The sequence below is a fragment of the Carettochelys insculpta genome, chromosome 25, assembly GCF_033958435.1.
Source record: "Carettochelys insculpta isolate YL-2023 chromosome 25, ASM3395843v1, whole genome shotgun sequence".
Lineage (NCBI taxonomy): Eukaryota > Metazoa > Chordata > Testudines > Carettochelyidae > Carettochelys > Carettochelys insculpta.
The window spans coordinates 13,180,791-13,302,972 of NC_134161.1; the positions used below are offsets into that span (position 1 = coordinate 13,180,791).

Genomic DNA, 122,182 nt, shown 5'->3' on the forward strand with positions numbered 1-122,182 from the left:
TCAGTACAGCTGCTGTGCACACCAGGCCTGACTGTCCCTGCCACACAAGTGGGAAAGTGGCAGTCGGATTGACAGGAAAGGCACATGCAGAATGGTGATTAAAGGGACAGCAAATTGTCCTGGAATCTCTGTTGAGGATGAACCATCTCAAGGGAAATGTGATGCAACTTCCAGCTGAACGTAGCACATTTTACAAATGCTTTAACGATTAATTAATATCTTGCGGCCATTATGGGACTTGACCAACGCATTTCACTTCAGACAAATAATTGGCAGGCTGCCCAACTGTTTTCTGAGGCCAACTCCCAGGGCTGCAGTAAAAGCTGTTGTCTTGCATTGAATAATAATTTGTCCCTCCCACGCCTCTTTACTCTCTGTATGACCTTTGGAACTGGACTGTCATCTTCACCATACACGGATGAGCATCTTCAAACTGTAGTGCAGAGGCTAGGAGGAATTTAGAGTTTTGTAAACACAAAATATCATTGTGGCCAAAAAAAAAACAAAAAAAACCAAATCTGGGGTCTAGGAATTAAAAAGTCTGCAAACTCAGCCAAGTGTTGCAATGTGGTTTAGATTTAGTACTAGAATTATGTTATCACTGAGCCCTTGTAGCTTCAGCGGGAACTTCTGGTGCATCTCATGCAGGCGGGTCAGACCAAATGAAGGCCGACAGAGTGCCTAGTTCTGATGACTGACGGTTGGGAACCTAGGCGTATAGCAGGTTCTAATAAACCAAACCTAGGGCAGGGAGCAGCATTCCTTGTAAATTAAGTGGTTGGGCAGTCGCACAGGAGAGATTCAAATGCTGCCCAGCTGACTAGCAGAGCATCCATAGCCGACAGCATTTGTTTCTGTGCTGGTGCACAGCCACACATGCTGCAGTGCACATAACAAAATGTATTTGGCACATGGATGGGAGAAACAGAAGGAACGTGAACTGGAGCCTGAGCTTCCTGAGATTTTCACAATCCAGCTTCTAGCTGGGCACCCCAGAAGGGAGCTAGATTGAAGAATTCAGTAGAAAGAGTCACGTCATTCCCCACCTAGAGAGTGGGGATGAAAGCTGCTGGGTGCTGCTGTCTGTTGAAAATCTGACCCCGAGCACTGGTTTTGGCTTCATATGCTGTACCTTTGGGCAAGTCATTTAATTAATGCACTGAACTAATTCAGTTCCTTGCCCTGCCACAGCCTAATCCCTTAATTTCTCCTGGCCTCAGTTCCCTGCCTATGAAATGGGGATAAAAATACTTCCATTCTCCCCTCATTGTCTTGTCTGTGTAGAAGAAGCAACCAGCACTTAGTTAGACTGGGAGTCTGCAGCAAAGCTAGAAGGTGAACCCAGATCTTCTGAGATCCAGCCCAATGCTGTAAGACATTCTTTCGTTGTTCTCCAGATACACATCCATTTTACCTTGAAGGACTCATAATCTAGTAGTTAGGGGAGGGGACTGGGAGCCAAGTGACCTGGGTTGTTTCCTGACCCTGCTCCTAACTCGTGTCACTATGAGCAGAATATTTCAGTCTCTTGTTGTTCAGCTCTGTATGTCAGCAAGACGGGACGCAGGGATGGTAGCTTGAGCCAGTTACCCTCGTACTTACCTGGAAGCAAGGTGATTTGTACACAGGTAGGTAGCCCAAGTGGCTGCTCGTGCTACCCCACAGCCTCCCCACAGCTACACTGTTATTTCAAGTGCCCTAGCTCAAGCAGGGCTAGCATGTGTGTCCACCCACACCGGGAAGTACCTTTCCTGGACCTATCTAGATGGACTTAGTCTCTTCCTCTGCAAAATCAGATAAAACTGACTCTTGTAATTTGCCTCGAGGGCCTGTGGTGAAAGGCACCATATCAGTGCAGAAGGGTTCGTCCTTTTGTTGTCATTAATAAGGGATCATGCTTTATCTTAATAAAATAAGAGACATGACAGTTGTATTGAGGTGTAACAGCTGTAACAGATCCACTGAATTATAGGTTTGTTAGTTCTCAAGGAGGCTGTTCTGTTGTGTCAGCTGATTTTTATTTAACATGTCATAAGTGCTTTAATGAATGGTTTAAATGCATATGTGGAAATCTTAATTTGAAGCATTATAGAAAAGTGGGACTCGGTTCAATTAATAAAATCCTCTTTAAACATGGTGGGCTCCAAAACCCATCCAGTGTCAAAGCAAACTGGCACATGGAAGAGACTTGTAAACTCCAGGCCAGGTGGCTCCTGGGGGTATAATAAAAATTCAAAGAAAGCAAGGTGTGAGGGGCACAGTTTGGCCATTCAAAACTCCCTGCCTACATTGTAAGCTCTTTAGAACGGCAGCCACATCTCCTTCTCTGTCTGTATCGTATCTAGCACAAGAGGGCCCAGTCCTGAATGGGGTCAGTGCATTTTATCCAAATAGAAATAATAACGATGCTGAACAAGGACTAAGGTCTTGAGGATTTGTTGCATAGGAATAAGAGGGGGTGAACAAAGCCAATTAGATCATATAATCCATTTCCTCAGCTATTGGAAGACTGTTTCATATTCCTTTCTCCATTACTTTCTCAAGTCTAATTATAAATGTACCCTGTAGTGGAGATTCCACCTCTGTCCTTGGGAAATTATTCCACAGCCTGTTAGGTCTCACCCTTGACTTTTTCCTGATAGCCTAAGTTTTCCCTTTCCTAATTTCACCCTCCGACTCCTTGTTATATCCACCCCCTTCTATTGTCCTTAATTATTCCACTGTCCAAGATGTTTACTTGCTCTGTCAATCCATAGCAGTTCCCTCGCGCCTTTTAATAATTTTTTCCCGAGTCAGGCCCTCCAGAACCCTGTGGTGGTTCTTGGAATCCCAGTTGGTCACTGTATTCATTACAATAACAAACATAAAGGAGAGAGACATTTTGGGGCTCAACCCAGAGCAGTCGGGGATGTTCCTCTTCTTATTCTGCAGCTCTGGGAGACGTCGGTCCTGTTCTGCTGTGGTTCACAGCCTGGACACCAGCAGCTAGCCTACAGGCATGCTGGTCACACCCTGGCTTCCGCAGTCCAGTTACTTTTTGCAGCAACACCTCTCCAGCCCCAAACTTCTCCCTCCCTGTCCACCTGGTAATGTCCAGGCCTGCTGACCACCACCTACTCAGAACCCATGTTTGCTGCCCCTTTAAAGAGTCAACACGCTGCTCCACATTCATTTAACTGGGCTTTGACAAACGCTCATTCCGATCCCAGCGCTGACTTAGTTTATGGGAAAAGCAAAACAAGCTGACGAACTAAAATGTCCTGCCTTTAAAGGATACCAAGTAGCAGGGGCCAAGACAGAAATGGTTACAGACAAACAAAACTAAAAATAGACTTCTAAACTGAAACGTAACTTCAGAAAGTTACAGCAGAAGCCGTGTTTCCCAGCACTCACGTAACCAGCACGCTCTGTTAACCGGCACTCGGGGCAGCTGCCCCAGAGACGCCTGCCCTGCTGGGACTGGCTGCTGTAGTGCAGCCCCTTCCAGCCAGGGTTGGTGGCAGTGGAGTGGCCCCCACACCCTCAAGAACAGAGCTGGGGCCCCCCTCCAGGGTCAGCTGAGTGGGGCCCGTGGCCCCATTTGACTAAGTGGGAAATTTGCTTATCCAGCAACTCCTGTTCCCTAGGGATGCCAGCTAAGGAAGCTTCTACTGTGCAGTCTTCACCTAAGGAGGTTTCTCACCTATGTTCCATTCCCAGAGACTTCCTCTCCCTTTGTTGAAGGACCCCCAGCGTTCTGTGATTTCAAGAGCCCTCGCCTTTTGATCCCCTCCCACCACTTGTGATAGACACCTCTGATGGTCTCTCTCCTTTCTTTTTAAAGTCCAGTAAGCCCCTCTAACATTGCTTTTCCCTGATGATTGTGGACTCCCAGCTGTTGCATATGAATTTCAGGCTGTCCTCTTACCCACCGGTGACTTTTTGCAAGGGCACTGATCTCTCTCTCCAACCACAAAGCAAAGGCATAGTCCATTGGGTTGGGCAGCCTGTGATTGGAGGTGCTGGCCTCTTGTCTTAGTCAGGGATTGACTTTAAGGTCTAGGGTAGACCTGCCCTTTGTGGAGAGACTGTCTGGGAAGCTATAAAAAGGGATTCATGGGCCATGATCAATGAGTAATGGTACTATTCGGCAATGGGTTTGCTACTACTGACTTTGTGAGGACCCTAAGGGGGACTGTGTTCGAGAGTTTGTTGTGTGTCCATAGATCAGCGATTCACTTGTGCTTCGTTAAGAGTACAGTGTGTGTGCACGTACGCACACATGTACAGTTCCTTTGCTTAGCTTGTATTTCCTTGCTTTAAGATGTAATCTTACAATCCTTAAGATGCCACAGAGCTCCTCGTTGTTTTTGCAGATACAGACGAACACAGCTATCCCTCTGAGACTCAGCTGCACTGACCCATGAAAGGAAATTTATTTCCCAGTGTATCTAACTCTGTCTTCACAGGACATGTTCAGACACCCAAGAACTGAGAGCATTTGCAACACCTAGAGGTGCCAGTTGGACCAGGGCTCAGAGCACTAGGCTCTGGAGATACCCAGATGAAATAACCTTTACATTGTAACTAGGAAACCAGAGCTCCCACAGCCTGATGGACTAAAGGAGGATGTGTTTAAGCAACTGAGGGACTTGGTAGGATGAAGGCACTGGTTTCAGGGTCTCCGGATCTGGATTGCAGGGTCCCACTCCCCAGAAAGCACAGTGGCCAGCTTGTGCACGTGAGGGACCCGGAGCTTGTCATTTGCTACACAGTGCTTGGAGCTGGGAAGCATGTGGAATCCAGTTTTGGATCCAGCCCAAGACTGAATTCCACCCAAAGAGTGAGACCGGGCCGGGTTGTGATGGATGGCTACGGACAAAAAGGGAGACTTTGCACATAACTTCAAATCCAGGAGTATCACCATCTGCTAATGAAAAGAAAAACATGTGCAATTTGGCATAATGAATTATTCATTAGTGGTTATCCACTTGGCCACCATGGTTGTGAGCTGTTCTCCTGCTTGAGCCCATAAAAACTTGGTAACTGCATGGCCACAAATGGAGCAAAAGTGAAATTATTGGAATAAACTAAAGGGAGAGAAGGGGAGCAGAGACATGACATTCATTCAGATGCTCAGACCAGCAGAATGTACATTCTTCCTGAGGGGTATTTGTGATGAATGGAGATGTGGTACCATCTCAGATCATGGGGCTTTCAGATAAATAGGGGTTTCCTGTCAGAGAGGGGAGATCGGTGGGTAGCAATATAAGTGCAGAGGAAGAGAATGGGGACACACATCTAGCTGCGATGAACGGGAAGGTCCTGTCTTACCCATGGGACAAGTGTTTGCTTCTCTTTGCTGCTGTCTGTCTTTCAGCTCAGACAAGCGTCCTATTTTTACCATGTTTTGCCTGAGGCAATTTTGTAAGATTAATGCACTGGCTGAACAGTCACAAGCTGGTTTTACCTTGCTGAGACAACAATTATCTTGAAATCAGAATTCGTCGCCCTGCAGATGTCAAGTAGGTTTCACAAGTATGTTGTCTGTTTGCTGACACTGCACAAGTAACAGGGCTGCTGGCTTCTTGCAACATGTCTGGTGTGGTATGGAAAAGTTATTGGGGCCAGAGTTTTTGTATGGGCAGTGCCCTTGTTATGAATATCCAGACAGACACAGAAGGCTGTGGCGGATAATGTTACCGTAAATCTCGACTCAACTGACTACTTGACATTGACTTCAGGAGTGTGCCCAGTATTGACAAGTATCAGAGGCGTAGCCATGTTAGTCTGCACCCACAAAAACAAAGCAAAGTCCTGCTGCACCTTGTAGAGTAACAGATTTATCGGAGCATAAGCTTTCACGGGCAAAGATCCACTTTGTCAGATGCATTGTTTTTGCCCAATATTGGTTGATACATCCCAAATAGGGTGGGTAAAAGTGGAGTCATCTTTTATCCCCACCCTGAATTTTTATTCTGAATGAAACTAGTTGTCCACATATCCTGCTATCCTGTCTGATAGGGACCAATACAAGATATTTCACAGGAAAGTGAAATTAGAAAATAACCTATCCCTCTGGGAAGTTTCTTCCTGACCCCTGGCAGTGAGTGGTTGGCTCTCACCTTGGAGCATAAAGGTATTTTGTTTAAAAATTGTTATCTTAACTAAGGTAGCTGTGGATGCTCTCATATCCAGTCCTGTTAGGGATTCTGCTCAACTTATGGCCTCTAGTATCTTGTGAACCTCAAAGAAAATAAGTTAGCAATGTGTTCAAACAGCCTGTATGTTCAAGGGATGAAATAGGTTACCACTTCAGATATAATCATGCCCATGGAAGTTACAAGTGAAGATAAAAGCCAGCAAAATGATGAACTCGTGACAAGCCAAGACAGTGGACATCCCTTATGTGCTTTTGGACTCGGCAGCACCGTATCAGGAAAGCTCAGTGGACACTTAATATTCTTCTGATAAGTGTCTGTCTTCATGTGTGATAGAAGTTTTGGTATCCAATGGCAATACGATTTTGCCCAGAGAGTTGGTAGTACCACATGGTCAAAGAGATCTGCAAGGTGTAAGCTGTGCTTAATATCAAGTCACATCATCTTCCTGTGGCTCAGTTTCCCGTATGGACATTGGAGATAGCATTTCCCCGTCCCTTTCTGTCTTGCCTATTAAGGTAGTAAATTCCTCAGGGCAGAGATTCTCTTCCGTACCGCCAGAGCCTAGTGTTCTGAGCCCCGGTCTAACTGGCACCTCTAGGTGTTGCTCTCTCTGACAACTATTGTTCTTGGGTGTCCGAACATGTCCTATGAGGACAGAGTTAGATACACTGGAAAATAAATTCCCTTTCATGAGTCAGTGCAGCTGAGTCTCAGAGGGGTAGCTGTGTTAGTCTGCATCTTAAACATTAACAGATTTATCTGGGTATAAGCTTTCATGGGTAAAATCCACTTTTTCACATGCACTGAATTCAGTGCAGCTCGTTGAGTACATCTACCAGTCCTGGGCAGTTTACGAGTCTCCCCTGATCTCCACAAGTTTCCGTGACTCTCGTCTCTCCAGGATCTTTTTTGATATCCCTCCTTAAGTGCTTACTACTTTTACCACCAAAATATTATCCACAAATCAGATCACAGTGGAATCCACATCCACAGATGGAAATGAAGCCTCCATGTACTGTACTTGAGGGTTTTTTACATTCATTTGGTCAAAAAAGTCCACTGAAAATGCTTAAACATCTTTTCTGGACTACATCTGGAAGCAATCGCTCCTGTAAGCCTGAAATATGCGTCACCCGTGAGACGGAAGACGTCTGCAGTGAATGTCTGCGGGACTGATTCCACTTACCTAGACGCAAGGTTGTCCCAGATACAGTTAGGGCCACCAGCCACCACAGGCCCCGGGGCAAGGGGGGTGGTGGGGGGCCAGATTCACACCTCCAGAAGGGGCAGGGCCAAGAGTGGAAAGGGCAGGGCCTAGGGCAGTCAGCCCTTAGCACTGTTCAGACCGCAGCACTGAACCCCCAACCCCGACTTCCCATGGCATTTCAGAGGCGCCCAGAGCTCCCCCCTGCTACTACTTCAGTATTAGAGGCAGCTGGAGCTCTGGGCCCCTTTGCAACTGTCCCCTTTGCGCCCCTTCCCCTTCCCCCTCTGTGGGCAGGCCTGTCTCACTCCATCAGTCTGTCAATTTTCAGCACTCCCTCTACTTTCACTGTGCGTTACTGGTGTTGTAAAACCACCCCTGGGGAGCTAGCAGCGGTGCCAACAGCTGCCGTGGGCCTAGGAGCAAGGTGGGAAGGGGTGGGGCCAAGGGAGCTGGGGCAGGGCTTAGGACAGTCAGCTCGGGCCCCACCCACTTTTTCCCTCTGAGCCACATGTGGAGTGGCAGCGCAGCTCTGCGTGTCATTTGGAAGCACCCAGCGCTGCTGCTACTTCAGCAGCAATGGCAGCAGGTGCTCCAGGCCTCTCTGAATGCCAGATCCGTGGGCAACTGCCTCCTTTGTCATTGTCCTCCCCCTCCCACTTTGGTGGCCACTGAACTGTGTCCTGACCCTCATTTAAGGCACTGCTCAAAGGATCTAGAGGGAGATCTCGCAAGCTTGGACCCCTCGCTGAGCAGAGATGCCTGCCAAGAGGTCAGCACCCTGCGCCGGCTTCCCAGGGTATGTCCTGTGCTACGCAAGAGGCTAGCTTAAGTAGGTCCCAGCCGATGGGTCACGCCCCACCGAGACAGTTGTGATTGTTGTGTATGTGTGTGTTGGAGCTGTATCGGTCCCATGATATTACAGTGGTAAGGTGGGCGAGGACATATCTTTTATTGGACCAGCTTCTGTTGGTGGGCAAGAGAAGCTTTTGGGCTACACAAAACTCCTCCTCAGGTCATGGGCATGGTTCCTCACAGCTCTGTTTGGAAAGGGCCAGGGCCCAGGGTGGATGAGGTGGGGCTTCTGATGGTCAGCCCTTAGCGCTACTCAGACTGCACCACCACTCGAGCCGTGCGGCACAACACTGCCGCTGTCTTTCAAAGGAGCCCAGAACTCCCCAGCGCTGTTACTTCAATGGCGGTACCGGCCGGAGCACCAGGCCCCTGTGCAACTGCTCCTTCTGCCCCATTCTGCGGCAGGCCTGCCCAGCTACGTCCTGTGCTGTTGCTCTACTTGGGGGGCCATATTTTACAGTCTGGTTCCTTTCTGTGTATGTGAGATACCCTGCGTGGCAGCTGCCATTTACTGAGGGGCAGAGGAGGGCTGGCTGCGTAACTCTTGTCTCTCACTCTCCGTGGTTCCTCAGCAGCCAGAAAGGGTACATCAAGCCTTTTGTAATAGCTCACTGAGTTTCACTTGGGACTGGCTGGGTTCTGATGAGGGCTTTGAAATCTTTGAGAAAAATACACTTCAGCAAAGCGTGATCCTCTTGTGATTCTTACAACTCCTCTCAACCCAGCTATCACTCCTGTACCTACTGACCAGTCTGAGATTTCTGCTCACAGCTGTTCACAGCCTGTTAACAGTCTCTTTTTCTTGTTGTTTTCCTTTGGGAATTCTTAGAGTCGCAGAAAGTAGAAATGGAAAAGATCTATGAGGTCATCTGGTTCATCCACCTCCTCCTGGGGCAGGTTTGTTCCCTGCACTATATTTTCCTGTATTTTGTCCAGTTTTCAGTGATTTAAGCAATGGGGCTTCCATCATTTCCCTTTGGGGACAGTTTCACAGCCTGGCAGACCTCTCGCCATTAGAAAAGATTTTCCGAATGTTCGCCCTCACCGTTCCATTTCTTAACTGCATCTCCTGGAACGGCGCGGAACATAAACCATAGAATTTTGCAGAGGATTAATTAAGTGAGACCCTCTAGGATCTTACTCTCTAGGTGCCAATCTCACAATTGTGATTTACCCTTTTCATCCCAGACGAGTGAACAGCAGAACGGCCACACTGGGTCAGACCAATGGTCTGTCTAGCCCAGTATCCTGTCTTCTGACAATGCTCAATGCCAGGTGCATCAGAAGGAACGAACAGAGCAAGCAATTGAGTGACACTGGGGTTGATCAAGAGACAGATAATGTGGTAGAAGCCCCTGCTCTCCACTCTCAACTTCTGCAGAAGCCAGGAAAACATGGAGCATGGGGTTGTGTCCCTGACACTCTTGGCTAAAAGCTATTGATGAACCTATCCTCCAGGAATGTCTCATTCTTTTTTGAACCCCATTATACCTTTTGGCCTTCATAACAACCCTGGCAACAAGTTCCACAGGGTGTGTTGGGTGAAGGCGTACATTCTTGTGTTTGCTTTACACCTGCTTATTAATTTCATCGGGTGTTTTGCCAGTTCTTCTGTTATGCAAAAGAAAAAAAGAAAAAAATTACTAACACACTTCCTTATTCACTTTCTCCATGCCACTTGTGCTCTTATAGACCTTTCTCACAGACTCTCTTAGTCATCCCTTTTCCAGATGTTTTAACCTCACCTCATATGGAAATCCATTCTACATGGTCTTGTTGCTGATGAGTTGAATTTAATGTTGATGAAAGAGAACTGTGCGACAGAATCAAGAATTTTAGCCAGTGTATTCCCTGTCCCTTAGCTTAGTGGCCAAGGTCGGTGATGAGTTGGCAGTAAATTAAAAGCAGACCAGGTGCTTATGAAATAAACTGGTAGGATACCTAGATTTCCAGAAAGCCTTTGACACGGTCCCACACCAAAGGCTTTTATGTAAATTAGGTGGTCATGGGATAGGAGGAAAGGTCCTTTCATGGATCGGAAATTGGTTAAAAGACAGAAAACAAAGGGTTGGAATAAATGGAAAATTTTCACAATGGAGGGGGGTAACTAGTGGTGTTCCCCAGGGCTCAGTCCTGGGACCGATCCTGTTCAACTTGTTCATCAATGATCTAGAAAATGAGGTAAGCAGTGAGGTGGCAAAGTTTGCAGATGACACCAAGTTGTTCAGGACAGTCAAAAGCAAAAGGGATTGTGAAGAACTACAAGGAGATCTCAGCAAACTGAGTGATTGGGCAGCAAAATGGCAAATGAAATTTAATGTGGGTAAGTGTAAGGTAATGCATGTTGGAAAAAATAACCCAAATTACACGTACTACATGATGGGGTCAAATTTAGCTACGACAGATCAGGAAAGGGATCTTGGAGTTATAGTGGATAGTTCTCTGAAGACATCCACGCAGTGTGCAGCGGCAGTTAGTAAGGCAAATAGGATGTTAGGAATTATTAAAAAAGGGATCGATAATAAGACAAAAGATATCATACTTCCCCTATATAAAACTATGGTACGCCCACATCTCGAGTACTGCGTGCAGATGTGGTCTCCTCACCTCAAAAAAGATATATTGGCATTAGAAAAGGTTCAGAAAAGGGCGACTAAGATGATTAGGGGCTTGGAAAGGGTCCCATATGGGGAGAGGCTAGAGAGACTGGGACTTTTCAGTTTGGAAAAGAGGCGATTGAGGGGCGATATGATAGAGGTATATAAAATCATGAATGGTGTGGAGAAAGTGAATATAGAAAAATTATTTACCTTTTCCCATAATACAAGAACTAGGGGACACCAAATGAAATTGATGGGTAGTAGGTTCAAAACTAATAAAAGGAAATTTTTCTTCACACAGCGCACAGTCAACCTGTGGAACTCCTTGCCCGAGGAGGCTGTGAAGGCCAGGACTCTATTAGGGTTTAAAAAAGAGCTTGATAAATTTTTGCAGGTCAGGTCCATAAATGGCTATTAGCCAGGGATAAAGTATGGTGCCCTAGCCTTCATAACAAGGGCAGGAGATGGATGGCAGGAGATAAATCACTTGTCTTCTGTTCTCCTTCTCTGGGGCACCTGGCATTGGCCACCGTCGGCAGATGGGATGCTGGGCTTGATGGACCTTTGGTCTGACCCAGTATGGCCATTCTTATGTTCTTATGTTCTTATGATGGTAGAGAACTTGATGGTCTCCTGAATACCTGGGAGCACTTGAAGATCAATGCCTATCCCTGAGGCTGCCCCATACCCTGTCCATAGCCATCCTCTGGGTAATAGAGGTTAACTCTAGACCATTGCTTCAATGTCACTGGCAGAGGTGGGAAAGGTACCCAGAATGATACCTGAGTAAAAGCGCAGCTGCTTTCATTTCTGGATACTTGACAACAATCAAGATGTGACACAGGTATGTGTACACACGCACTTCTACCCATGCAGTTTTCCAGAGGGACACTGGTGACTTATATTTCCTCCAAAAGCAGCTGTACTTTTATTCAAGTAACTTTCTCGGTACTTTTTCCACCTCTGGTAACTAGGCTTCAAGTATCCCACCTGGTAGCTGCTTTCTCCACCCCCTTCAGTCATCCCCAGTGTTTTCACACACAGTGCGCTCAGCCAGCAAATCTTGATGCCGTCATGGGATCAAGACTAGTGAGGTTTGACGAAGAATTGATGACTTACAAGGATCACAAAAATTAAGCATCAAAACTCCTGAGTTTTGGAAGGTTGCCTGCTTTAGAACACAAGCCAGCTTCTAACAGCTTAAAGTCAGGAAGAAACTTTCTCTGTCAACTGTTTATTCTCATCATGGCCTATTGCAGGATTTCTTCCACATTCCCCTGAAGTATCTGTGGTTGGCCACTGTTGAGGCCAAGCCATCTAGAACTAGATGGACCATTGGTCTGATCCTGTTTCACAAAAGTTTTATTTATCTTTGCCTCTGTTTAACATCCCCATCAGGAAGTAGGTGTTTTCTCTACCCGTCTCCCCCAGTAGCACCTCAATCTGAACAGAGCTAATGGCTGACTTCCCCAAGCCCCCCCACCTCTCTTCCACCCTTGCCCCTTCTGGAGGCAAGGATATGGGCTCCCCACTCCCACCTTGGGGCCTGCAGTGGCTGTCGGCCCCACTGTTCTGCCAGTGCCACATACCTGATGGGGGGACTAGCTACTCTAAATAAAAATGCAACCTGCTGAAAGGATCGGTCAATACAGGGGTAAAGCCACTTCCCAGAACCTAATCTTTAATTCATTCTGGACAGCCACCTGCCTTGGATTGTTACAACAACAAATCCTGCATCTAGGCTGAGGGGGAAGGTGTATGTTCGACGAGATTAAATCAGTGATTCTCAGTGTGGTCCGTGACCATCTTGCAGGTGGGCCACAGGCTTGGTAGTGACACCTCACCCCACTGTAGTGAGGAGCCTGTCCTGACTGTCCAGCCGTGCGCTCTCCCATCGTACAGCGGCGCATGTACATATTTATGCTCCTGTAGACTAATATGGGTAATTTAGTATGAGAGGTATTTAGAGACAAGCGACTGCATTTTGTCATGCTGGGTGGTGGTTCATGGAAAGGTTTGCATTGCGTGAGCACTGCTGCTGGCCAAAAAGTTTCAGAACCACTGACCTAGATGACTCTTGTGGTCCCTCCTAACCCTGTGGTTGTGTGATTCTTTTCAACACTTGCTTTGTTTTACGAGTGTAATGAAAAATGGTTGTCCAATTTTAGGGAAAGCAGCAAAGTGTGGCCAAAGAGGAGCCAGTATAAGAGGAAATGAAGACTGAAAGTTGGTGACCGTACGTGTAGCTTGGCTGGGCAAAAGATTAATATAGGAGAGCCATGGAAGTATTTCCAAGAGCTGAATGCCACGAAGGGTGAGGAACTGGTTAGACAAGGACAAGGGGGTGGAATCAGGCTGAATTTCAGGGAATGTTTCTTGCAGGTCAGTTTTGTGAGACAGTGGAATAGTCTCCCAAGTGAGCGGTGAAACCTCTTAGCCAGCCTGGGACTAAAACATAGAGAACAACCTTGCATTCCCCACGCAGGGTGGAGCAGATGTTGTAGCAGGTCTTTTCCACCTCTCGCTTCCATTGTCCTTGGTCTTACGGGTGTGATGCAGGACATGTGACCGAATGCATTGTGGGGGCAGGGAAAGGGATTGAAGTTTCAGAGAGTGTGATCACCGCCCACGTGTTGGGGGAGACAGCCAATGCACATGACTCAACGGCTGCCTAAAGCAGTAAGGGCCGGGTGAATCAGCGTCGCTCAGAGTCAGACTTTCCTGCAGGAATGTCTGATAATGGTGTACACACAACCGAGATCACATTTTTAGCCAGAGCTGGCTGCAGTGCGAGACCCAGTCATCTGCCAGCGGGTTGCTTACTGCTGTCTCCACGGCAACCCTCCATGCCTTCTCTCCCTTGGACGCTGTGTGAGCTGGTGCGTTGTCATCTCTCTTACTGCAAGCCCAGCAGACGTGAAGGACTTCAGCCCACTCCAGGGAACTCCAGTCTTTGCAGGACAGCTCTTCTCCAACAAATGGTGCTGTCTTATGCAAGAGATTCATCGGTTTTAAAGCCAGAAGGGTCTACTGTGTCATCTAAAGTCGGTTCCTCCTCTGCCTGACATCAGTGACAAAAATGTGTACTTCTTCCTCTAGCTTGCTGTGAGAGCGATCGGGAATCTACTCCGTTAGAGGCATCAACCAGACAATTGTTTACTGCATTCCGCTTGGGTTAGGGAACCCCACGGAAGATGGCTATTCCATAGGGCACGGCTGTGGCTGCAGAGCCCTCTGGGGCACGTGGTAAAAAGAACCCACTTTGGTTGTTGGTGAGTTTGCCAGGCTTGCCATTGATAACTATTTTCAAAGCAATTGTCTATAATATGAAGAGAAGGGAGACCCAACAAACATGCAACTTGTACAGTCACTAACCTAGATGCCCACGCTCGTTAATCTGCCCTGCAAGGCCTCCCAGGAAATCACAGACTCATTGGGTTGAAAGGCACCTTGCAAGGTCATCAAGTCGAGTCCGCTGCATTCATGGCAGGACTGAGCACCATCTGCTAGACAAACCCTGACAGATGTCTGTCTCACCTGCTCGCAAAAATCTCCACTAACAGAGATTCCACAACCTCCCTAGGCAATTTATTCCAGGGCTTAACCACTCTGACAGGAAGTTGGGTTGGTTGGTTTGTTTTCTGAATGTCCATCCTAAATCATCTTTGTAGCAATTTAAGCCCCTTGCTTCTTGTCCTATCCATGGAGGTTAAGGAGAATAATTTTTCTTCCTCCTCCTTGTAACCACCTTTTATATATATATATAAGAATTGTGTCTGCTCTCAGTCTTCTCTTTTCCAAACTAAACAAACCCAGTAGTTTCACTCTTCCCTCATAGGTAATTTTTTTTCCTAGATCTTCACACATTTTTGTTGCTTTTCTCTGGACTTTCTCCAATTTATCCACATCTTGCCTGAAATGTGATGTCCAGAACTGGACACAATACTCTACTCGAGACCTAATCCACTCACAGCAGAAAAATTACTACTTGTGCCTTCTGTACAACAGTCCTGGAAACATACCCGAGAATGATGTTCACTTGTTTGAAACTGTCACACTGTTCATTCATATTTAGCTTGTGGTCCACTACAAGCCCTAGATCCCTTGCTGCATTACTCGTTCCTTAATAGTCACTTCCCATTGTGGAGTCTTTGTCTAGAACTGGATATATGGGTTCTAACTCTGGCTTGGGCAAGTATCTCTGTCTTTGTCTCCCCATCTGAGTACATCAGTGTTACTGCACATAGAAATCTGGGGGTGCTGCTGGCGCTTCTTATACAGTCCCCCCCCCCACTGATCAAAGCTGTTCTCATTTTGCCTGAGGCATATGAGGCCAAGCAAATAGTAGCAACTGGCTGGATCAGAAGGGATTCAATGTCTGGCCAAGCAGCCAGTAAGAGCAGAGACAGAAGAGCAGAGAATCGCCTTCTTCTTCGCTGGGTGTGTTGGTGCATTGTCATCTCTCTTAGGTTTGGTCTATACTAGGCAGATAAGTAAACTGCAGATACACAATTTTAGCTATGGCAATTGCATAGCTAGAATAGACCTATCAGCAATCGATTTACCTGGCCACCCTCACAGAGGTAACTTGATGGGAGAGTTTGTCCTGCAGACCTCCCTTACACCTCATGATATCGAGGAGTACAGGGGCCAACTATCGATCCCAGATAGTTTGATTTTGCACATCTCTACACGATCTTCCCCACAGTATAGACAAGCCCTTTCTGTAAGCCCAGCAGATGTGAAGGACTTTAGCCGCTCCTGTAAACTCCAGTCTTTGCTGGACAGCTCTGCAACCAGGCACAGGCAAGGAGTAAACACCCATCGCAATAAGTCCAGTCATTATGTGTGCGTGGCTTTGTGTCAACGTGGCCTGATGCAGTTTTGCAGTGACATAATCAAAGGGCAAAAGTCCTTAAAGGGATAGCACTCCCCGGTTCATTGAAGGGCATACCACTCATACAGAGGGTACAATACCACCTTCCTCACAGGAGTGCTTAACAAATGCTTGTAAAACACTTGAAGAGCGCTGGCGCTGCAGAAGGACCGATAACTGCCCAAATTCCCACTACAGGTTGAACCTCGCTCATCTGGCACCCTCAGGACCTGACCAATGGCAGAGAAAAGAATTTGCCAGACCACAGGAAGTCAATATTTTCTCGCACATAACTAACACTTCCACTGCTTCCTGGGCTCTAAGAAGAAATGCAGGGGTAAATTAGAGCTAAATAACAGCACAGAACACTGAGACCCAGGACTGGTGGCTGTAAACAAACTTTATTGGTTTGTGGGAAACTTGGCCACCCACAGGATAAGTGGTTGTCTGGTTAACTAAAATCATGCTGGTTCACGGATGCTCACAGACTAGAGAGTTCTAGATTAGAGAGGTTCAACTGGTATCGAATTACAGTTCAGACGGGGCATCACTGAGTGGCTGAGATGGAGGTGAAATGTGAGCATGTGTACATCAAGGGGAAAAATACTGAGCTTCTGAAGAGATCCTGATCTCATGAAAGTGTCACTCTGAAAAGGAAGCCTTCTGTCTCTGAGCAGTGAGAGACCCATCACACTGCTTCTAAACAGGTCCTCTGATACGATCGTGTCTGTTCACTCCTTGGCACATGCTCAGCACAGCCAGACATGCCATCAGCAAGACTTCCTATATGATCGCCAAGCCTTCCCTGTCCCAGTTCAAGTATAAATATGGGGGTGGGGGAGGGTACTCAGACCTTCTCACTCCCTCCAAGGTTGGAAAACAGTCCAGGCTCCTGACATCAAGGCTTCTAGCATCTATTGTTCCCACCTGTCAGCCTGAAGAGAAGAGCTGAGGAATGCAGGGGCCTTGCATGCAGGAATTCAGGGAAGGAGTCTCTGTGCTTGAGAGAAGTCGTCTCACCCCATCTCGTCTGCTCGGAGAATACCGGGCTCCTCATTTTTTTTTGGGTTGGCGGGAGGCCAAGGGAAATCAGCTGCACGAGAGACTATGCAAAGTTGTAAAACTCTTACACTGAAGCTGAAGTCAGCTGGAAGTTATGGGTAAGATCCTTGGAGCCCCATGCTTCCCTGGGCGGGCCATGTGTTCTGCTAAGCCCAGGCTCTCCTTCATCCTTTAGGCAACTTCCCAAACTGAAATTTGCTCACAAAAAAAAAAAGTCAGAGAATTGCAGCTGCTGAGAATTGCCTGGCCCACTCACACCACAGCCGCTGTGAGTCAGATTGACAATAGTTTGATGGCATTTTTGTTATTACTTGCGTGGGGGGAACCCTCATTCTGCCACCCTGCTTTACTCTCTTGACTACGATTTGTACTATGATTCCCATGCAAGAGTGTAAGAGAAAGCAAGCACTGCCCTCTCCCTTTGCACACCAATATTTTACACTCCGACTTGGCATTCAGGGTTGCCTGCTTCCTTTCTCCTTGTCCAGAACATATTGCTGCTGATCTGGCCAGCGTGAATCGCCTGTTTCTGGGTGCAATAAAAATCTATGATATAAGCCCCCCCTGGCCTGGGGCAAGGAGCAAATAAGGAGAAATGGTGAGTGACACATGCTGGCAGACAATGTCTTAGCTTCATGTCCTGATTCAAGGCCTGATTCTACTATTCTGACTTACGTTGTTCAGCACCTTACGTCTCGCTGATTTCACTGGGCATTTACAGGGTAAGGCTCGATGCACCGGGAATAAGGAGGTGAGAGTCTTGTCCCAGTTCTTACCAAATGAAGGTCTGGGCTCTGTGAGGACTGTAAGATTTGGCCCAAGGTTTGCAAAAGCATCTTGAGTTCTTTCTGGGCAACAGTGCTCTAGCTATATGGTATTGTCATTTACATATTCCTATGACTGTCCTAGCAGAAAGAATAGTCTCTGTTTTAAACCTTTTTGAATACCATGGAACTAGATGCAAACCTGCATGGATTCATTTGACTTGACATAAACCCTTGTATCCAGATGGAGCATGGGTCATCTACAAGCCTTCTCCACTTCACTCTGTCTCAGGACAAAACTTCAAGCCTACCCCAGGTGCACCCCAGTTGTTGTCCTTCGGTCTCAGTAGATCTCCTCAACATTATCTGAAATCGTCCTCTTTTGCATTTTCCTTGCTGGTTCCTTTGGAGAGCTTGGCGGACTATGCTGGATGATGGTTCACTCGGGTGTATTTGCTCACCTATTATTTTTCAGCAGTAACAGTCGTTAGGAAGTCCCATGTTGGCTTTGTGAGTCCTACCTTCTACCCAGTCAGTTTCTGGTTCCCAGTTATTCTAATCCTGAACTAGCTACACCAAAGCTCTCCCAGTGACCTCAGCTGCAGCATTTCTTGCGAATCCAGCCCTGGGTTTCTCCTGGGCCACATCTGTCAGGTGTTTATTTAGCCACGTCGCCTCCTGGGGCCAAGCAGATGCCACCAAATCCATTTTACATGATGAGGAAGCTGGTTCTCTGAGCCTGGGTCTCCCAAAGCAACCAGTGAGAGATCTGATAGGAATCTTACTGCATGACATCAAGGATCAGAGCAGAGAGAGGGCTTGGAAGAGTGGAAATACCTGCCACTCCACCAGTGAGGAGGTGTCACTCAGTGATGTATTTGGGAAATATCACCAAGCAGAGAAGCCAAATGGCAATGAGATATGAAGTGTCCGCACTGAGCCTTCAGCAGCGATAAGATAAGAGCCGGAATAACTGTGAAATAAGGAATCAGCCTAGCAGCTGGACATAACTGTTTTCAAGGGATGTTTGGAGACAGTCCACTTACGCCTTGGCTGCTAAGGTGGCTTCTTCCCGCATTGGCGAGTGGGGGAATGTATTTTAGGAACTAGATCGCTTCAAGTGAAGAGGCTGGATGACACATTACAGTAAGCCTCCCCTCGGGGATGCATGTTTCCCAAAGAACAGTTAGATCAGAGGCTAATGTCAGACAGATTCATCTGCCTTGTAATGTCCTCAGAATGAACTGGGAGGAGAGAGGAAGCAATATGTGGGCTGCTGCTCTCCAGGCGAGGAATGCACAGAAGTAATGGACTTGTGTGTTGTACGCAGTCCCGTTGCTTACTCCAAATACAGAACAGCGGGGAGAGCCATGCAGCAGTGCGCAGAGGGCTTGACAGTGAAGGGAGCTGCGTGAGCTGAGCTGTGTGCTAGAGAGTAAAATCGCCCTCTAGGACAGTGGTTTTCAGGTGGGATGCTGTGACACACAGGTGCGCCGTGAGATCTGCCCCAGTGTGCCCTGCAGTTTGGTCAGCTTCCCCTCACTGCAAAGCAGCCACGCAGCGGATTAGCTAAGCACCCCACAGTGGCACCACGGGTATCTGTGCCCATCTGCACATGCTTTGCACGCAACAAAATTTATTCTGCTCATGGATATTAAAAATTAGAGGGAACACTGGTGATGGGCAATTTTCCCTCTAATTTTTTCCATCCATGTGTGGAATAAATTTTGTTGGGCGCTGAGGAACATGTGGATGTACAACACGAATAGAAACACATGCTGCTGGCTGTGGGTGCTCTGCTATTCAGCTAGGTAGCACTTGATGTCTCCTGGGTGGCCACCCAGGCATCCAGCTTACAGGGAACATGGTCATGGGTATGAAAGTCAGGGCTCGCAAGCGCTGGCAAAAGCAGGATGAGTGCAGGCGTGAGAGTCGGACTCAGCCAAGGAGAAGGGCAGCTGGTGCCATGCCACTTGTCCTTGAACAAAGTGCAGGCAGAGCTAATGTGACTCCCTGAGAAGCTGCTGTGCCTATGCTTGGAATGACCAAGCTTTTTGGATTAGGCAGAACATGGAGATGGAGAGAAGGTATTTATCCATAACGATAGTGCCAGGCTGTGGAGAAACCTTTCAACCAGCAGTTTCTGTCTCGTCCCAGGTTTCTCTCTCTCTTTGTTAATTGTATTCCAGCCTCTAGCAAGTCTGAGCCCTTCACTGCTCACCCAGGGCACCTATTCTGTGCATTAATGCAGCACTTTCTTTTGAAACTTCCAAACTTTTATACCCGTTCTGGGCCCATCCCGAGAGGCATATAGCAGCTGCCATCGTCCCAGGCACCCAGAACCCCTCAGGATCTGATCTCTAAAGCAATCACCAGTGAGCACAGGTGCTGGAGCTGGGGAAATGGGCTGCCGCACCCCTTGGCTTGAAGCAGTTTCCATTATACCCCGGGTTTACAGTTTGGTTCAGTGCTTCTCAGCATCCCCACTAGGCAAATTGTTCCAGCACTTCTGCCAGTGAACTGCTGCCACCTCCAGAGTGGAACAAGGCGGCTGTTTAGCAGCACACAGCAATGCTATGTGAAGCTTTAGGCTACAAAGTGAAGCAGAAGCCAGTATCCAATTAAAACTGAGCAGGGCGGGGTGGGTTTGGGGACATGGAACAAAAGTGTCTGTCTTGGCCATAACAGCAGAACTCAGACATGTAGCTAGCTCTGTGCTGAAAGGGAATCCTGCATGGTGGCTTCGTCCAGCCCTTTCGAGTTACGTGATAATCTTTTCCACGTACCCAAGTGCACGTGGGATGTTCTCCTTGGTTAGGTTCAGTGTCTGTGATCTCCCCAGAGAGCCCCGTGCGGTTTTGTAATCGTTCCCAATCTGTCTTGGCCTGCTCTCCCTGACCTCTAAGGGACACAGCTATTTTCACTTAGTCTGTCAATATAGCTTGGTTTTCCTCTCCCTCCCAGCAGTGCAGAAGGCTGTCAACTCCCCAGGCTCTGACCCTTCTTCCTGCATGGGCTTCTGGAGGTTAGAGGCGGCACCATTGATTGCATTGGGATCCTCGAGCTCTTTACTTTTCTCACTGTTTCTAAGGCGACCAATGCAAGAAGAGTTGAACACTCGTGTGTGGACCAGTTGGAGTCTCTGCTTCGCCTCTGCTGTCCTCGGGTTACATAAACCTCTCGCCTTCTTGTTTCTCACAACACTCACCCCTCGTGGCTTGAACACAACGCTATGCTCACATTGCTGCTGATTTATTTCGGACGACACAAGCAGGCAAATGGCAAGCCCAGCTCTTGGCCTCCACAGCCCCTGAGCAGTATCTTTTTGAGTTTTATGAAATGATGGCCTGTGCTCAGACACGACCCCACCAGCATACCCGTGTCCTGAGAGAGACCATATGCCTGGAGGGAAAAGAGACATTCCATTTCCAGGCCTTTGGGGGGAATGTGGCTGCAAAGCAAGCCTAAGGCAGAGGTCCCCACACATTCATTGAGTTCCAGCTATCACGGGCAATGCTTGGCTCAAGCGGCCTTAGAAAAGCTCCAGTGGAGGTGTCTGAACAATTAGGTCCTCATGCTGCCTTTGGGAAAGCCAGGGTCCATGGGCTGATGGAAATTAGGTTGGTTTGGAAGGTGACACAGTGAGGCTATTTGGAGAGATTAGTTAAGATGCTTAAAGCCCCCACTAAACTGAGTTAAGGAGATTTTGTCTGCAGCCAGTGGCTGGCTATCTTTGCTGACCCCCAATCAGGGTCTACAATCCATCACAGCACAGAAGAGGCTATCAGTAGGGGACAAAAAAATTGATTTTAAGAGGTTCAGAACTTGGCCTGAAAAATTCTAAGTAGCTTCAAGACTGAATTTGAGAAGATTATGAGGGAATGGAATGATGGGATTGCCTATAGTGACAAGGAGGTAACCTGTGACTGCTACCAGCAAATACCTCCAGTGGCTGGGGATGGGACACTGGATGGGGAGAGCTGTGTTACTCCAGTGAATTATATCCCAGAAGTGTGGCTGGGGGGTCTTACCCATGTGCTCAGGGTCTCACTGATCACCATATTTGGGGTTGTGAAGGAATTTTCCCCCAGGTCAGACTGGCAGAGACCTAGGGGAGTGGGGAAGGATTTTGCCTTCTCATCTTCCTTTGCAGCATAGAGCATGGATTACTTGCGGATTTAAACTAATGTAAATCTCTGTAACTTGATGTCTTGAAACCATGATTTGAGGACATTCGTAAACCGGTTAGGGGTCTGTTACAGATGGGTGAGGCTCTGTGGCCTGTGATGTGGAGGTTCAACTAGATGAACATGATGGTTCCTTCTGAGCTTAAAGTCCCTGTGACTGCTTGAGAAAAACAGCAGCTTCATAGCAAAGATGAGAACAAGAAGAAGTCTCGTGGCACCTTATAGATTAACAGATATTTTGGAGCATAAGCTTTCGTGGGCAAAGATGGTCAACACCCCAACACATATAGACCCCAAGGCCATGAGAACAAAGCCAGCAGTAACTGGGGAAATAGGAAAGGACCTGAGACCCAAAATTCAGATATGGATAGTGATTATCCCCCACCATAATGTGTGCATGTTTTTATCAGGGTTTTATTTCTGCCAACTGCCAGATTCAAACCCTGATTCAATTTCACATTTGAACCTATTGTTTAGATCCAGGATCAAGTCTGTAATCGTCACTCCAGTCAGGCTTCAGTCTAGATCCAAATAGAATGAAGGGAATTTCCAGGCTGATTCAGTTCTTTCCCCTCATGAGGGCTATTTATTTACCTAATAATGTCTCACAGCTGCCACGAACTGCATGTGTCCCTTCAACATAAAGTGGTGCCCTACATTTGTGTCCCTGTAGAGCCTCTGCTGTTTCCTCTGTGCTCTCCAGCTGCAGCCCTCCTTTGACTTGAGAGAGGAAGGGACATGGACTGAAGATGGACACCTGCCCATGATCTGCCCCCTCTTCACCATCTCAACCATCCCAGATGTTTCTCAGCAGGCGGGATGCCGGGGAACCCTCTTTAGCATGGTGAAAAGAGACATCTAGTGGGGGATGAAGTAAATGTGACTTTGAACATCATTTTTCCACAGACATGTAGAGGGGATGATCTGCTTTTAGCCCATCTGCGAGTGGGTATGAGAGAAGGTATCTACGTTAGATTGAGCTTTGGGGTAGTCGCAGGCTTAGCCATTACTTGGCTAGTTCTGCTCCAAGGCCTGGATGGTTAGTAGTTGCCTCCGTGTTGTACAGTTTGATTCTCAGCTCCTCACACTAGGAGTTGGGCAGGACCTGCACTGGTTTCCTTCGTGTTAGTTAATCCTTTTGCCATGTAGGAGAAGCTGGACGTCCAGCCGTATATGCTGCTGTTGCAGGCTGGTTCTGATGGGCCAAGCTCATGAGTTGCCCCTTGTGGCTCGTGATGTTTTGACGTCAAAAAGCCAGCCATGATCAAGGTGTTTGTTGCTTCCCCTTGAGCTGTCGGAATGGTTCATGTGACATCTGTTTTCCCTTAAAGAAAAAAAATAACTTGGTATGTTTCTTAACAGAAGGAACATTTAGAGCGTTAAAAGCATACTCTCTACGGTGACCCTAGATAGGGTAAACAATGCAAGGCTTTTGCGCTTTGGGGGCCTTAGCCAATCACCAACTGGGGAGGAGTCCAGAAAACATCTCCCTCCTCCAGTGGTGCTGCATGAGGAGAGATGAGAACTGAAAATTTCCTCTTAGGCACTGATAGCTAGAAGAAACACACTGGTCAGTCTTGCTGTTCTTGACCTGGGGCTTTCTATTCCTAGCTCTGAAGACTAATGGTTTGACTTGTTATTACAGATTCTTCTGTCATGCCTGGACAGCCCTCACTGTGGTTTCTCAAAGGGCAAAGCGACCCAGCAGTCCTCTTTGTGAAGAGGACGGGGAGGGAAGGAATAAGTCTGTCATATCAGAAACAGCTTAGGATAATACACAGAATCTGATTTGTTTGACACACAGAGACACAGACCCCCACCTGTAATCTCCTGGCTCTCCAAAGACAGGGCTAATCTTTGATTTAATGGTTGTCTCTTGCTGAAATCCCATTCTTGGCACTGCAACCTCTTTCTCTTTCAAATAGGTTGCACATAGTTTGTCTGAAACATGCCAGCAGTAGGGAATAAAGCATGTGATGGGAAAGATTTCCCTGCTTTCATGTAAGGCAGGAGCATGGGAGATTTGATGGGTAGCATAAATATCTTGCTCTGTACCTGATTGTCTGCTCTGGCAAGTCACACAAGAGTCTGAAGCTCTCACATCCTGGGTCTAGCCTATGACCCTTAAGGGCAACAATGAGACCAAGTGAAGAGTTGCCATTTTTATTTTGTGACAAAGCCCCTAGAGGCCCCAGCCGAGATGAGGACTCCATTGTGCTAGATGCTGTACAGAAAGAGACAGCCCCTGCTGTATGGAGTTTATACTCTAAACAGGAAAAATGGACCGGGAGCAAGAGCAAATATCTGTTTTATAAACACAGGCTTGAGAGAAACAAAGAGGAAGTAACAAGTCCTGGCTGGGATGATTTAGTTGAGGTTGGACCCCCTAGATGACCTCCTGAGATCTTTCCCAATCCTAATCTTCTATGATCGGTGATGAAAGGGAACTGGGACAGACAGATTTAGACAGGCAAAGCAGACAGGGCAGAGCAGGAACAAGAGAAGATACTGAAGGAGAAGGGCGAGATTTGTTTCATTGAAGGAGACAACTTACTAATTTGTCTGCCTGGCAATAACGGATCCCAAACTGACGTGGAAATGATCATGACAAAGTCTTCCTTGCAGACGTTGGTACCTCTCAGGGCGAGACTGAGGGATTACATAGCTGAAACTCAGCGTCCCCTGAGCGGCTCCTCAGCTGCTGCTGCTGCTGAAGCATCTGCCATGGTGGGGACGGGCAGGTGAAGGGTGGCCTTGGGGTGTCGAATGGGATCAGTGAATAGGATCTGAGACCAGGCTGAATGGGGTAATGAGCACTTGAGAAGGGAAGGCTGAAGCTAAATCCTCCTTTGAAAGTCCTGCTCATTGGCCCCTCTCCCCACTTCCCAATGCCATACATGGGCATGCTGGCTGCCAGCACTTTTCAGTGGACACCTAAGATACAGCTATGGCTCATGGGGTGGCCTGGAGCAGGGCTGTTGTCAGAACAAAGCTCGAGGGCTCTCTGGGTCTCATGGACTTTGTGCCTCAGCTGGGATTCTCTCTCTTAGCATCTCCTTCCATTTGGGACATGTGTGGCAGACCCAGACCAGTCGGCTATGGGAGCTGGCTGGAAGGGAAGGCAAATATGCTGGCCCCTGGATAAACAGTTTCCTGTTCCCTGAGTAACCAGGGAAGGGCTGCTGGAGCTAATTAGGAGCATGCCTGAAGCAAGGGAGAAAACAGGATAACCGAAGCACCTGCAGCCCACCAAGAACCTGCTGGCATGAGGTTGAAAAGTTTCCCTTCAGAGAGAGCTCAGGACTGGAACTGAGGAAGCATGCTGTGGAGGAGCAGGAAGGACTTGCTCGGATACCAGGAAGAAGGTACTAGGAGGGTCATTTGGGGAAGCAGCCCAGGGGAAAGGCTACAACGCTGGGAGTGGAGGAAACACTGTCAGCCCTTGCTTGAGGGTCCCTGGATGGAACCCAGAGTAGTGGGTAGGCCTGGGTTCTGCCCAGACCTGCTCCACACCATTGCAGAGTCTACCCCTGAGAGGGGAGATCAGGGCTAAGGAGGGGTTTTACCCCAAAGCCATTGGCTGGCCTGTGATGAAAGGCTGTGGTAAAGAGTGAGAAGCCGTGTTGAGGGCCACACCGATCCTCTGAGGGAAGCACTAACCGCCCAGAAGTGCAGGAGCCCCGAGGCAAGGCCAAAGCTCTGTCACACACTACTTATACACTTCTCACTCAGTAAGCACAAAGGTTGCGGTGTTAAAATGGGTGAGATGACCCCCATTGCTTTTAAAGTAAGTAATTCCAGTCAAGTGTGGTGTAGTGTCTCCCTCCTTTCAATTCTAGCGTTGGCAGCCAATATTTTGGAGTCCATAGAGGCAGAGTTGAATGACCTCTGCCACTTGGAAAGAGGGATTCCAGTCTCTTACAGGATGTCTTGTGTCAGTCATGTCCATGGGACATCAGTGAGCATGAAAATCAGGCTGGACGTGAAGTAGGAGGAAGAAGCCGAGACTTTCACTGGAATGATGTCATTGAGTGTTGTGATTTCTTACACATTGCCAGTGCTAGGAAAAACATCCTAGTTATCATAATCGTCAAATGGATATTCCCAGCTTTCTAGTGAGACGGAACATTAGTTCCTATCCATTGCAAGCTCATGACCGATCAGATTTGAGGAGATCTTTGGCTCCTGGGATCAGACAAATACCAGGCAACTTACCAAACAGACCCACCCTTGCTGAGGGAGGCTGTGGAATCTCCACCACTGGAGATATTTAAGAGCAGGTGAGACAGACACCTATCACAGATGGCCTAGAGACTCTGGATGGTGCTTGGTCCTGCCATGAGGGCAGGGGATTGAACTTGATGACTTCTCAAGGTCCCTTCCAGTTCTACAATAACGGCAACCTCAGTAAATTCAACGTTGCCAAGCCCTAACCCTCAAAAATAGGTTCCAGTTCATAGTCATCTTGAGTTATAGCATGAGAAACACACATAAGTAGCAATGCCAAAAATGAAGAAAGTTTTTTGCTCCATTAACCTTCCGTACATGTCTTATCATGTTACCCAAGAGCCCCATTATAAATTGGGTGCCGTTTAAAAACCCACAAAAATGAAAGAACAATTAAATCAAGGGTGTGGTTAAGATCCTTTCGTGGCGAAAGCAGGCAGACATTCGTTCTTGCTGGATGTCTCGCACTGCACAGCTTGGGATAGGAGCTGCCTGCGTCATGCATACGTTCTGGGCATAAAGGACACATTGGCAAAGAAAAGAGAGAATGTGATATCAGAGCCAAAAAGGCTTTTAAGATATTCCTCTCCCAAAATTAAGTCAGGGCAGATAATTGCGTAGTTTAGATCCAGTCTGCAATGATGGATGAAAAGTGATGTCCTTCCCTTCCTTTTCCCAGCTCTCACTGTATTGCACAAGAAAGAGTGTCAGCTGTTGAAGGATCATCTGTTTTCTGATTTGATGCATCCAGGAATCAAACTTGTCTCTTTGTGGGCAAGGCAGTCACATCCACGTACACTTGGGTACTCTGTGATGATTGGTTCTGGCCTGCTGCTGCTTGTTTCTAGAGAGGGTGTGTAAAATTTTCAAAACTATTTTGGTTAGGTATTTTTGAATACATTCAGTTGAACATCTGGTCGGTTTTATTGTGGATTAATTCAATGTGACAGCTGGGGAGCATTTGCCTGAAACACCTCCCCAAGAAAGGGTTAAGCAGGCAATACTGACTCTCTGCCTCACTGTGATACAAGGAAGGTGAGAGAGCACCTAGGGTATGGGCTGACCAGCCATGAAGGAGGGCCCATAGAAGCAGCTGAAGACGGGGAGGAGATTTGGGCCGAATTTTTTATTGTTGCTTATTTCTTTGCTACCAAAGCCAAACCTCAAGAAAAGGGTGAGTTTGGACTTTATGGGGTGTGAGCAGGGTGTCCATACGACAGGCTGGGAAACATGCCTATTACTGTAGCATCTGATCTTACAGAGAGGAGCTGAGCCATTCAATACTTCAGGGGAAGTCTAGGCTGCTGGAGGTATGTCTACATGGACGCTACGCTGACTGAGGTTTGCAGGGGGATAAAACTGATGTGTAGATATCTGGGCTCTGAGACCTCCTCCCCTTGCAAAGTCCCAGAGCCTGAACCTCTATGCTGCAATTTTATATCTCCACAGCCCAAGCCCTGGGAGCCTGAGTCAGATGATGAATCCTCCCAAGGGTATTTTATTACTATGTTTTATTACATACCCTTTGGGACAGGTCCTGGGGGATGGGGAGACTAGTGTCAGGAGACTGCCCTTTTGTGAGCAGTCAACCCAATCACTGATTTAACCATCATCCAGGAGTGTAATTCAGGCCATGTCTTCATGAAGTTTTGTACTGGTTTAGTTGAAGCCGTGCAAACCCAGGTGTGAGCCGTTGTATTTCAATGTCAGGACAGTTTAAAACAGCCACTTAAGTTAAACAGGTGCAATACCGCTTGTAGCACAACCCCTCTGTGTTTACAACTGCAAGGGGGGAAGAAGCTGGCAGGATTCCCTAGTTCAGGAACCCAAAGATGTGAACCAGTTTCTCTTAAGGTGTGATTTTAAAATTGCTTTAGCCAAAGGCCACCTGCACACTCATGGTTTGGTTTTGCTGAGGTCAGTTAAGAAGAAGTTTAAACTAAACCAGAGTAAGCTGCTCTGAAACATAAATAAGAGAGCTGCACCAATTTAAGCAAATCCAGTTTAGTGAAACCTATGCAAATTTAATGTAGACATGGTCAGAGTCTTGTCTTCTCTCTTCCAGCTTGCAGTGCAAGGCTGACCTGGCCTGTGCCATTCCCAAGCAGCCCTCAAACAAGGGCCAGTCAGGATCAGCACAACAGTTCTGGTAATCCCTGCTTGTGGCAGGGCCTCCATTACTCCGAGCCAATTAAAGGGGCTGGATTGCAATGGGATTTGTTGAGATTTAATTGCCTCAGTGTTATCTTGGTGGTTTAACTCGGTCTGGGATTAGTTTGATTCCTTGTCACCAATCGTAAGATCTGACTTCACTGTGGCCGTGATCGTGGATGGGTGAGAGGTCAGGAGGGTGGGGGAATATGCAAGATCTCCTGGACTCGTTCTGAGGGGGGAAAGGGGGAGAGAAACCACACCCTTGTGACGCTTACACAAGTGATGTTTATGGAAAGACGGAATCCAACTACCCACTGGAAAGGAATGGTTCAGGGTCAGGATATGCAATCTGGGGAGTGACCCCCTGATCCAGCTCACCCTGTATGCCATGCCCAGGCAGATGTCGTAGAGCCGTGGTACACAGACTGTGACTCCCAAGCCATATGTGCTTCTTTAATGCGCCTGCTGCAGCTCTTTGCAGTCCATGTGTGATTTCATGATTAAACAATCTGGATTCTTTCACTTTGTGTTTCACCAGTTATAGCTGATGTAATAATATTTGGTCAGTCATTTTGCTGTGAGAATATTATACACTGAATATTTCTCTGATACCGATTGAATATGAGTATATGGTACTATCATAAACGACACAATGAATTCACATTATTGTGGCTCTTGCAGGTAATGGTGATACTAACTGGTATCTGAAACACTGAGGCCTGAGTAGCACTGCTCTGTAGTATGACAGTTCAATCACTGCATGGTGCTATATCCTAGAGAGAGATCCCTTCCTGACCTCTACTGATGACTGCCTTCTGCCCTGAAGCCTGAGGGTTGATAGCCTCTGTTGTTTTAATGCTACCTGGTGGCACTGCGCTTCCTCCTGCTATGGAAGCAGTTTTGCAGCTTTGCCTGTAGCATTGGCTACTTCATATGCTTTAAAGAAACCCCTGTCTTAGAGTGCACTAAGTACACAATGCAGCTCTAGAGCTTATGTTACCTTTTCACTCCCCTGATCCTGCAGCAGTTGCGCACTGTCTCAGTCCTACAGCGTTCATTAGAGTAGCCTGACAAGTGCTTTAATTTGTGCCAGCTGCTTGTGGCTCATGGGGCTATTACAGAATCCGGGGACCACTGGGCACAGGAAAGTCAAGTCTCTTTTCCCTAGACACGCCGTGATGCTGGCTAGACTCCCTCAAGGAGTCGTGAGCTGGGGTGGAGCTCTGCTGGCTTTAGTGAGGCTTGCTGCCAGTGGGAATATGGCCATCCTGTCTCCTCCCAGTGCTGTCATGGACTTGATTTGCTCAGAGACTTAGCTCAGGACCTTATTTTAAGGGCCTGCTGGACTGAGTTAGAATTTTTCTTGATTCCCTTGGAGAGTCTTACGTACATATCAGTCTGGTGGTTCTCGTACTAGAGTCCAAGGGGCAGCTTCTGTCCTCTTAGCAAAGTTCCTGTCCAGATCCCTGGCTATCTTTCACTCAGACTAGGAGCAGAGTTCCCTCTAATTTGTGTGGAATCAATTTTGTTCTGTGCACTGAGGTATGTGTAGATGGGCACCACCAATACAAACACATTCTGCTGGCTGTGGGCCCTGTGCTAATCAGCTGGGCAGCATTTACATCTCTCCTGGGTGGCCACCCAAGTGCTTAGCTTAGAAGGAGCCCTGACTAGGATCCTTGTCAGATTCCAAATGAAACCTCAAGCCCTTCTCTGCACCCCTGAGCCCTGGTCCGGGGCTTTCAGCCTGTGGTACAAATGCAGCCAGGATCAGCTTTGTAGGTGGTGATAAAACTAGAGGAGTAACTAACAAGATGAGGGGAGAGCATCAAAGCAAATGCCGAACAAGGAAGAGTGCAAAAAACAGGAGGTTCTGTGCAGGGAATGTTGTGTCTTGTACTCTGCTTAGATGCAAAGCGGTGGTGGAGAGTAATGGGGGGAACAGAACCAACCAGCCACGTACGTGCATTGATTAAAGCAATTTCATTTCAAGCTTTTCTCTTTGATCCTGGCCATGTGTGACTGCTTCATCCAGCCATCCACTAGAAAAGCCACAGGAAGGGTGCAGGATCAGGATAGGGCAGCTGGGAAAGGAGATGGACGTAAGACAATCGGGAGTGGACACAATATGAGAGAGTTTCAGCAGCACTATCTGTGGGAGGCTGTTGTGTGAGGGTGGGCACCCTGGAGAGAGACTCCTATACATGGAAGAAGAGAGATCTTCAAATGTCTATGGATAACATGTAAGCAGAGCTACAGAGAGATTAACTAGATACTCTCATACTCTAGGAGGCTAAATTATGTACAACTGGGATTAAGGTCGCAAGGCCATATCAGTAACTGAAGAGTAGAAAACATTATAAGAATGTTGTAATTAGCACTGAAATGAGCACTATGAGCCCAAGCTATTCAGTCAAGGCTGAATTTAAAAGAAAGCCAGAGGCACTGAGATCTCGGAATGCACAGCTAGGGCACCCACACAGCTGTAGTCAGGATTGGACTCTGGGTCATTTTGTTTATAATCAATCATCATCGTGAAACAGCACATTCATGGCCCTCGGCCCAGCTCCAGGTTTCATTCTGGCCACTGGAGATGAGAAAGAGATGGAGGAGGCTGGGGATTACAGTGATCCAGGCAGTAACTGGTTGAAATGATGCTTGCGTGACTGTGTTTGAAGGCTGAGCTGTTTGCATTTGCAAGGATCAGGTTTATGATCGTGAACCTGGATATATTGGCGAGAGCTCTGTTTTGGGAGGTTGGGGGGCTACTTGCAGAAAAGGGGATCTCACTGAGTAAGAAGGGGTAGCACAATCAGGCCCTTAGATGTCACCCTTACGATAATTTAAAATACTATCTCCAAAACTGACTGGCTTTATTATGATTCATTTGCATTTTGCTAACTCCTGTGTTGTTTTGTTTACATTAAATAGTTCCCATCATGGTAGGGGTTGTACATAGTGACAAACGGTAGAGGCAAGATATGTAAAAGGGGAGAGGAAGAAAGTGGTACTGCCCTAATTTCACAGTGGGGGAATTGAGGCACAGAGAGTAAGTGACTTGACAGAGGATACGCTGTTTGTGATAGAGCACAGAACCCAGATGTTTAAACCCACTGCTGCAATTCCAGATCATTTTGTCTTACCACTGATTTAGGCGACTAAAGTGACTTGCCCAAGATCCGCCAAGGAGTCTGTGACAAAGCAAGTAGTTAATTCAGTGTGTCCTGAGTTCCAGCCCAGTTTCTGAACTTCAGACTCATCCTTCCTCCATAGACAAATAAGCCATAACATATAACAGGTAGGATAAAACCCATTTTTCTGGAGGACACCTGTTCTGTATAAAATTATGGGGACTCAATAACCACTCAAGTCACAGAATCATAGAATTCTAGGGCAGGAAGAGACCTCAGGAGGTCATCAAGTCCAGCCCCCTGCCTAAAGCAGGATCAACCCCAACTAAATCATCCCAGCCAAGACTTAAAAAATTGTAGGGATGGAAATTCCACCACCTCTCTAGGTAATGCATTCCAGTCCTTCACCACCCTCCTGGTGAAATAGTTTCCTAATATCCAACCTACACCTCTCCCTCTGTAACCCCAGACCATTGCTCCTTGTTCTGTCATCTGTCACCAATGAGAACAGTCTCTCTCCATCCTCTTTAGAGCCCCCTTTCAGAAAGTTGAAGGCTGTTTCCAAATCACCCCTCAGTCTTCTCTTCTGCAAACTAAATAAGCCCAAATCTCTCAGTCTCTCCGCACAGGTTGTGCTCCAGACCCCTAATAATTTTCGTTGCCCTCACCTGAACCCTCTCCAATGCACCCATATGCTTTCTATGCTGGGGGGCCCAGAACTGGACACAATACTCCAGATGGGGCCTCACCAGAGCCAAGTTAGAGGGGAACAATAAGTTCTTTAGATCTGCTGGAAATGCTTCTCCTAATGTGCCCCAACATGCCATTAGCCTTCTTGGCTACAAGGACACACTGTTGACTCATATCCAGCCTCATTCACTGTAATCCCTGCATCTTTTTCTGCTGACTGCTACTTAGCCAGTCAGTCCCCAGCCTGCAACAGTGCTTGGGATTCTTCCATCGCAAGTGCAGGGCTCTGTACTTGTCCTTGTTGAATCTCATCTAATTTCTTTTGGCCCAATCCTCCAATTTGTCTAGGTCACCCTGGTCCCTACCCCTACCCTCCAATCTGTCTACCTGACCCCCTAGCTTAATGTCATCTGCAAATTTGCTGAGGGTGCAATCCATCCCCTCATCCAGGTCATTAATAAGGATGTTGAAGAATACTGGCCCTAGAACTGATCCTTGGGGCACTCCACTTGAAACCAACTGCCAACCAGACACTCAGCCATTGATTGCTACCCGTTGGGCCTGTCTGTCAAGCCAGTTTTCTATCCATCTTATAGTCCATGTATCCAATCCATACTTCCTTAACTTATGGGCAAGAATATTGTGGGAGACAGTATCAAAAGCTTTGCTAAAGTCAAGGTATATCATATTCACTGACTTCCCCGTGTCCATAGAGCTTGTTACCTTGTCATAGAAGTCATGGAGCCATTAAAGTCTTGGAGTCATTATGGATAGTTCTCTGAAAACATCCACTCGATGTGCAGCAGCAGTCAAAAAAGCAAACAATGTTGGGAAGCATTAAGAAAGGGAGGGAGAATAAGACATAGAATAACTTATTGCCTCTATATAAATCCATTGTACAGTCACATCTTGAATAACACATTCAGATGTGGTCACCTTATCTTGGTATTGGAAAAACTTCAGATAAGGGTAACAAAAATAATTGGTGATATGGAACAATTGCCATATGAGAAGAGATTAAAAATACCAGGACTCTTCCACTTGGAAAAAGCCACAACTACTGGGAATATGATAGAAATCTGTAAACTCACGACTGGTGCAGAGAAAGGGAATAAAGAAGAGTCACTTACTCCGCCCTGTAACACAAAAACTAGGGGACACTAATTAACAGTTAGCAGATTTAAACCAACCAAAAAGAAAAAAGCACAGTCGACCTGTGGAACTCCTTGCCACAGTATGTTGTGAGGGCCAAGATTATAACAGGGTTCATAAAAGAGCTAGGTGATAGAGGACAGGTCCATTTATGGTTTAATAGCCAGGATGGGCAGGGATGGTATTCTTAGCCTCTGTTTGTCAGAAGCTGAGAACGGGCAACAGAGGATGGATCGCTTGATGATCACCTGTTCTGTTCATTCCCTCCAGGGCCCCTGGCACTGGTCACCTTTGGTCTAACCCAGTATGACCATTCTTGTATTCTTCTGTCAAACACAGCTAGTCCTGGGCTGTGAACTTCAAATCCCAATTCCAACTCCTGGACATTCTGTGTATTTGAATCAGTAGGTGGGAGGCGGGGGGAGTGTTTAACCCACACGTGTAATTCTGGAGCACAGGTCCCTGCTGTAGTTTTGAAGGACCAAACACAAAGGGTTCAGGTCTGCAGTTGTAAAAATCTAGCTCATTAGACACCTCCCTCCTGCCCTTGCACCCTGACTGCAAAGAAGAGTCCTCCAGAACTCTCAGGTTCAGGATAGCTCTGGTTCCACCAGGAGTTTGCTTCTCTATCCTGCCTGAGACAAATTCCCTATTTTATGTTCCTGCCAACCACTCCTTTTCTCATGGTGATATACAGGAGTATGGGCTAGGAACAGGGGGGCCGGGGAGACAGGGTTCCTGGGTTCTAATGCCACCTCTGCCACTGACTTGCTGTGTGGACTCAGGGAAGGTCACTGTTTCTGTGCCTCGATTTCCCTGTACAATAGGGATGACAATAAATCTTTGCCCCTCCAGCTGAGTATTGTGGGGTTAGTTAACATACTGCTAGGGCTTTTAACCCACAGTTGTATGTTCCCTGACCCTGCTGGCAATGATAATATCCAACCTGTCTGTAGCTCCTTTCGGCCAAGCCTCTCAAAACCCTCTCCTAATGAACACTCACTCCCCTGCTAATGAACAGCTGCATCCCCACCTGTATTGTCGCAGGGCAGCTGCAGGTGGTGTTCAGTAGTGACATCTGCTGGAAGAACAATAGCACAGCAGGTTGCACTGCCCTTGCCCGGCATGGTGGGGACCCCACAGGTCCTGAACAAGAGAATTTGCTGGACCAGGGGAGGTCCAGGGCTTCTGCCTCCAGACAGCCCCATGCTCCTAGTGCTGCTGAGGCTCCAGCCTCCCTCTCTTGGATTCTGGCCCCAGCCTGGGCAGCCCATGGCTGCCATGGGGCTGCCAGGGGCTCCAGCCAGCCCTGTGCTCCCATGGGGCAACCAGGGGACGATGCAGATAAGAGCTTCCTGCTCTTCCCACTGTGAGCTATGGCTCATGACCCCCACACTGCCACAGGACAGGCAGGGGCTCCATCTCCAGAACCCATCCTGCCAGGCGTTGGCAAGGGCTCCTGCACCGGCCCCAGCCTCGTATTTTCTTATCCTGGAACGTCCGACCACAGATGTTGCCAGACGAGAGAGAACTGGATTTGCGAGGTGCAACCTGTATGGGTATTTAGACTCATCCGGGAGAGACTTAGAAGGATGGCTCAGCCCTCGTTGCATGCATGCCCCTGTCAGAATGGACATCCTGCTTTACTGTAAAGCAGAGGCAAAGGTCACCAAGGGTCATCATGTGGTACTTCTCAGCATTCTAGCCACAAAAACAGCGAGAGGTCCTGTGCCATCTGATAGACTAACAGGTCTTTTGCAGCATAAGCTTCCGTGGGCAAAGACCCGCTTCTTCAGATGCCCGTTTTCTAGGAGCTTGTCCATGAGGGCGTGAAGTGGTATTTAATGCACATTCAAAAGAGTGCTGTAGGTTAGTCCTCCAGTCAAATGTGTGTACCCTCAAAACCTTAGGAAGCAGAAGTCTGGTTTTGGGAGGCTGGACCAAAGTGACACAAAAAGGCCAATAACACCCCGCAGTTGACAGCATCAAGGTAGATTTTTCTTCCTCAAACTCTCCTTTTTCATTTCTGTTCACATACATAGGGGAACACTTTAAACTCCCTGGGTATTCAGTAATGGATTTTAAAGTAGCCATTCTTCTACAAAAAAAAAACACAAAAAACCTTCAAAACTCAATTTCAAAGGGAAACAGCAGAATTGGAGCTTGTACACAAATTCCTAACTATACAATTACACCTCACTAAGGATCTAAATTGGTTAATGCTCTACAGTCAACTTCCACATCTCCCCATAAGCTGCACGGAATGGCTGCAATCACTCTGACTGACCACCCCAATTTACAATAGCTAATAACATCTTTCTTTCGAGGTCATTTTCTTCCATACATACCTGCCTCCGTATTTCCACTCCAGTTCATCCGGTGAAGTGGGCTTTACCCACAAAAGTTTATGCCATAATAAATCTGTTAGTGTCTCGGGCAGCTGCAGGACCCCTTGTTGTTCTTACTGGTGCAAACACGACTGTCCCCTGAGATTGATCACGTGGAGCAATCGAGGAAAGTTATGTAAAAGCTAAAGCAGGTCATCCTAAATGTTCCTATTTGCTATTCTCATGTATGCCACAAGGTGGTGCAAGAGAAACGTGTTGTCTCTCCCTTGGTCTCTGGGAGTTTCATAACGACACTGGAACGGGAAGGAACTTCAGATGGTCGAGTCCAGTTCCTTACACTCACGGCAGGACCAAGCACCACCTGAACCACCCAACGGGTGTTTATCTAACCTGCTCTTAAAATCTCCAATGATGGAGATTCTACAACTGCCCAAGTCTATTTATTCCAGTGCTTAACCACCCTCACAGTTAAGAAGCTTTTTCTAATGTGCAACCGAAACATCCCTTGCTGCAATTTAAACCCATTCCTTCTTAATCTATTGTCAGAGGTTAAGGAGAATATCTTTTTCCTCCTCCTTGTAACAGCCTTTTAGATACTCAAAAGCTGTTCTGTTCCCTCCCAGTCTTCTCTTCTTTCAGTCATCCCCTACATGTCAGGTTTTCTAGACCTTTAACCATTTTTGTTGCTCTTCTCTGGTCCTTCTCCAATTTCTCCACAGCTTTCTTGAAATGTGGCCCCCAGAACTGGACAGAATACTTAGCTGAGGGCTAATCAGCATAGGGTATAGCAGAAGAATGAAGTCTAGTGTCTTGCTTTCCACACTCCTGTTTAATTATCAGAGAGGCAGCCGTGTTAGTCTGTAGCTTTGAGAACAACAAGAAGTCTTGTGGCACCTTATAGACTAACAGATATTTTGGAGCATAAGCTTTCGTGGGCAAAGACCCGCTTCATCAGATGCATGAGTGGGGGTGTGGTTTCAGAGGGGTATTTAAAGAGTGGGGTCCCAGTAAGAAGGCGAGCCAACCCCAGTCTCTGTTTAATCCATGGTTAATGGAGTCAAATTTGCAAATAATTTGCAAATTTGACCCCATTAACCATGGATTAAACAGAGACTAGGAGTGGCTCACAGTTTACAAAACCAGCTTCTCTGCCCTGGGTGCTAATATCTCCCCATTAAGCTCTGACAAAGGCTCACATCCCCCTGTCTGATCTAACTTGTTTTTAACTCTTTTGATAAGTACTGTTGATACTGGGCCGTTTCCACCTTGCTGAATAGATCTTGTCAGCTCTGGGACCCCACTCGTTAAATACCCCTCTGAAACCACACCCCCACTCATGTATCTGATGAAGCAGGTCTTTGCCCACAAAAGCTTATGCTCCAAAATATGTTAGTCTATAAAGTGCCACAAGACTTCTTGTTACTCCTGTTAATTCCTCCCATAATCACGTTTGCTTCATTTGCAACAGTGTCACACTGTTGACTCATATTTAACTTGTGGCCCACTATGACCCCTAAATCCCTTTCTGCAGTACTCCCTGCTAGAAAGTCATTTCCGACTTTGCATGTGTGAAACTGATTTTTCTTTTTTTTTTTGAACTTCATCCTATTTACTTCAGACCACTGCTCCGGTTGTCCAGATTGTTTTGAATTCTGACCCTATCCTCCAAAGCACTTGCAACCCCTTCCAGCTCAGTATAATCCACAGACTTTATAAGAGTACTCTCTATGCCACTATCTAAATCATTGATGAAGCTATTGAACAGAACTGGCCCTGAAACTGTTCCCTGCAGAACTCCATTTATGCCTTTCCAGAATGACTGTGAACTATTGTTAACTACTCTCTGTCTTAACCTTATATTTCACTCTGGAGTAAATGATGATCTCTGGAAGGAGAACAGGCCCAGAGGGCCACAGAGATGTATTCAGATTTTTTTTTTTTTTTTTTGCACCCTTGGGTCTCTCCCAGCTCAAAGATCACATCCCTTGCTGCCTCCGTTGACCAACTTCACCTGGCCTACAGGAGGTAAGGATGTTGCTACGCCATGGTTTCCTAAACTGGGGGACGTGCCTCCAGGGGCAGGGGGGAGCATGAAGAAATTCCGGGGGGGGTATGCAAGGTGATCCAGCCCTCTCACCCCCCGTCTTTCCCCCGACCCAAGAAACAGCCAGCCTTTGCTTCTGGTTCTCAGCCCCTGCCATTTCACATGGGCGACCCAGCTCAGCTGCTATAAAAAGGAGGCAGGCAGTGAAGGCTCACATGGAGCTAGCTGCCTCCTGCAAAGGTGAGCAAGTGTGGGCTGGGAGGAGAGGAGAAGGATGGGGTTAGATGTGGGGGCTGGTGGTGCCTGGCTTTGGGGGAGGGGAGGGGCGCCGGCGGGCAGCTCCAGCAGCGTGGGGCTCAGGCAGCAAGCCAGCTTGGGCCACACCAGGCACCCACAAGGTTGGGCCTGTTCCATTAGCCTGGATGGTTCATAGCCACCTAGGATTTCGCAATTTATGAAGAAAATCATCAACTTTCACATTAATTTGTTTCTGATGTTAAATTACATCTTTATTAAATTTTTGGGCCAAGAAAAACTGTGCTTATTTTAAACAACATTTTTATATCAAGATTTTGTTTATTTTAAATTATGAGTTGATTCTTCTGTTAAAAGGGATGATGGTAAAGAAGAGGCAGGGGGGCGTGATGGTTTCTCAAAACTCAAAAGCGGGGGCGTGATGCCGAAAAGTTTGGGAACCACTGTGCTACGCTATTAGATTAACATCTGTAACCGCGGCAAAAATCACTCACTGCGGTAAGGGTGAGATGACAAGAGGCCTGCATGTGGAGGAAGAGCACTTAGGTCATGAGTGGGGCTGGGCTGTCTTCTAAAAGCACCTGCTTTTTCATTCGCCTATGCTTGGGTAACTCATTCTCACTGCTCTGGTCTAGGTAAGGTGAAATTCAGGTTATAACATTTTCTAAGGTGACCTACTTCTCTGTTGCCAGGAAAGCAAGTAGGGGACAGAAGGCAGCAAGTTGATTGTGCATTGTGTGTGATGTAGTGCTCTTAAACTTGCTATTATTTTCATCCTGCAACCTTCCCCCTCCCTCCCATCCCACGGTCTTGGGTTACCTGAAGGGGTAAATAACACCCACTTATCCACTTTCTCTGGGTCACTCACGATCTTACAGACTGCCCTTGCATCCCTACTGAGTCACCTCTTTTCCAGGCTGAAACAGAGGCAAGGTTCCCACATCACAAGAGAAGTGCTAAGCCCTAGGCTACAGTCAAAGAGGAAGCCCTTGTCTCTTCCTGCCTCTCCCCTGAGCTGTTTTATGGGCTGTATGCAAGGAGCTCACAGCTTAGGTTCCTGAGCCCCAATTTACACTGCAAAGCTCGTTGGACATAAGACGGCTCACAGCCACCTAACACTGTAAGCATCTATCCCAGAGGTGTCCGAAGTGGTGGGGTGGGAAATTTCATGGGTGTGGGGGGGGGGGGTGCAGCACCACTGGCTGAGGAGACTCAGGCTCATCCATCTCATTAAAAATGTTGAACCCTGTTACTGTGGGTATCTGTGTAGTCACATTATGTACCAATTAATAAAGTTTTTCCATTCTACCAACTTATTTTCCTGACATGTGCTGAAAGGGTTTTTCTTTTCATGTGAACATAACTGAAATTCCCGTCTGTTTAGATTACATTAGATGTGGTTTTACTGCGGGCAGGGGGGCTGCTAACTGCAGGGACCAAAGGTGGGGCACAACACAAAAAGTTTGCTGACCCTGATCTGTGCTGCTCCTTCCCGCATGGTAACTCCTCCAGGACACCACCTTCCTAACTCCAGCTCTGTGGGGGGGGCAGCAGCGAGGTCAAGGTGGCCACTGTATAGAACCATACCAGACTAGAACTGGAAGAGACCTTGAGAGGTGATGGAGTCCAGTCCCCTGTCCCCACGTCAGGACCAAGCACTGTCTAGAGTTGTCTATCCCTAATAGATGTCTAACATGCACTGGAGATTCCACAACCTCCTTAGGTAGTGTTTAACCACCCTGACAGTGAGCAAGTTTTTCCTGATGTCCAGCCTCAACCTCCCTGGCTCCATGACATTGCTCCTTGTACTATCCTCACCTCAGATGCTAAGAACAATTTTTCTCCCTCCTCCTTGTAAGACTCTTTTAGGTACTTGTGCAGCAGAACCCCTAGACATGCACTCAAGTTGCAGGTATCTCGATTTAACGTGACTGGGGCGCGGGGGTGGGGGGGAGCTGGTGCTTCGCTCTGGGCTGGTAGCCGCTCAGGGCAGCCAGGAAACTGACCAGTGCTGCAGCCGTACCCCAAGCTCCAGCACTGGTCAGTTTCCTGGCTCCCCCAGTAATGCCAAATTTGACGTCGACTGGCCTGCAGGAGAATGCGACCTCCTAAGTCGGGATGCACCGTAAATGGCCCTCCCGTCCCGTCCCGTCCCCCGTCCGCCGTTTCTTTCCCAAACGCAACACCCGCTGCGCTCAGCCCTCCTGTTCTCTGGACCTCGAGTCCTTCCTGTCGCTCTTCTCCGGACCTTCTCCAATCTCCCCGCTTCCTTCCTGAACCGCGGGCCCCGCAACTCCAGGGGAGGCCTCATCCGCGCGGGGCGTGGGGTCTGGGGCTCGCCCCCCACATCCCCGCTCGTGCCGCCCAGTGTCACCGCCGCTCTCCTGCAGACCGTGCCCGCCCCGAGCCCAGGCACCGCACGTGGCCGGGCAGCCTTGTGCTGGTCGGGGCCTGGCGCCGCCGCGCTGGGGGCGGAGCAGGGCCCGCTCATCGTGCGGCCGCCGGCCGAGCCACGTGGCGAACCTCCGGCGCGGCGCGGCGCGGCGCGTCCCCTCCCCTCACCCGGAGCCCTGCCCGCCTGCCGGCGCCGCGGTACTTCTCGGCCTCTCGCCTGCGACCCCGGCACACGCGCCTCCGCCTGCCTGGCCATGGACCCCTCCAGCGCTGTGCCCTACGCCCGCCTGGAGGTCCCCGCCGCCGGCTCCGTGCCCTCCTACAAGTACTGGTCCATCTTCAACATCCTCTGCTGCTGCCTGCCGCTGGGGCTGGTCGCGCTCTACTACTCCGGAGAGGTAATCCCCGTCCCCGCCCGGGCTGCTCCCCGGGGATCTGCCCCGCTCCCCCTCCACGCCGCACGGCTTTTCTGCCGGGCTGCAGCGCCCCTCGGAGGCTCTGGGGGGCGAGGCGTCCCTTGGGTGCGGGGAGCGGATGTGCAAAGGGCGCCGTCTGGTTTCTGCACATGCCCGGAGCCTTTGACTTCAGGGCTCGAGATTTTTTTTTTTTTTTTAAACTGCCCCGTTCTTCCCTGCAAACTTCTCCTCCTGGTTTGCTGCCCCGAGGGGTTGTCCTGCCCAGCTGTCAGGCAGGTCTTACAGGGGGAGCTGAGTACCCCACAGGTAGCCGGGTTCGTCCGTGTCTTCGAGAACAACAAGAAGTCCTGTGGCACCTTATAGACTAAGAGATATTTAGAGGGGGAGCTGAGTCTGCGACGTCCCCCTCGGGGCTGTCAGTGAATGAAGCCCTTCCTGGCTGAAATCCTCCTGCGGCTGTGAGCAAAGCCCATTGAAACTCCATGGCTGCAGGGCACCAGGTGGACCCCTCTAACCCTGTGCATCAACCCAAGCACACCTGTTAGGGGCACCAAAAAAGGCGCCTGCAGCACCTTACAGGCTAAAAACTTTATTACGTGATGAGCTTTCATGGGGAAAAGGTTTGTGAGATTTTCTCTGTTTTCACCTGTTTTGTTCCATAAAGAAGTGGGTCTGTCCTGCAAAAGCTTTTAATAAATAACATTGTTAGTCTGTAAGGTGCTACAGGACTGCTTGTTTGTTTTTGTTTGTTTGTTGTGAAGCTACAGATGAAGATCCCTACTCCTCTGAGACCGGGGAGTGCAGGGAGTCAAGCATGCACATGTACCTGCCATATACTGACTGCTCTGCCTTCATAACAAGCCACCACCAACCCCTGTAGCGCAGATGTGGATTGGTACGGTGGAAATTTTATGCCCTCTAAAACGTGTCTCTTGTTCAGACTCTCCTGTAGCTTCTCTGGGTCTTCAGCTGGGAATCTGTGAACTAGAGGGTGGTTCGTTCTCATGAAACTGAGTGCAATGAAATAAGGGTGATGATTGTATGACCCAAGAATGCCTAAAAAAAAGACGGGGGGAGGTTCCATCATCGCAGGTTGTACTGACACCTGGAGGAAGGGTGGGAAATCTGATGAGAAAATACCCTGGACTTTCATGGGGCAGGTACAGTTGCTTGCTTCTCTCAGGTGTGCTTGTATGAATAGTTGTCTGGTTCAGGGAGTGACATGACGAAACAGGTAAAAAGCCACAGAACTTTACTGTTATCGAGCAGCTGAGTTGCTCTGTGCAGATCTCTCAGTGTCAGCTACCTCCTCTGTTGTCACTGTGCAGTGTGGAAGCTATCTGGTGCTTGGCTTGAAAGGGAAATCTGCAATTAGGGACCTACCAAATTCATGGTCCATTATGCTCACAGTCATGGCTACAGGGTTTGAAAGTGGGTAAGTTTAGTATATTCAGCTGTTTAAATGGAAATGTTAGGATGTTGTCACCAAGTGGGTCCCAACCCAAAGCGGGGGAATCATAGAACACTAGAACTGGAAGGGGGCTGAAGAGTTCATTGAGTCCAGTTTCCTGCCCTCCTGGCAGGACCAAACATCATCTAGATCATCCCTGACAGGTGTCTGTCTAACCTGCTCTGAAATACCTTCAGCGATGGAGGTTCCACAACCTCCCTAGGTAACTTATTCCAGTGGTTAACCACCCTGACAGTTAGGACGTTTTTCCTAATGTCTAATCTAAACCTCCTTTGCTGCAGTTTAAGCTCATTGCTCCTTGTCCTATCCTCAGAGGCCAAGGAGAACAATTTTTCTCCCTCCTCCTTGTAACCCTCTTTGAGGTACTTGAAAACTGCCATCATGTCTCCTGTAAATCTTCTCTTTTCTAAACTAAACAAGCCCAGTTCTTTCAATCTTCCCTCACCGCTCATGTTCTCTAGACCTTTCATCGTTCTTGTTGCTCTTCTCTGGACCCTTTCCAATTTCTCCACATCTTTCTTGAAATGTGGTGCCCAGAACTGGACACAATACTCTAGCTGAGGCCTAATGAGCACTGAGTAGAGCGGAAGAATGACTTCTTGTGTCTTGTTCGCAACACACCTGTTAATGCATCCCAGAATCATTTGCTTTTTTGGCAACAGCATCACACTGTTGACTCATATTTAGCTTGTTGTCCACTGTGACCCCTAGATCTCTTTCCACAGTACGCTTTCCTAGACAGTTACTTCCCATTCTATATGTATGAAGCTGATGGTTTCTTCCTAAGTGGAGCACTTTGCATTTGTCCTTATTAAATTTCATCCTGTTTACCTCAGACCATTTCTCCACTTTGTTCAGATCATTCCGAATTATGAGCCTATCCTTCAAAGCAGTTACCACCCCTCCCAGCTTGGTATCATCTGCAAAGTTAATAAGCATCCGCTCTATACCAATATCTAAATTGTTGATGAAGATATTGAATAGAGCTGGTCCCAAAACAGATCCCTGCGGAACGCCACTTGTTATGCCCTTCCAGCGTGACTGCAAACCTTTAATAACTACTCGCTGAGAACAGTAATCCAGCTGGTTATGCACCCAAACTGTTCTGGAGGGTCAAAGTTGTCACCCTCACTTCTGTGCTGCCTTCAGAGCTGAACTGTTCTCCCCCTTCCCATGCAGAGCCCAGCCAGAGCTAACAGCTTCCTTTGCTGGAGCCCTCCGAGGAGCAAAGGGACCTCAGCGTTCCTAGGGAAGGGCTTAGGAGTTGGTAGCGTCCTGTTTATGAATAACTTGTATGTGAGCAGGTTTTGCATTCTTGAGTAAGATCACTCTTTCCTGTCTCTGCCAGCTGCCCTGACTGTGCTGTGGGGCTCCCCATAGGAAGCACCTCCCCCTGCCCCCTGTGAGCAGTTCCAGTGGTCAAAATAATCCAGGCCCCTTCAATGCTGGTCTTAAGGGAGCAGGAACTCCTGGCGTGGGAAAAATTCACTCCCCCTCCCGTTCTCAGTAAACCCACCCCAGATATCTGCCATTCCCCCGAGCAGTGTGTATTTATCTGGAGAAGCCTTTTCTGCCTAAGGAGTAATCCTTGGCTCTTGCAAGTGTTAGCATCTTCTCTGTTCCCGTCTGTCACAACCCCTGCCTGCGTAACCCCTCTGAATGCAACAGGCTCGGTCATTTCCCTCTTGTGTAAGAGCAAGTATATCTAACGCAGCTGGTGGGCTCCTCTTCCTGGCTGTGCTGTGTTTTCCTGGAGCTGAGTAAGTATCCCGAATCTGACCTGCTCTTCACAAGCAGCAAGGGGGGGCCCCACCTTCCTCCCAGCTCTTGGAGTCTATCCAAGGCTTTGTTTGCCCAAGCAGCAGGGCTGGGCTCTGCCCCAAGCTTGCCACATCCTGCCTTATGCAATATCAGTTGCAATAGTCCCTGCCAGTCCTTCTCTCCTGGGCTAAGGCGTCCACCAGTGGTTCTCCTTCTTGAGATTTCACCCCCATCTATGGCCCTTCCAGCACGTGACATGATTCACAGTGGGGTTTCCACTGGGGTGTGGGCCATGCCAGTGTCCTTCCATCCTAAAACGTCTCCCCACTAAATTCCACGTGCCACCGCCCTGGGGGAAGGGGGTTTCCCATTCCCCGGAGGGGGAGAACATGTGCACAGATGGCTGAGTGAATCCAGCCACATGCATGTTATATGGCCAATGCACAGGTATGCCCCTCCCTCTCAGGGCTGAAGAATCTAGTTGCTGCTGGACCTTTGCCATTCAGGATGTCCCTCCAGCTGGGCGGTCAGTCTGTTAGCCAGCCATGGTGCATGGCCAGCCTCCGGCCCGTGAAACCTGGGCACTGCTCGCTTCAGCCTGTTCCCAGAGACTTGGAGGGGTTTTAACTTGTGGGGATCTCTTTGGGAACTAGCTTGGGCCTACCCCTTTGCCCATTTTAGAATTATCCTTTTCCCCTCCCTGAGATGCACCACCTAATTTCCCCCTCCTGGATCCCTTGCTTGGGCCAACCCCCTCCCCACAGGCTTAATTTAAAAACCAGCCTGATAGCCACATACCTGTCAGCCTGTGGCACTGAGCTCTTTGGGCTTCTCACTGCATTCCCTGTCAGGTTGTGAAGGGACAGATCCTGAAGCTGTTCCACCCCAACCAGGTTGCCCCCTCTTAAGTCCTCCCCTTCGTATTTAGATTCCCCAGCTCTTTTCTGACCAGCTTGGGGGTGGGGTCAGAAAAGCAAGACCACTTTCAACTGACCACAATCCTGAGACTGGCCCAGCCCTTAGGCAAAAGGCTGCCATGGCCTTTTCCCTCTAGTGGGGGAATGGGGAAAGTAAAGCCCAGCTGCAGGGGGAACGGGAGAGCCTGGTGCTCACCACAGTGCTCTGATACAGCACATGAGAACAAGGCCTTTAGTTCTGTCTTCCATACGTAAATTGAGTCATGTATATCAACTATAAGCATAATTTCCCACAAGGCCTCCGAAGCTTGGAAGATGCTGAAGGAAGCTATCAGTGCACATGACCCCTTTCGGAGCCCAGTGTAGTACAGGACCATGGATCAGAGCACAGTCATGGGACTTCACTGGATATCTCCTTTTTCCGCTGTGGGGTGGGTTGATATGAACTATGGAACTTCTTCTTTCTGCTGTTTTAAACCACTTTTAAACTCCTGTCCTTAGCTTTTGCACCCAGTGAGCAGCAGCTGTTTGGTTCTCTGAGCTCAGGATGTATTTTCCCCAGAGGGAGCTGCCTTCCTCACACCAGAGGGGCGTGAATCATCAGTAGCCCCCTTCTTAACCTGGAGCAACAACAAAAAAACCCCAAGTTGTCCTGTAGCACCTTAAAGACTAACAGTTTTATGTATTAGATAATGAGCTTCTGTGGGTGAGACCCACTTCATCAGCATCTATGCTCCCTGTGGAGTTAGTACCCACTTATCAGATTGCTAAATCTCTGGCTTCCTCAGTTGCACAGGGTCCCATTCATGCTGATGCTGTGCTGCTGTGGTACCACCCCGGTGCTTCCCGTCCATTGTGCTTTTTCTGCCCCTTCCCCACCCTCCACCACTGGCAATGTGCTTCTGGCCAATAAACCCTTTTGGGCTCCACTTCCCCTGCACAAGCAGTTTCTCTTCTCCAATTGCAGTTTCTGCCCCTGCAGGGACCTGCTGCATCATGGAAGCTGGGTGTGCTCAGTCGCTTTTCTAGCTTCTCTCACTCCCCTTCACAAAAAAGCTGGCCAAAATGCTGGCCCTTAGTAAGACTGAAGATCCTGCACCCTTGTTATCAATGCTAGATCCCAAGTATAGAAAGGGCCGCTGCTGATTTAAAAGCCTCTGACTCTGAGCTGGGTTTAGGAGTGCTTGTATTTGGGACACTTATGCATTCTCCTGTCGTGAACCACGGTCCCAGTGTTCTTTGGGCTTTACAGACCCAGAAAAAAAATAGCCCCTGGCCCCAAAGCATAGAGTTTAGGTCAACAGCTCTCAACTTTTCCAGGTGACCGTGCCCCTTTCAGGATTCTGATTTGTCTTGTGTGCCCCCAAATTTCACCTCATGTAAAAAGGACTTGCTTACAAAATCAGTCATCAAAATGCAGAAGGACCCAGCACACAGTTACAGAACAAGTGCTTATTTTGTTATTTTACCCTGTATTGTAAAATCCCGTGGAATATAGAGGACTTACATTTCAGTATAGAATATGTAACCAAGTCAAAGTCTGAAACTTTAGTTTGCTGACTTTGCTAGTGCTTCTTATACGTAGCCTGTTGTAAAACCAGGCAAATATTTAGATGAGTTGACGTAACCCCTGGAAGACTTCAGTGTACACGTACCCCTGGCTGAACACACTGTTCTAGTGTCCCAGTAGTGACCTTATCGACCTTAGCAAACTGCCTGTGATAAGCTGAATATGTGCCAGGAAGTGGGTGGAGGGGGAAGTTGGAAATTAGGGACAATATCTCTGTATAAACAGCTTCCTGCAACAGCTTGGTTATAAACTGAACAAGCCTGGCGCTTGCTAGATCCCATTTATTTACAAATGATGTAAACCTTGAAAGAAGTTGCCCCATAAATCGGGGTTACTGGAACTGATGTTCCTCTGCCAAATCAAAATCGCGTCCAGTGTCGCCATAACAAAAAAGCCAGCAGTGCTCTGACTAACCAGTCTTTCACCCAGCATACAAACAGCTGAAGCAGGGCTCTGGCTCGCTCAGCCGAGGCCTCCCTGACCCGTGCCAGACATTGTGTGATTTCAGCACAGGAAATGAGGCAAGACGGCAGGAAGGAACATGAACATCTTAGGGCTGTGGTATTATTTGCGGGGGAGCAGGAAGTGGTGGGAAACCAGAGGTGAAAGCGTCGGTATTTCTCATGGGTACTGTCCGATCCCAGCCCTGGTCGCTTCCAGCTCTTTCAATAGCTCCTGCTGGCTTTTGCTGCAGTTCATCTGACTCTTGCCTTTTACTTTCATCTCAGGGGAAAACCTATGCTTCCAGTGGGCTTGTGCTCTTGTGAAGCTGCAGCGCTAAGGCCAGGGATGCCCAGTTTTCAGTGCTGCAAATGCGGCTCCTTCCAGGTTGTTATTTCGGGCAGCATAATCTTGGGCAGAGGAGAGAGACATGGAGGGTGAGGTAATACCTTTGACAGGACCAACTTCCACTGGGGGGAAAAGATTTTGGGCAAGTTATTTCATCTCTCTGGACTATAACTTGATACCGTAAAGCCTGGCTCCTTGTCTGATCCCTCAGGACTATTATGTAGTTTAACTCACTACTGACTTTACAGTAATTCCTCAAGATATGCACACTCAAAATGCACGTCTCACATTTACGTAAGAGAGGGATGTCAGAGGGGAGTGTTGTGAAGAGGACCAGGGCGACCCACAGCCCTGTGGCTGGAAGCCATCTTGCAGAGCCAACCACAGGGTCTCCAGTGTAACTCAAGGATTTACTATACAGTGCTCTGTGAAGCTAGAAAGGAAGGTGTAGGGCCCATGGTGTCCAAGGAGGTCTGGAAAAACAGCCCCTCTAGTGGCTACTGCCATAGCGAACTAGCCACGTTATTCTGCAAATATAGTTATTGTTGAAATCAACTAGCCACATGGCCACCACGGTGTTTGAGAATGGCGAAGACAGTCACTGCAACCATCGGTGATGCTCTAAGAGGCAGAAACTCAGCAGTGACTGAATGAGATTTGCCTAAGTAGGCGATAAATCCCCAGCACAGCTGGCTCAACTGAGGATCTCCTCTAGCCAAACATCAGCCTAGTGCCCCTCTCCTTCCTGTCCGTCATGTACCTGGTGGAAGCTGCCACTGATCTCCTGTCCGACTCGCAATCTGCGTGGTCTGGAAGTGCTCAGGGATGAACTGGGCAAACGTGGCTGGATCCAAAGGAAATGTAACCGTGAGCTTATAAATGTGCTGAGCAGCACAGCAATTAGTTTTATACCGTGTCTTAACAATTACACCACCTGGGGCTGTAGACGAGGAAGCAGGGGTTTGTTAATGCACTGGGTGTGGACTCTGGAGCTCTGGCTTCTGTCTCCAGTCTGCCACTAGGTGATCTCAGGCAAGTCATTTACAACTAGATTCAGGTGTCCTGCTGCCAGTGGATTTCAGAGCCCTGGTTTAGGCCCCCAGGTTTCATATGCATTGTAGGAGGAGAGGCTGTGCTGCACAAGGATCTGCCTAAGCCAGCCCCGAGGGAAATGGAGAGGGAAAGGGTGGGACTTAGGGTATTGTATGGATCTGACATGCTGGAGGGAGGCATCTAGTCTCCTTGGGGATTCTCAGCCATGAACTATCTTCTGGAATGAGCTAACACTATGAGGTCACCCATTTCTCTTGGGGTTGGGGAAGGGGAAGAGAGACACCCCCAATTCAGCCAGTACCCCAGGGACAGGACACTCTCCTGGAAGGTGGGAGCCCAGTTTTCAAATCTTGGCTGTGCCTGATTTAGAGCAGAAACTTGAACCTCAGCTTCAAGCTTCCCAGGAAAGCACCTTCTGGGCTATAGGCTACTGTGGGATGGGTCTCTCGAGCTCTCTGTTCTGCTTTGTATCCAGTGAGCCAGCTGGTGGTTGGGGTACTTACTGCAGGGCAGTTGGGTGCTGCAGGGTTGCATGCATAACCCCCACGCCCCCCCAAATTCCTGCCCCACTCGCCCACGTACCCAAGCAGGCCACACAGGTGAGGTCATGAGGGGGATGCTTGACTTGAGAATCCCTTGAGGAGCGGTATTGTACACACCCACCAGTGGAACCATAGGGGACTCTGGGCTTCTGGAGAGCTGAGCAGCAGCTGAGTGAGTTTGTGTATGGCAGTGGGACCTACATATTGGATTTAAATCCCTTTGTGAATCAAGCACTGATCTGTCGCTCATTTCCCTGTCTGTCAAATGCAAATACTTCCCCACCTCGCTTCAGGCCTCGGGTGCCAATGGGGTCTACAGGAGTGCTGAAAAGAGTAAAGACAGCAGGATTGGAAGGTATATTCCTCAGAGCTCAAATATCCCTTCATGTAACCCTGGAAGGCATGGCCCTCACAGACATCCCCACTTCCAGCGTTCCCTGTAAGCTAAGCAATTGGGCGGCCGTCCAGCTGATTAACAGAGCATCCACAGTGGGAATCATGTGTTTATCTTGTGGTGCACATCTGCACATGCCTTGGTGCACCTGACAAAATTTATTGCACCCATGGGTGGCAAAAATTAGAGGGAACAATCCCCTCCAATCAGGACAGGAGGCCACTGATATGCTCCTCGCCCCAGGAAGCAAATCTCTGCTGGGTAATGAATCCTTTTCAATTTCAGCCAGCTGCTGGAGGATTTGATAGCTGAGTGCCTTGGAATCTTCCCCACAACCCAGCAAGTTCAACTTCGTTTACCATAATGCTAATGGGAGATCTTGATATTTGTATCCCTATTGCACACACGTTAAGTATTGAACTGACGAAGTGAGTCTGTCCCACGAAAGCTCACGTAATAAACTATTCTGCTAGTCTTTAAAGTGCTACTTGACTGCTTTTTGTTTTGATGCGTTAAGTAGTTTTCCTAGAACAGAAATGCTTATGAGCAATTTTTTCCCCTCAGGTAATCTGTCTGTGACCGAGTAGAGACATGGTGTATTATTCCTTAAGTCTGCCAGCCCACTCTGCGCTTCCACTGGTTTCTCTCTGTGCCTTCTTTCCATCTTCAAATACTGCACTGCGTGATTGTGCTTTCTCCAAGATACGTCTCTTCTCACCTGCTGGGAGAACATCATTTTTTGCTTCATGGCTTCTTTCATAAGCCTGGGGCTTGGTGGTCACACCCTCATCAGCTTAGAGCATGGCTGATGGTGGTAGCCCTATAGACACTGACTTCCCCAAGAATGTCCTGAGACCCACTTTCCTACATCGCTGCCTATATGGTCAATGAAATTCAGTGCACGCCTCCCGTCTCAAGGTGGTCCCTGACAAATTAAGTTTGTGCTTTGCAATTGATTGCTTCATCACAAAGGACTTATGTCCAGTCTTGGCCCTGAGAACGTACTATAGCCTGAAAACATTTCACCACTGTAGACACTGCATTAGCATTAGTTGTTGGTGTCATTGGAATTGTTGGACATACAATATTCATAACATCTAAAAATAGCAACCAGAAAAACTGTTTTTAGATTGGTCCATTCTACAGCTAATGACACAATTTGATATATTGTGTGCTTCTAATGAGCTCATGCTTTTGTGATTACAGACTTTTGCTTTAATGGAAAGCAAAAGCCCAGGAAAATGCAAAAAATTACATAATCTGGGGCTAAATGTTCCCCAGACTTTACAAAACAGGATGGTATTGAGTAAATCGTTGCATTAGCAATTGCTTCTAGCTTTCTGCCAGTTTTGGTCAAAATTAGATTAAGTTTCTTGGAGTTTTGTCCCTTTTTATGTTTTGGGGGTTTTTTTTGTTTGTTTTGGTTTTTTGTTTGGTTTTTTTTTTTTTTTTAAATATGTGATACCAATGAAATCTTTCTAGCTGATGGGTTACTGCAGCTCATTAATAACATTGTTGTTTGATCTGGCTGGTAAACTCAACTAAGAATCATCACTATTTCACCCACTGACCCTCACATTAAAAATTGATTAAAATGAAGAATCAAGCTGTCGAGGGTCCCTCACGAGTCACGCAAGGAGCGGAGAGTTACCCCCTTCTCCTGACGCGAGAACCACGGGCCCCTGCTGAAATCAGTGGGTGTGTAACAAACCCCAGGCAGCGTTTCGTCATGCAAGAGGCAGGCAGCCAGACAGCCAGACAGCCTGGGGAAGGGGCTGCCAGCAGAGGTGCCCAAGGACAATGCTGAAAGAGGGGCTCAGAGAGACAAGGAGAAAGGGGGGTAGGAAAGGAGTCCATGAAGGACTCTGAGCCAAGCTGGTGCAGGGCGCAGCCCTGTGCTTTGCCCGCGCTTAAGACGCTGAGGGTGAGCGGCAAGGCTGGGCTTACCGACTTGCTCTCTTCTCTTCCTTGCCTCTCAAAGCAGTCTTACTCCTCTACTCCCGTGCCACTCACCAGTCCTGTTGCACTGAGCGCAGGGCTGAGAGTCTGGTGGGGATATGGCCGGCTGAAATGATACACGAGGGGTCAACTGAGGACATAGAGACCAATTGGGAGGTGGGGGGCGGGTCACAGAACGTGCACGGGGGTTCAATTTGAGGCGGGAGAGTTCAGCCGAGGTGAGAGAGAGCAGGGAGCGAGTCTGCCAGGGCCTCACTGTTCGGAAAATGAGAAGGATTCAGCCAGAATGGGGTCAAAAGAGGAGGCAAAGACCAATTAGGGGGTTACTGAAAGTTCATAGGGGTTCCATATGTGGCCGGAGAGTTCAAATATGGGCCGAGAAAGCAATGAGCAAGTCTTGTAGGGCCTCGTTTTTAGTTAAAAGAGCAGGAGGCTTCAACCAGAATGGGGGTGAAAAGAGGAGACAGAGACCAACTCTGGGGTCACTGAAAGTTCCCAGGGGTTCAATTTGAGGCCGGAGAGCAGGGAGCAAGTCTGTTCCCTGTTAATTAGCTATGGGTTGGGCAAACAAGGAGGCCTTGCTTCTTCTGTGGGGCGCGGGCTTGGCCACACGTCTGGGTCTAATTCTTCAGCCCAAGGCGGGTGTGGGCGCTGTTTTCGGTGTCACTGGTGGGCCACGTTCGCTTGCCTGCCAGGTGGAGGTTAGTTGAGCGGCTTGTCTGCTTGCCCCATGTCTCAGGAGCCAGGGGTTCTAATCCTGTCTCTTCCTTGAAAAGGAGGGATTGCATCTTGGCTCACCCCTGTCTCAAGCGAAGGCCGCGTGAGTGGGGTCAGGCTCCCGGCACGTGCTCTGAGGTTGGCCAGTCGTCAGGCTATGCCCTTTCTACGAGAGAGGCGCTGCTTTGAATCTTCCTTCCTTTGTAGTCGCGGCTGCGTTGCCAGTGTCTTTTTCCCGTGGAAGCTGTTCGACTGGCGATAAATACGCCTGGGGCTGGCCTCCTCGCTAGCTCCACTCTCTAGTCCAGTGGTTCGGGTACTCGCCTGGGTTGCGGGAGATCCTGGTTCAAGCCCCCCAGCTGCCTGTTCAGCGCCGGGGCTTGCACTAGGATCCCCTGCCTCCTAGGCGACTGTCCTTTGTGGGGGGCCATCCTTGTCTGAGCCCCCTCTCTTTCCCCAGAGGCCTTTGTCTTCTTGGGAAAGGGAGGGGGCTTGGACAAGGATCGCTCCCCAGACTCTCTCCCAGGAGGTGGCCACCCCAGTTCACACCCCTCAAAAGAGCAGGGGAGTGGCCTGGGGTAGGCTGCAGCCTGGGCTTGTATCCCAACCACGGTGGACTAGAGAGAGGGGCTTTTACTGCTCAGCAGCAAAACTTCTTTACGAAAAAGCAGCAAGAGCCCTTGTGAACAGCCAACCCCTCAGCAACACAGGGCTGGTTTCCACCCGTCAGGGGCACCCAGCAGGCAGAGCAGGGACTTGAACCAGGGGCCCTCAGATCCTTAGGAAAGACCCTCAGCCCCTACTCCACACAGGGCACTGAGGGCAAGCGTGTGCTCCAGTTAATATGTCCTGAAAGTGGAGCCCTTGAGCGCTGAGAAAACAGAGCACGGCTTGACACTCACCAAGCAGAGAGGAGACTTGAACCAGCAACCTACTGGCTCCCAAGCACAGCCAGCACCACACCCCTAGGACAGAAGGCACGCAAGTCTCACAGCCCACTTCTCCTCTCATACTTGCTGAAAGCGGCTCCTCTTGGACAGAAGGAGTCTCTGCCTCTGACTTTCCCTGCCACCCAGCCCTTGGGGCATCCAGTCTGGAGAGAAGCGACCCAGGATCAATTCCCTCCGCTTTGAGAAAAAAGGGGATTTGAACCCTTGACTTCTAGGACACAAGGCAGAGCTTGAGCCACTCAACCAGCCTTGACTTAGGTAGGGAGCCCATGGGAAAGGAAAGAGGTTCTCAGGTAACAGCAAAAACAGACGGCGCGCAGCCACCCAGGGCTGCCTCCACAACCCGCGTTTAGGCCGTTCACCTGAGAGACGGGCCAGAAAGGCTCAAATCCCACCCCGGCAAGGGGTTTTGAACCCTCAGCTCTCACAACGCAACTCCAGGGGGCTGCTTGGGCAGCAAAAAGCAAGCAAGTGCAGCAGCTTCTTGAGCTCCTGACAAGCCCCCACCCTCCAAAGCCCTTCAACACTGCCTGCCTTTCGCCGCAGGGAAGGGGCCGTGCTGGTGCTCGCCTGAAGTGGAGGAGGAAGGAGTCAAACTTACAGCAGCCACTTGCTAAGCAAGTGGCCAAACCACCAAACTACTCAAGGCTCAGTGGGGAAGGACTGGGGGGCAGTGACCCAGTGACCGTTGGTTGTTGACTGGCGCTGAGCCTCCCTGGGCTGGCCGTCACTTCAGAATCAGGGCTAAGGCCTTTGCGATCGCACAGAGCCAGTCAAATCCCTGCTCTGGAGCTCAGGGAAAGGCAGCTGAACCGGCCTCTTCTCTTGACGGGTCCCCACCTCTGCGTGGGCTCTCTGCCTAGGAATCCCGCAGGCGAGTGAGCCGCCTACCGAGACGGTTTAGTGTCAGCCTCCGAGGGACCTGTGAGATGCCCCTGCCGCGAATCAGCCGAGGGAGAGGTGGTAGCGGAGTCCTCGGGAGCTTTTCACTTGGTGGTTGGGTCCCTCCCGAGGGACGCAAGGACCGGAGCGTTACCCCCTTCTCCTGACGTGAGAACCACGGGCCGCTGCTGAAATCAGTGGGTGTGTAACAAACCCCAGGCAGCGGTTCGTCACGCAAGAGGCAGCCAGCCAGCCAGCCGGCCAGCCTGGGGAAGGGGCTGCCAGCAGAGGTGCCCAAGGACAATGCTGAAAGAGGGGCTCAGAAAGACAAGAGGGGGTGTAGGAAAGGAGTCCATGAAGGACTCTGAGCCAAGCTGGTGCAGGGCGCGGCCCTGTGCTTAAGACGCCGAGGGTGAGCGGCAAGGCCGGGCTTACCGACTTGCTCTCTTCTCTTCCTTGCCTCTCAAAGCCGTCCCACTCCTCTACTCCTGTGCCACTCACCAGTCCTGTTGCACTGAGCGCAGGGCTGAGAGTCTGGTGGGGATATGGCCGGCTGAAATGATACACGAGGGGTCAACTGAGGACATAAAAACCAATTGGGAGGTCGGGGGGCGGGTCACGGAACGTGCACGGGGGTTCAATTTGAGGCGGGAGAGTTCAGCCGAGGTGAGAGAGCGCAGGGAGCGAGTCTGCCAGGGCCTCACTGTTAGGAAAATGAGAAGGATTCAGCCAGAATGGGGTCAAAAGAGGTGACAAAGACCAATTAGGGGGTTACTGAAAGTTCACCGGGGTTGGAACTGAGGCCAGAGAGGTCAAACGAGGTCACAGAGCCCCCACCATGCCCCTGACACTCCCCCTTCTGTTTGCTGCCTTGGCAGTACAAGGACCTGCCACGCCCCCGCCACTCCCCCTTCTGGTTGCTGCATTGGCAGGAAACGCCCCTGCCACACCTTCCTGCCACCCTTTTCTGTTTGCTGTATTGGAAGGCCACTTCCGAAACACCCCGCCCCCGGCTGCTCGCTGCATTACCTACACACACACACACCCCGCCCCATGCTTGCAGCATTGCCTATACACACACACACGCACACACACACACACCCCACCATGCCCCTGGCACCCCCCCCCCAGTGCTCGCTGCATTGCCTATACATGCCCCTGCCACAACCCCTACACGCCCCGCCGACACCCCGCCCCCCCCCACAGTGCTCGCTGCATTGCCTATACCCCCCCGAATATGCCCCCCCCCGTGCTTGCTGCCCTGCCTATACACGCCCCAGCCACACCCGTGACGGCCCCCCCCCCAACCCAGTGCTTGCTGCCTTGCCTATACACATCTCTGACATGCCCCCACCCCCCACGTGCTCACTGCATGGCCTATACATGCTCTATTACACCCTGCCCCCCGCAGTGCTTGCTGCATTGCCTATACACACCCCCGCCACACCCCCCCCCCAAGTGCTCACTGCATTGCCTATACACGCCCCCAATGCTTGCTGCATTGCCTATATAAGCCCCCCCCAATGCTTGCTGCATTGCCTATACAAGCCCCCCCACCCCCCAGTGCTTGCTGCCTTGCCTATAGAAGCCCCCCCCCACCCCCAGTGCTTGCTGCCTTGCCTACACACCCACACCCACACACACACACAGCCCGCCGCCCCCCCCCGTGTTTGGTGCAGTGCCTATACACGCCCCCCCCCCCGTGCTCGATGTATGGGCAATACATGCCCATCACAGGCCCCCCCCCCCCCACACACACCTTCCACTGCTCGTTGCTTTGGCAATACATCTCCCTGACACTAGCTGCACTGGCCCTATATTCCCCCCATCTCACACCATGCAGCACCACCGTCATGGAGCCCAATGGCTATATCGAGCCTCATCCCCATGCAGGGCCTGCTGGACCCCCAGCATGCTGGTGGGAGGCACACGGGTAACAGACGTGGGAATATGCTGCACTGCAGCTGCAGCGCTGATTTAACGCATAGCAGTGGGCTAAGCTCACATCTAACCCCCAGAGTTAATTTGAAATGAGAATGGAACTATAGCTGGACACTTGGATTACCAAACTTATTCTTTAATGCTGCAGCATGTTGTTTCTCAGCACTCCCTTCTCCTTCACAAACAAAGAACTTTATTTCCATTCCAGGTGCTTTGTCTGAGGATGAATCGGGGGACCCACCTTCTTTTTGCCCTAGAAGAGTGGCTTTGGCTTCGCTTTACTTGGTTTTTGGAACCCAGCACTTGACTGTTGCCAAGTTTGCCTGACACATTCCCCTATGTTAGAGCTAGCCTGGACCCCCACCAACTCCCCCCTGCCACCCCCAGCCCATGCTAGGGGTTGGAGTGGGTTGAAGTAGAATTGAGATGATCTCATACTGGCAGGAGTGCTGTTGGTCATAGATTCATTGCAGCCTCTGTTAAACATCTGGCCTTCTCTCAAACTGACAGCCCCTTGGCAGGTGTGCTACAGGGGAACTAGGTGACTCCTATGTGTTCTTTGTTATGTCTGTTTGATGAGCAACAGCAGCCTTATGGGTTTATTTCATTCTTTCAGGATAAGCGCATTTGCTTGCTTGTTTGAAGGTTATTTGAAGGATCAGGACCATCACATCTGGTCAGCTCTACTTTCCTGAAGGCCTTGCTGGGGTCTCCCAGTCAAGCTGTGGCAGCCTCCCTGTAAGGGAGAGAGCTGAGAATAAAAGTTCTCTATGAGTTATTCAGTTTGTAGGACATTTGCATTCAGAAGGTTTAATAACAAAAACAAGGCCAATCATAAGTAATCCAGTTTCAGTTTGTCCTTGTTGGTAATGTCAAAAATCTTCCTAAGTTCTCTCGTGGCCAGAGAGTCTTCCAGGACAGCCAAGACCTCAATTTCGAGTGGTGAAATGCAGCCAGTGCCTCCTTCCTTCCTCATCCCCACAACTCAGCTACCTTTTAAATATGTCATAAAGGCATCAAAGTCACAGACCCAATCTTTGTTTTCCGGGGCAGGTCACCTTTTAGACAAACTCCTCCGCCAGCTTACAGCAGATGCACCCTCAGATTGGTTCTGCTGTGTGGGTGCCTGGAGGGGTTTTAGTTATTTAATGGCAGAAAGCAACTATGTGTCAGCTCTGGCGTAAAGGGTACAGCCCTACTGCTACCAGGGGATTTGCACCCACTCCGAGATCAGTAATGGACCATGTGCCAATCAGATAAACTCTGCACCCTCTCCCTGCTGGAGCTTGTCAACTCCACAGACCCCTGGGTTTATTGACAGCAATTTTTTTCACACCCCTTGATTATGCAAATGAATGTCATATCCCTTGTTACATTCGTATGACTGACTTTGCCCTGCTGTATACAAAACAACTAGAGGCTCTGTCTCCCACCGCCAACAAATGCACCAAAATAACAGCACAGCAAACCAGTCCCTGCCTCTGTGAAAGTGGAATACATTGCCAGGTGGATGTCCGCAAGGAAGGCTACATATTTGTACAAACCAGCTGCTTCTTGCTTAGAAGAAAAATCTGTGCTCAGTCAGTTCTTTCCTTCCTTAGAACAGATCGCTGGCCTGCAATCTATGCCTGTTTGGGCTGAGCTGGCATCCTCTCCTCCTCCATAGCAGGTCTATGAGGCAAAGGCGTTGGAGTGATACAGGCAAATGAAGTACCAACCTGCGGGGGCTGTGGGTTCACTTATTTATAAAACAGAGGAAAATGGGGAGAGGGAGAGAGAGAGAGAACAGGAATGCACAGTTCATATTTGCAGACAGTTGATGCAGCTGTAAAAGTAGTGAATTCGTGGCAGTCCCTCATTCAAAAAGCTTTTTGCCTACGAAGAGCCATAGGACCAGTTCTCCCCCAGTTCTCAGTCCAGCAGTATAGAGAGGTGCTTGGAGAGTTGCAAAGGGCCAGACAACTCCTCCAGTCTGCCTACAGAGGATGAATGGATTTGCTTCTTCCCAGGGCAGTGCTGGTCAATTTCCTGGCAGTTCAAGCACAGGCGAGCAGGGAGCCAGGCTGCCATCTGGTCCCCTGCTCCCCACCAATCCCAAGGACTGGGAAACCACTCCTGTCAGGGGCAGCAGCAGAGATTCAGGCTGCCATCACGGACAGGAGCGGTTTCTTGGTCCCCGGGAGTGGCAGGGATCAGGCAGCAGTCTTGTTCCCAGCCCCCACAACTCCTAGGGACAGAGAAACTGACCAGTGCAGTGCTGGTCAGTTTCCTGATTTGGCAAGCAGAGGGGAGCTGACAACCAGGCTGCTGCATGATTTCCGGCTCCTCCCAACTTGTGTGAAATTTGAGTTAAGTGTAGTTGTCCAGGAATGCAATCTACACCTAACTCAGGGGTTTGCTGTACAGGGTTAACTGTTGCCCAATATTAGGCAAAATTTTTGTTGTGCACAAAAAAAAACAAAACAAAAAAACAACCGGAAGACTGACCCAGCCGAGGGAGCAGTGGAAGTATCGGTAATGTGCTAGACAATATTGATCTCCCGTGGTCTGCCAGATTAGAGAGGATCAACCTGTATCCAGTGCAAACCTTGCCTGGAAAACAAAACCGTCCCTTGCCAAGGAAACTCACAGAGCGGGGGGGTGAAAAAGACAGAGGGGCAAGATGAAAAGACAAAGATGGTGGCAAGGAGGGGGAAATGAAGCAGATAAGTGACAATAGCACTTTGCAAGTGAGTCTTCTTTGTAATGCTCCTTGTTCAAACCATCCCTTCTGGGGGGCAACAAACTCGGAAGCAGCTTCTTGTGCCCTTCACGTGCAATTATAAGTCCAGGAGTTTCTTCCTCTTCTGGGCTAAATCCCCTCTCTGGAATTGAACCAGCTTAGATCTTTCTGCAGTCCCACCACCGACTGCCAGCAATGGGCCTGGCTGTAGTCTAGGTAGCATCACACCTCTGGCTTCAGACAGGAACTGCTATTGCTAGCAACAGGCAGCTCCTTTTATTTTGACCTCTTGGGCCTTGATTGGCTTTTGTTGGATCTCTGCCCCTCTAGGACCAGACCTCGCTGGAACCCACCCCCAAAAGGCTGCAGCCAGCATGGCTATCTAAGCAAGTCTTCAGGTCTAACACTTAATGCCCTTTTCCTGTCAGGGTGCTGATTTTGGGCCAGGGTGCAACAGAGCGGCAATGGCCTCTGGAGGTGGTGGGGAGGTTTGATGACTTGGTACACTCCATCGTAAGGGCTATTCCTGGAAGAGTATCCTGGTTGCCTATATTGGAGATGGTACCTTGATCTGAAAATAGCACACGAATGCCATCTAGCCCCCCACCACCCACACAGCTGCACAAGGAGACCCCCACCCCCTACTGCCCCAGCATCGGGGTAGGGTGCAATCTGGTGCTTGCAAAGTAGGAGGGAGCACCAGTGCAGAGGTATTGGGGACCAATGGATAGAACTCAGGAGACCTGGCCTGGGACTTCTGCCTTTATCACAGGGCTGTTCCATGACCTTGGTCACATGATATCCCTCTTCCGTGCCTCGGTTTTCCCATCTATAAACAGTGGTGTTGGAAAATTTTAACAGTGGGTGGCGCCGTCCTGAAAGCTGATACCCCCTTACTCCCCAGAGCTGAGGCTGGCAGCAGGGACTTGGGCCCAGGCTGTGTGTGTTGGGGCCAGGGGCGGGCGCTTGGCAGTGGTAAGGAAGCCAAGGATGTAACTACAGCCGGGACTCCAAGTGTGGAGGTGGCAGCTGGAACCTGGGAGCAGTCTGTCTGTAAACTGAGGGTAGATGGCACTGGTCTCTTTTGCTACTCTGCTACAGAAGTGGCAGGATCCCTTCCCCACAGCTGAGAATGGATTTCAGCTCCACAGTAAGATGCGAAATCTTTCTAAACCCACAATAAGTGGTTTCCGCCTAACCCATGAAGTTTTCATAAACGGGAAGCAGTGGGGCTTAAAATGCAGTGCAAAACCCTGGGGACTAAGTAGATGCAAAAACATGCTTCAGAAGGTTGTTTGCTTGTTTGCTTTTTTGGCCACTGTAGTGCACTGCCCCATGTGCCTTATGAAGTCTTGACATTGGCCTTGATTATTTTGGTGTTAGCTGCACAAATGTAAACTTCTGGAGTTGGCACATTGCATGGTATGAAACTACAGGTTGAACCTCTCTAATCCCGCACCCTCAGGACCTGACCAGTGCCGGACAAGTTTGCCTGACCATGGGAAGTGAATATTGTCGAGCACATTACCAACACTTCCACTGCTTACTGGGCTCTTAGAAGACATTGAGGGGTAAATTACAGCTAAACAACAGCACAGAACACTGAGAGCCAGGGCTGGTGGCTGGAAACAAAGTTTATGGGGCAACGGGAAACATGGCCACAGCCATGATAAGTGATCATCCAGCTAACTAAAAATCACGCTGGACTGCGGAGTTTGCCAGACTAGAGTTCTGGATTAGAGAGGTTCAACCTGTAGCATAAACTGCACTGATGCAGCAGTTGCATACCAAGGGTCTGCACACTACAGCTGTGGGAGCCTCAACCCCCATGCAGAGAAGTTCTAAGACCCTCCAACCCAGCAAAGCACTTGCACACGGATAAGTGAACCTGTGGAAGCCAGTGCAACTTTTGATGACACCACACAGTTTGGTAGCCTGAAGTGTGACCAACTGAAGTAGTAGTTCATGGAAACTTCAGCATGTTTGAACATATGTCACGTGTTCCATCACGTGTTGGGATGGCTTGATCTTGAGGGGGAAAAAAACAACTGACCTCCAGGAGGGCAGGTGACTCCAAAGCTGAAATGTTGAAAGAGGTAGAGTTGGAGAGTCTTGCACAGCTACTCCCTGATCTGTCAAACCCTTCTTGCCAGTCCTACAAAATATGAAATGTATGCAGGGAAGCCGCGAGGTAACCCCTGTGCAGGAGAATGCCGTAGACTAGACAATAGGCTTCTTTTCATTGATGGGGCATTCATCAAGGTTGTAACTCAACCTGGCCCATCTAGTAACTCTGGTCACCTATGGCTTATTTCAGCAGAACTCTGAAATAGCTTTGGAAATAGCTTTCTAGGTGGAGAGTGGGGATGTTTTTCCTCTGTTCGAACTTGGGAATAATACAAGCTGTCTCTTCCTCACAGCCTTGTAGGGTGGGTTGTACCACCATGGTATAGATTACCTCAGCCACTTCTAGTCGCTGAGACTTGTACAAATGTGTTAAAGGGAAAATTAATGTAAATCCCTCTCCTTCCCTGTACCGGCTAGTTGGATCATCTTGCCCATGAGGGAGTACCAGCTTTCCCAAGCAGAGAGCCCCTTCCAGCCATGTGCATAGCAGATTCATCTGAGCTCTACTCCAAGCTCTACTGCATGGCCTTGGACAAGTCAAGTGCAGACCTTCAGGAACAGCCAAGTGAGGGTCCACCCAGCCTGATAATGGGGAAGTCGTTTGAGGTGGAGGGTGTACCCACAGCTCTTCTGGGAACTCAGCACCTCTGAAGCTAAGGAGGGATTCAAGCCGAGGTCTCCAAAAGCTGAGACATAAAACTGAGGGGTCATTTTTGAAAACATCTGCTCTAATTTTGGTTGGTGTGAATCCAGAGCGTATCAAATGAAATCAGTGGAGCAACTTTAGATTCATAACTGTGCCGAATCTGGTCTCATTTCTCCATCGCCTGCCTGTAAAACAGATCTATTAATTACCTGTTTCATTGGCCTCCTCTGTGATGTTCCATATGGGTCCCCTAACTGCTGTGAATCTTGAAAGCAGTTCACAGAGCCGGGTCACTAATTACTCCACCTCTTTGTCCCCAGGTAGAGAAATGCCAGGCAAGCAGAGACACCGCTGAAGCAAAGAGAGCCTCTGACACAGCAAAAAACATCAACATCCTCGCCTTGGTGATTGGTCTGTCCTGCGTATGTCTGTTCATATTCTACATGGTCCGGTTCGCTGAGTTAAATAAAGCAGCAGGACCGACCCAGCCTACCTTATACTACAATATAGGCTGAGGCTGGGATGCTGCTCTCCATGCTTGGAAGAAACTGACTTTGCAAAATCCGTCTTTGAATTCTCCTGCTCAGTTTCATGCTTTCCTTCTTTCTGCTGGCTGCCAGGCAGCTCCCTCTGCGGCCAGTGCTGGCCTACGCCTGCTTGCAGATCTGACACCCTGAAGATTCTCCTCAAACCGACAGCTGTGGATGTTGAACTGGGAATCTCGCTCTTGGCCTTCCCGGTAGCCAGTTTGACATCATTCTCACACAGCACGAACTTCTCTCTCTCCCTCCAAGCTAGGAAGAAATCAAGATAACAAGGCCCTGAAATCTTCCCAAGCCACAGACAGACTTGCTGCTGGTGCCTCGGTTCCTTACCGCCAGGAAGCCAGGACTTGGGGGGCCAACTTGCATTGCCTGCAGCCATCCCAGTGTTTGTCTTGGTCTTCCTGTTGCAGCCACTGCTGTCCAGGCACTCAGCTCTGAAGGCAGCAGCTGAGAGCAGCCCCCACATCCCTGCCCACTGGCCACCCTGTCCAGGGTGGCTAGAGGGTCCTGGGCTCCTCACAGCTGCTCAGGTTGACCTTCCTTTCCCCCTCTGCCCAGTTGCTGCTCCCTTAGTCGGTGTTACAGGTTGCAAGCAGTCCAAGGGCAGTAGGGAGATAACAAGGGGATAGGAGGTGGTTCCAGAACATGGCGATGGAGAGGCACGTCCCACAGGAGGCCAGGTCTTGTGGGGGCACAGTTCCACCCCCTCTGAGTTTCAGCCCCACCCTGAAGAAGCTGCCACCGTTACCTCTTCCATGCCCCGTCCAGGAGCTGGATCTCTGTTCTTCTCCTCCTCAAATTCTGTTTGGTTGATAAAAACAGCCTTGGCTCCAGCAGGGATCCCCGGGTGACCGTGTTCTTTCACAGCTGCCAGTCTCACCCCTCCTTGCAACAGCCTTCACTGGCCCTACGTCACGCTTGACCTACCAAGTTGTCTGCTTTTTACTTTGAACAGGTTACTAAATGCATAGACTGCCATCCCCGCCCACCGCCTCCAGCTCACGAAGCATATTACCATTAAGGGCTCCTAAGTAATCACACGACTAAAATTTTTCTATCAACTTTTGTTAGAAACATGCCCAACAGATGAGGCTAAAAACTTGGCTGTGACAACAATCCTTTGTAGGGTCCATTTTATATCTGCCTCTACTTGTGGGCCTTGCACACAGCAACCTCGCAGCTAAACGTTAGATAGAGAAAGGACCATAGAAGCCCAGAAATTGGTAAGAGGAGCTCAAAGGCTGATAGGGAATCTTGAAGTACTTCGAGTCCTTCTGTGTGGCTTTCACTTTGTCTGTCCAACCTCGTCCCACAAGAGCTGATGGAAAAGTTCAGCTGCACAGAGAGCAAAGTAAAACAGGAGAATAGATTAAATGAGTTTTATTGAGGGAATGTTTCAAATACAGCAAGGAGCATAACAAATTAACATACACAAGGATATATCATCTGAGAAACTAGAACAGGTTATGGAGCGTAATATACAGTAAACAGTATCTTAGTACTTACATAAGAAACCCAACTAGTCTCAGATAGACAAGAAAACACAGTTACAAACAACAGATAAAATAAAATATCAGCCTTTTAACCAATCCCTACCCTGAGAAGAAAAAGGGGAAAATACTTTAAAGTAACAGACAATATAAGATATTGGCCTTTGGATCAATCCCAATCCCTAGGGGAAAATCAAAAAGGGGAGTATTTTACAGATACTAGACAATAAACAATATCGGCTTATCGGCCAGTCCCTGAGAAAAAAGAAGTCTTTGAACATAAAACTCCCCGACCCATTAAGTACCAGGGAGAATAAAATAAAATAAAATTAAATAAATTACAATAAGAAAAAAAATAAAAATTTTACACGGTGACTCTATCCATGGGGTTTTAACACACTTGCTGTTTCATTTGTACTGCTTGAAGGAGGGGGCTCTTCTATAAACAGCTTTTGCAATGTTTCTAAAAGCTTGCAAAAAAACAAATAAATGCTTCCAATGATAAAAGGTGGTGGCTCTAGTTCTTAGTGTATGGGTGTGATCTCTTCTATGTGTTTAAAACTACTCGGTGTAGCTGAACACTGGTGCAAGATGACAAAACAGCCCCAGAAACAAACAGCCTCTTTAGGCAAAAGAGCAACGAAGCATTGGAAATGCTCTGCCACCAGCAGGACTTGGCTGGAGTCCCCTTCCCTGCTGGGAGGAAAAAGGTTCGTTCTCCAGGGCCGTGCAGTTCATTGCAGCAAGGTGAGAATTTCCCCCCCGACCCTCTTTTGATGCATGAGATTCCTTTGGAATTTCAAGTATCAGAGAGGGAGCCGTATTAGTCTGTATCTTCGAGAGCAACAACAAGAAGTCCTGTGGCACCTTATAGACTAAAAGATATTTTGGAGCATGAGCTTTCGTGGGCAAAGACCCACTTCATCAGATGCATGAGTTTTTGCCCACAAAAGCTCATGCTCCAAAGTATCTGTTAGTCTTTAAGGTGCCACAGGACTTCTTGTTTTGGAATTTCAAATTATCAAAAAACAAAAGCTTTCCTCGTGGATTGTTGGGCACATGGAATTTCTCTCATGAACACTTGGTTAGTTGAGCCATTTTCCAGGGGACTTTAATGTAAACCTTCCAACTCACTAGCCAATAGCTGCCAGCTGGTGGCGACTTTGCATCCCTGCCAGCATGGGCTGGAATTGCACCAGTTTGCATTAACCAACATTCGGTCAACTCGGTACAGGCAGCAAGAGAAGCGGTGACCACTGGCGGGTGGGAGCTTTTTGCCTCAAAGGATTCAGCTTTGGCCTGCTTAGGCTATGACCACACTAGGGAAAGTAAGCTGATTGCAGATACAGAATTTAAGCTACGGCAGTTGCGTAGCTAGAACCAACGTACCTGCAGTTGACTCACCTGACCGGCCTCGCTGAGGAAGGTCGACCGTGAGGTGGTCGATATTCTGGGGTAGTTTAGACAGCCTCAGGAAGGAGTCAGCACGTACCTTCCTCGATGGTGCTGGGTCCAGGTATGCAGGACAGAGCCATGCAGATGCTGATGGCTAGCTCTGGAAAGGTCACTGGGAAGAAAAGACAAGGAAAGGCTCACTTCTCTCTGGGGAATTCTCGCCTTGAAAGAAAGAGGCCTGAATCTTCCTGGCCCAAATCTCTTCCCATTCACTGAAGTTCAGCCTTTTGCTCCCTTGCCCCCTGACCAAGCCTTATGCATTCCAGCTGGGAGGGAGCCCCAGGCCTGAGTCCCCACAGGACAGGTTCCATTTACCTGTGTGAGAGTCCAATGAGCAACCCCGGGGTCCCCCCAGGAGCAAGCGAGGATCCAGACAGGTCAAGTCCTGCAAGAGGAGAGGAGGCTGGCATTCGGGTCCAGGACAGGCATGGTGCCCTGGGAAGCAAGTGGCATTTCCCTGACAATTTGCCTCCAATCCACTCCAGCCACAAATCAAGGCCCTTCGAGGGGATCCTTTTCCTGCACCAGCCCATTCTGTGCCCACTGGCAGGGCCCGGCGTGCAGAGTTCAAGTCCAGCTCCCATCACCGAACCTTCCTGAGCATTCCTGACTCTACTGTGGGTGGCTGAACCACTCTGGCAAGGCCCACGTCACTTACCACCAGCTAAGGCTCTTTCCTACAGCACCTCCTGCCTTCTGGCCTGGAAAGAGATGACAATCACAATCTGCGTGCACCACAGAGACCACCCTGGGCAGCCCACTGAATGCCTGGACCAGAGACCCTGAGCTTGGACAAGCCTGGATCTGGAGCCCAGTTGCACAGCTGGCCCAAGGCCCAGGTCGGACCACCCCCAATGTCAACATTTGGATTTCCCACCTACCTCTGTGGCCTGGGCCCAGCTCTCAGGATGCTCCTCTAGGCATTAAAGGATGCGCCCAAGAGATCATCCACTAACCTGCCTTCCTGTTACCAGGCCAAGGATCCCAGGGTGCCTCCAGCAGGGATCTCACATGGCTGCCATTGCCATGCAGTGGTCTTCTTTCACAGAGCGTGTGCCGAGGGGGAGGGCAAGCCCCCAGGCTACTTCCATGCCTCATGAAGGGTAGATTTGGGGACATGAAAACCCCACTCCCTGCACGACACGCAGAGGCTGCCAGGGGTGATACCCGACAGATTCACAGTGTTACTCCCATAGCTGTAGCTCAGCTTCCTTCCCAGAGGGCTGTTGCAACAAGCCTGGCTGCCATCTTCCTCCAGACAAGCCCCTCTCCCCGTTGCTGTATAGCTCCCTACATGAGCATCTGGCTGACATACGTAGCTAGCACCTACCCCCCACCCCTCTTACAACACTCTGAGGTAGGACAGAGTCTCGACTGAGGCATGGAGCTATTAAGTGACTCGTCCACGGTCACATTGGAGATGGGTAGCAGAGCATCTCCAGTCACTGCACTATGCTCCCTCTTTACTGCCCATCTCCACCTTGTCCTTATCAGATTCTCAGATTTGGCTGAAATCCTGCCACCTATTTCTTGTGCGATCTTGGGTCAAGTCACTTTTCCATGCCTCAGCATCCCCGATTTTGAAACAGGCGCACCCCCCTCCTCCCACCCTGACCTCTAGGAGGTCAGACCAGTGAGGTTTCCAATGTGCCTCCAGACCTCTGGGTGCAGCAATGAAATAACGACGCCTGTAGAGTCTTACAAAAATCCTCAGTTTAATACAGATTTTCCTCCAAGCCTCTCCATTTCATTCAGGTATTTACAGCAGGGACTTTACAACAAAGAAGCTCAGAAGGAAATCCCCCTGAGCAGGAATGGCCCTGCTTTTCATCACACCAACATATGTACAACTCTACAGCAGGGAGCGATATATACAGAAGTAAAATGGAACAAAATCAGCATGTTTGAAATCATTTCGCAACATTCCTTTTAAAACTAAGATTTAAAACCCCATTCCCCCCGCCGGCTCATCCAAGGACCAAAGGCATTTCCTGACAGGGCAACGCTCTCTTTTTAAGGCTGTGGCAACCTGCTCAGCAAATGGCTTCACATGTTTAACCACTGCTCTCTGCCCTGGCCGATTGCTGCCTGATTCTGCACCAAGCCAGGGGCCCTCACCTCCAGGATCAGGGCCTACAAATGGCCAGAAGAGGAAAGCAGCAAACATCCATGGAGGGGCCATTCACAGGGATGCCCATCTCGTTCCCATAGCAATGCTAGCCAATCACAAAACAGTTGCTATTACATCACCACTATACACACACACACACACACACACACACACACACACACAGTCATGTCAGGAGGCAGAAATCCTTCCGGAGCCCAGTGTCCATGCCTTGCCAATGCCCTGCTCAAAGGCGCTACAGATTCTGGATCTGCTGCTACAGCCATTGCTGCCCAATAACCACGCTGGTCCACGTAAGGGCTACCGGGCTGACCCCATGATCCGGATCAGAACATGCTGCATGAGGCCAACTTTGCGATAACATGAAGAGCAAAGGCTGCATGTGACCCTTGATCTCCGCGACCTCACAGGGCACCCAAGGATTCAGCCTCCCACCAGGACTACAACTGCTCAAGGACTGAAGGACTTGTGTCCTGCAGACAAAGTGGTGGGGGTTGACAATTAATGGGGTTAACAATTCACTTCCTACAGTTAAGGCACATTGTGGCAATGCCAATCTTCTGACCTGTTCACAGGCCAGATAAGTAAACACACACACGCACACAAACAGGCTTTCAGTGGCTCCGCTTAAGCCATTCTTACGAAAAGCAAGTGGATAAGGGGAGGCAAGGCTCAGACCACAGCTCAATAGCTACTGGCCCAAAAGAGATTCTGCCACGCGACACCACCCCCCACACACCAGGCACTACAGAGAAGCTGAGTGACACCTCACAAGGGGACTACAAATCCCAGAAGGCAGTGGGCTGCATGGAACGTGGGTGAAACCTCTGAGTTTCAATATGAGCACAGCCTGTCCCAGAAGGAGCCGCAGGCTCCATGAATCCACGCCCCCCCTCCCCCCCAGGCTACACCCACTGGCATGCGAGGCACACATGCCTCGTGGTTACGGAGCAGGGTCAGTTGCTGGCATTCAGTATCAGTCCAGGGAGAACAGACTAACCAGCAGCTGCCTCAGCAGACGGAGCCCTGGCTGGGCTGAGGTGACTCTCCTGTGCATCCCAAGCTCCTGGCAAGTGAGAGAAGCAGTCTCACAGCTGGACGATTTCCCAGCCATCCCCTCCCAGACCCGGCTCAGATCGAGACAGGCCATCGCCCACAGCCTCTACTTTGGTCCAGAACAAGCAGATTCTAAACCAGTCTTGCAAGGCAAGACTCATTCCCATAGTCACTTCGCTCACAGGGGGTGTTCTTTAAATCCCAAGGCCACAGAGCATGCACAGCCTGGCATTGACGTAAGGCTCTAAGGGCAGGACAAGCCATAAGCACCGGCTTAACCAAGAGTGGCTGCAGGCACAGCGCTGCCGCTCAAGTCAGGAGGAGGGATCAGATCCATCACTGGTGGTTCTGAGGAGATACCTAAGTTCTCATTTAAAGGAGTCTTATGGGAGGTGGGGAAGGAGTCATTCAACAGCACGCAGCCAATACAGACCAAACCTGCCCCATGCAGCACCGGCATCAGGGAGAACCGGGGCCTTCCCAGGAAAAAGCAAAGCGATGGTTAAAAACCCAAGCATCAAAAAGCTCATCTGAGCCTCAGGCTGCCACCTCTCCCAACCGGACAGCATTCACAGCAGCCGTGTCCGGTCAGGAGAGCCGGAACGCCTATAACCAGAGCCAGGGCTGCTCAGGCCAGGAGGGGAGCTGAATGGGCAGCCCAGCAGTTCCTGGAAGGGTTCCTAAGACCACTTGCATATCTCCCCCCCACCAGTTAAGCGGGTGTCCAGGCCCAATGGGCTGGATGGAGCAGGCGGGAGCTTGGAACACAAGAAATTTCAGTCTTGCAAGAACATCAACTTCAGGATGGGAGATTGAGAATTCAGCTGTGCCAGCACCTGCCAGACCTGGGCCCTGACCCTGCCTTCGGCAACACACACGCAGCGTTCCACAGCCCCACTGCACGTGCACACCGGCACGTCCTTTGTGCCACTCCCTGCTGTGTGTCGCAGGGCTGATCGGGGGCCCCCTCGCCCTCCAGAATGCCCAGTCAGTCAGTCAGTTGGTGGCGAGGTGGGATTCCCAGGCCTCCCATCACAGGTTCCGGCCCACCAGAGGCAGGGGTTCAGTTCGCATTAGGACAGCTCTCTGAAGAAGAGGTGGGACTATGGGGAAGGCTCTGAGTTGCTCACCCCTCATTCCCTTGCCTGCGAACAGGCAGACGTCTTGCTGGTCCAGTACCATGGGGGAAGGGAGGAACACACACACCCACACAAGGATTTCCTTCCCATCAGCTGGGAACGTCCTCAGCTGCCAGCTGGAAAGAGACTCGGAGCCGGACTCCAGAGGCCCTGCCCACCTCGCAAGTCCAGTGGGATCGGGAGCCCCTCAGTGGAGCGCTCCTAAATCCCAGACATCTCCTTGATCCAGTTCCGCAGGCTGGTGACGCGTGTGTAGACACCGGGCTTGTTCCGCTGGGCACAGCCCTCTCCCCAGCTGACCACACCAGCCAGGAACAGCCTGTATTTCTCCACGCTAACCAACGGCCCGCCTGAGTCCCCCTGCATGCAAACAGAACACTGGTTAAAACAGGCCGATTCCCTCCCACCTCCCAGTTTATCGAACTTGTCCCTAATGTTGCTCCTGCTCATTTTTCCCATCCATGGGTGGAATACATTTTATTATGTGCACCAAGGCATGTGCAGATGCACACCACCAATAAAAACAGGCTGCCGGCTATGGGCAGTCTGCTAATCAGCTGGGCGGCACCTGAATTTCTCTTGGGTGGCTGCCCAAGCACTCTGCTTCTGGGCAGCGCTGGCCCCTTGCCACATCGTTTGCACAAATTCCACATCAGTAATGCTTCACCCCTCTCCTCTGGCAGGATGGGGGAGCCCCTGGACTGGGGCTTAGGAACAGGGTTTTGCCATGCACAGCTGGTCAGTTTATCTGGTCAGTTTACTCCCCCTGTGTAACACGCCCAGTGGGATCAGTCCTGGCCGTGAGACCGTGTCAGGACTTGACAGAGGGAACAGTAGCCTATTTCCTCTCAGTCACAGGACTCTGCTCTGCCTCATTCTCATCCTCTGGGTCAGAGGCGTGGCCACCTGCCCCCGTACAGTTCTTGCCCATGTGAGACGGGAGATGGAATATCCCTAGAAATTCCATCCGCTGGTCATTTCCACCCAAGTATGGTCTGGGGTGGGGTCAGAGGTCTGAGGGCAACTGACCCTCACTCCACACTGGGGACATTTTCATAGATATTTCCTAGCTTGGTTACTTGTTCACCCAAAAAGCCCTTGTGGGGAGAGCATTTGTAAAATTCCCCCACACCCACTCATGTTCTCCTCTCTCCTTGCAACCTTGATAGTACTTGGGGAGTCTCGTCTTCCCATGAATGTCATGGTGAGCAGCACTGTCTTGCCAAAGCCCTATTACCCACACACCCTCCCAAGGCAACTGCATTGAGCCCCATTCAGCCCCTAACCCTGGGGACCCTTGGCTGCAGAAGGAGGCTGCCGGCATCAGGGCTCGTTCAGTCCTCGGCCATTCTGCACCAGACCTCCAGCAGTGCAGGTGGAGACAGACTCCGGGCAGGTAGGAAAGAGGCGTTGGGCAAACAGCCATCTGATAGCAACAACTTCCAAGCACTAGGAAGCCAGGGCTGGATTGGAACTGACAAGCGACTGGGGGGCAGGGGGGAATGAAATCTGGATCGGAAGCCCAACAGCACCTCCCCCACATACACCCCTACAAAAGGAGCAGAGGTTAAAAAAAAAAAACCATCAGTGATTCCCATTAACATGCTAAGGAAACAAAATCTCCCCTAGGAGAGAGACCACCTCCTGCACTTTCCAGCCCCTACGTTTCCAGGATGCACTAGGCTCATGGAGATATGAAGCAAGCAACATGCTGGACCCAGTCTAAGACAAGGCCCCCCCATTTTTCCCCATCACCCTCCAGCCTGAGGTTTCAGCACAAACCCAGAGCCCTTACCTGGCAGGCATCAGTGCCCCCCGTCAGGACTCCCCCACACAACATTTGGGGCGTTATCTGGTTTGGCAGCAGTGTGTTGCACTGGGTCTGGTTAATCACTCGGATTTCTGCCTTTTGTAGGATCGTGGCGGCCGAGCCTGCGAGGACCAACAGGGAGGGCTGCCTTAGAGACAGGCATCTCCTCTGGGCCTAAAGCGTCTGGGGGGGAGAGCGCCTGCCCCAGCTCCTTGGCACGCAGAGGGTCATGAGTGGACCAGTGCTCCCCTCCCCAAAACGCTCCCCTCACCCCCACCCCCAGTCCATCCCAAACTCCAGCCATCAGAACCCAGAGACAACCCTTCCCCTCCTGACACCAGCCCACTAGCAGCGAAGTGCTGACCTCTCCTACAGCGGCACCCCAGGCTCCTGATGGGAGTTACCTTCCTCCCAGGAAGAAGATTCAAACCCAGCTACGAAGGCTGAGGGGGAAAGAGTCTGCCAGCTGGCTTAAGGACCTCCTCCACAGAGTCCCCAATCACCCTGTCTCTCAGCAGCTGGGAACGCCGTCCCTTTCAGCACAGGGTGGCCTCTGGGTTGAAGGAGCTTCCAATGAGATAAGTCTACAAAGACGCCAAAGGTTCTCCCCCTCCCACTGGGGCTACCCTCTGATCTGCCAAGTGGCATCAGCACACCCAAAGCTAATAAGGGCATCTCCCCGGCGACCCCTCACCTCCTTCTGAGGTGGCCCCCCAGCCAGTCACCCAGACTGCCTTGCCAACAGGGAACTCATGGGTGGAGGCAGGCAGGCAGATGGGCCGGACGGTGGAGGTGAAGGCGACCGGTTTCTGCAGCTCCACTACGGCGATGTCGTAGTCGTAGCTGTACTCATTGAATCCGGGGTGGGTGATGATGTTCTTGATGCTTCGCTCTTGCACCTTCTCATTTTTCGTGTTGTGCTGGTCGTGGAGGCCTAGGAAGGCCGTCCACAGCGTGGCATCCTTGTACCTGCACAGAGACAGGCCGGAGGGGCACATGGGGTGGTGTGATGGTGCAGGAGAGGGCTCAGACTGGGCAAAAGAGGTTTCTATGAAAAGCTGTTATTTTAAAAACAGAAAATCAGGTTTTCAATTCACCTGAGCTCCCCCCAAAATAGCATCCGCTTGCCATGCACACTTCTGATTTATGGTCACGCAAGTAAGTGCCTGAAAACAGAAACAGCTCTCTTGGGGCTATCTTCTCACAATGCCTTCTGGGAGCAGTTGTTCAAGGGCCTCGTGCCCCCATTCTCCACATCTCCCATGACGCACTACAGCCATGCATTCCCATGATGCAACAGCCTGTCCTCATTGCAAGGGGTGCACTGGGGAGAGAGAGTCTGACCAGGGAGCCCAGCCTAAAAGGGACAGGTGCATATGGCAGACAACCTACAACTCCCAGGAACCACCACTTCCCATTCTGGGTTTTCCTCCCCGCCCCCGAAATCTGAATGTCTCCACGGAGGAAAACAGAACCCGTTTTCTGACCAGCTCCAAGAGTCTCTGTTGGGGCTGCCCGGCTATTTAACAGAACATGGAGCTTCCCTGAAAATCCCCCTGTTGGATCATATGCACTGCACACCACCATATGCTTCCACGGCATCTCCTCCAACACCCTCACCCGGCTCCTCACAAGGGTGGGTGTTATCCCCCTTTTCCAGATGGGCCCAGACATTAAGGGTGTATCCACATTCATGGTCAAGTGCGGAGCTGGAAATAGACCCCAGGTGTCCTGATTCCCAGTGTGTTGGCAGGACCTTGAGGTGCTCCTTCACAGGACACCAGAACACCAATTGTCAACCGCGTGGAAGGGAAGACCAAGACAGTTTCAAGAGCTGTGATCGGCAAGGTTATGATGAACCCCACTCTCCTGCATTCTTCTAGCACATGGCGGGTAACGTCCTGTCTCATTGTGCTCCCTCCACACGTCGAATACACTTTTGTTATGTGTGGATGTGCACTACCGATAGAGAGACACATTGCCTGCTGTGGGTGCTCTGCTAATCAGCTGGGCGGCATGTGCGTCTGAGTGGCTGCCCAAGCGCTCAGCTCACAGGGAACACTGATGGTGGTGGCTTCCAGCCCTCCAACCGCAGAGTCGCCGCTTGCCAAGAACGCCCAGCTGGAGAGCAGCTGAAGAGGCTGTCCAAACGAGCATGGACAGCAGCAGCGCACCCACCCACCTAGAGGACAGTCCATACAACTTGCCACCTGGCAACAGTGGGGCTAGAGCCATTACTTGGACCCAACCCAGGTCAGGATTTAAAGTGTCCATTCACTGTTTGGAAGAGAGAGAAAGAAGTGTTCCCTGCGCACTGGATTCTGTACCTTTCTGGGGATAACAGCCTAGGCTATTCCCATTGGGCAGGGGACAGCTCATGCAATGATTTGTTATACCATCCCCTGAAGCAGCTGCTAATGGCCTCCATTGGTGGAAGGATTTCAGCCCCGAGAGCCCATTGGTCTGATCTGCCATAAAGATTCTTATCCTTCAGGTGTGTGTCTGACACGGCACCCACTTGTCCAGACCCTAGAGAGCAGCAGAGACCAATCCCACAGCATCCACCAACCTGATCGGCCACTCGTCTTTGAAGCAGTGTGCTGCCGACACCAGCCAGCTGTCCGATATCAGCGAGGCCCCACAGACGTGCCCCTGGTTTTTCACATGCAGGCTGACCTGCCACGGCCACTCGGCCACTTCCGAGTTCAGCCCACCGACGATACGGGACTGCTTGCTGTAAGAGCGGATCCCACAGTCTGGGGGGTTGGGGGAAGGGTAGAGAGTGAAAGACCAGAGAAAGACGACCACCCCTGTCAGTTACCCGCTTCCAAGTTCACCAAACCCCCTTCTCTCCCTTTGGGGAATCTAATTCAGTGCTCAATTGATTCGGCAATCAAGCCCAGGAGTTTTCACTGCAGTGGGAACAGTTTAGGAACTGCAGTGGCAGAGGCAGCCATGGGTGAACAAAGGCATTTGCGTCGGTCCTACATAAACATTTCATTTTTAATTTAAAAACCAAACTAAAAATCCAAACGCCTCAACTTCTTGAGAACAGTCTGGCTGCTCCCAGCTGTAACCAATAAGCTCCAAAAGGCACAGCCTAGGCATTCGGCAGCCCAGATGATCCCCCCCATCCTTGCCAACACTGTGAAATTCTTTGCAGATCTCCCAGAACTGCAGCCCTGGCTTCGGGAAGCGCTAGAAATAAATGCCTCCCCACTCCCAGGCCCAGCACCGCAAAAGAGCTTTACTCACCGCAGTCCTTCTCGTCCGATTTATCGGCACAGTCCTCCTCCCCATCGCACTCTGGGTTCACCTTGCTCACACAGAGGTTGCTGTGGCACTTGTAGGTGTAATCCTTGCAGACAACAGCCTTCGCTGCAGGCAGGCCAAAGGGAGAGGGGTTAGCTCAGGCATTAGCTGCTGGGGAGAAGGGTAAGGCCTGGAGGAATGCTGGCTGGGTCAGCCCTTCAGGCACCTTCCCAGGAGAAGGGCCTGGGAATGAAATGAGCCTCATGGTGTTTCATGGTTTTGCTCGGGGTGGCCAACCCGCAGCTCTCGAGCCACATGCAGCTCTTGGATCAATGAAATGAGGCTCCAACTCGGAGCTATGCGCCCGGACTGCTCACACGCACGAGCCTCAACGCCTGGAGGGAGAAGCGTGTGGCAGCAATGGCTCCAGCGAGTCCCAGGCATTGGTTTAGAGCGGGAGGCTAGGGGTGCCTGGGTCTGCGGGAGGGGAGGGTATTGGCTTAGAGCAGGGCAGTAGGGAGTGCCTGGTTCTGGGGGAGAGGGAGGGTGTTGAGCCAGGGATTATAAATTATTTTCATCTAGACTGATAGAGAGCTATTCTTTACCTGTACCGGCAGATAGCTAGCTACATCAACACACATACATCATACTCTGGGTTCCATCCCTTTTGGCTCTCTGTTTCCAACTAGCTGGCCGCCCCTGGTTCTGCTGGTACAAGCAGCACTGGTGACAAGCAGCTTCAGTGGGAATCCCACCCGTGCCGTAGCTCTGAGATCCCCCTTTCAGCACATTGGAGGGGTTCCACAGACCTCCTGAAAATGACAGCCCCTTGCCAGAGCCGGCAGGTGTCTCATGCCCCTCTCGAGGTCTCCTCCTCTGCCCAGCCTCACCTGTGCCGCAGTCACCCTCATCACTCCCATCCTCACAGTCGTCCATCCCATCGCATTTCTGGCTTTCACTGATGCACTTCCCGTTCTTGCACTTAAAGCTCGTCTCGGGACATTCTGCAGAGAGAAGAAACAGTGGCTCAGAGGCAACCAGGAGGGCACTAAGTGCCAAGGACCCAGCTCCAAGTAACCAACATGGAGGAGGCAAGGCTGTGCCTTCAGGAACACAGAGCAGATCCCTGACCGAGGCTGCAGGACACAGGTGGCTCCCTAGAGCTTAGCCAACACCTCTGACCTCCAGCCTAACACGCACATTCTAGCTCCCTTAGAATCACAGAATCCGAGGGTTGGAAGAGACCTCAGGAGGTCATCGAGTCCAGACCTCTACTGGAAGCAGGGCAAATCCCAACTAAATCACCCTGGCCAGGGCTCTATCAAGTCAGGACTTAAAAACCTCTGGGGAAGGAGATTCTAGAAAGATACCCTCCAAGGTACCCCGTTCCAGTGCTTCACCACCCTTCTGTCTCTTTCTCCATCTCGCTCTAGGGATCTCTCTGTCTCCAGAACCTCTTTTCTTTCTCCTCTTTTCCACAAAGATTTATGTTATTCCTAAACTTGACCAGATGGAGTGGGTCTTACCCACCAAAGCTCATTACCCAATACAACTGTAAGCCTTTAAGGTGCTATAGGACTGCTTGTGGGGTTTTTTGTGATGCTACAGGCTAGCACGGCTACCTCTCCGAGACAAATTCAGCTCTCACCGATTTACAATTGCTATGGGCTATAGGTCCAGCAAGTTCAATTTTCACAGGTGTGCAAAGTTACTTGAAGCCTTTTTTCCTCTAGGTTTATCCCTTTAAATTTTCAGGGGTGGGCAACAATTATTGAATGACAGACTCAGAGGCAGAAAGTTAAAGCTTGATTAAAACACCAATTGTCAGCATCTCCTGTCAAGCTGTACAAAGGAAAACAGTCTTGAATCAGAACTGCGATTCGTTCTCAAGCAGCATTTCTCTCACTTTGCCTCTCTGCACGTGTTGATCATCATCAATGGAAATTGTTGTTCCTCCCGTGTGTGTGTAGAGTGAAATCGGAATTCACCAACATATGCAAAAACCAGGTCCTTCCAAGCCCAGTGATTCATTATCCAGCACCATAGGTTACCCCACTGCAGCACCTTAGAGACTAAGAATTTTTTAATAAATTGTATTTAGGTAATAAAAGTGTTGGTCTTTAAGGTGCTACAGGGCTGTTGGTTTGAAAGGGTCTCTGAAGAAGACTGAGGGTCTGCTTCCTAGATCAGAGAGGGCAGGTGGCTGGATGGCATCAGAGTTCCTGAGGAACTGATTTTAACACCTGACTTAAACCCTCGTATGCCGGGTGGAGCATAGGTCATCCACAAGTCTCCTCTATCTCACTGTCTCGAGACTAAACTTCTAGCTGACCCCAGGAGTACCCCCCAGGTGTCCTTCAGTCTCAGCAGATCTTCTCCACATTGTCCAAGGAGATGGCTTGTGTGTCTCAATGACCCAGAGAGCTATGCCAGTGAGAGCTACAGCTCCTGGAAGAGCCACCCAAAGCGGACAGGTCAAAGGGTAGAGACCAGACAAATTTGATCACCTTTCCCCAAGCTGAAAGGGGATGGCTTAGGGTTAACAACCCTATCCATAAAAAACAGAAGTGACAGAAACATCTACAAAGAAAGCCACAACTATACAAGATGTTAATAATGCTGGGACTTAATTTAAGTGTATTTCCTGTATGGATGAATTACATTACGGCACTCAGAACCTGGGAAAGGGGACTCTCTTTTTTAATTGAAATAAGTTATTTGTGGGGAGGGTACAAATGTTAACCTAGCTCCAGTTAATCTAATTTTGAGGGGCCTGGGGACCAGGCAAAGCTGATCCTCCCTCTCTTTGCTCCAATTAAAGCCAGAGTCATCCGACTTTCAGCTCACCTCAGATCTAGCTCTCACTTCACCAGGTCTAGCACTCTTTCCACCAGTGGTTTTCACACGTACCCCTGTCTCGGTCCTGCTTGTTCTCTGGCGTGCACACGAGCTTGTCCTCCTGAGGACAGGAACCCTTTGGTCTAATTGTGGTTGTTGATGGGGTCAGGGGGATGGGGCGTTAGCAGCCTGGGATATACAGTATACCCCCAAGTTACATGAAGGTTGTGATCCTGGGCAGCCTTGCTAAACTCAAATTTCATGCAAGTCAGGAGGAGCTGGGAACCAGGCAGCAGTCTGGCTCCTAGCTCCCCTACACTTGTGGGAGCTGGGAAACTGACCAGCGCAGGTGTGTTGGTCAGTCTCCTGGCTCAGAGAGTGGCAGGGAGCCCAGAATCAGGGGGCAGCCTGGCTCCTAGCTCCCCACCACTCCAGTGGATGGGAAACGGAGCAGTGCAGCAGCAGTGGTCAGTTTCCTGTCTCCTGTGAGTGGCAGGCAGCCAAGAGCCTGGATCTGGGCTGCCCACTTCTCACAGGAGAGGGGAAACTGACCAGCGCTGCAATCAGGGCGGCAGCCCTGAGTCAGGCTCTCAGCTGCCCTCCCTGACAGGAACCAGGTAACTGACCAGAACAGCAGCTGGTCCGTTTCCCCACCACTCAAATTCATGTTAATCCAAGATATACGCATACTGAACCTGTGTGTATCTCAGGGTCCTACTGTACAGGAGATCAGCTGTGATGGTCCTGTGGCCCCTTCTAGCCTTAAACACTGGAACTTAAGGGGCAGGTCTCAGCATGGTCTGAAGCAATGGGAGAGTCACTTACTGCACTGCAGTTCGTCGCTGTTGTCCCCACAGTCGTTCACGCCATCGCAGAGCCAGAAGAGCGGCTTGCACCAGCCATTACTGCACCGGAACTGGTTGTCGGTGCAAGCTGGGGAAGGAAGGGGAGAGATGTATCAAGTCAAGAGAGAAAACTGAATCCACAAAACACACCCATGCGCTTTGGCCAGGCAGCAGCTACAAACAGCACGTCAGTACCCTGAGCGTGGGAGGTATGCCAGCCCCCAGGGCATGCACAGGCCAGAGATGGGAAGCATCATCAGCCAGGATTAAATCAGCAATCTTTCAGGTCGCCCAACAGGCAGCAGGGGGAGGTGAGTTAGTGACTGCAAGTAAACTGGCATCAGTTCTTTGAAGGAAGATTCACAAGCATAAGAATGGAAGTTCATGAACTCTCCAGGGATTCCAGAGCAATCAAGCCACTGAATGTTTCTTGTCTATGCTGGGCTGGAGGAGGGAACTGTTTCCATCGGGCATGTGCTGCTATTAGGCTGGTGCATAGGGGTCATAGTGGACAAACACCAAGCTAAATCGGGAGTCAGTGTGACACTGTTGCCAAAAAAAAGCAAACCTCATGCTGGGATGTATCAACAGGAGTGTTATGAGCAAGACACGAGAAGTCATTCTTCTGCTCTATTCTGTGCTCATTAGGCCTTGACAGGAATAGTGTGTCCAGGTCTGGGCACCAGATTTCAGAAAAGATGGGACAAATTTGAGACCATCCAGAGAAATGATTAAAGATCAGGAAAATATAACCCAGGAGGAAAGACTGAAAGGATTGGATTTGATTTAGTGTAGAAAAGACGACCAAGGGGACATGACAACAGCTTTCAAGGATCTAAAAGGTTGTTACACAGAGCACAGAAAAAAAAAATTATTCTCCGTAACTCCTGATAACAGGACAAGCAGCAATGTGTTTAAATTGCAGCAGGAGAAGTTTAGGATGGACATTAGGAAAAACTTCCTGACAGGCTGGTTAAACACTGGAATAAATTGCTTCGGGAGGATCTGCAACCCCCATCATTGGAGATTTTTAAGACCAGGTTAGATAAACATCAATCAGGGATGGTCTATCTGGTGCTTGGTCCTGCCGTGAATGCAGAGGACTGCACTCGATGACCTCTCAAGGTTCCTTCCAGTTCTATGATTCCCCAAGCCAGCAGGTTCTGACTTTCCCCTATGGAAATGGGAAGACAAGCCTGACCCTCAGATGATTCAGCCCCCAAACAAAAAATCCACAGCGCCGAAAGCTCTGATCCGTGGGCATCCCACATCTGCATTGTTCAAAATGTTCAGCTCAAGCCCGTCAGCTGGCTGGTGGGATGAAGGTAGCTGCTCTATAGACTTGAGCACCAAGGTCCATCTTCACTCCTGTACCTATATCTAAATTCATCTCCAGCCGGGCAGCAGCTCTGCAGGGAGGTGCCTGATGGCCACAGCAAAAAGGAAAGGACTTTCCCAAGCAAGATCTCTCTCCCTAAGGGTTTATTCTTGTGGTTTTGGGGGTACAGGTTCTAAAACACCCCAATCTGGCTAACCTGTGACCTAGCTGCTGGGTTACTAACTACTGCCATCAGCCCCCAATCATGATGCATTACCCCATTCTGTCCAGCTGGGGGAGCCCTAAACCAACCAGGATTTCCCTCCCACTTGGCCTCATCTGTCCCATCCAGGGCCCTGCAGAGGGAATCCAAAGGCAGGACTTACTGCAGGAGCGCTCGTCGCTGGCATCTGTGCAGTCCACCCAGCCGTCGCAGCGCATGGCTTTGTCAATGCAGCGGCCAGTGTTGCAGGTGAACTTGCCAGGACAGGCTACAGGCAATGAGAAAGGGAAGAAAAAGATACGACATGCGTGAGCCTGGCCAATAACCATCAGCTCCTCTCCAGTTCGGTCGTCAGCCTGTGCGTCCCCTGAACGCATACACCACACTGAGGGCCTGTCACCTGGACCAGAGTGGGGGAATGTGCCTGTGTGAATGGAGTGGGTTTTCCCAGGGAGAACCTGCTGTTTCCTGGACTCAGGTCAACTGTTCTATCCTGTGCTTACATCTCCCCACGTCTATTTCCAGCCGACGGACACTGAGGTTTGGTCTACGGTTGGAAGCTACGTCAATTACAGATACAGCCACCACAGATCCTGGGGCAAGGTGTGGAGGGACTCAGCTCCACACTCCCAGAAGGGGCGGTGCCCAAACAGAAGGGGTGGGGCCAAGAGCTCGTAGCCCAGGGTCGGCAACCAAACCAGCAAGAGCCGTTTTTTTTCCTGAATTTGGTAAAAACCTCAATCATTCAAGAGCCGCAGCGCACGTGAATACAAGATGGTCCTTAATAAATAACATCAAACCACACTCTTTGTAACCCCTATTTCAAGAACAGTGCACACAATGATCTGTAATATAATACCTGTTTACTACAAGACTTTCACAAACTTTTTACATCTTCTATTTCCCACCCTTTACGTGTGTGTGTTTGTACCGCTGTCTTCCTGACTTTTGCTCCCAAACCTATTTTACTTATGCCAGTCTTACTTCATGTTTAATTTCAAGTTTCTTCCTTAAAAAGTGCATTGCCCTTCGCAGTGGGAATGCCACAAGCTTCCTTTCCCTTTTCAAAATCCAGACTCTATTTGCAACATGATCAAAACACAGATAGGGTATCCCATCTCTCAATGCACTGCACATATTAAAGTGGGGGATTATCCAACGTTGTGAGATCTGGTACCGTTTGCTATTTTGACAGGAGTTTTTCCACTGTTGGGCTTTTAGACATTCACCTTTTATTGAAAATAATCAGGAGGTTTGAGGTTTTTGTTCCGTTTTTGTTTTTACTTTGCAATCATAGTGGTGGGAGCCATAAAGACGTCCTTAAAGAACCACATGTTGCTCCAGAGCTGCAGGTTGCAGACCCCTGTCTTAGCCCTCATTGCCTCTGGTCAATTCACGGCCGCATGGTGCAGCCCCTGCCATGGTAGTTCAAAGGGGCCGGGAATTCAGGCCACCGCTACTGCTGAAGTGCAACTGGCCAACTGGTTGCATTCCCCACCCACCCATCGGTGGGCCTGGCTTGCACGTCTGTCCCCAAAACAAATTTCACGGATGACCCAAGCAGCAGCAATTAAACCAATGCTTCCAGAGGTCGAGGGGCAGATCAGTCACCCAGCTGTATCACCTGTTCCTCAGCATCTAAGGAAAAGAAAAAAAAAACCACTTCCCTTGTACGTTCAAGGCACCTGGGTTTCAACTTACGGTCACTGGAATCGTAAGACAGGAACTCTGCCGAGAATCCCGTGTCTGTGTAGGACTGGTCTGAGTGGAACCGCACCGTGATTTTGTTGTTAGTACTTGCAACCACAAACCTGGAGCGCTCCCCGCAGTACCTGGGGGTGGGGAGAGCAAAGATTTAGGAGCTGGTGTGGTGTGGAAGAGACGGTCCCTCACCCACCAGTAGAAAATGGCAATTTTGAGAGAGAGAGAGAGAGAGAGAGAGAGAGAGAGAGTGTGAGTGAGTGAGTGAGTGTGTGTAGAGAGACATGCCCACCAGTAGAAAAAGGCTATTTGTGGGGCGGGGAGAGACATGCCCACACACTGGCCTCTGACGCCAACAGTCTTCACACTCTGACTCACTCTGATCTCAGCACGGATTAGCAGGGGGCCCCTAGTTCTGTGTGAAGTGCCAGGTTCAGAAGCCTCTCCCCAGACTAGACAGCCGCAAAACTGAGACTTGGATTCCAAAATCGGGTGCTTGGGTCAGTGACCGACGAGGAAGGAGTGGCCTGTTTGGTGTAGCCCATGTGAAATATGAGGGACTGGAAAAGTCCTGAGAACTGCTGGCAGCAGGTGGGTATGAGACCTCTTGCCTCACACTCACCCGTACAGTCACATTGCTTCCTTGTGGTCCCACAGCTGCCTGATCCACCTGTTGCCCCTCGTTTTGTATTCAGACTGTAAAGCCCCTTGGGGCAGAGTCTCTTTCTTCTGTGTATGTACAGTGCCTCCTGGGCCACCTCAGTGCAACCGCAGTACAACTGTGGCTAAGGGCTAGCTCTAAAATTTGGGTCCAGGTTGAGATTCTGATCCCCCGTGCACTTCAAAAGGGTCATTAGCCCTAGCAAATTAACCCAGCGCTCAACAAGACAGCTCACATCTATGAAAGCTTCCTAAGCAATGATTTTTTGTTTTTGGCAAAAGTAGTGTTGCATTGCGAAGAAACAAAACAATGCTTTCAACTTCATTAACAAAATAATGGGAAACTAATGTAACACAGTTGTCTCCTTGTAGCACACGCAGTTGACCTTGCCTTTGGCACACTGTGCCTTGACATTTGTACAAGTCTCTATGGTTGTGACACACACAGACCACCACCTTCTCCACCACAGCAACAACACGTTTGTGCTTGTTCTCTTTTACAGCATTTGCCGAGGTTGAAAGCACAGGGCCGTTCAGTGTGAGCGATAAGAGGAACAGACCAATCGGGGTTCTTAACGAGGCTCTGACAGCGTTTAGTTTGGTAGATAGCATCTGGATGCTGGAAGCCAGAGTTACAGCAGCTATAACCACTAGCCAGCAATCCCTAGTGATGAGCAGCAAGTCAGTTTCTCACAGCAGCTATAGTGTAAGCCCACCATTCTCCACAGGTTCATGCAGTCCATCTCCAACAGTGCCAGATGCTTCAGAGGACAATGCAAGAGGCCTGTATTAGATGGCTATGAGATAACCAGCTCCCATCAATGTCTCATCCAAATCCTGAAGAGTTACTGGCTTAAATCCTGAAGCATGAGATTTTATATCCCTTTCAGACTCTGGATATTCTTGTCAACCCTACGAACGCCCAATCCCAGTTTGCACCTTGCTAAATTCTTGGCCTCAGTGACTCAGTGGCAGAAAGTTCCACAGCCTAACGACATGCTGTATGAAAGAGTCCTTCCTTCCACCATGTTCACTTGCCACCATTAGTGTCATGGTTCATCCTCAGCCTGTGCCTCTGAGTCACATCACATTACCCAGCACTTACTTTGTACCGCTGATCTCCACGTAGTCCTTGGGGCAGGAATTGACTGGGATGCCAGGTTCCAAGACGTAGAACAGGTTGAAACGCACCTTCACGTTCTTCGTAGGGGGTACCTAAGAAGGGCAAGACAAGAGCCAGCAGAGTCAGCGAGGGGGCATGTTTCTCTTCCTCCCTTCTCTGGTCACCAAAGGAGGGAGCGGCCGACTTAGGCGGGAGATGGGCAAGATCTGGGGGAAAGCACCAGTCCATGAGGCAAGGCTGGAGCAGAACCAGCTATTTATGCAAATCTGAATCACAAGAGAGACCCATACAGTCAAAATCTACCACCTGTTTCCTCTGGACAGCTCCCAGGGTTTGCCAGGCAAGCTGCCTGTTAAGTCCTAGCCACATGGAGCTGGGTGTCAGGACAGGAGTTACCCATCACCCAGCCAACCCGGTCAGTTTCAGCGGAAAGAGGCCTATGGGCAGGGAAAAGCCCCACCATGCCTCTGGAGTCCTTCAGACCCAGGGTGGAGCCAAGCCAGGGAGGGGATGTTGGTGGAAGGAGAAACCAACAGAGACCAGACAAATCAAGTCAGGCCAGCAGCAGATACTTGGAGGAAGGTACAACCACCACCCACAATGGAATAATCTATGGAGAGGCTTCTTCTTACCCTCTACCCCATCAGTCAGAGCTGACTTGTCCCCCAAGGTCCCTTACACCATATACAAAGCCAGACCCAAGGCTATTCCTCTCAAAAAAACACAAGGGGGATAAAAGTCAACAGGAGCTGGGCACCTCATTGCCAACTGTGCCTTTAAAAGTCTAACCTCACCCAAATCCTTCTGTGACCTTGCTAACCCCAGTGATCACCAGCCGATCACACCATCACCACATAATGAACCGGCTAGCCTGAGCCCAACAGGCCCCCTGCCTCCACCAGCCCTGGGAGGCAGAAGGATTCATGCAGCACACTCACCTCTATGTCCCAGATGCAATCTGTGTTGGGTGGGTAGTGAGCCGGGTAGTAAGGGGTGGTGAAGTTTCCACTTTCTCCTCTCAAAGTCCCACCGCAGGCTAGAAGATAAGCGGGAAAGGGAACTCAAGATTCGGATGTTTCCAAAGGCAGCCCCCAACTCTTCAGCAAGGCAGGATCAGACACGCAGAGCGGCCTTTACACCAGTTTCAGCTGAGCTCTGGAGAGCTCCACACCGAGGCACGGAGAGAACCCAGGAGACCAATTAGGTCATCTTCACATCTAATCCAAAGTAATCCCTTCCCCTTTTCTCCTCAGGGGCATCATTAAAGAAGCCAAGTGCACTGTAGGTAAGGCACAAGCTTCTGAGAGCCAGGAAGAGGCCTGCTTCTACAGTTCTCCTATAGCATCACATCCAGTGCCTGCCTGCGCCTTCCCTCCCTATCGCCACAAAACAGGGGCTTCCCCCAAAGCCCCCGCTTACTTTTGCTCTTTGGGAGCTGGAAGAACTCTGCCTTGAAGCCAGGGTTCCGCCCCTCTGCATCCGTCGTCAGCGTGACCAGCATGACGTTCTGGGAGGACAGGAAGGTCAGGTTGTAGGAGGGTGGGTAAGTTCCATACAGCCTGGGAGGAGGAAAGCACAGACTGCTGCTCAGCATGCCCCTTCATATCCTCCCAACCCTCCCCAGCAAAAGGAATCCCAGATTCAGAGAATCCATCTGCTCAATCAGAGAATAGCAGCCAAAGAAAGCTGCAGCATCCCCATTTTACAGCTCAGGAAACTGAGGCACAGAGGCGGGGAAAGGGGGAATGATATACCCAAGGTTACCTAGCTGGCCAGGGACTGAGCCAGGAAAAGAACCCAGCTCTCTGGAGTCCTAGTCCACAGCTCCATCCACCAGGCCGCATTGCCCCTACCTATTACTGTGGTACTTAAACAACGAGACCCCATTCCTGGGGGGCTGACAGGAGTCAAAAGTGTTCCTCCTCGTCACCAAACTGCAGTGCAGGAAACAAAAGCCACTTTCTCTTGGAAGCAGCTGCTGTTGTAATGGAGGAGCAGGTGGTCGGCCGTAAAGCTTGAAAGCTTGTCCCCCACCAACCCGAACTGGACTAGTAGAAGCTGTTACCTTCCTCCCAGTCCCCTTGTTTCTCTAATACCCTGGGGCCAGCACAGCAACACCGCCACTACGCAGACACGTGCATTGCAGCAGGGCCTGTTCAGGAGACCCAAATCACAAGCCAGAACCCTGCTGTGTCAGGAGCTGTACGAACAAAACAAAAGCCTCTGCCCTCTACCTCAGCTGACAGAAGGAGTCAACTTTGAGTCAATTTTTCATTGGTTGAACCATATCCTGAGAGCCCTATCACCCCAGTTTCATGTGAACATCTCTTAGCCTGGCCTGTCAACTCCTTATGGTTATTGGAAGGGATTATTGCCGAGATCCAAGCGCCTCCACATTCATTGTATTATCCTCCTGCTGGACAAAACCACACCAGTGAGATCAGTTTCACCTGCAGAGGCTCCTGAAGAGAATGCTCAGGTTGCAAGCAATCTCCAAATGGTTTCTGCCTGCTGGACAATCAACTGCTGCCATTGGACTATGCATTAAAAGGCAGCAGTTCTACCCACGTAGGGTCATCTCTTTGTTTTGTACAACCGCCACGATGGGGCCCCACCATGACCAGTGCTCACAAGTGCCACTGCAACACACTTGTCATCTTCATCCTCCCAAGAAGGAGGCTTTGAATGACCTGTTTATTCACCATCACTCTCATCGCCCGGGTTTCCACCACGCAATGACTCTGTTGTCCCCTGCTCTGGCTTTCCCTCAGTCTTGTTAGCCGCGTCTACATGTGCACACGACTTCGAAGTAGCGGCACCAACTTCGAAATAGCGCCCGTCGCGGCTACACGCGTCGGGCGCTATTTCGAAGTTAACTTCGACGTTAGGCGGCGAGACGTCGAAGTCGCTAACCTCATGAGGGGATGGGAATAGCGCCCTACTTCGACGTTCAACGTCGAAGTAGGGACCGTGTAGTCGTTGCACGTCCCGCAACTTCGAAATAGTGGGGTCCGCCATGGCGGCCATCAGCTGAGGGGTTGAGAGATGCTCTCTCTCCAGCCCCTGCGGGGCTCTATGGTCACCGTGGGCAGCAGCCCTTAGCCCAGGGCTTCTGGCTGCTGCTGCGGAGGCTGGGGATCCATGCTGCAGGCACAGGGTCTGCAACCAGTTGTAGGCTCTGTGTATCTTGTGTTGTTTAGTGCAAGTGTGTCTGGGAGGGGCCCTTTAAGGGAGCGGCTTGCTGTTGAGTCCGCCCTGTGACCCTGTCTGCAGCTGTGCCTGGCACCCTTATTTCGATGTGTGCTACTGTGGCGTGTAGACGTTCCCTCGCAGCGCCTATTTTGATGTGGTGCTGCGCAACGTCGAAGTTGAACATCGACGTTGCCAGCCCTGGAGGACGTGTAGACGTTACTCATCGAAATAGCCTATTTCGATGTTGGCTTCACGTGTAGACGTAGCCGTTCTGTTCAGTTTGTATTCAGTCGGAACCCAACAGCCTGTTAAATCACCATGCTCAACTCAAGATTGAGCTGATGATGTCTATATTGGGACAGCAGCCCCATCATGTTGGGTGCTGCCCGGACCCACAGAAAGACCCAGTTCCTGTCCTATAGATCCTGCATTGTACTTAGTGGTCCCTCTCATTTTTTCCATCCATGGGTGGAATAATTTTGTTGCGTGCACCAAAGCATGTGCAGTTGTGCCTCAGCCATAGAAACACATGCTGCCAGCTGTGTGGGTGCTCTACTATTCAGTTGGGCAGCACCTGACTCTCTCCTGGGCAGCTGCCCAAGTGCCCAGCGTACTCTGATCCTACTCATTTTCCATCAGAGGCTAATTCCAGTCTAGCAGCTGTGACTGTCAGGACAAATTCCATTCTCATTCAGCACAAGATTGCTGCGTCTCAGCATAACACATCACTGCTAACTAAACTCCTTGATCCATTCTGGACCACCCTTTGCTGTCTTCGGCCTCTGATCCGTTCCAAAGCCTGCAGATGGCCACAGAAAGAGGCAGCCCCAGCAAAATCACTCACTTCACCAGAGCGTGAGGCTCCACTGGGCTCAGGGAGTTGTACACCTTGACCATGTCATTTCCTTGGCTGTAAGACTCCACATCGAAGGTCTTGAAGTTCAGGCTGATGATGGCGTCAGCGTCGGCTCTCAGGACCCATGTGCAGCGAGCGTTGTTTGGATATGGGCTGTTGGGGAAGCCCGGAGTGGTGAAGCTGATGATTTCGCCTTCCTTGGCGTGCAGGGCAAAATTGCAGCTATCTGCCAAGAAGTGGGGGGGGTGGGTCAGCCAATGAATCATGGAAGGGATCAGAGGTAAGTGGGGGAGAGGCCAGGAAGCTCAAAACAACTCATTTACTTTATGAACTTTTACGTTTCTAAAAACTCCCCCGGCGTGCAGAGCAGCATTCCCTGTAAGCTGTGCGCGTGGGCAGCTACTCTGGGGAGATGCAAATGCTGCCCAGCTGATCAGCAGAATGCCCACAGCTAGGTTTTGGTTTCCACGAGTTGTGCACATTTGGACACAGAAAATTTTATTCTCCACATGGGTGGAAAAAAATTAGAGGGGACAATGATGCAGAGTGCAGCCTCTCTGCAGACTGTTACGGAAGAGACACACACACTGTGCTCCCTCACCAAAAAACAAACTAACTGTTGCTCTTTGTTACAGGTTTCCTTTAGCAGAGAAGCAAAACTGAGCCGCTTATGGAAAAACCTGCCACTTAGGATAGGCCCACCTGATCCTACCAGAGGATCCCATGGCCGGACCGAGAAGGAAGGAGTTCGTGCATTGGCAATCACAGGCCTCTGTAGGCTTCTCCTGGCAGTGAATGAAGCCCTCTCAGCAACCACAGGAGCTGCAAACTTATAAGCACTAGGGGCCTCAATACCGTGGCAATATTTGCTGGAAAAAAGAATAAGAGTGACACTTACTGTCCCATGAAGACCGAACTATATCCGGATCAGCAGCTACAAGAAAAACAAACAGGTTTTTTTTGTTAGCGACATGTTCACTGCACCGATACCTGGCTGGGAGCCGCCAGCCAGCCTGAGTATGATGGGGGAAAACATCCACCCTCACAGCAAGAGACAGGGCAGCTGGCGTCCTCTGCCTCCCAAAACAGGCAGAGCTCTGAGGTGGTGCAGTGGATCGCACAGGTGAGGCCTCAAGACCAGAGGCTGCGGAATCCAGGTGAAGACATCACAGTACAGCACCTAGCTGCAGACGCCAGATCTCGTTCTGAAGGAGGGACTCCAGCGCTCTCCAGGAGCCGCAGGAAGAGCTCATGGGGGATCCTAGTGCATCCCCTGCTTGCAGCTGGGAGTCCCCACTCTCAGGCGTAAGAGTCACCATCCCTCACAAGCTGGAACCAGCCTGGGTTTAAGGAAATCAGGGAAACTGAGGCATGGCACCATTAAGAGCTCTAACCCAACCAGAAAGCTAGTGGCAAAGGCCTCCAAGTACGCGTCTGTTCTGCCCCCAAAAGAATCCCCAAGGCCACAGGGCCATTCCCTCACACCTGAGCCAGAGGAGAAGGGGAACGGAACTAGGACTCACGGAAAGCAACAATCGACTTCACTTGCAGCATGGGATTCCGCAACCTGTACTGCACCGTTTGGTTCTGCTTCTCGGCCATCGCCCTGTCAAAGGCCTTGGTCCTGTATGACGGGACGATGAACTCCGACCAGTAGTAGGCAATGACGCTGCCCTCGCTGCAGGGGGGTGAAAGGGAAGCACGTTACTGACAGTGTGCCAACGACGGGTGGGGAGCCAGGATCCAAGGACTCAGACGCACAGGCTTTAAGGTCCCACAGGACCATCACAACCAGCTAATCTGACCTCCTGCCCATCACAGTCCTGAACTCAGTTTGGGTTTATTTTGCTCCTTTTGGGAATCTGTTCCAGAACTTCGTTAGAAACCCTCATCTAATGTCGAGCCTCAACTTGTTGACGGCCAGTTTAAAACCATTTGTTCTCGTGTTCATGTTGGTTCATAACTAACTCCTCTCTCTCCCTGGCGCTTGTCCCTTTGAGGTATTTAGAGAAAGCATTAGCAGCAGAACTGCCAGAAGACCTAGGGAAGTGATTATTCCCCTTTATTCAATACTGGTGAGGCCACATCCGGCATAGTGTGTCCAGTTCTGGGGGCCCCATTACAGAAAGGATGTGGACACATTGGACAGAGGGTAGCAGAGGGTAACAGAAGTGATTGGGAGCTGGAGCACATGGCTTATGAGGAGGAGAGGTTGAGGGATTTGGGCTTATTTAGTCTACAGAAGAGAAGAACGAGGGGCAATTTGATAGCTGCCTTCAAACTCTTGAAGGAAGATTAGAAAGAGGATGGAGAGAGGCTGTTTTCAGTGGTGACAGATGACAGAACAAGGAGCAATGGTCTCATACTGCATTTGGGGAGGGTTAGGTTGGATATTAAGGAAAAACTATTTCACTAGGAGGGTGGTGAATGTGTTAGCTAGAGGGGTGTTGGTATCTCCATCCCTAGAGGTTTTTAAGTGCTAGCTTCACAAAGCCCTGGCTGGGATGATTTAGTTGGAGTTGGTCCTTCTTTGAGCAGAGGGTTGGACTCAATGACCTCCTGAGATCTCTTCCAACCCCATGATTTTATTCTCCTCCACTTGCTCTTGGTTTGGTTAAACAAGCCAAGCCCCTTGCGTCTCTGCTCATAAGGAAAGTTCTCTACTTCTCTGATCATCCTACTTGCCCTTCTCCACACCCGTTCCAGTGTGAATACAGAGCTCAAGAGCAGAAAACAAGGGTGCTCTGCTCTCACCTGAACACCCCTCCCCACCCCCACCCCCCGGCCTTGCTCAGCCTGGTTCTGTGGCTCTTGGGCAGAAGGTGAGCTGACCAGTCTAGCTGAATACGGCCCTTACAGAACCTGTATTCAGGGAAGGGCTCTGCCAGAATCAGCCACCCCTAGACAGTCTGTCCCTCAATACCGCAACTAGGCCCATCGCAGAACAGCCTCGCTCCATTTCATGGGGTGTTGCAATCCCAGCGGCTGCCATCAGATGCTCCCATTCGGAAGCAGCACGTTACAAAGAGGACCAGTTGCGCTGGACTCAAATCTCACACTGCCATTCTTGCTCTCGTTCTCTGAAGCAAAAGGCAGCCTGAGTAGGGACCTCACATCCACTCTCTGTGCATGGGGGAAAGCCCAGGGTACTGCTGCATGGAGGTGGGTCTGTCCCCTGATAACCCAGAAAAAGCAGTTTCTACCTCCCCTAACTTTCAGGACACACCAACTCCCTGCCCACAGGTAAGGGCTCAGGAGACAACTCTAAGGATATAGCACCCACCTGAAGGCAGTTACTACTGTCTCCTTGTGATAAGGGCCAATGGCTTGGTTACTTCTATAGATGTCTTCAATCTAAAGGATGAAAAGGTAAGAGGAACATGTTAAATATACAGAAAAGCACCAAAACAACACAGCTGCCTGCAGAACTGGATGTTAGGAGGATAGAGTCAGGTCAGAGTCTGGTATAGGTTGGATATTAGGAAAAAATTATTTCCCCAGGAGGGTGATGAAGCACTGGAATGTGTTACCTAGTGAGGTGGTGGAATCTCCATCCCTAGAAGTTTTTAAGTCCCAGTTTGACAAAGTCCTGGCTGGGATGATTTACTTAGGGTTGGTTCCTCTTTGGGGAGGGGGATGGACTAGATGGACTCCTGAGGTCCCTTCCAGCCCTAGGATTCTATGAGTCTATGAAAAAAACCAACTTTACAGCCAAAGTTTGCAAGCCTGGCAGCCTATGGCAGGCTCCCAAGTCCATGTTTAGACTGCCACAAAGTCACCAGAGGACAACTTCAGTATCATTTGTGAGGTGCTTGGACACTTGCGCAACTGGAGATACAGGAAGGGGTGTTGGTTTCCTAGAAATACCTAGGCAGCTGGGTCCATGGCACTTTCCATAGCCCTGAGCTTGGCCCATTGAGCTGGCATGGACACGCACAGGAGGCTGTTACTGCAGCTGGGGGACAGGACCGGGACAGAAAGTGCCTAGCGGGCTGCAGTGCACAGAGCAGGATCCCAGCCTCCAAGTCAAGCTCTGAGGTGGGAAAGGGGCTGAGCTGAGCCCACCTCGGGAAGAGCCTTACCGTGTGCTTCACCTTCTTGGAGAGCATGGCAAACTCAGGGGAGCTGGAGTTCTCATAGGCATCTATGAAGTTCCAGTTGACAATCAGTAGGTGGCCATTGTAAACCTTCTGGATGGGGGCCCTCTGGTCTGGAAGACATCATTTCAGAAAAAGAGAGGATCTCAGTGCAGTGGTCAGAGTGAGAGAGACTGAGCAAGGCAATATCAGAGAGTTTCCACATTAGTCTGTATCCACAAAAACAACAAGAACTCCTGGGGCACCTTATAGACTAACAGATTTACCAGAGCATAAGCTTCCATGGGCAAAGACCCGCTGCGTCAGATGCATGAGAGCTCAGGGGAGAAGTATTCCCCTGCTTCTTACACATGGGAATTGTCAGCTCAGCCACAGCAGCGAGTGGAGTTAGAACATAAGAATGGCCACACTGGGTCAGACCAAAGGTCCATCTAGCCCAGCGTCCTGTCTTCCAGTAGAGGCCAACGCCTGATGCCCCAGAGGGAGTGAACGAAACAGGTCAGAAACAAAGTGGTCCCTCCCTTGTCATCCACTTCCAGCCTCTGGGTGGGTTTTATGAGGGGAGGTTCTTGGGTTTGGCCCAAATTTTGAAGCAGGCCAGGGGCAGAGCGGGATGAGAACTCGGGAGTCCTGGCCACCGGCCTCATACGCTAGCCACTGCAAACCCCATACAGAGCTATGGATTCTCTCTCAGCGTTTGTGCAGGGCTAATGCAATGGGGCCCCTGGACCCAGAAAGCAGTGGCCATCATCTCCGGGCAGCTCATTTGGAAGCCAGCGCAGTAATTAAAGCCCGCAGATCCTGAGGGGACAGGTGCCACAGGGGCGCCCCCTCCAGCAGCCCAACCTAGCGGCAGGGCCCCACACTCACATTTGAAGTGCCACACCAGAAGGCCCACCATGAGGGAGACGAGCAGGAAGCCGAGCAGCATGGCCATCACCACCACCCATCGCTTTGGGCCGCGCTTCTCCACCTTCTTGGTGTTCGTGGCGGGTAGGAACTCCACTGCCTCCTCCAGGCCATTCACGTCCTAGGAAGGGGAGTAAAAGATGCATGGTCCTGGCTCCAGAGCTGCTCAGCGTAGGGAGGCAGGACCAGAACTCTGGTCCTGGTTCCCCTCACGGCCTCAAGGCAGCACTTACAGACCCAGTCCTCCAATTAATCAATGTCTTTAATTAGGAAGTTTTAGCAGGGTGATAGCTCTACCCACACAGGCTTTGGACAACACAATAATCATTACAACAGCCAACAGCTCTGCCTAGGGGAACATTGTGCAATAATATAATCATTGGCTTTCTCTGTTCAACATGGCTTATTATCACTGGCCCCCGCCCTCCTCCAGTTCTCTGTTTAGTAACAGCCCCTTGGTGGTGCCAGAGCAGCGGTCGAAAGTGCTCTCCCACCACTGACTGGGTTAAAGTAACCCCTGCGAGCCCCAGCCTCCCAGCTGAGCTCTGATCCCATGGCAGAATTTGTCCTCAGTGCTGGGCACCGGAGCTCTGTCCTGCACCTGGCACTTTCTCCTGATGATCCTCTTCTCACCACAGTCATGGGTTGCAGAGCCACGTCTGAGGAGAGTTAGATGATCCCCACGTGATAATTCACCATCTCGTTAACAAGAAACTCTGTAGCACAGCAAAGCAAACACCGATGTGATCCTTGTTCACAAACGTGGGCGTCATAGGTGTTGGTTAATCAAGACACGTACAAGCTCTGAGGCCCAACAAACCCGCCCAATCAGAGTCGCTCCACCACACGACTGACCAGTCAGCAGATGGCCTTGGTACCCCTATACAACAAACCAACGAATATTGCACAGCCCACCAGATAACATCCCTTTACCAAAGCTAGAGGCATGAGATACTTTTCCATAAGTCTCTGAGTGAAAGTCAAGGTCTGGAACATCACCTCAGCTTCTAAGTCACCTGTGACAGTTGACACTCATGCAGATGTAGCTGTGTCAAATCTCAAGAGTAAGAGCTGCACATAATTAGTTGATTTTTCCTCCTCCTGTAAGATTAGTTTGAAATTAAAGCTTGGCTGTATTTTTCCAGTTTTAAAAAAAAACCCACCGCTACGTAGCCTTACGAAAACTTTGTCTTCAAGCTGCTGAAACCCACAGGAAGTTGCACAAAGCAATTCCGCAATGTGCACACACCACACGAGGCCTGGCGCTTACCACAACACACACACACACACACAACTTGCAACATTTTCTCGGGAGCAGGAAAGCCGAGATGCTTCTGGAACCCAAGTTCCAGAATTCATCAGTTGATGTGAGCCGATGCCAATGCAGGGAAATCCAAAGTGAAAACAGAACAAGTGGGTGATGCCCTCAGATAGGAGCTGTGATTGTGTCGAGAGCTGAGACCAGTGAGGTGCAAAAGGTGCAACATGTGATCAGCAGAGCAAGATGGGGGAGGGCCCTGCTCTGCCCCTCCAGAAGAGGCAGGACCGTGGGTCGAAGGGGTGGGGTTGGGGGCAGTCGGCCCTCAGCACTGCCTGGACCAGCACCAGCCTCTGGCAGCAATTTAAGGGAGCAGCAGCCCAGAGCTCTGGGCCCTTTGGTATCATTGGGTCCTGGGAAAGGTGCCCCAGCCCTCCACCTGGCACCAGAGTGGGATGGAAAGAAGTGAGGCCAGGGATGGAGAAAAGGAAGTAGGACACGGGATTCCTGCCTCCTGTCTCCAGCTTACTTGGTGACTTTGGCAAGTTACTTCAGCTCGCCCTGCAATAGGATCACTCCAAGAGCAAACCAAGTCATCTAACCCAACTCTTTTCCTTCCCTGAACCACAGATGGCATTAGGAAGGAACTCCCACCAGCTGTGTTCTCATGCTGCAGCGCCACAGCGATGTCCATGAAACCTGAGTACCCACAATTACACCTGGAGAATCACTGCTTTGTTTATGTTTGGTGGCCAAAGAGAGGGAGGGCTCAGTGCGCCAGACCTCAAAGATTCACACATTTCCATAGCAGGGGGCATGGGGCCACCCTGGCTGCAAAACTGGGCCTGGGGATACCAGAAATCCCACACCTCCAAATGCCCACCTTCACCACCCCTCTCAACTGCCTTCTTTCAGTCACAGGTCAGGCTCTCCAGCACCGGCTCAAAGGTACGTCTAACAGACGATCGGGGCTATCCCCCTGAGACTACTGGTGCAATGAGACATACAGGGACCACTCCCTGCCAGACTGGCTCTCTCTCGGGCATCGGGCAAATCACTTCCTCTGTGCCTGGGTTTCCCCGTGCGCAAGCGGGGGACTAGGGGACTCGCTCACTTTGGAAAGGTGCCGGGAGAGGGCGTAAATAGATTGTAATAGGGATTTAAGATCCTTTGTGTGACTTTTACCAGTAAGGACAGCTTGGAGAGGCCTGAAAGCCACCATGGGCCCGCTCCAGTGTTCCCATTAAGCTGCGTGCTTGGGCAGCTGCCCAGGAGAGATTTACATGTTGCCCCAGAGAGCACCACAACCTCTCACACCCGGCAGCCTGCGTGTCTATCAGTGGTGCACATCCGCACATGCCTTGGGGCGCATAAAATCTTTTTGGCCCACAGACAATGAAAAATAGCAGGAACACTGGCCAGTTCTCAGGGCCCACCTGCTGTGTCAGCTGGCCTGGCCGCTGTTTGCTGGCATGCCCATCCCGCTTTGCTGTCACATTCAGGCCTCCCAAAAGCGGGGAACACCATTGCTGGCGCACCCCAGCAGAGACAGGCACCGGACCACAAGCCACCCCATGCCGTGGTCTGGAACGCCAGCAGGGCGGGGGCTTTCCCCGTTCCACTGGGTGCAGCTGCTCACTTGGGGGCGACATGTGGCACAGGGGAGGGAGAACGCAGTTCCCTGAGCCTCTCCCTGATCCGGCTGCTGGAGTTATTTTTAGACAGGAACTGTGATCTGTCGAGAAAAACCAGAACTTCAAGGGCAGCAATGACTCAGCCCAGCCCAGAGCACATATGGGCAGCAGGGTGTGGGGACAAGCCCTTCTGACTTGGAAGGTTTTATAGAACCCAGTCGGCAAAGGGGAGCTGAGGGGATGCCCCATGCAGGTTGTGGCACAACAGTGACTCAGATGAGTTCACCATCAGAGGCCACTCATGGGTGGGAGTACAGCACAGTGTGTTGCTTATGGAGCAAGTGACCAAGCTGAGAAGACGTGGCCTAACGGTAGCTGGGATTTAAACATAGCCGCTAACACCACTCCCCAGGTTTTGGGAATCAGTTGGCTGGTTTTTGGACACACACCATTGCCCTCTGCTGGGCGGGATAAGAAGTTGCTCTGCTGTGTGCCATTAGCCCTATACCGCCAGCAGCTAATGGTGAGTCTCCTCAGCTGAAGTGTACAAAAGGCTCTTTGCAGAGAGGAAGGATCAGAGAGTTCTCACCTGTTGTCACCATAGAGTTCTACGCAGCCAGGCCACATGACACAAGAATAGACACGAAAGATGCAAGGCCTCGCTCAGGCTCCCAGGGGTCCTGCTCCTGACACCCACTCACTGGGCCAGGGACATGTCTTTGCACTCCACCCCTCCCCCAGCTCCACCATGAGGAGGTAAATGAACACGGAGTTGAACAGAAAAAGCTTCCCCTCACCCTGTCTCAAGCCCTGGAATTTTCCAGCCACTTGACTGCCAGGGACCGGACTCAATGACCTCTCCAGGTCCCTTCTAGTTCTATGATTCCACGCCTGGCACTACAGCCTGGCACCCTCCCACCCCAGCCCTCCGCCTCATGTCAGAGCGAGGTCCAGCCACGCGATTGGTGGGGTCCCAAGGGAGCCGCAGCAGCCGGACGACAGTAGCCAGGCATGAGAACCACACTGGCAAATGACAAAGATGGGTGTGTGGTCACTGGCTGCAGCAACTGCTTCCGGTGCCACCGGGCCTCAGGGCAACAGTGAGGGATACTTGCTTGTCACCACCAGCTCACACCCCATTGTACCTCCAGAGACTTATCACCCAGCTGACCGCTCAGAAGGCGGTGAGCTGTCCTGCGGCCATGGGGAGTGGTCTAAGAAGCAACCGGGTGCTCCACCTCGAGCCCAGAGCCCCAGGGTTCCGCAAAGTGACAATAAGGGTTCTGCAAGAAAACTCCATTGCAATAGCCGACTCCTCTGCGGCTCCCTGCCCTGCTGCCGCTGAAACAGTAGAACCAAACCGGATTGGTTGAACGGCCGGCAGGAATCCAGCTGTTAAACCAACTCAGTGTAGTTCCACTATTTCAGTGGCGGCAGGGCAGGGAGAGTCCCTCACTTACCTCGCTACCCGAGCCGCCACACCCCTCCAGTGGGCATGGCTCAGCTCATCCCCCACCAGCAGAACAATCCTGCCAGCCTTCCTCCTGCTGGGTGCATGTGGCTGCCCGGCGTAGGCTCCCCAGCCAGCACCACGGATGGATTAGTCCTGGGGGCTGCTTTGGGGCAGAGAGGAGGTAATCGGGGTGGGGGGGTGGGTTTGCATGACGGGAAGTAACGCAGACTGGGAGGCAGATGGGACTGGGGGGCAGATCTGGTGTCTGGGGTGGGTAAAGCCTGGGAACGGGATTCTGCAAAATTCTTTTGAGTTTAAAGGGTTCAGCGGCCAAATAAAATTGGGAACCCCTGTGCTACCCTCTTCCTATCCCTAGTCTGACAGTTCCTGAAGGCTGCTACAACAGGCTGTGGCAGCCTGTGGACATGTGACTCCCCATTCCCTGGCCCCTCCAGCGTATCTGTTGCCTTAAAAGTGAAAAGCTAGTTTGCCAGATCTATTAGCATAACACTAAACCTGTTAAAGGGCCTCAAAGTAGTAATTAAAAGTATGTGTCAGGGTTGATACAAGCCTGCTTTTACTAGGGTCTCCCAGACAGCTGGACAAAGGAGATTCCCTCTTCTTTTTGACTATGCGGTGAACTAGTTTTAGGCGAACCCTCCACCAAAATCAGTATCTCCCTAAGATATAAAATCCTATGTTAGGCCTAAAACATTTGGAAACATTTTAACATAAACACACAGTGAAATTCCATCAACATGTCTTGTTATGAAATTCACACAAAATTAGTCTTCCTGTTTTCTATATTATGAATACACTAAACAGCTCAGTCTCATTAATTTCAAACAATGTCATTGTTTCAGGAAGTTTAAATATGTAGTAATCTATAAAATATTGAAATATTGATGAAGAAAACGAGCAGTCCGATAGCACTTTAAAGGCTAACAAATGTATTTATTAGCCAACTGAGCTTTCATGAGTAAAACTCCCTTCTTCAGACTGAAGCAGAATTGGCTCTTACCCATGAAAGCTCATTACCTAACACACACATTTGTTCATCTTTAAGGTGCTAGTGGACTGCTTGTTATTTGTGATGAAGAACATGTAAAACAGAGCAGGGCTGCATCAAGCGTGCCATAATATTTCATGTCATATTCAGCAGGAGAGCTGACGCCCTTACTACAAAGCTTTTCCAAGTAAAGATCTGACCAACTTTAGGTTTTATCACAAAACCTGCCACTGACATTTTTTCAGTCCCTAATTTAGTACTTTTAATTGCCTTCCACACGTCCCGTCTGCACTAGCTAGCATGCAGTGGAAAACTGGCAGTATTTTCTTTAGAAAGACATTTTAGAAGAGAGATTCCTCCCCCCCGCCTGCAGCCCCATGTCATTTGCTACATTTGGGTTCAAGGATTTTGCCGGAATGGGGGAGCAGAGAAGGAGGAGACAGTAGGGAAGGTGTGGGATAGTGGGGAAGGGGCGGGGGTCACAGGTTGGGAAGCTTGCCTCTCTAAGTAGCAGCTTCACCCACCGCCTATGCACATGGCTCCCTGCTGCTGGCATCAGTCTGCAGTTTAGCCCAATCCCTGCTCTCCCCACTGCCACTTTCCAACTTCCAGTAGGGGTACAGGCTCCACCTCCCAGAGCAGACAAGGATTTGCCAGCAGCAAGGTGAACCGGGGCCTTCGCAGAGCCAGCGGCTCTCATTCAGGCTGCGGGTTCTGGCTTGCTTGGCAGCTCCAAAGGGGAGGGCTGCAGGGGAAGAACAGTTCAGGAGTGAGCAAAAGGAGGAGGAAGGCCACACGGCAGGAGTGCACGACCCAGGCATAGGAGTGCCAGCACCACCTCCGTCCATTACTAAACGCAATGCCCAGAGGTAAACAGGACACTCCTCAGCAGGCTATCCCAAAAGAGCTTGGGGTCTACCTCCCGGTGCCTGAGATAGGATGGCACCAACAAGACAGGGAGGGATAAAGCTACAGCAGTGTTTCTACAACAGGGAGTCCGGTCCACACTGAAGTTGCAAGGCAATGGCTTTGGGGAGCAGCTCATCACAGCCTAGCATTTTCAAAGTGGGTGATCCCTGGGCTATGGCATGGCCAGCCAGCCCACACAAGCCTCTCTGAAGCCAGCTTTAGCCTTTGTTCCTGAGCCTAACGGCCATTCAGCCCTCGATTTTACCTGCATTTAGCGCTGGTGCCCCTGTCCAGTAGTCAGGGCTAGTGGTTGGAGCAGAGGTCGATGCTGACACAGAGATGCGATGGAGCCAAGGGTGGCACTGAAATCAAGGCCTGGGGAGAAGCCGGGGTTCGAACGGGGATCAGAATTTGCAGACAAGCCAGAATCAGTGCTGTGCCCAGAATCCAGGTGAACACAGGGGCTGAAGCCAGAGGGTCTGAGTCCAGAGATAAGCCAGACAGCTTCGTAGCTGAGGCTCAGGCCAAAGCCAGGTGGTCGCGGTCTGTAGAGGGCCAAGAAGCGCAGGCAAGGCTGGAGCAAGGTCAGAGTAGAGCTCGGCTGAGGCAGCGGTAGCAACAGGACCAAGAGCAGGCTCAGCGTCTCAAGGGCCCAACACACCCCAAGGCAGGTCCCTCGTTGGGCGGTGCTGTCACACAGACTGATCCGCAGCTCTGGAGGGCTTGGAGAAATATCCAGGGTGGGAGGTCACCTGACCCAGGCTCTGCTCTGGGATAGGCTGCTGCCGTATGCTCAATGACTGAGTCACCGCAGGCTCTGTGGGAAGGGTAAGTCAATGCAACTGAGAGTAGTGACTCACCCCAGATCTGCTGGAGGGGCAGCTGAGAGCAGCCCTGATTGGGCTGAGGTTTGCCTTACACACCCAGTGCCGGTACTGGGAAGCATCACCAGCACAAGCCAAAGCTGGGGCATGTGGCATGTCTTCCCCTCTGCGAGTATTCCACTGCGTCCCGTCTCTTCCCCACCGCTGCAGCCTTCTGGGATAAGCAGGAAATGCTCGGCGTGCATAAGACTTAACCTGTGATCCAGCCAAGCTACCACTGACTCAAGGGTCCGCCCTTTGGGAGGCCTTGCTGCCATCTCTTCTGGTCTCTGTACAGACAACACATAGGTGTTGAGAGAAACCCTAAAGCAAGAGTGCTTGGACAAGGAGAGAGCCCAGCACATCTGGAGTGGGAAGTCAGAGGGACTGGCTGAAAGCTCTAGAAGGCAAATTGCATCTGACCAAGGGCACTGCTGGACTGGAGCTGGCATCAGATTCAGGGCCATTCATTTCAAGAAAGTTGTGTGTTGCAATCTGCAAACAAGGCTTTCAACTCAAGGCACCAGGTCTCAGCCTGTGACTCCGAGGACCTGCACCCAAGGCACACCTGGCCAGCCTGACATTTAATAAGGATTAGTAAATATATACCAGATACGGCACCTGCTGCCAAGTTTACAGTTCTAAGGTCTTGGCAGCACACCTGGTTTGGCATTCTATACTGACAGAGGTTCTCCTGCTGGGGGCGCAGCTTGTATCAGCAAACTGCACAGCTCTGACAGTACAACCGTGTCCACACTAAGGGCTTTGGCTGATACAGCTACCTCCAGTCAAGGTTGCACCTCATCACAGGCCTGACCCTCACACCTGTGTCTGACCTTGGGTCTGTAATACAGACCCAACAGGGGCAAGTTCCAGAAGGGGTAAAAAATGACATTGCTTCATTCAATGCTTAGCCTTCCAAACCAGATACACTTGGTATGTTCCCCAGTGCTAAACAAATGGGTCACACTTGAATTCCCGTGAACGCACACAGCCAAAAGAGACAACTTCCAGGTTGACTTACATCCAGACAAATTACATCCAGCTCCATGTCTCAGATACAAGTGACTGATGCTGCTCCCAGGGAAGTCAACAGAAAAACTCTCCTGGATTTTAGCAATCAGGTCAAAATCTGCAGTAGCAAACTCTCCATAACTTTTAGAAGAAAAGATGCATTTTTATCTTTAAGATTTCCCCCAAAACATATTTAGTGATTCTAATGGAAAGATGGGATTTTTCTCCTATAAGGGCAGGATTGTCACATTAAACTACAGGTTGAACTTCTCTCATCCAACACTCTCGGGACGTGACTGGTGCTGGACGAGAGAATTTGCTGGACCACAGGAGGTCAATATTTTCTAGCACATTATCAGCACTTGCACTGCTTACTGGGCTCTTAGAAGATATTTAGGGGTAAATTACAGCTCAATAACAGCACAGAACACTGAGAGCCAGGACTGGTGGCTGGAAACAAACTTTATGGGACCATGGGAAACTCGGCCACACCCATGATAAGTGGCCATCCAGCTAACTAAAATCATGTCAGATTATGGAGTTTGCCAGACGAGAGTGTGCTAGATTAGGGAGGATCAACCTGCAATCATATGTAATTGAAGGGGAACTGGGCAGTGCAATCCCTTAGATTGCTTTGAAATAACATCCTCAATATTTCTCTACAAGTGCAGCCCATACAGGTCTACCACACTGCCCCACCCCAGAGGCTGGCAGTAAAGTGACTAATCAATAACTAACCACTGAAGTGAAAGTGATGTATCAGGTTTCCCTGTCCCAGCACAAAAACCTCATGCAGCATTACTACTAAAACTAGAAAGTAACCATGAAAATAGGGATACCACCTAAGGGATAACAGTGATTAAAAATCTCATTGGACCATGCCCCACAGCAAGTTTTCTGATTTTCCCACTGAAACCAAGAGAGTTCTGCATACAAATTTTTATAATTTGGGATGCACATCTAGAACTGGAAGGGACCTTAGGAGGTCATCTAGTCGAGTCATCTGCCCTCTTGTCAGGACCAAGTACCATCCCTCCCATCTATTTCCCCCAAATGGCCTCCTCAAGGATTGAGCTCACAACCCTAGGTTTAGCAAGCGAATGCTCAAACCACTAAGCTATCCTTCTCCCACATTCTATTTGCCCCAGAGCCTGAAATAGCCTCCTCAAGGATTGAGCGCACAACCCTAGGCTTAACACACCAATGCTCAAACCACTGAGCTATCCCTCCCCCTATGTCAATAGCCACACCCACAAACCACCACCTCACAAGTTCAGCTTCCCCAAAATCATGACATTTGAAATACACCAGCGTAATAATACATTTGGGGGGGGGGAGGTATTTACCTTCTGGGCTTTGAGCCTTTGAGGACACATTTTCAAGCTTTTCTCAGGTTCTGTGGAGCTTAGCAGCTTAGCCTGATCTTTTTAAGAACTAAAACTCTCAGACACCTACTTGGCTCCAGGAGCTGGGCCTTTAAGAAACGCACAACTTCTCACAAGACGATAAGAATCCTGAGAGCCAGCCCATGGAGCACTGGACAAAGTAATCTCAACAATCTGAAAGCCAACAAAATTTGTGTGCGCGAAGTGGATGAGTCATTTCAAATGGTCTAAATTTCACAGGCATAAATGAGAGCAAGTGCTCCCATACTGACTCAAAAACAGTGTTTCTCAAACTGTGGCCACCAGGGGTTTTTCTTATACAGTAGAAATCCGAGATACATATGCTCAAGTTGCACGTACCTCAGTTTAATGTGACTCAGGGGAGTCAGGAAACTGATCAGGCTCCAGGTCCCCTCTGCTGGCAGGACTGGGGAAACTGACCAGTGCTGCAGCATTAATCAGTTTCCTGTGAGGGGCAGGGAGCTGGGAGCCACCCTCCAGCTGCCTGCCTCACAGGAGCAGGGAAACTGACCAGCACAACAGCACTGATCAGTTTCCCAGCTCCTGTGTGTGGCGGGCAGCCAAGAAATAGGCTCCACATAAGTCCTCTGTGACCAACCTCCACGTAAGTCAGCAACCTACTGCAGCTATGACCCCTGATTTTTTCCTGAGAACTCCTGTGATAACGTACAGGAAGGGGAGAGAAGTGGGATCTTCCACAGAGACCAAACCTAACAGCTGTTAACTGTGCAGCATGTGACACAGACCAAGCTACAAATCGCAGGAGGAACCAGCACAGGTTCAGCTTGATAACAAGGCAGAGCCCAGATCTTTTGTAAACTCTGCTTGTGCCATTATCGAAGGATAACACAAAAGGTTATCATTGGTCCCCTGCATGCAGGGCTACAAAAAGCTTCTGATAAGAATAAACCACATTTGAAGATAGGACTCCTGAAACTAAACAGCAGAGCAATCAAATCAGTTTCCACGTTTCTTTTCCTCCTCGGTTCCTCCTTAAAGACAATGAGATTATTAAACAGAGATGAACTGTGGGAAATGAGAGAGAGCATCTTGCTAAGGCATAAGTGTCCTGCCTGACACAGGAGGAAAGGGCAGCAGGAATCGGTTCAGTACAAATCTGGGGAACAGGGCTGAGTGTGCCACACCTCTGGCTAGAAGCCGTCTTGACCCTTTGGAGCTGCGGTGCCCAACACACTTTCTACTCGTCACGTGTGACAAACTGGGCACCACGGTGTGGCAAGTGGCTCATTAGAGCAACACAAGTGGAGTGCCCCCTGACGGCTCCCCGTATGCACCCCACTGCTCGGCGGGACAAGCACGTGGCAGCAGAGTTGGCTCCTCCTGTGGCTTTGGCAGCTCAGCGGCTCCAGCTGTGGGGTGGCTTGACTCCAGCCACAGGCTGGCTTGCATGAGGTAGTTCCAGGGACAGGGGCGACTCTGGCAAATCACTAGCAATTTGTGGGGTGTGGGGAGGGGTGGCAGCTGCTAGCTCTGGGGAGGGCGGTGTGGTGATCAGTAAATTTCTTTTGGACACCACTGCCTTAGAGCAGGCATAGGAAACCTTTTTAAGGTCAGGGCCACTGACTCAAGAAAAGAAAAAAAAAAAAAAAGAGTTGGGGGTCACAGAAGTGAAAAGCAAAAACAAAAACACTCATTGAGCTGGTCCTTGACTTGGCAAAGAAAGATTCCCTCATTCCCCTCGCGCACCAGCCCACCCCAGAGCCTAAGGGGCCCAGGGCTAGTACATTTGTGGACAGGCCACAAATGAGGGGCTCAGTGCGGAAGGGGACTGCCAGGAGCCAGGCTCGGGGTGTGGAGTCTGTGCAGAGGGAGGGTGGAGGAACATACTGGGGGTTAGGGGACCTGAGAGTGTGACAGGCAATGGCACCTCTAATATTTTTCCATTCGTGGGTGGAATAAATTTTGTTGCGTGCATTATCGCATGTGTGAATGTGCACCATCCATACAGAAACAAGCTGCCCACTGTGGGCTGTCATGGGCACTCTGCTAATCAGCTGGGTGGCACCTGAATCTCTCCCGGGCAGGCGCCCAAATGCTCAGCTGACAGGGGACACTGGTGGGAGGGTGCAGGAGCAGAATGGGGATGGATAAGCTGGGCAGGAGTGGGGCGCAAGAATGGAGTAGGGGTGGGGGAGCTGGGCCGGAGAGGAATACAGGAGCACTCTGGGGTCTGGCGACATAGAGGGGGCTTACCTGGCGCAGCTCCCCTGCCGCTCCCAGGCACTGGAGTTTGGGGTGTGCAGGGTGGATTGAGTCTGATGGAGATCACGTTCCCATTCCTCAAAGGCACCCAGCACACCGCATGGCCTGTCTACTGTAAGCTTCTGGAGCACAGGGAGCATCGTGGCCGAGATTGCACAAATCACCCTCTCTGGGGTCTTAAGCATAAATATAAATCTTGGTCACCCTCCCCAATAGACTATGTTCAGGGTATTCCCCCGTTAGTCAGCATTTAACCTGTAATAAATGGCAACAGATGTACATGGCAGCCCTATTCCAGGTAGGTCAGGGTCAGCAACCAAAAGAGCAAGAGCAGTCATTTTTTTCCAAAACTCAGTTAAAACAAACACCACCTCAGTAATGCACGAGCCGCAGCGTGTGGGAATACAAGATGTCCTTAATAAATAACATCAGACTTTTTGTAACCCCTGTTTTAAGAACAGCGCACACACAATGACTTGTAATGCGATACGTGTTTAGTGCAGGATGTTCATAAACTTTTTACTTATTCTATTTCCTCATACTTTCTTTGTGCCACTGTCTTCCTGACTTTCACTCCTGAGCCTTCTCTCTCTGGAGGACACTGGGGGAGTTAGCCAAAGTTTCGAGATCACATCTCATTTGCTACTTAGATGCGAGTTGTTCATTTTTGGGCTTTTCGATGTACACCCCGATGGAAAAATCAGGCGAGTTGGTTTGTTTGTTTTTTAACTACTTTGCAATTATAGTGCCTGGAGCCACAAAGAAATTCTTAAAGACCCTGATAGGTGCTCAGATCATTTGCAGAGCCAAACAGAACAGTCAGGAAAGCAGCACCTAACAATGGTCTCCCTGAATAATGAAGGTCAGAACTAGACTTTTAAAGGGGTGGGAAATCCTCTTTCCAATTCAGGCCCATTACTACAAACAGCAAAAGTCAGGCGCAAGCACTTGGCATCAGACACCAACCCAGACTGGATAGAAATGTTATAATTTACACCTAAGAAATCTCTCAGCTCTATCCTTAAAGGGGTGGGGGGAAAAGAGGGAGCAGGGGAAGAATTATAACCCAGCCAGCCTAACTCGAGCCTAGAAAGATACAGGAAGAAACTCTCAGTCAGTCAGTGGGGCACAGAGGAACATTCAGGTGGGTACAGTAGTACCTGGCACCCAGGACAACCCCCACTGGGGCAGGCATGATCCTGTTCTGCCTCTTACTCCACTCCAGCCTCTGCCACTGCCTCTCGGCCATGGCTTCAGGCAGATGCAGGCAGGGAGGTGGGGAGAGAACAGACCAAACAAAAGTTTGGGGACCACTATTAATGGAGTTACAATTAATTTCTAGTACAGATTTGTCAAGTACAAGCCATGCCAAACCAAGTCAGTTGCCTTCTTTGCCAGGGTGACTGGCCCAGTGAAAAGGGGAAGAGGTAGATGTGATATAACTTCATTTCAGTAAAACAAAGCAGCAGAAATGGAGCACTTTGCTTTGTCGGAGTACAGAAAACACAGCTACCTCTCCGCTACATTTCATTTCAGTAAAGCTTTCAACACACAACATTCTCGTACGCAAACTAGGGCCATGGAGTCTAGACAAAATCACTCTTTTACAGGTGCACAACTGATGGTTTCTCAACCGGAATTGTTACAATGGTTTACTGCCAAACTGGAGGGATATATCTCGTGGGGGTCCCACAAAGGTCTGCTCTCCCCCCGAAACTCCCACCGCAGTCTGATATGATTCATTATACTATACTCCATTAAATGTCTTCCATAATGGAGAGGGAGTTAGAACACCTACAAGTGGCAACAAAGTGTTGCACACATGTTGGAGGACTGGATTAGAATTCAAAAAGACCTTAGCAAATGGGAAGATTGATCTGAAATCAACAAGATGAAATTCAATAAAGTGATGTGACCAGTGCTATACCTGGGATGGGGGGGGAATCAAATGCACAAGCCACAAACAAAGAATAGTTGGCTTGGCATATCAGAGGGGTTGCCATGTTAGTCTATAGCCACAAACACAACGAGAAGTCCTGTCATCTTGTAGACTGACTGATATTTTGGAGCATAGCTTTCGTGGGTGTCAGTTGGTTAGGGGGTCGCCCTCCTGAGAAGGATCTGTGGTTTATAGTGGATCACAAATTGAGTTTGAACCAACAATGCGACGTAGTGACAGCAAAGCCAGTATTCTGGGGTATGTTAATAGAAACACTGTATGTAAGACACTGGCGGTAACTGTCGTTCCTCTTCCACTTGGCACTGTTGAGGCCCCACCTGGCCTACTGCATCCAGCTCTGAACGTCACACTAAGGAAGAGGAAGATAAATTGAAGAGTCCAGAAAAGAGCAACAAAAATGATAAAATGTTTAAGAATCCTGACCTAGGAGGAAATGCTAAAACAAAATGGGCACATTTAGTCGTCAAAACAGATGGTTAAGGAGGCACCTGATAAGTCTTTAAGTACATTAAGGGTGTTATAAGAGGTACCATGATCAAATTTTCTCCATGTCCAGTGAAAATACAACACAAAGTCACAAGCGTCAGGTGCTACAAGGGAGCTTTAGGTTAGACATTAGGAAAAATTAACTCTAAATAAAGGCGGTTCGGCTCTGGAGCAGGTTTCCAAAGGAGGTTGTGGAATCCCCATCATTGGAGAACAGGTTACACACCCCCGTCGGGGCCAGCAAACCCCAGAACCAAGAGTGGCATGCGAGCTGATTTTCATCAGCACACGAGGTTGGAGCTCTGCCCCACCCTTCCTTCCCATGCAGCTGGGAAAGTGCTCAAAGCCATGCCAGTGGTTAAAGCATCGGCCTTGTAAACCCAAGGTTGTGAGCTCAGCCCTTGAGGGGGCCTTTCAAGGGTCTGCAGCAGATTAGATTTAAATATATATATATATCTATATATCTGTCAGGGATGATGATAGGTCCTGCTGTGAAGGCAGGGGACTGGACCTGATGCCCTTTTGAAGTCCCTGGCAGCTCTGCAAGATATGTATATCTCCACATTTCAACAAACCACCACCCAAACGGTACAGCTCTGTATATTAATTTATTTATGAATGAAATTGGACTATTAGCGATCTGAAAAAGCATCAGCAGCTCTAGGACCATACATGTAGGTCAAAAGGTCAAATTTCAGCACTTTCCCTTGGAAAGCTTGCTGACCTCTGGTCTAGGTTTACTTGCTCCCGTCTCAGTGGACAGGGCTAGATTTGATGCCCTCTCACGGCCCCTTCTATCTCTACATTTCTAGGATTATTTGATTCAAACAACCTAGGAAACAACCCCCTGGATTGCCGGCTTGAAAGCGCACCCCTACAAAAAGTGTGGGGAAAAAGGAAGGCAAATCTCTCCCCCTAAAAATGCTAGTTTACAATATCAAGATTTTATGCCAAATGATACAAAGGGAGACAGGAGACATGATTCTTCAGCAGACAGAAGTGGCAACACAAACCATTTGCTCCTGTTGGACAAACTTTTCTTCTCTTACCAAAGATGGGTGGGGACACAATTTTTGTCAGGCGAGCACTAAAATGAATCTGGTTTATTATTTCCTGGAAGAAAAAGGTCACTTGCATCTCTGGATTTTACACTTCCCTTCTCGATCACTCCTACGCACTTTTTCCAAATAATCATCAACATGCTCAAGGCTTGCAATCTAAGGGCATGCCTACACTACCCTGGTAGATGGAACCCTGGACGATTGACCCGGTCAGAGTCAATTTCACATGCCAAGTAGGGACATGCAAAATCTAACTATCTATCTGGGGTTGGCAGTCAAACCCTATACTCCTCAATCTCACGAGAAATAAGGGAGGACGACAAGAGAGTTTCTCCCATCAACCTTCATCAGCGAGGACAGTCAGATAAGTCAACCATAGGTAAGTCAATTCTAGCTACGCAATTGCAGTAGCTGGAATTGCGTATCTATGATCGACTGTAGGGTCTGGTACAGACCTGGCCTCAAAGCCAGAGTCAATCACCAGGGAGTTCTGTCACCTAAAATCAGTTTTACCCTGAAGAGATTCAGTTTGAACCTTCATTATCCCCTAATCCAGGAATGGGCAATAAAAAAGCAGCCGGCTGCCACTACTGTATTTACCTGTGCCTCCGTGGGATCAGGCAATCACAACTCTCATTGGCCACAGATCGCCTTCATGACCATTGGGAGCAACACCAGCTGGGACACTGCTTCCAATAGCTCTCATTGGCCACCAACAGTGATCCACTGCCAATGAAAATAGCGATCGCCCGACACCTGTGACAGAGGTGTTGGCTCGCCAGGGACTAACCCTGGTGGACTAAATCTGCCAGGCCGGTATTTACCCACCTCTGCTCTAATCCCTCCTTTGAACAGACACAAGCACATTTCACCTAGGAAACAGGAACATAAAGCAACTTGGATCGCTACCAGCAACACCATTGGCAAACACACACCTTCTTTCGGTCACACACATTCCCCACCTGCAGAGCAACTGCTCATCCTCGGAGAAGAGGGAGTAGGACTGTGCGCCTGTAGGTTGCACCATCACGACTTCATGTTAGCAACTTGCCTTTGCTTGATTTTCTTGATCTGCTGTTCTTGGACAAGACTTCAATGAAAAGGCCTGTGAATGTACATTTTTGTAACCCTCCAGTGGATCGGAATAATGTTTCCCATATCTGGGTGAATATTAAGTAATTCTTGTGACCGCTGGTCCATGCGTTCACATGAGTAGAATTCACAACACTGCTGAGTCATTTCCAGCCACAAACGAAGCCAATTGGGTTTGCAGAGCAGAGGTCTCAAATAGTTTGGCTCATGAGTTCGGAAAGCTGTATTTGGGGTCAGGAAGGCATTTTCCCCTGGAGTCGGGTCGAAAAGGCAGGCAGAGGGGGAAATTCACTGACCTCTGCAGCATGCAGCCTGGATCTTTTGCAGTTTTCAACTAGAGTAAATGGCGGATTCTCTGTGAAACCAAATCATTATTTGAGAACTCCAGTGACTCAGCTAGAGATCAGGGGTCTACTGAAGGAGAGGGCAGGTGAGACTCTAGCCTGAGATGTGCAAGAGGTCAGAAAAGATGATCATGAAGGTCCCTCTGGCCTGAAAGCCTCCGAGTCCGTGCATTGGATTTGCAGTTTTCACCACGGTTGTGTGTGTCGTCAGCAACAGCAGACGTACCAAGCTCTGTGCTGAAATCACACACTGAAGGAGCAGAAACAACTGCAATCAGGCACAGCAGAAACCTGCAGTAAATAGGTCAGACAGCCCCAAGGCTAAAGTTCACTGGAGAGAAGTAGTTGGAGCATAAAGGCTGAATTAAGCAAGCAAGATTATTCCTATGAAGAGCGTGCACAACTCTGGGAGGGACAAGCCATACAGTCCACATAAGGGGCTCTGCCACCAAGCTTTGGTCATGGACACTGTCTCTCCTACAAGAATTGTAATCAGGGTTGTGAGCTGGATCACTGATTACCTCTGAACAAACTGCTCAGAAAGACTAGAAGGGTTAAAGGAATTAGACCTGAATATCTTTCTTCTACTCGGCTGGGTGACAGCTTCTCCAACAATGGTATTTTTAAGGAGCTGGTCATAGTGTATGTGTAACCCACACACCTACTAGGTGTGGTTCACTGTCCCTGGCACCCGGGCCACTTACAGAGAGAAACAATCAATCAACCCATCTCCTCTGCAGCCGTAGCTGAGAGCCAACTGTCATTTAAGTCAAATTGTAGAGGCTCCTTCACTAAGCTCCAGAGGTTGCAGTTTTGAGTCCACCTGTTGGCAGTTACACACGTTCTGCTGGCAATCGCATCAGGGACCCAGAAGGGGTTTCTTCAGATGCAACAGAACAGAATTTGACTGCCCAGGCCCACGGGAGAGCAGCAACTTGGGTGTAGATAGTTGGAGTAAACTTCGCTCCAAAGACTGGCTCATAGCCTGAGGCCAGATAAGCCATTTTCCTTGCACTACCCAAGCTCCTCCTTGCCCTGAATGAGGAAAAGATGATGCAGCAATTCTTGACTGTAGCTTAGCTAGAAACCCACAGTTCATTGATTTACAGCTAAGAAACTTGAAACAAATCTGGGAGGTCGCTTGCAATTTAGGAGATTATATATACATTTTTAAATAAAACAAGCCCCAGGTTTTAAATGAGCAGCGAATGCAAGAGGAGCACACAAACGGGTCATGACCAATGGTCCAAATACACCCTCTGAAAAATCACTGTTCTGATCTTACCCTTCAGGACACCTGATGTTCAACCTCTTAACAGGAAATTCAACTAAAACAGTAGCCAAGACCTTGGAGCTGAGACACAAGGCCAGGCTAGCATAGTCGTCTTTCACAAGTCCAGAGCAATACTCTCTATTGCAGATAACCAACAGACAACCAGGCCTTTGACTGACACAAGACCAGGGCAGCAAAAGTAACTTGCTCTGGGTCAAATACAGAGGTGATTTTGAACTATTTGAGTTATAGCCAGTGCACAACAGGATGGATTCAATGTACTTCAACTGTGCTTATAGACAACTATTGAAAATATCTGTATTGGTTTTCACCTAAATCATTACAAGCCTGGACAAAACTTGAGTTAAGAGTACCGAAATGATGTTTTGCCCGTTTAATCACACTGGTTTTGAGAGTAATGGATTTTAAGGGAGAAATGAACCCCTAGGACAGTTAATTAGAGCTCTGTAATGCAGTAAAGTATTTCAGGAAGTTACCCTGTACAGTGGACTCCCCCCGACTAACACAATTTCGACTTGAGTTTCTTGTTCTAATGTGAGTTGAAATCATGACTGGCAGGGAGTTGTGAACCAGGCAGCAGCTTGGCTCCCACGTCCCAGGAGTGGGTGTCAGGACAGCCTGGCTCCCACCTCCCCTCCACCTGCCCCAGCTGGGAAACTGACCAGGGCTACTGTGCTGGTCAGTTTCCCAGCTCCCTACCACTTGAAACTGACTAGCACAGCAGGACTGGTCAATTTCCCAGCTCTCTCAAGCAGAGGGGAGCTGGGGACCAGGACAGGGGGACTCAAAGGCAGCAGGACCCCTCCTGCATGCGGTCCCAGCCTACACAAAATTTGACTGAGATGTGATTGCCCAGGAACACAACCCATGCATAAGTCGGGGGCTACTGTGTTGAACTCAATTATTTACATTCAAACTGACTCCGCCTTGACGCATGGTCTCAGAGAGGTAGCCAGGTTAGTCTGTATCATCACAAAACAAAAAAAGCAGTCCTGTAGCACCTTAAAGGCTAATAATACTATTTATTGGGTGATGAGTTTTCACCCACTTCATCGGAGCTGGACAAGAGCTTGTAACACAGATCAGGCCTGTGTTAAGCCAAACCCAGGTTTAAATCTATTTCAAACTCTAGCGACAAGGCAGTGCACTGGTTTCCCCAACGCAGGGTCCCACCCCATTCGAAGTCAAACCAGAGTCTGGATAAGAACTCTCCAGCCACTTACCTCCAGCCAAGGGAGGGGAGAGCCCCATCCAACAGCTGGGCCGCTCTGCAAACCGACAGCTTTCCTCATAGCAGGAGGCCTGCAGGGGCTCAGCGGAGCAGCTCAAACACTGCCCTCAAAGCCATCCTGAGCGAGCGCTCCCACGCGGTCTCCCATCCACGCGCTAACCAGACCTGGCCCTGCTGAGCTTCCAAGGTCACATGAGACTGGGTGTGTTCGGGCGGCATGGCCACAGACGGGGCACCCGGAGCTCGAACGGCGGCCGCCGCCGCCGCCTGCTGTCCCCAAGCCCTACCGGCTGCTTCCCTCTCCCAGCCAGCAGGGCAGCGTGCCCCAGGCCGCGCCCCAGCACCGCAGGCCCCGGGGACGAGTCTCGCTCTCGTAGCCCCGCCGGAAAAGCTGCCTGGTGGGAGCAGAGACCCGCCGCCCGCGCAGGACTCACCCTTGTCCTAGTGCTATACTTCAGGCTGGGATCCGAGGCTTTGCGCTTCCCTCCCGGGGGAGGCTGGCAGTCGTTCATCGCTGTCTCTTCGGAGAGCCGCTGGTTCCGCACGCTCGGGCCCCCAGCCGGGGAGCGGGGCGATGGGGGGCTGCGCAGCTGCCCCCCCCCCGCACCAGGGGAAGTTTGCAATCCCAGCGCAGCCGCTGCGTACACAGCGCTGCTTGCGACCGGGCAGCGCCGGGGCCCGGGCCCGAGCCGGATCGGTTTCAGCTGAAGCTCCCAAGCCGCTGGGCAAAGGACAAAGTTTGAGCACTTCCTGCCCCCGCGGGTTCGCTGACGGCTTCGATCCTGCGCGCTCCGCTTCCTCCTTTCCCCCTGGCCTGTTTGCCTGGCGCCCCGCCCCCCCTCTGCCGGGGCTCAGGTAGTTTCAAGGTGTGGCCACGTCTCTCTCGGTGTGTGATCACACGAGATTGCCTCACCGGGCCCCTCCCCTCCACTTCCTCCTGGCCTGGCCACAGGTGAAAGCTGCAGGAAAGTCCCTGCCCCTGCCCAAGGCCCTGTCTTGGGCGCCAGTCCTTTGCAGAACCGCAGCTGGTTCCTCTGTCCCTGGGAGACACAAGGGGCTAGTGGCACCATGTGGGGAGCAGCCTGTGCCACTTATTTTCAACCAGCAGAAAAGTTCTTGGTGTCCCAGCCTTAAATGAGATGGACAATAAACATAGCGCACATGCGCGCGCGCGCACACACACACACACACACACACACGTGTAAACAGGGACACAACAAAAGGAACCCAGCAGCAACCATGGGCTCAGGGCCCATTAGTGTCAGATGCTTCCCTCACTGTTTCTTTCTGTCTTTCCCTGTCCAGTGCAGAGTGGCTTCGTTCTCGTAAGATGTCTTCACATCAATCTACTATATCATCTACCCATTCTCTGCGGGGTCTGCCTCTCCTATTCGCACCATCCATTCTGCCACATGCCACGGTCCTGATTTTTCATTCGTGGTTCATTCTGCAAATATGCCCGAATGTCTGTAACTGACATTGTATAACCTTCTGCGGTACAGAACAAGAAGTAGTCTTGTGGCACCTAATAAACTAGCAGATATTTAACAGGTAAAAATACCTGTTAGTCTATAAGGTGCCGCAAAACTTCTTCTTGTTCTCAAAGCTACAGACTAACACAGCTACCACTCTGATACTTCTGCAGTAGGTTCTCTTTCGGCTGTATCTTCCTATAGAATTCCTCAGTGGTGACCTGCATCTATCCTATTCTCATGATCTTTCTACAACAACTCCTCTCAAGCACCAACATCCTTTTCTTCGAATCTTTCGTTATCACCCATATCTCACGTCTGTTCAACATGCTGCTGAACATGCACCTTTTCATGATGCTCAGCTTCGTTCCTGAGCTAATCGCTTTGCTTTTCTAAATCTTATCCATCACCTTCAAACTCACTGTAGCTTTCGTTATTCTAGTTGCTATTGGAGGAACCCAGCCAGCTGGTAAACCAAAGCACCTGAAAAGACCTCCTGGATTCCTACCATAATAACCTTCCCCCAAGTCTCCTCTCATTCACAATCATTCACATTTACATTCATGCTCACAGAGAGAGAGGGGGAATGTACTGGGAAAATGCTTGTGAGCAAAGGGCAGCCCAGCTGGGTGTTGGCTGGCATGGACACCAGGTCCCACCTTCCCCAGGCTGACATTAGAGTTGCAGATTGCACCAGAGTCTAATCTCCGGGTGTCCCCATGGGGTTGGGTCACCCCAGCCTGGCCTACACATCACTGTTGCACTAGTATCACTTACTTTGTGTTAGGCATGTTTTGGGGGATTTTTAATCAGAGTTATACTGGTATGAAAGAGCCTTTCACCAGTACAGCCTAATCCCCTTTGTGCCTCGGAATAGCTGTGCCAGCATAAAGCAGCTTTATATCATTGCACCCCTGACAGGAAGGTTGTGTCGTTGTAGCAATAAGAGAAGCGTTAAGGCAACACCCCTTTTGTGGGCAGCTTGGCTCTGATTGGCTGAGGAAAGACATTTACTTTGTAACAGTTTCAGGGGTGCGAAATGCTTATAACCCCTCATTGAAATTAATGAAAGAAAGACACTAAAGACAAAGGGTAAACCTAGAACATGGATGGGCAAGAATTTATGATGGAGGGTCCACTCCAAGAGTTTGGTATGGAGGGAGAATACGAGGTCTGGGCTGGGGGCCAGGTTCAGAAGGGAGCTCAGGCTGGAGGACTGGGGTGCAGGAGAGGGTGTAGAATTTGAGAGGGAGTTTGCCTGAAGGAGGGGTTGTGACCTGGGGCAGGATCTGGGAGGGGGTCTGGATGCAGGATAGGATTCTGACCTGGGATGTCGCAGTGGCTGCAAGGTCTGAGAAGGAGCTGCGGTGCAGTGCCAGAAACAAAATGTGCTAAGGGGGTGCCTACCTAAACAGCTTGCAGTCAACAGCGCACACAGCCTGCCAGCAGCCCCAGCCCGCTGGCTGTTCTGGGTGGCTATCTGCACCGAGGCAGTGGATGGCTTGGAGTGCTGCCCCCTGCTGGCAGCAAAATCTCTCCACTCCTATCGTTTGGAACCTGGTTTATGGGAGCTGAGAAACTGTGCTCCACTGCCCATGGTCGGTTTTTGGCCAATAGAAGCAGAGTGATTTTACTGGCATTGGGGTCAACAAGCAAAGCTCTCCCGCTACTTGCAGGCTGGATTAATGGCTCGGTGGGCTGGATTCAGCCCATGGACTATATTTTGCCTACCTCTGACCCAGAGCCAAACCCATGATGTTCAGAGTCAAGGTGCCCATGCAGTCAGAGGTTACGGTTAACAACACATGGCTGCAGTGAGGTTGGCAGTCAATTCTGGGATCCTTTGGTCTAAACATGCCAAATTTTGGGAAAACTCTGATCTGGATCCAGATCTGAAATTTTTTGGCTGATGCCTACTGAAAACCTATTCACCTCCACTGCTCCTTATTTACAGACCTGGTGAATAAAAGAGGCCAAATCCCTCAACTCATCTACTTTTAATCTTTCAGACTTAGAGGTGGATTGGAAGTAAATTAAACATGGAGTCATCTAAATTTTTCAACTCTCCACAATTCTGCCCAGCTCCCGTTCCCGAGTCCTAGATTTCCTTCTACAGCCATGCACCGAGCCTTTTCCAGCCCCGCTCTTTCCCTCTTAGGTGGTGTCTACACTACGAAAGCAGTTGAGAGCATAGTTCTCTGGATCAAGGATGTGTCAGAGTCTAATCTGTGATCCACACACAGCTGTGCTGGTAGAAGCCATGAGGACAGATGCAAGTCTACTGGCTTAACTGTGCATCTATGGGTAGAGATTGAAGCAAATGGATGGCGCTTGGGCCTGCCAAGAGGGCAGGAGACTGGACCTGATGACCTGTCGAGTCCCTTCTAGTTCGAGGGGGTGGGTGGGTGGTTGGGTGTGTGTGTGTCTAAGTGATACTACTGAGTATAAACTGCACACATTTTGTTAGTGTTTTGCTGCCCAGCTATATGGAGACAGTTGTACCAGCAAAGCACTCGGACTGTAGACCTAGTCTCAAATCCCTTGCCCAGACTGGATGCTTACGTACCAATTTCTGATGTGCTTCCAACACCCATTGTAGCCTGGCCCTAGTTCCCTTGAACACCAAATGGTCTCTCCCCCCAAAGGATCCAGCCTTAACCATCCTTATAGGGTTCAGTGTCTGTAGCTGGGGAAGCGTGATCATCTATGCACTGTTCACCTCGATTCCTTAAAAGCTCTGCCTGTGAGCAGTAGAAGTTGGCATTTTATTCTCTCACTTGTGGCTGGGGAAACCTGTCATGAAGGAACTAGACATCCTGTGCTCATAAGAATGGCCATACTGGGTCAGACCAAAGGTCCATCCAGCCCCGTATCCTGTCTGCCAACAGTGGCCAGTGCCAGGTGCCCCAGAGGAGGTGAACCGAAGACAATGATCAAGCGATTTGTCTCCTGCCATCTGTCTCCAGCCTTTGACTAAAGGCTAGGGGCACCATACTTTACCCTTGGCTAATAGCCATTTATGGACCTAACCTCCAAAAATTTATCAAGCTCTTTTTTAAACTCTGTTAGAGTGCTGGCCTTCACTGCCTCCTCCAGCAAGGAGTTCCACAGGTTGACTGTACGCTGTGTGAAGAAAAATTTTGTTTTATTAGTTTTGAACCTACTACCCATTAATTTCATTTGGTGTCCTCTAGTTCTTATATTATGGGAACAAGTAAATAACTTTTCAATATTCGCTTTCTCCACACCATTCATGATTTTATATACCTCTATCATATCGGCCCTCAGTCTCCTCTTTTCTAGACTGAAAAGTCCCAGTCTCTCGAGCCTCTCCTCATATGGGACCCTTTCCAAACCCTCAATCATTTTAGTTGCCCTTTTCTGAACTTTTTCTAATGCCAGTATATCTTTTTTGAGGTGAGGAGACCACATCTGCACACAGCAGTCAAGATGTGGGCGAACCATAGTTTTATATAGGAGAAGTATGATATTCTTCGTCTTATTCCCTATCCCTTTTTTAATAATTCCTAACATCCTATTTGCTTTACTGACTGCTGCTGAACACTGCGTGGATGTTTTCAGAGAACTATCCACTATAATTCCAAGATCCCTTTCCTGATCTGTTGTAGCTAAATTTGCCCCTCTCACATTGTATGTGTAATTGGGGTTATTTTTCCTGATGTGCATTACCTTACAGCTCTCTCTCTCTGCTGTTTTCTTTAGTCTGATATAGATCATTCAGATTGCAAGCCCGTAGTTCCCACCTCCACTGCAGCCCAGGTACAGATCTGTTCCTACAATTTTCTCTTTGCATACATGCAAAGTGGAATCAGAGCTCTAGTTCTTCCTTCCATGGGCAGAATAAATTTTATGTGCATCAAGACCTGTGTGGATGTGCACCATCAATAGAAACACACACTGCTGGCTATCACCGTGGGTTTCTGCGTGTGCCCTGCTAATCAGCTGGGCAGCACCTTGATCTCTCCTGGGCAGCCACCCAAGAGCTCAGCTTGCAGAGAATACTGATTGCCATGTATCGGTCTCATTCTTGTAAAAACCTTAACACTCTCCCCCACCTCCTTCCCCAGCTGTCTCACCAGCCCTCCCACTTCCCTGAAGGCCACAAACCAGGAAGTATCGGCCACAAACCAGGAAGTATCCCCATGTAACACTTCGAAACCCAGCTGTGTTAGTCAGCCTGCTGAAACCAAACAGCTGGCTGTCTCAGGAGCAAGTGAGGCCCATGGGGGCCACACACAGGAGCAAGGAGGGCTGGCCCAGAGCCAGTTATTGTGAAATATCTAGCTGGGTCTGTACCATACTCCCTGCGTGGGGACCCCCACCCCAGCGCTGCCTGCCCAAGAGCAGTTGTTGTGTTACTGGAGAGGGAAAGGCAAAAGTTTTCCTTACACAGCAGCAGCCTCCCTGAACTGATCCACAGCCCTCCTCCACCAACGGTGCTCAGCACCGGGGCCAAAGCCAAGATTTGTGCGCCTGGATCCCAGAGTGACCATCGTGCCCTGCCCAGGGAGATGTGGGGGGAGGGGAGGCTCCTCCCAGCTCCACCAAACCCCTGGGAGTTGGGAAGGAAGTGGCAGTCACCTGCCTGCCCCAGTAGCCCAGGGAAGCGGCAGCCGCACATGCTCCCCCCTCTTCCATGAAGTTCAGGGAAGTGACTCCTGCCAGCAGCTGCCCCTCTGCAGCTGCTGGAGGAAAAGGTCAGCAGGGGACAATTAGTCCCTTTTAAAAAATAAATCAGGTCACCTTTTTGGCATCCCAAATACACCTGTGCAAAACATAACAGTGGCAACAGTGCTTGCAGAGCGTGAGCAGGAAGATAGGAATTGTGCACAGGGCTCAGGGCTCTGCCCCACAGCAGACAGTGATGGGAGGGGGGGGATTTAATACCTGAGCAGAGTTATTTAACCCATTGTCGTGATTCTGAGCCTGTGGATCTGGCTCCACATCTGAGGCCCTGTTCACAGGATGCCCCCTGGCTGCCTCTTGCAGGGCCAAGACCCAGCTGGGACTGGCTGCTGCTGGTTTGTGGGAGTGCTGTGGTCTTCTCAGGGACAGTGACAGAATACGGGAGCAAGAGACAGAGTGAAAGCGCAAGTCGGTCGCTCCCTCTTGCCACAGCTGGCAGCCTTGAAGATAAGGGGCTAATCCATCAGAAGTTGCTATGTTAATCCAGCAGCTGAAAGAAAGGGGAAGGTGTAAGGAGGAGAGAGAAAGTCTGCAAAAAAAGTGGCCATAGCTGAGAAGGAACCTGCTCCTGTTCCTTCCCACCAGGCACAAAAAGGAGTCTCGTTGGCCCCACCCCAGCACATGGCCTCTATTGGCAGGGGTGGTCCCAGGGGAGGGGCGCTACAAGTGTAAGGGAGGGGAAAGAGAGAACTCTGTAGGTGCAGGGAGAAGAGGGTTCTATGGCATAGGCTTACTTAGCATTTTGAAGGTCTTCAAGCTCACGTGTGCTTGCCATAGTCACTGAGAGCGCGACCGGTCTGTTAACAGCGGTGGGTTTTGAATGCAGCGACTCATCTGTGTTTCACTAACAGGGCTCTGTGAATCTTGCATTTGGGGTTCACAGAAAAGGCCTGAGGAAGCCAGAGCACTGAACGGCTGTGCAGGATGAGGAAGTGCCCATGAAGGAGGGGAGCAATTCTCAGGGCTGTAAGGCTGCATGCTGAGGCAGAAAAAAGTGATTTCAAGAGGGGGTTGGGCAGCCAGAAGAGAGACTGACAGGAAAAGAGATGCCACAAAGAAGCAAGGGAATGGTTCATCTCCAACCTGGATCACCAGATCAACATGGTCTGGCCCTCCTCGTGCTCCCAACAGACCACACGTCAATTCTCCCCTGCATCTGATTCAAACTCCTTCCCATGCCCTCTGCAGGCATCACCCACACAGTCTCTCTCTCCATCCTCTGCACTGCTCCCCTGCCACTGAAAGTTTTCCCAATGGCAGTCGGTCAGACTGTTAAGGTACGTCTACACTTGGGAATAAAGCTGAATTTATGAGTTTTGTAAGGTTGAAGTTGAGTGTCCACACCTGCTCACAAAGTCAACCTACTGTTTCGCCATTAAATTGTTTAAGTTGGACTGTGGCATTGTGGGCACCTATCCCGCAGTTCCTGCAGCCCCATTGTACTGCCAGTGTCTCGTGAGAAAAAAAAAAAAGTTGCAGCAAGTGGTTCTGGGTGTCTGATGTCATTGTCCCAGAGTGCATTTGCCTCACTTCCTGCTGAAAAAAGATGGCCAAGGGAATTTTTGTGCTGCTTTTCCATTGCCTGACACATGCCATTAGAAAGGATAATACGGATGCAAACACACTTCAATCTTTTGCAGGGTGTGTTCTGACGACTTCCCACACTATGCTGCGATACCTTCTGAACACAATGCCACCAGAGGATGAGTACCTTGAGGCAGGGAGGTGGGCATTTCTGCACGTCAATATCCTGAAAGGAGGAACGCGGACTAGATGGCAGCACTGCATGCGTTGTGTTGTTCTGATCCCACAAAGGCACCTCAGACTGGTGGGACTGCGTCATTTGGCAGGCATGGGATGATCAACAGTGGCTGCAAAACTTCTGTGTGGGTAAGACCACTTGCATGGAACTTTGTGATTCGCTGTTTCCTGCACAGAAGCACAGTGATAACAGAATGAGACCTGCTTTGGCAGTTCACAAGCCTGCGGCAATTGCTCTGTGCAAGTTTGCAATGTCAGACAGCGGGAAATGAATGTGGAGTGGGCAGTCTACAGTGGGGGCTGCTGTCATGAAGGTAGCCAAGCAGATCACTAACCACCTGCAAAAGACAGTGCCTCTGGGGAATGTGCAGGAGATAGTGGGTGGATTTGTTGCCATGAGGCACTGGACCACTTGGCCTCAGAGTACATAAACTGTAAGGGATACTGCTTCGGGTGTTGGAGGCCTTGGTAGATCACAAAGGTCATTTCACTGACATCAATGTGGGATGGTCAGGAAAGGTGCCTGACACGCTTATCTTTAGGAATTATGGTCTGTTTACAAGGTTCCTGAATGGTGAAGGGGAGCAGGGAATGCTTACCCATAAGTCTAGTGTTTTCCATGTCCGGAATTCAGTCAGCCCCAGGTAGATCAGGTCCAAGTGAGATCTCAGCCACACTCACCCTCCCATGCAGGGCTGATGTCCTACTCCTGGCCAGCACCTTTGGATGTTGGAGCTGCTACCTGTAGATCACCACAAGCAATGAGTTCTTTGAAAACATCCACTCAATGTGCAGAGGCAGTCAAAACAACAAGCAGACAGTTGGGAATCATTAAGCAAAGGATAGGTAGTAAGACAGAAATAACATTTTCCCCCTTTATAAATCCATGCTCACTCCATTTCAGAACAATGGAAATGGGAAAAGGTACAGAAAAGAGCAAGCAACATTATTAGGGTGTTGAAGCTGTTCTGTACAAGGGAGAGAGGTGAATTTATTGAAGTTGACTTTGTAACATTAGATTTTATAAAGTCAGTGGTGAATGTCCACACTGGTGTGTCTCCATTGAATTGGCTAACTTCGACTGTGTCACCAGTGGCAATTGCTCTATGGAAGTTTGTATTGTATATACAAGTTTGTTAGTATATTAACATGCTCATGATGTGTGGATTTCTACATATTTATGGGTGATTTCACTGAGGGCTGTTAACTGTTCTGGGTTAAGCCCCTAACCTTAGAGGATTAACTTCAGATTTAGTGTTGAGCCACTAACAGCACTGTCCAGTCATGAGCATTAATATCTTTACTCCAGATTTACACCCGTGTAACAGAGCAGGATTGAACCCAGAGCTTTTCTGTGGCTGATCAATAAGCTCTGCATCTGCAAGGAAAGACCTTAGAAACAGATGCTGGGGAGCTGCTAGCATGTGTGATTGTAAAGGAACACACTTCCGTGTGTCATTTTTCATGCACTTACCGCTAAACATCTACTGATTCCCAATGAAAAGGATCCATGTGATAGAGAATAAATCCTATCTCCAAGGTTTTAAAGGTTGTTTGGCACTGGTGATTAGTTTAGTTCGGAAGAGTTTACACCCTTGGGGCACTGCCTGTTAGAATGCCAACAGTATTGGGTTTGTCTGGTTTTAGAGAAGCTCTGCTCAATGAGAGAACAAGGAACAGTCTTTAAAATTCAAGGTGTATTGCCTCTCTTGCCACGAAGCACTAACAACCAACATTTTGCCAGTAGTTATGATGTATTTTGCTCCTGTTGCAGCCTTCATTTATAACCTTTAGCAGCATTTCAACTGAGAAATTATTTTTCCTGCAAAACCACTGAACAGTAGCAGATTGATGAGAATATGAGAAGTGCAGTGGCTTATCTAGGAATTTCCTTCCCCCAAACTCCCCCCGTGCCCTTGTACAAACAATAAACAGGTTAGGTTTAAAGGAAACCAATACTTGCACAGAACACTAAAATATTTCAGGACTGGACACCATCTAGTAAAGTCTTTGACTCCCTGCTGCGCCAGGTCTGTATGCCTCTCCTGCCCAATTGATCCAAGTTGCAAAGGGAGCAGGAGAGGTAGGTCAGAGCCAGTGTTCTGTTAGCTGAGCACTTGGGTAGTTGCAAAGGAGAGATTCAGGTGCTGCCCAGCTGGCTGGGGAGAGTCTTGGAGGGGGGGCTGCAGCCCTAGAGGGATGTGGATCCTGGAGGGAGGAGGGTCTAGCGGGGATGAGGGTGGGGGACCAAAGCCCTGGCTGGGTGGGGACCCTAAAAGGGGGTGAGTTCTGGATGGGGTTAAGGGATTCTGGGTGGGGGAGACCACAGTGCAGGCTAGATGCATGGAAGGAAATTTGGGGGAAGGGAAATCAAGACCCCATGGTCCAGGCTGGAGCAACTCAAGGCGGGGGAGTGCTGGAGGGGTCACACACCACAGGTAGGTGTCAGGGGATTGTAGGTGGGGCAGACAAGGACTCAGGGACCACAACACAGGCTGGACTCACTGGAGGAGGGAAATCCAGATGCGAGGGTACGTCCCAGGCTGGAGGGACTCAGAGCGGGAGCAGGAGCCCTTACAGCCCAGGCTGGATAGATTCAGGACAGGGGGTAGGGCTGATGTCCCATGGCCCAGGCTGAAGAGATCTGGATGGGCCATGCAGTGGGAATGGGGCACAAGGCCAGTACCTTCGGAGGCCTGGCACCGGCCCTCACAAAAACTTACCTTGCCTTGCTGTACTAGGCTGTGTCTAAAGTTAAATGATCTGTAAAAAGTGTGTGTGTAGACTGTCCTCAGGGCCCTTCTTTCAAAAAAGGTCCCCTCATGGCACCTGATTTTTTGATCCCTCCACTCTTTTGATCCGCTTTTTCTTGTTCTTGCTTCAGGAAGGGCTTCTTTCTAAAGATTTCTGTAGTGCAGATGTAGCCTAAGTGTATGTCCTTATTTGAGATTCCTGGATGATAGAATACCAGATATGAAAGTGTTTTTTGTACAAAGAAAAATACAGGGAAAAGAAAAATATAGTAAACAGCAGGGGGCCCTCACCTACAAGGAGGCTTGGCAGAATCTGAGCTTTTTGTATACATTTTAACAGTTTAATATTAACATTTGTTCTTGAGCATTTCCCCCCTCACCCACCCACTGACCCATTTCTAGCCATTTAAAATTTCCCAGGTGCCAGGAATAACCAGGGAAGGTCAGACCATAATTAAGGACAGTAGACGTTGACATTCGAGGGCTTATAACCATTGGCAAACATGGTCCATCAACAGAGTATTGAAAGAAACAATGCTGCCAGGAAGTATTTTGCTTCCTTTGCCTGGCTATAGGCTTTGATCATCATGGGTGGAAATCTCTTCTCTGTGATTTGTGAGTTTGGGGAAAATTGATGCAGTTAATGAAAAAAAGTGAACCCTTCTCAGGCCA

General features: G+C 49.9%; 2 protein-coding genes and 2 long non-coding RNA genes across 4 annotated transcripts; 1 reads left to right on the forward strand and 3 right to left on the reverse strand.

Moving 5' to 3' along the window:
- Nucleotides 1-22,091: 22,091 nt before the first annotated feature.
- LOC142001568 (uncharacterized) lies at nucleotides 22,092-35,846 on the reverse strand. Its single transcript, XR_012642524.1, has 3 exons — nucleotides 35,394-35,846; nucleotides 32,617-35,143; nucleotides 22,092-23,015 (listed from the first exon to the last, which is right to left on the reverse strand). It is a non-coding gene; the product is annotated as an uncharacterized LOC142001568 (long non-coding RNA).
- Nucleotides 35,847-39,821: 3,975 nt separating this feature from the next.
- On the forward strand, nucleotides 39,822-63,485 carry LOC142001482 (uncharacterized). Its single transcript, XM_074976736.1, has 2 exons — nucleotides 39,822-40,484; nucleotides 61,264-63,485. Exons 1-2 carry the CDS (start codon nucleotides 39,822-39,824, stop codon nucleotides 61,456-61,458), a joined length of 858 nt encoding a protein of 285 aa, XP_074832837.1. The 3' UTR covers nucleotides 61,459-63,485.
- LOC142001617 (uncharacterized) lies at nucleotides 55,584-61,228 on the reverse strand. Its single transcript, XR_012642536.1, has 3 exons — nucleotides 61,153-61,228; nucleotides 60,224-60,325; nucleotides 55,584-56,199 (listed from the first exon to the last, which is right to left on the reverse strand). It is a non-coding gene; the product is annotated as an uncharacterized LOC142001617 (long non-coding RNA).
- Nucleotides 63,486-66,131: 2,646 nt separating the features above from the next.
- On the reverse strand, nucleotides 66,132-111,618 carry ST14 (ST14 transmembrane serine protease matriptase). The gene is made up of 19 exons (XM_074976984.1): nucleotides 111,252-111,618; nucleotides 91,542-91,701; nucleotides 90,657-90,784; nucleotides 89,858-89,928; nucleotides 88,098-88,252; nucleotides 87,473-87,508; nucleotides 86,563-86,800; nucleotides 83,946-84,085; nucleotides 83,465-83,562; nucleotides 82,509-82,618; nucleotides 80,744-80,874; nucleotides 79,206-79,310; nucleotides 77,482-77,589; nucleotides 74,709-74,822; nucleotides 73,822-73,944; nucleotides 73,136-73,322; nucleotides 71,261-71,535; nucleotides 70,552-70,688; nucleotides 66,132-69,116 (listed from the first exon to the last, which is right to left on the reverse strand). The coding sequence occupies exons 1-19, from the start codon at nucleotides 111,327-111,329 to the stop codon at nucleotides 68,958-68,960; spliced, it is 2,553 nt and encodes an 850-aa protein (XP_074833085.1). The 5' UTR covers nucleotides 111,330-111,618; the 3' UTR covers nucleotides 66,132-68,957.
- Between the last annotated feature and the right edge of the window lie 10,564 nt (nucleotides 111,619-122,182).

What these genes read in the sequence shown, in the direction of transcription:
- ST14 (XM_074976984.1), bottom strand. Translation starts at nt 111,329, where the DNA reads ATGAACGACTGCCAGCCTCCCCCGGGAGGGAAGCGCAAAGCCTCGGAT. An exon ending in ATTGCATCTGGGACATAGAG is followed by an intron (nt 82,619 to 83,464) that starts GTGAGTGTGCTG and finishes TGCCCTTCTTAG; the next exon opens with GTACCCCCTACGAAGAACGT. An exon ending in CAGCGACGAGCGCTCCTGCA is followed by an intron (nt 77,590 to 79,205) that starts GTAAGTCCTGCC and finishes TTCCTTCCCCAG; the next exon opens with CTTGCACCGACAACCAGTTC.
- LOC142001482 (XM_074976736.1), top strand. Translation starts at nt 39,822, where the DNA reads ATGGCCCTCCCGTCCCGTCCCGTCCCCCGTCCGCCGTTTCTTTCCCAA. An exon ending in CGCTCTACTACTCCGGAGAG is followed by an intron (nt 40,485 to 61,263) that starts GTAATCCCCGTC and finishes CTTTGTCCCCAG; the next exon opens with GTAGAGAAATGCCAGGCAAG.